The sequence below is a fragment of the Anolis sagrei genome, chromosome 3, assembly GCF_037176765.1.
Source record: "Anolis sagrei isolate rAnoSag1 chromosome 3, rAnoSag1.mat, whole genome shotgun sequence".
Lineage (NCBI taxonomy): Eukaryota > Metazoa > Chordata > Lepidosauria > Squamata > Dactyloidae > Anolis > Anolis sagrei.
This window is the reverse complement of record NC_090023.1, coordinates 183,792,506-183,934,449: the sequence shown is the minus strand read 5'-3', so window position 1 is coordinate 183,934,449 and position 141,944 is coordinate 183,792,506. Positions and strand designations below refer to the sequence as shown.

The 141,944-nt window shown below is 41.9% G+C and overlaps 4 protein-coding genes across 4 annotated transcripts; 2 read left to right on the top strand and 2 right to left on the bottom strand.

Annotated features, from left to right (window-relative positions):
- Positions 1 to 29,592: 29,592 nt before the first annotated feature.
- On the bottom strand, positions 29,593 to 38,663 carry LOC132769907 (interferon-induced protein with tetratricopeptide repeats 5-like). The gene is made up of 2 exons (XM_067466325.1): positions 38,583 to 38,663; positions 29,593 to 31,419 (listed from the first exon to the last, which is right to left on the bottom strand). The coding sequence occupies exons 1-2, from the start codon at positions 38,585 to 38,587 to the stop codon at positions 29,976 to 29,978; spliced, it is 1,449 nt and encodes a 482-aa protein (XP_067322426.1). The 5' UTR covers positions 38,588 to 38,663; the 3' UTR covers positions 29,593 to 29,975.
- An 8,428-nt stretch (positions 38,664 to 47,091) lies between these two features.
- On the bottom strand, positions 47,092 to 55,387 carry LOC132769908 (interferon-induced protein with tetratricopeptide repeats 5-like). Its single transcript, XM_060766833.2, has 2 exons — positions 55,266 to 55,387; positions 47,092 to 48,813 (listed from the first exon to the last, which is right to left on the bottom strand). Exons 1-2 carry the CDS (start codon positions 55,268 to 55,270, stop codon positions 47,370 to 47,372), a joined length of 1,449 nt encoding a protein of 482 aa, XP_060622816.2. The 5' UTR covers positions 55,271 to 55,387; the 3' UTR covers positions 47,092 to 47,369.
- A 14,964-nt stretch (positions 55,388 to 70,351) lies between these two features.
- LIPA (lipase A, lysosomal acid type) lies at positions 70,352 to 114,365 on the top strand. Its single transcript, XM_060768760.2, has 10 exons — positions 70,352 to 70,445; positions 83,882 to 83,984; positions 86,431 to 86,548; positions 91,070 to 91,268; positions 95,235 to 95,344; positions 97,877 to 98,013; positions 105,036 to 105,182; positions 105,611 to 105,682; positions 109,554 to 109,625; positions 112,784 to 114,365. The coding sequence occupies exons 2-10, from the start codon at positions 83,889 to 83,891 to the stop codon at positions 113,015 to 113,017; spliced, it is 1,185 nt and encodes a 394-aa protein (XP_060624743.2). The 5' UTR covers positions 70,352 to 70,445; positions 83,882 to 83,888; the 3' UTR covers positions 113,018 to 114,365.
- A 14,643-nt stretch (positions 114,366 to 129,008) lies between these two features.
- CH25H (cholesterol 25-hydroxylase) lies at positions 129,009 to 130,441 on the top strand. Its single transcript, XM_060766834.2, has one exon. It carries the CDS (start codon positions 129,071 to 129,073, stop codon positions 129,929 to 129,931), a length of 861 nt encoding a protein of 286 aa, XP_060622817.2. The 5' UTR covers positions 129,009 to 129,070; the 3' UTR covers positions 129,932 to 130,441.
- Positions 130,442 to 141,944: the final 11,503 nt, after the last annotated feature.

The window sequence follows — 141,944 nt, the reverse complement described above, 5'->3', positions numbered from 1 at the left end:
AGTAGAGAAGGAAAGAATCAGTGGATGCTAGCAGTGGGAAGAGGGAGCTCATACTCAGAAGACTGGGGCGTTTGGACTGGATGGCCCACGAAGTCTCTTCCAACTCCATGATTCTATGACTCTTGTTAGCTCCACCTCCCCACTGGAACCAAACTAACTCCAATAGTCTATTTCTAGCAGGTATTTAAATAACAACAACAACACCCCCCGATGGGTGCCACCTTGTTGTGGTGGGGGGCTTAACAGCTCCAAGAATGCTGAGAGCTGTGCTGGTGGTAGTGTTAACTACCAGCAGGTCCAACCAAGCCAGAGAGGTCTCAGCTGAGGAGTGGAACCAAGAGCACTATGGAGAAGCAAACCAAAACGAAGTCTATACTGGCTCGGTCGATTACCAGGATAAAAAGGACCGCGGTGGATGCTGCTGATTCTGGACATCCATCGACAAGTGGGCTACAGAATCAAAATACAAATGAACAATCACAGAAGCGGCAGAAAACCAGTAAAGGAAAGCCAAGAACCTGCTTTAATTGAAGTCAATAATCAGAAACATCTCAAATCACAGCAAAGAACCAATTCAAGAAAACTGCACTCCAAACCAGAGGTGACAGCTGGCACAACAAAGAATTGCATGGGCAGTTTCTTGGCAAAATTGAAGGAAAAGTTGACAAGGAGAAGACCTGGTTATGGCTCATGAATGGAACCCTGAAGAAAGAGACAGAAGGCCTGATTCTTGCAGCCCAGGAGCAAGCCATCAGAACCAATGCAATTAAGGCCAGGATCAAAAAATCAGCTGATGTCCCAAAATGCAGACTGTGCAAGGGAGCTGATGAAACCATGGACCATATCCTCAGCTGTTGCAAGAAAATTGGGCTACAAGCAGAAGCACAACCTTGTGGCCCAAATGGTTCACTGGAACTTATGTCACAAGAACCACCTACCAGCAGTAAAGAATTGGTGGGATCATAAACCTGCAAAGGTAGTGGTAAATGAACACGCAAAATACTATGGGATTTTCGAATCCAGACTGACAAGTTTTGGAACACAATACACCAGACATCACGACTGTGGAAAAGAAAAAGGTTTGGATTATGGTTCGCCATACCAGGTGACAGTCGCATTGAGGAAAAACAACAGCAAAAACTCAGCCTTTATCAAGACGTCAAAATTGATCTAGCATAAACCAGTACAGGTGGTCCCAGTGGTCATCAGCACACTGGGTGCCGTGCCAAAAGATCTCAGCCGGCATTTATAAACAATAAACATCGACAAAACCATGATCTGTCAACTGCAAAAGGCCACCTTACTTGGATCTGTGCGCATCATTCGAAAATACATCTCACAGTCCTAGACGCTCGGGAAGTGTTTGATTTGTGATTTAGTGATATGAAATCCAGTATATAGATCTCATTTGCTGTGACATACTGTGTTTTCGGGTCAGTAAAATAATAACCCTAACCATAACCCTAAAGACCTTGGCCAACACAATCAGTGCAGAAAAATTACTATCTGTCAGTTGCTAAAGGCCACCCTACTGCAATTTGCACACATAATGTGCCGATACATCACATAGTCCTAGACACTTGGGAAGTATCTGACATGTGATCCAATACAAAAGACAGCATAGTGATCTTGTTTGCTGTGTACTAATCTTGATGTGTTTCAAATAATAATAATAATAATAATAATAATAATGCATTATTATTATTATTATTATTATTATTATTATTATTATTAGATACACAACAAGATTGGTACACAGCAAACAACATCACTATGCGGTCTTTTGTATTGGATCACATGTCAGATACTTCCCAAGTGTCTAGGATATAGTGATGTACCAGCAAAAATGCATACAGATTCGAGTAATGTGGCCTTTTGCATCTGACAGATGGTAATTTTGTCAGCACTGATTGTGTTTAAGTGCAGGCCAAGGTATTTAGCAGTGGTTCTCAACCTGGTGTCCCCAGATGTTTTTGACCTACAACTCCCAGAAATCCCAGCCAGTTTACCAGCTGTTAGGATTTCTGGGAGTTGAAGGCCAAAAACATCTGGGGACCCCAGGTTGAAAACCACTGGTCTTTAGGCACTGTACCCAGTGTGCCAATTACCACTGGGTCCAACTTTACTGGCTTGTGCCAGAGTCTTTGAAGTTCGATCTTTGAATCCTCGTATTGTGTAAGCTTTTCCAGTTGCTTCTCAGCAATCCTGCTGTCGCCTGGGATTGCAACATCTATGATCCATACTTTGTTTGTTTTCCCCACAGTCGTGAGGTCAGGAGAATTATGCTCAAAAACTCTGACAGTCTGAATTATCATTATCATTATTATGCATATGCCTTGCAGGGATGCCCTGTTCATTTGCTTCTTTCTGCATTCATGCCAAGGTACAGGAGAGGATGACAAAATAAATCAACAGGTGAAGATGCCAACCTTAAAAGATACATGAAGCCTCTCATTTTCCTCTGCAGTGACTTCTATTCTTATCTCCAGTATTGCCAGGCTGAGAACAGTAGAGTGGCCCTAGTCTAGGTCACAGAAGCAAGACATCATTGCAAACCTAACCTAATCCCTTGGACCGATACCAGCCCTAATACTTCTAAAGCTTTCAGTGCTAGAGCAAAGGTCATAGCTCTCGCTCTGATTTGATAAAATCTAAGGAGTGGAGAAGCCAAGGTGTGATGTAAGCAAGGAGAAAAATATTCTCTTTCTTCAATGGCAATTCAGTTTGGGCTTCAAGATTCACATATATCTGGGACCTCTGAGAAAATCATTTCAAACTTGGCAAACATTCTCTCAACTACTATGGTACTCCCACGGAAGATATTGGACACATTCCACCAGAAGTGCAACTGCTTCCACAGTGCTGACCACCAATGTCCAACTGCCACCCTTACCCCTTGCCTACAGAGTGGCCACAAGAAAGTCATTTTCCACATTCATTGGTCATTACAAGCCAGGTAGCTTCAACTTAGCTGAAGCTGTCTTTGGCAGGAGGGTCCCACTATAGTTTTCTCCTAGGGAGAGCGATGATACTACAAGCTATTCCTCTTTCTTCCTATTGAGCAGCTGTGAATGTCTACAAAGATTATTAAAATTGCAACGTTTTTTTTTCTTTCCAGATCATTCATCTCTTTAGTTGTGATAGCAGTTGCTCCCCCTAAATGGAGATATCAGAAGGTTTTTCTCTCTCTTTCCTGCCTGTTGGAGGAGCAACTCAAGGCAAGGAAGTTCATCCCTTATCTGCTGGAAATGAATGTATCATAGCTAACACCAACCATCCTTTTCACCTTGATCTGGAAACAGTCTCAAAATTAAGATTACTTTCTTAATTTCCAAACAGGAAAATCTGTGATGCTGGCGTGTTTAAACAAAAATCAGAGAGCAATTTTTGGTTGGTGCTTAATTTCTAATTTCTTGTCTGTTTTACGAAGACATCGAATATTTGCTGTTGTTATGTTGGAACCCACCCTGAGTCCCCTCGGGGAGACAGGGCGGAATACAAATAAAGTTGTTGTTGTTGTTATTATTATTATTATTATTATTGGCACAAAACCACAGTATGTCACAGCAAACAAGATCTCTATGCTGGATTTCGTATCACGAAATCACATTATTTTTGTTGTTGTTATTGTTGTTATGCTTAATGACATCACCAAAGGCCTCCTTTGGACCCATGTCTTGGCACAGAAACCTCAGGGCATGGGGAAATCATGCATTGGCAATCACAAGCATACATATGACAGACATGGCTCTGCGAGGATATTCCACCTTATCAAATGGAGATGTGGAAGCATCCTAGCACACTGCCAGGACTTCCTCGATGGAGCCCGCTGGACAGCATCACACAACAGAAGGCTTCTTCCGGCAGAGTTGCTTACTTAATTACTTACTTAGGTAATCCCTTGTAGTTCCTTGTAGTCCAAGGATGATGGTCCTCCAAGTGATGTGTCCTGGCGGTGGGAACATAGGTGACTGTGGAGCCCTATTCTTGACCTACATTTTCTTCCACAGTGAGGGCATTGGTTTCCAGGTGGAAGGTGGAAGCACCTTCCTCTTGGCACGTTTCTCTCTTTCAGCCTTCATTTGTGCTTCTTCAAATTATGCAGCACTGCTGGTCACAGTTGACTTCCAGCTAGAGTGCTCAAGGGCCAGGGCTTCCCAGTTCTCAGTGTCTATGCCAGAGTTTTTCAGGTTGGCTTTGAGCCCATCTTTAAATCTCTTTTCCTGCCCACCAACATTCCATTTCCCGTTCTTGAGTTCAGAGTAGAGTAGCTGCTTTGGGAGTCAGTGATCAGGCATTCGGACAACGTGGCCGGTCCAGTGGAGTTGATGGTGGAGGACCATCATTTCAATACTGGTAGTCTTTGCTTCTTCCAGCACACTGACGTTTATCCATCTGTCTTCCCAAGAGATTTGCAGGGTCTTTCAGAGGCAACGCTGATGGAATCGTTCCTGGAGTTGCATGTGACATCTGTAGACAGTCCACGTTTTGCAGGCATATAGTAGGGTTGGGAGGACAATAACTCGCAAATACAACACCACCCATGGATCTCCCGGTCCTCAAACACTCTCTGCTTCATTTATAAAAATGCTGCACTTGCAGACCTCAGGTGTTGTTGTATTTCGGCAGAGCTGCATTGAGGAAGCATCCTGAAAGAGCACTAGGATGATTCCCTAAGAATACAAGTGGCCTCCCATGCTCTCATTGGGAAGAATGGAGGTAAGCCAGATGGTGATGCTTTCCACCATGTAATGAGGAAAGCAGTGCAGCGGGTTATGCAGGCCAATGGTCCCCCCCCCCCACCCACTGGCTGCCGGATTCGCCACACTGCATGGCAAATTCTGCCACTGTCACCCACAGTATTGCCCTGAGTGTAATGAGGTCCACAGTGGGGGGTTTGGAGTCAAAACACCCCAGATGTGGTTACATATTACCCATTGTATTAAAGTCTGCATAACATTTACAAAAGACAGATATGACCAATGTGGAGTTTTTCCATGCTCTATGTTGATGCTGCGGCTTATGTAAAGTAGGTATTTGTTTGAGTTCTGGGCTATGTGTTGCTACTCCAGCCAGGGCTTGTGAAACATTAATGTTCATACATCATGATGCTGCCCTTCCACTCTTTGCCTTGCTCCAAATAGCAGAATGATCCCAAGAGCATTTATCTACACCAGTGGTTCCCAACCTTTGGTCCTCCAGTTGTTTTGGTCTTCAACCCCAGAAATCCTAGCCAGCTTACCAGCTGTTAGGGATTGTGGGAACTGAAGTCCAAAACATCTGGAGGACCAAAGGTTGAGGACCATTGATCTACACTCTCTCTTCCCAGTTCTGTTCATTCACTCTGGCTTTTTGAGCTGAGATGCTATTTATGAGGGTTGAATGAAAAGTAATGCCTCCACCTTCATAACTCAACAGATGGCAGTACTGGTATGTGGCAGGCACTGGCTTGTTCGGTAGACTCTCTCTACAGTTCTATTTTGGTGGGAAGCCTTAGCATTGAATAGTTGTGTTGTTAAAGTGCAAAGTATGGAACCTGTGCAGACGGTTGGTCAATGCGACTTAAGCAATGTGTAGTCATTGAATTCTTGACAGCAGAAGGTGTCACCCCAAGGGAGATTCATCAGAGAATGCAAGCTGTTTATGGTGATTGTGTTGATGTGAGTACTGTGCGTCGCTGGGTGAGTAACTTTAAAGATGTTGAGGTGGGAACATCTGACTTGCGTGGCAAACAAAGAGTTGGACGTCCTGTGACAGCAGCCTCCGAGTTTGACAAGCAAAAGGTTGACAGATTGATTCAGGATGATTGTCATATTGCTCAGAGAGAAATTTCAAGCATAATCAGCATTTCACAAGAATGTGTGGGTCACATTATTGCTTTGCTTTGCTATTGGATGCAGATGGTATTATCCATGTTGATTTCCTTGAATGTGGAACAACAATAAATTCAGAGTGTTACATCAAAATGCCATGAACTTTGAAATGACAGCTAACAAGGGTCTGAAAGGAAAAGGGAAATGTTTTCCTGCAGCATTACAATGCCAGACCACACACTTCATATGCCACCACAGCCAGGCCCGTAGCCAGGATTTTGTTTTGGGAGGGGCTGAGTTTGATTCAAGGGGGGGGGGCTGAGTCTGAGTGGAAGAGGGTCTACCCTAGCAAACCCTTTGTATTGTTACCCCAATACCCCCATGCATATGGGATATATTGAGCATGGTGATCTGATCATGATATGAATAAACATAACAGTTTAAATAATGTACCAGTAAGGCCTTCTCGCGGACCACCCTAAGAATTTCGGGGGGGGGGGGCTGAAGCCCTCCAAGCCCCCCCCCCCCTACATGCCTGATCACAGCAGAACTTCAGAGACTGGATCTCACCACCATATGGCATCCTCCATACACTCCAGATTTAGCAGATTACTTCCATCTGTTCCCCATAATGAAAGATGATCTGCAGGGACATCATTATGCTTCTGATGAAGACGTTGAGAGCACTGTGAGACGCTGGTTGCGGAAACAGAAAGTCGACTTCTTCCATGACGTCTTCAGAAAACTTGTTCATTGCTGGCAGAAATGTATCCAACTGTCTGGTGATTTTGTGGAAAAGTGAATAGTGGTAGTTAAAGAGCACATTCTAAGGATTATTTCTGTGTTTGATTTATTAAAATATTCTCATCCAAACCCAAGTTACAAGGGTGGAGGCGTTACTTTTCATTCAACCCTCATAGAATCCATGTATGCAGAATTACATGATAGATGTGCTGCACACCCTTTGTGTTGAATGCCAGTTTTGTGCAACTGAATGACCCATCAAATAACCTATCAAACATGCAACCAAAGGAGTACTACAGTACAGTACTGCCACTTTCTGAACCTAAAAATTATTGGCTCGGAAAGCACACACACATGCATAGGGAGACTACATTCACAACTCCAGCCCTGCAGTCTTGCTCTAAATTCAGACATTGAACATCTGTCAAAAACATCCAACTACTTCCGTAACAGGATGTCTTATGCATTTATGTCTTGGTGTGCCAATGTGTGCTCAGATCTAACACACATAAAATATGTTTTGGCTGAGCCAGCCAGTTTGCTGCCAAAGGAGAATGGGTGGAGATCGGCATCCATGGCTGAAAGCCATCCCACGCACAAAACTCAGACTTTCTCTTCTTTCAGCACTGTTTGCCCCAGGGATTTCCCTTCTTCTCTGGACACTTGGCAGCCCTCCTCTGGCAGCACGTGGCCTTACAGTTGGCCTGCATTATTTTGTATGCTGCAATTTGTAGCTCATGTTTTATTATTATTCATCACGGTGAATAAACACAACACTGTTTTATGATTCATCATTGTTATTGTGTGCCATCAAGTCATTTCCGACTTACAGACACCCTAGGGTGAAAATATCACAGGGTTTTTTGGTAAGATTTATTCAGAGAAGGGTTGCTTCTGACTTACTTTGAGGCTGAGAGAGTGTGACTTATCCAAGGTCACCCAGTGAGTTTCCATAGCTGAGTCTCCAGAGTCATATCCTGGTCTCCAGATGCTCAAACCACTATACCATGTATCCTGATGTTCAAATCACTGCACCACACTTTATTACTCATTACGATGAGTGCATTTGTGTGCAGAAGGTGAGTCAAAAATACATTAAAAGAAATAATTAATTAGTTATAATAAGGGAGAAGAACACCAAGTTATGCTGGAGCACAGATTTGACCTGCACTCAGGCCTCCATGCCACTAATGTTTACAGTTCGTGTTATTTGGGATACACGTTGGCCATTTTCTTTTCAGTCACCATGAAGGCTTCGAGAGTAATTTGTCCAGACGTATGAAAAACAGGTAAATATAGGTAAGCAATAGTGGAAGCTAGACAGCAACAACCTGCCCAACAGGTTTGAATAATAAGCTGGGAAATTTAAAAATAAAATACAGGCATGGTATGTCTCACTGTTTTCTAAATCAGTCTTTATAAGTGGCTGGCAATGTATGTATTTGGGGTGCATGCCTTCCCATTGTGATGGTGCGAGCTTTGCACCGTCATCCCCATGGGTTTATCTTCCTTTAAATGGATTTTTGAATCATGGTATTATGCATGTAATATTTGGGTATGTGTGTTATTTGCACGTCCACATATTTGAGCTATGTTTGCATTGGATGCGTGAATAAAATATTTTTACATTTTTAATTTGGTCTGGCCACTGTTTTGAGTTCCCAGCCTGATTCTATCCCTTACTCATTAAATAAATATACATTCAGCATTATTATTCTTACCAGATGATTAGAATGGACTTTACCCACCATGACATAAACAGGATTTTGCTTGTAGAAGTAGACTTCTCCCTGCCATTTCCCTTGCACTCCATACAATCTGCTCTACTGAGTCATGCCAGCTTTACAGCGCTGATTTGACAGAACTCCATGTGTGTCTTGTTGTTGCACATTCTATTCTCCCATTGATTTTTGTTCTTCTAAAGAAAAAAACAGTACTAGCTAGTAATTCATGCTCATATTATATTGCTCAGCTGATAATTTATGGTGAAAAGTAATATTTCCCGTGTGAGCTTTATTGATCAAGATTATCCCAATGAAGAGTGGCTTAAAGAGCTGGTCATGTTTAGCCTGCAGAAGAGAAGGCTGAGAGGAGACATGATGGCCATGTATAAATATGTGAGGAGAAGTCATAGGGAGGAGGGAGCAAGCAAGCTTGTTTTCTGCTGCCCTGGAGACTAGGATGCGAAACAGTGGCTTCAAACTACGGGAAAGGAGATTCCACCTTGTGTTTAAGTGGAATTTAGTCTCGTCCAAAGCAGAAGACACAATAACATTGCACCCAGGCAAGAGGAAAAAGAACAAAAAAACTTTACTCTTATCAGCAAAGTTAAAACATAACTTGCAATGTTACAAATAGTGCAACAAACTTACATAGTCTTTGTAAGCAATACAGAATAAGGCTTCTTCTTCAACATCCAAATGAGAGAGCAGTAGAAATGGTTGAGCAAAATGCCTGAGCAAAAGCTCCTCAGAGCAAAAGCTGAACTGTATTCTAAAAACCGTACAGTTAAACCCCATCGGGTGTGGTCCAAACTTACAAGTTGACCTACACTGGCAGCTGCACATAATAATTAACAGCGTAAGGTTTTCTTTAACACACACACATGCTTGATCCTGTTACGACTTACTGTAACACACCTGAACATCAAGGAAAACTTCCTAACTGTGAAAGCTGCTCAGCAGTGGAACTCTCTGCCCCGGAGTGTGGTGGAGGCTCCTTCTTTGGAGGCTTTTAAACAGAGGCTGAATGGCCATCTGTTGGGAGTGCTTTGAATGCGATTTTTCTGCTTCTTGGCAGGGCGTTAGACTGGGTGGCCCATGAAGTCTCTTCCAACTCTATGATTCTATCCCTATTTCCACCCTCAGCCCCCAACAAAGAGGACACGGTCTTATATTCAAAAGTCTCAAGTCACCTTGCAAACTCAAAAGTTTTATTTAGCACAGACTTCCATGGACTGCAGCAAACTTCATCTGGTGTCAAGCATGCTGTCTCAATTGCCAGATTACCATGCAAATGTTTGAGTGGGCAGATGGGTGGGTTCGGGATGTAATGAGTGGGGTGAGAAGGAAATGAAATGTAACTAATACAAATAGTTATTATTACCACAACAGTAGTAATTAACAAAACCACTGTGGGATGGTTGCACTCACATCTTTGTGGCTTATTTCTAAACAAATATGTACAGAATTGCCTATGACTGGCTGTGTAATACTTGATGCCAGTGATAACGGATGTCTTCTTAATCTGATTAAGTCAGTAGGCCAAGAGTTGCCTTAGTCCTTGGCTTCCTAATAGGTTCCTAATAGGTTCCAAGGTACAAAGCCAAAACGAAATCTGTTCGATGAAAAGAATTCTTACTAATTTTGAATTGGGTTTTAGGTGTATCATTACACTATGTAACATGAATTTTTGAAGAGGTACGAATGGAGGGCGAAAGAGAGAAATGTGCCAAGAGGAAGGCGGGTCAAGCCAACCCCAACCGGGACCACCTTCCACCTGGAAACCAATGCCCTCACTGTGGGAGAAGATGCAGATCAAAAATAGGGCTCCACAGACACCTACGGACCCACCAGTACACTGACCTTGGAAGACTATCCTACTCGGACAATGATGGATCATCTAAGTATACTATTTAATCTCAGCAAGATGGTAGCTTCTGCCTGGATGTCTTCAAGCTACAAGGAAACTGGCTGGAACTGGATCAGTTGGACATCAAATAGCTCTGGAATTGCTGTCAAGAAATAGACTAACCTAGATCCTGCTGGATGGATTGGAGAGGAAATGATGTTGTTACGGACAATGGAGTTAACCTTACATAATGTGTTATGCAATTCAATCACTCCAAACCAATTTATTATTGTAAATATTGCATATTAAAATACAGCCAGCCAATTTGTTTTTAATCCTGACTCAATCTAAATTTTAAAAATGGATTGCCACCTGGCAGTAATAAGTATTTAAGGTATACATTTTACTATAAACTGAATGTCTGTGTATGATCCATACCGACAAAATATTATTGCGGTTATTTCCTGTACTGCTTTCCCAGTTGCCTGGGGGCAGATTCAGGCAGGGTGAATATGATGATGCCTTTGGCTGAAAGTATACTGGATTTAAAGTCTTGATTCACGTGGTGTACACATGTATCTGAATTCAAAGGCATGGCCATGCTATTCTGGAATGACTGCATGCAAAAGGAACTTGTAGCACCTTAGAGACTTTCGACCTTATCAGATGGGCTGCCAGAATCGCCACTCAGCCATCCACAACCCATGGGGGGGGGGGGGAGTGTTGGCCACCCAGCTTCCCCTGATTGATTTCTATTCAACGTGGGAAGCCTCCCATGTTGCTGCAGTGGTGACATGCACTGGTTCTCCTACACTTTTTTGAGGGACCCCCTCCGGAAGTTGCTTTACTTCATGTGATGGGAGCCAGAAGGTTCTGTCATAAAAGTATTTGGTGCATGCCACCAAAAAGGACCTCATGTGATGAGGTCATAAGATAAAAAAGTTGGTAGAATGAGCTTTTGTAGACTTGGGATACATCTAAAGTAAAGGTAAAGGTTTCCCCTGACAGTAAGTCTAGTCGTGTCTGACTCTGGGAGATGGTGCTCATCTCCATTTCTAATCCCGAGTTGGCATTGTCCGTAGACACCTCCAAGGTCATGTGGCCAGCATGACTGCATGGAGCACTGTTACCTTCCAGCCAAAGTGGTACCTATTGATCTATTCACATCTGCATGTTTCTGACCTGCTAGGTTGGCAGAAGCTGGGGCTAACAGTGGGAGCTCACCCTGCTCCCTGAATTTGAACTGCCAACCTTTCGGTCAGCAAGTTCAGCAATTAAGCGGTTTAACCCATTGTGCCACAGGGGGAACCTAAGATGCATATACATTCTGGAATTAATGCAATTTGACACCACTTTAGCTGCCATGGCTTAATCCTATGGAGTTTTGGGAGCCCTAGTTTGATGAGGCAGCAGCATTATGGCAAAGGCTACTTTTTTAGTACTTTTTTGGTACTTGTGACATAAGTTCCAGTGAATCATTTGGGCCACAGAGTTGTGCTTTTGTTCGTAGTCCGTCTGTGCGATTTTCTTGCAATAGCTGAGGATATGATCCATGGTTTCATCAGCTTCCTTGCACAGTCTGTATTTTGGGTCATCAGCTGATTTTTCAATCCTGGCCTTAATTGCATTTGTTCTGATGGCTTGCTCCTGGGCTGCAAGAATCAGGCCTTCTGTCACAATTGTGGAAAAGAAAAAAAGTTTGGATTATTGATGTCGCCATACCAGGTGACAGTTGCATTGAGGAAAAACAACAGGAAAAACTCAGCCATTATCAGGACCTCAAAATCGAGCTGCAAAGGCTCCGGCATAAACCAGTACAGGTGGTCCCAGTGGTAATTGGCACACCTGGTGCCGTGCCAAAAGATCTCAGCCGGCATTTGGAAACGACCAACATTGACAAAATCATGATCTGCCAACTGCAAAAGGCCATCTTACTTGGATTTAAACTCATCTTTCGAAAATACATCACACAGTCCTAGATGCTTGGGAAGTGTTCGACTTGTGATTTTGTGACATGAAATCCAGCATATATATCTCGTTTGATGTGACATACCGTGTTTTTGTGTCAGTAAAATAATAATAATAATAATAATAATCATCATCATCATCATCATCCTAGACACTTGGGAAATGTCTGACATGTGATCCAATACAACAGCCAGCATAGTGATCTTTTTTGCTGTGTACTAATCTTGTGTTTCAAATAATAATAATTTCATTTCTTACCAGCTTCTGCTTATGGCTCGAGGTGGGTTACAACATTGTTAAAACACACAATCTAAAAACATTCTGTAAAATATACATATTAAAACACATTTCTACAAAATACATATTAAAATACACAAAGCAAAGATTAAATGTAAGATGCAAGTTTAAAATCTGTGATTTTAAGCAACAATGGCTACTATGGCACCTTTCACAGGACAGCAAGACATCATTGACCCATTGACCCAAATAGACACACTCAGAATGGCAGCTGGATTGTTGCTTAACTTTTACCTATACATTTCTTTGAGAACTGAGAGGCCTTCCTCTGTGTTCTCACTGTTGCGGCACTGTGTTTGTTGAAAGTGGCAAATGGTTTGATATGGTTCTTAAGAAACAATTGTTTTAAACAATTTTCAATTGATCTGCATACTCTGCCCTTCGATATAGGGAGCTATAGATATTTCAGCAATCTGTCTCTCTATCCATCTAACCATATATCCATCTAACCATATATCCATCCATCCAGTTAGCTAGGTAGCTAGCTAGCTAGCTATCAATCAATCATCTGTGGGTTTTCCAAGACATAACACAATGTGACAAAACGAAGGGCGATGCAAAAGCCCATCCCACACCAATAGAAACAACATTGGTGGTTCACTAAGAAGTCAAGAGACTGCTACATTATTAATTGCATGACTGCATAAACAGAACATTTAATTTACCATACCAGTATAACTGGTTTTCTAGCATCAGTGACACCACCTGTTTTGGCTGTGCATGTGCTCTTTTTCATTTTAACTACTAGTCTATTGGTCTCTTACTGAGAAGAGATCAGATAGTTATGGCCTATAACCAGTTTGGATTCAGACTGGGTGAAGGACTGTATCCTCTTATACGAGCCTGCCAGGGCCCTGAGATCTTTGCTATGTGTTCTTCCCTTCCTTTCACCAAATGTGGGGAAAAGTCTTCTTCTTAGCAGTGTTTCCCAAGCTCTGGAACTTCTTCTTCTTCTTTTTTTTTTAGGGATCTTCTCTCCTTGTTGTCCATCTGATGGCAGACCACTTTAATCTGGCAGGCATTTGGGGGGGGGGGGGGGGAGACTGTTTGTAAGGCAAGGACTTATGACAATTTACAGTATTGCCTTATTAATTTGTTGTTGATGTTAACTGCCATCAAGTCAACTTTGATTTTGGTGCTCTCATGAGTAAGTCACCTGATCATCAATAGCATTGCTCGGGTCTTGCAGACTCAGGGCCATGGCTTCCTTGATTAGTCAATCCATCTTGAATGTAGTTTTCTTCTTTTCCTCTTGGCTTCTACCTTACCAAGCTTTATTGGCTTCTTCTACTGCAGTGTTTCTCAACCTTGGGGTCGGGACCCCTGGGGGGGGGGTCGCGAGAGGGTGTCAGAAGGGTCGCCAAAGACCATCAGAAAACACAGTATTTTCTGTTGGTCATGGGGGTTCTGTGTGGGAAGTTTGGCCCAATTTTATCGTTGGTGGGGTTCAGAATGCTCTTTGGTTGTAGGTGAATTATAAATCCCAGCAACTACAACTCCCAAATGTCAAGCTCTATTTTCCCTAAACTCCACCAGTTTTCACATTTGGACATATTGAGGATCTGTGCCAAGTTTGGTCCAGATCCATCATTGTTTGAGTCCACAGTGCTCTCTGGATGTAGGTGAACTACAACTCCAAAACTCAAGGTCAGTGCCCAACAAATCCTTCCAGTATTTTCTGTTGGTCATGGGAGTTCTGTGTGCCAAGTTTGGTGCCATTCCATCATTGGTGGAGTTCAGAATGCTCTTTGATTGTAGGTGAACTATAAATCCCAGTAACTCCAACTCCCAAATGTCAAAATCTGTTTTCCCCAAACTCCACCAGTGTTCACTTTTGGGCATATTGAGTATTGACTCGTTGGTTGACTCATTGTTTGAGTCCACAGTGCTCTCTGGATATAGGTGAACTACAACTCCAAAACTCAAGGTCAATACCCACCAAACCCTTCCAGTATTTTCTGTTGGTTGTGGGAGTCATGTGTGCCAACTTTGGTTCAATTCCATTGTTGATGGAGTTCAGAATGTTCTTTGATTGTAGGTGAACTATAAATCCCAGCAACTACAACTCCCAAATAACAAAATCAATCCATGCCCAACCCTACCAGTATTCAAATTTGGGCATATCAGGTATTTGTGCCCATTGAATGAAAATACATCTTGCATATCAGATATTTACATTATGATTCATAGTAGTAGCAAAATTACTGTTACGAACTAGCAACGAAAATAATGTTATGGTTGGGGGTTAGCACAACATGAGGAACTGTACTAAGGGGTCGTGGCATTAGGAAGATTGAGAACCACTGTTCTACTGAATCATGGTATGGCCAAAGTCCGACTCTCTCAGTTTAGTGATCTTGGCTTCTAAGGAGAGTGCGGACCTGATTTGCTTCAGGATCCATTGATTTGTCATTTTATAAATGTCATTAATTAATTAATTAATTAATTAATTTTTAGTGAAATGTAGAAGTCTTCTCCAGCACATTTCCAATGAGTTTATTTTCTTCCTATCAGCCTTCCTCAATATCCAGCTATCAAGACTTTTTAATGTGAATTTAAATCCAATAGTTAATCACATTATATTTTAACTATTAACTATGCCTATATCTCTCATTTCCCCACATTTCATACTGGATGGGGGCGGGGAGCAATTGTACTGGTTACAGATAGCTGTTTCTTATTATTTTTCAATCAGCTCTGTTGTTGCGTGGCTTCAAGTTGTTTATGATCTATGGCTACTTTAAGGTCGCCCTATGACAAGGTTTCTTGGCAAGATTTGTTCAGAGGGGGCATGCCATTCCCTTCTCTGAGGCTGAGACAGTATGACTTGCCCAGTGCATTTCCATAGTCAAGTGGGAATTCGAATCCTGGTCTCTAGTGTCATAGTCCAATACTTAAACCACCATCCCATGCTGGCTTCTTCTGCTTTTCTGTCCATGCAAAGCCAGCACTCTCATTGTGATCTGGGACATGTAAACATATGCAATGGATGCAGTTTCCTGCTAACTATTAATGCACAACGCTGAAAAACACACTCCATGCTAGTTATTAATGCAGTAGAATCTTGCTTTTCCAACCTTCGCTCATCCAACGTTCTATATTATCCAATGTAGTCTGCCTCCTACCCAGATCCACAGTTGTTTCAATACATTGTGATGTTTTGGTGCTAAATTTGTAAATACAGTAATTATTTACAATTTACATAATGATGCTGTGAATTGAACTGCTTTTTCTGTTGATTTGTTGTAAAACATGACGTTTTGGTGCTTAATTTGTAAAATCAAAATGTAATTTGACGTTTAATAGGCTGTTCCTTTAATCCCTCCTTATTATCCAACGTTCTGCTGGTCCGTTTATGTTGGATAAGCGAGACTCTCTGTACTACCTATCAATCAAAACTGCTCAGTGGTAAAAGACACACAACTACAAATAAATTAAAAAAACTGATAAGACTAATTAAACACAAGAGGACGTGCAATACAAGATGTATATGAAGAAGGGTAAAAAGAGTATTTATATGCCTGTAACCAATTTTTGGCATGAGAACATCCAAGCTGCTGTGGGAATCTGGCAGGTCTTTGATATAAATGTTGAAAAGTAACGGGGCCAATAAGCATCCTTGACTTACACCTTTGCAGGAATCTATTCCCTTTGTCAGGGCTCCACTGATTCCCGTTCTAACCTGAATATGGTTGTTGGAGTACAGACATTTGATCAGGAGCAGTAATCTATGGTCTATTCCATGGGCTGTTAATTTTTGCCAGAGGATTTCTCTATTGATGCTGTCAAAAGCTGCTTTTAAATCAATGAAAGCAACATAAAACCTGCTCTTTCTTTTTAGATGTTGGCAGGCCCGTAGCCAGGATTTCGTTTCGGGGGGGGGGGGGGGGGGGGGCTAAAAAATTTTCAGGGGGGGTTTCGCAGGGGGGCTGAGTTTTGGGGGGGGGGGCTGAGTCTGAGTGAAAGAGGGTCTAGCCTAGCAAACCTTTTCTATCATTACCCCAATACCCCCATACATATGGGATATATTGAGAATGGTGATCAAATCATGATATTAATAACCATAACAGTTTAAATAATGCACCAGTAAGGCCTTTTCGTGAACCACCATGAGAATTTCGCCCCCCCCCCCCCCCCGGCTACATGCCTGGATGTTGGTTAATTAGGTGATTTAATACAAAACAGTTGTCCATGGTGGATCTTCCTAATCTGAAGCCGGCTTGTTCTTCTGCTAAGATTTTGTTTTCATATTCCCATAGTTCTAATTTGGAGAGAAGTACTTTTGAATAAATTTTGGCCACTATATCAATGAGACTAATGGGTCTATAATTTTTTGGATCTTTTGTGCACCCTTTTTTTGTATGAAGAAGAGTAAGAACACTGCAAATAGATATAGGACAAGCAATGGATGGAATTACCTGCTAACTAATAAAGATAAAGGTTTCCCCTTGACATTAAGTCTAGTTGAGTCCGATTCTGGGGAGTGGTGTTCATCTCCATTTCTAAGCTGAAGAGCTGGTGTTGTCTGTAGATGCTTTCTAGGCAGGGGCGGCTCAACCCATTATGCAAAGTAAGCATTTGCAGTATAGTGTTGAGTTTGCCCAGGGGCACTCTTGAGGTGCTCATGGGAGAAAATAGACCTTGACATATGCGAGTTGTAGTTACTGGGATGTATAGTTCACGTACAATCAAAGAGCATTCTGAACTCCACCAATGATGGAATTGAACCAAATATGGCACACAGAACTCCCACAACGAACAGAAAATATATATCAGTGATTGGTTGGGGGGGGGGGGCTAGGGCCACCTCTGCTTCTATGTCATGTGGCTGGCATGACTACATGGAGCGCCATTACCTTCCTGCCAAAGCAGTATCTTGATCTACTCACATTTGCATGTTTTCAAACTACTAGGTTTGCAGAAGCTGGAGCTAACAGTGAGAGCTCACTCTGCTCTACGGATTCGAACAGCTGACCTTTCAGTAGCAAGTTCTGCAGCTCAGCAGTTTAACCCGCTGCACCACCGCAACCTCGCAACTACTAACTTGCTAACTACTAATGCATAAAGCTGAAGATCACACTTCATGTTGGTTAGTTATTAATGCTATCATACCTATCAATACTACCTAGACAACAGCACCACCTCCTGGGAATTAGCAGGTAAAACATTCTGCATAAGTGTTTGGGTTTCTCTCTGTCACACTGCTGGAAACCACACTATTTATTTACATCTGTGCTGCATATTAGCTATTATACAGATAAAAAAAGATGGGGGCAGGATTAATGCCATTAGTATAAACCTTTCAAAAGAGGAGTCCTTGTGGACAACAAGTTAAACATGAGCCAACAATGTGATGTGGCGGCAAAAAAAGCCAATGGCATTTTGGCCTGCATCAATAGTAGCATAGTGTCTACATCTAGGGAAGTAATGCTACCCCTCTATTCCGCTTTTGTTAGACCACACCTGGAATATTGTGTCCAATTCTGGGCACCACAATTCAAGAGAGATATTGGCAAGCTGGAATGTGTCCAGAGGAGAGCGACTAAAATGATAAAAGGTCTGGAGAACAAGCCCTATGAGGAGTGGCTAAAGGAGCTGGGCATGGTTAGCCTGAAGAAGAGAAGGCTGAGAGGGGATATGATAGCCATGTATAAATATGTGAGAGGAAGCCACAGGGAGGAGGGAGCAAGCGTGTTTTCTGCTTCCCTGGAGACTAGGACGCGGAACAATGGCTTCAAACTACAAGAGAGGAGATTCCATCTGAACATGAGGAAGAACTTCCTGACTGTGAGAGCAGTGGAACTCTCTGCCCCGGAGTGTGGTGGAGGCTCCTTCTTTGGAAGCTTTTAAACAGAGGCTGGATGGCCATCTGTCAGGGGTGATTTGAATGCAATATTCCTGCTTCCTGGCAGGGGGTTGGACTGGATGGCCCATGAGGTCTCTTCCAACTCTTTGATTCTATGATTCTATGATCAGAGGAAGTTAACCATAGAATCACCTTGGAGAACCTACAGATGACAAGAGAGACAATTTCAGTCAAATCTGCAAAAGTAAAAACTACAAATAGGGATGGGTGACTGTAATAGTTATGCGGCTCTCCCACATTCAGCTCATGAGACTTTAATTTTCATATGGTGTCAGCTCTCCATATTTGCAAGTTTGATTGTTGAAGATTCAATTATCTGCAGATTTGATTAAAAGATTATCTCCAGGAATCTCCAGGTCCTTCAGTGCAAATCTGTGGTCAACATTTGGCAGGGGTTGGCCATTAGAGTCATGCCAAAGGATCTAGAGAGCTGTGCCCTGAAGTTTAAAAAGAGTGTTTTGTGCCGTCGCGCCTGGGGGCTGTAACTCTTAGTGAAAGAAGCATGGATGTGACATCTTTCCCCCAGGGGATTGCTTCTTGCCCTCCTTTAGGAAACTGGAACTCCCAAAGACCAAAACACTGTAGATAACTAAAAATAGGTTTAATTGTTCCCAAAGAGTTATCCCTTTAGGCAATAAGCTGGAAGTTTCAAAGGGGTAAAGGAAAATATACATTACAGTCTCTGGTTGTCTTGGGTCCAAGGAGTTTTGCAGCTGAGAAGCTTTTCCAGGTCCCTCTTTCTCAATGGCTGTATCAGAATAATCACAGCCCCAATTCCAATGGCCTATATTTTGAAGGCACAAAGCCTTCCTCTAGTGCCAAAGAACTGGTTTGAAGGCGCTTGGGACTTCTCAACATCATCCAGGTTGATCTGAACATGAAGCATAAGTCTCAAGGGTAAGAACCTCAAAATTGGTGCTGAGAGGTAACTTAATCAAGGGCTTCAGAGCCAAGTCTCTCTCTCATGTCCATCTGATAGAAAGTTTGATGGTAAAATGGAAAAGGAAACACTATCCTGCTCTCTAGGAAGAGGTGGGGTCAAACAGTTGAGCAGGAGGAGCAATTCAACTGGTGCAAACAACATTGATTGACAGCTATAAATAACCAATCAATCCAACTATACATTAACATGGTAAAAAGGCAAAATCAGGCATGATACAACAGTTCAAATCCTGCAACTTACAGTTCTTCATATAGGTGGCGCCACTCATGCCGTCACATGTTTATTTTTTTCACTTTTGTGGAAATCCTGACTCCTTAACACAGTGGTCCTCAAACTTTTAAAGGAAAGAGCCGGTTTACGGTCCCCCAGACTGTTGTGGGGTGAAGCCGGGTGGACTAGAGTTTAAAAAAAAATTAACAAATTCCTATGCACACTGCAAATATCTTATTTGTAGTACAAAAAACTATGAAAGAATAATACAATATTTAAAAGGACAACCCTTTTATCCAACATAAAAAGGTAAAGATTTTCCCCTAACATTAAGTCCAGTCATGTCCGACTCTGGGGGTTGGTGCTCATCTCCATTTCTAAGCCGAAGAGCCGACGTTGTCCATAGACACCTCCAAGTGGCCGGCATGACTGCATGTAGCACCGTTACTTTCCCGCAGAAGCGGTACCTATTGACTTCCTCAAATTTGCTTTTTTTTCGAACTGCTAGGTTGGCAGAAACTGGGCCTAACAGTGGGAGCTCACGCCACTCCTCGGATTCAAACCTGCGACCTTTATACTTGCTAGTATTTCAATGGGAAGTGTGGGTCTGTTTTTGGCTGATGAGATAGTCAAGTTAATTCAGATTGTTTTTGTTGTTGTGTGCCTTCAAGTTGTTTCAGCCTTAGGACAAACCTAAATCGAAAGTTCAGGGTAGAGTGGTGGATAGATTACATAAGGGACTCCTGCCCTAACCCCACCTAATGTGGAGAGCTGACTGAAAATTTTGCCACACTATATTTAATACAGGTTATGTAATATATTAAAGCCTGTCTAAAATTGCAAAATTAGATAAAGATCATTCACTAAAATCATGATCAAGGCATTATTAGACTATGCCACTGTATATAATGAGATTTGAACATACATGGATTTTGACATCTACAAGGGTTCCTGGAAACTTCAACGCGCCTGATGTTGATTTCTTAAGAAAGGAATACTCAAAGGGGATTTGCAATTGCCTTGCTCTGACCTATATAGCAGTGGTTCCCAACCTGTGGTTCGTGGACCACTAGTGGTCTGCAAGAAAGAAAATATGGTCTGCGGCTTCACCATTACTACACTGTTGCCTCAAAACCACGTGGCAACAAGAGTGACTGGTTTCGCAAAATAATAATAATAATAATAATAATAATAATAATAATACTTTATTTATATTCCACCCTTCTCACCCCAAAGGGGACTCAGGGCGGATCACAGTACATATACTTGGCAAACATTCAATGCCACTTTGTATAGACAATACACAGACAGACAGACAACAGAAGGAGGTGGTTTTTGTTTCGATTCAGTGTCCAGCTGTTTTTGATGCCATGGAAGGTTGGGCTTGAGTCTAGGGGGTGCTGTTGCTCTATCCTCTATGGCGAAGAGCGGTCAGGACTTCCTCCTTCCTTTTGGTGGCCCAGCATTTTCTGATCTTCTTTCTTTATGGTGTCGTAAAACACCTCCCCTGCTTATTTATTTATTTATTTATTTATAACTTTTATATACCGGTCTTCTCACCTCTAGAGAGGGACTCAGGCCGGTTTACAACATGATTCAAAAACAGTAGTTTAAAACATCACACCGTAAAACACATTACTACATAAAATACACTAAAAATAATCATATAGTTACATAAAGCCAAGTCGTCCAAAGGATATCACAATTCATTACCATCCGTCCGTGTGGCCAGAAGTTCTTGACTCACTCATCAAATGCTAAATTCCAGAGCCAAGTTTTCACCAATTTTCTAAAAGTCAGGAGGGAAGGGGCAGTTCTAATCTCCAATGGGTGAGAGTTCCAGAGCCGAGGGGCCACCACCCAGAAGGCCCTGTCCCTCGTCCCCACCAGATGCACCTGCGAGGATGGTGGGACCAAGAGCAGGGCCCCTCCGGAAGATCTTAACAACCTTGATGGTTCATAGGGGAGAATCCATTCGGACAGGTAAACTGAGCCGGAGTCATTTAGGGCTTTATAGGTCAACACCAGCACTTTGAATTGTGCTCGGAAGCTAATTGGCAGCCAGTGGAGCTGGTGCAACAGAGTAGTATGCTCCCTGTATCCCGCTCCTGTTAGTAATCTGGCTGCCGCTGGTTGGACTAGTTGAAGCTTCCGGGCAGTCTTCAGAGGCAACCCCACGTAGAGAGCGTTGTAGTAGTCTATACGGGATGTAACCAGAGCGTGGACCACTGCGGCCAAGTCAGACTTCCCAAGGTACGGGCGCAGCTGGCACACAAGTTTTAATTGTGCAAAAGCTCCCCTGACCACCGCCGAGACCTGGGGTTCCAGGCTCAGTGATGAGTCCAGGATCACTCCCAAGCTGCGAACCTGCGCCTTCAGGGGGAGTGTAACCCCGTCAAGCACAGGCTGTAACCCTATGCCCTGTTCGGCCTTTCGACTGACCAGGAGTACCTCTGTCAGATTTAGTTTCAATCTGTTGGCCCTCATCCATTACAGCGGCCAAGCACCGGTTCAGGACTTGAACAGCTTCCTTAGAAGCAGGTGGAAAGGAGTGACAGAGTTGGACATCATCTGCGTACAGATGACACCGAACCCCGAAACTCCAGATGATCTCTCCCAATGGCTTCATGTATATGTTAAACAACACAGGGGACAGTACTGAACCCTGTGGGACTCCATAGTACAATGGCCGTGGGGTCGAGCAGGAGTCCCCTAGCGGTACCTAATTTCTCTAATTACAGCTAAAGCTGTTTTCGAATTGCTTAGGTAAACAATGAGCTAGGGTGACATTTGGCAGCTCACGCCAACCCGGGGTTCGAACTTGCAACTTTTTGGTTGCTAGATCTTACAATTGCTGACGATTTACCAGCGGTACTAAACCCCAGGGGTTGAGAAGGGCGGGGTAAAAATGCTGTAAATAAATAAATAAACCTCCGGACACCTCTTACAATGCCGTTGCAACTGGGATATTGGGAGGGGAGAGGCTGACTACTCACAAAAGATTACCAATACCACATCAGCACTAGGTTAGTAAATATGGTTTTCTGTGGGCAAGCAGAATTCTGTGGTGATTACTGGATGGCATATGTCTGTATCAGAAACTAGAGCTGATGTGGTCTATCCAATGCAATTTTCTGAATCAGCACGCCAAATAACCAAATCGAATCTAAAGTTGACCAAAAACTGATTCATACCCCTTTTGGTACTAAAGTTGGAGAGTGGTCCCTGGTCAAAGTGGTCCCTGGTCAAAAAAGATTGAGAGCCACTGCTATACAGGTTGAGCATCTCCAATCTGGAATTCTGAAATCTAAAATACTTCAAAATCCAAAATTGTCCACATGTTTGGCTGAGATAGTGACACCTTTATTTTCTGAAATTCAATGCACACAAACCTTGTTTCACGCACAAATTATTTAAAACATTGTGTACTCAACTGAAAGTAATACATGTATATAAAGTATATATCAAACACAAATGAATTATGTTTTTAGACATGAGTTTCATCTCTGAGATATCTCACTATTTACATCTATATGAATACAGATATTCCAAAACCCCAAAACACCTAGACCCCTTCCAAACAGATGAATAAAATCCCACATTTTCTGCTTTGATCTGGAAGATATTGCAGCGTGGAATCAGATAACTTAGGTCCCTTACACACTGCTGTGTAAAATCCACATTGAACTAGATTATATGGCAGTGTGGACTCAGATAATCCAGTTCAAAGCAGATATTGTGGATTATCCAGAATTCCTTGATATTCTGGATTATATGGCTGTGTGGAAGGGCCCTTATTCCCAAGTATTTGGATAAGGGATGCTTAGAAATTATCAACATAAAGCCATCAACCACAAGAAATTAGAGGTGCTGATTCCTGTCATTGTCACCCCAAATGAATTAACCATTATCACATTAACAGGGTGCTCTTACTGCCTATTACAGGGGAAACCAGCTGATTCCTAATCCATCTAAAACACAGACATGTACTTTTCACCTTAAGAACAGACACGCATCCCAAGCTCTGAGGATTACCTGGGAAGGAATCCCATTGGAGCATTGCAGTGCACCCAAATACCTGGGAGTCACTCTGGACCGTGCTCTGACCTATAAGAAGCACTGCCTGAATATCAAGCAAAAAGTAGGCACTAGAAACAATATCATACGAAAGCTGACTGGCACAACCTGGGGATCACAACCAGACACAGTGAAAACATTTGCCCTTGTGCTTTGCTACTCTGCTGCTGAGTACGCATGCCCAGTGTGGAACACATCTCACCATGCTAAAACAGTAGATGTGGCCCTTAATGAGACATGCTGCATTTTCACAGGGTGTCTGCGCCCTGCACCACTGGAGAAATTACACTGTTTAGCCGGTATTGCACCACCTGACATCCACCGGGAAGTAGCAGCCAATAGTGAAAGGACCAAGGCAGTGACATCTCCGGCCCACTCTCTGTTTGGGAATCAGCCAGCACGCCAAAGACTTAAATCAAGAAACAATTTTATATTATTATTATTATTATTATTATTATTAACTTTATTTGTACCCCGCTAACATCTCCCAAAGGACTCGGTGTGGCTTACATAGGCCAAGGCCCTCAATAAAACAACAGCATAACAAATACACAATAAAACCCAAGCAAACCAAGAAACATTAAGCAATAAACAATAAAACATTAAACAATAACATCATGACACAGTTAAAACTAGGGCTGGGCCAAATGTAATGAATAAAATTAAAAGTGCTGGACATGACAGGTGAAATGTAAGGATTTTAGGGTAGGTGCAATGTGCAGGCAATCTCAAATCTCTAATAAAGTGCGTTTGGGACATGATGCTGGGAGTTTCCTATTCTGGAAAGGCACACTGGAACAGCCAGGTCTTCAAGCTCTTCCTAAAGACTGCCAACGTTGGGGCTTGTCTGATGTCCTTGGGGAGAGAGTTCCAGAGTCAGGGGGCTACCACAGAGAAGGCCCTGTCCCTCATCCTCACCAAACGCGCTTGCGATGCAGGAGGGATCATGAGCAGGGCCTTTCCAGATGAACGGAGTGATAGTGTGGGTTCATATTTCTAAGATCTACAGAGACACTTGCTGGAACACCTCAGCAAGCGAGAGTCCAAAATTGGCAGGCTCAAACCCAGAACCTCAATCAATGGCTGATACCAAATGAGAGACTCCCCCCTGGGCACACAGAAAACTGGGCGACTTGGAAGACGCTGAACAGACTGCGCTCTGGCACCACCAGATGCAGAGCCAATCTTAAGAAATGGGGCTACAAAGTGGAATCCACGAAATGCGAGTGTGGAGAAGAACAAACTACAGACCACCTGCTGCAATGCAACCTGAGCCCTGCCACATACACAATGGGGACCTTCTTGCAGCAACACCAGAGGCACTCCAAGAGGCCAGATACTGGTCAAAGGACATTTAATCAACTACGAAGCTTGCAAACTTTGTGTTTTGTATGTTTGTTTATTTGTTAAAAAATGCAATACAACTTTTTGGTTTGCTTCTGACATGATAAATAAATAAACATTAATGGAACATCTGTATACATGTAATCTATTGATAATAGCCACAGATGATGGATATACTATGTATAGCTTTTCTTGGTAATTAATTATCACTGCATTTGGCTGGTTCTTGCTTCTCCCAGCATGTTGGAGGAAAGTGAAACTCAGAGGAGAAGCAAAACTGAACATTGCTGTCTTGGAATGGTTTCTTGTTTCTGTTTCTTCAACTCAAGTATTGACTTCAGAGGATTATCAAGTCTAGGGCCAACTTTTTCCCATGAATTGAACATGTGGTTTTGAACAGGAATGCTAACCGTGTTGACTGACTATGTTTATTTATGAAACAACCTGACCGGATGCTCAGTCAAGCAGCCAAAGAGTAAACTGGTGGATAAAGGAATGGGAGGAGGACAAATAAAAGATCTGGCTGGTCTACATTGTTGTTCTGTGCCTTCAAGTCATTATCAACTTATTGAGACCCCATCACAGGGTTTCCTTGGCAAGGTTTGTTCTCTGAAGCCAAGAGGGTGTGACTTGTCCAAGGTTACCATGTAAGTTTGCATAGCACAGTGGGGATTTGAACCCTGGCCTCCAGAGTCATCGTCAAATGTTTAAGCCTAAAGTGGCCCTCAACTCTCTAACAGGGAGTCCTTCTATATTGCCATATAATCAAGATTATGAAAGAATACATTATCTGCTTTGAACTGGATTATATGAGTCTACACTGCCATATAATCCAGTTCAAAGCAGATTATGTGAATTTTATATAGCAATGCAGAAGGGGCCTTACATGCCTCTTTTCAGTGCAAATTATTCCTGTCCCAAAAAGAAAAGGGGTTGCAAGTCACACTCTTTGGTTAAGTTTTTACATATTAAACCAGGGGTCCTCAAACTTTTTAAAGAGAGGGCGAGGTCACAGTCCCTCAAAGTGTTGGAGGGCTGGATTATAATTTGGAAAAAAATGAATTCCTATAATTTGAATTCCTATGCACACTGCACATATCTTATTTGTAGTGCTAATAACACTTAAAAACAATACAATAATGAAGAACAATTTTAACAAATAAAAACATTAGTATTTCATTGGGAAGTGTGGGCCTGCTTTTGGCCGATGAGGTAGCATTGTTGTTGGTGTTATTTTTGTGTGCTTTTAAGTCATTTCAGACCTAGCTGACCCTGAGCGAGGGCCGGGTAAATGACCTTGGAGGGCCGTATTCGGCCCCTGGGCTGTAGTTTGAGGACTCCTGTCTTAACCAAAGGTTTTACTCAAAGGTTTTACTTCTGAGACATGATCAGAGAACTATAAAAAGTTCCTTTTTAGACCCAAACTGGTCCAGTGACATGGTCAGAATGGTCACAGACTACACTTGCATGCGAATTCTGTCTGAACGTATCTCTCCTTATGAACCATCTAGAACTTTAAGATCTTCTGGGAAGGCCCTGCTCTCAGTCCTGCCTCCTTCACAGATGTGTTTGGCAGGAATGAGAGACAGGGCCTTCTCAGCGGTGGCCCCTCGGCTGTGGGACGCCCTTCCCACGGATATAAGATGGCCCCCTCTCTCCTGACATTCCGTAAGAAGGTCAAAACATGGCTCTTCGAGCAAGCTTTTGCTGTTGTTGTTCATTTGTTCAGTCATTTCCAACTCTTCGTGACTTCATGGACTAGTCCACACCAGAGCTCCCTGTCGGTCGTCACCACCCCCAGCTCCTTCAAGGTCAATCCAGTCACTTCAAGGATACCATCCATCCATCTTGCCCTTGGTCGGCCCCTCTTCCTTTTTCCTTCCATTTTCCCCAGCATCATTGCCTTCTCTAAGCTTTCCTTTCTTCTCATGATGTGGCCAAAGTACTTCATCTTGGCCTCTACTATTCTTCCCTCCAATGAGCAGTCAGGCTTTATTTCTTGAAGTATGGACTGGTTGGATCTTTTCACTGTTTGGACAGCGAGAAGCTTTTGCTAACACAACTTAATTAGATTAAGATGAAATTCGGAATGATTTGACAATGCACTTGGATCATGAGTTTAGTAAGGAGACATTACAGGTTATGTTTTTATGGCTTTGTTGTTTTTATATGATACTAGCCGTCCCCTGCCACGCGTTGATGTGGCCCAGTCTGTTGATCTGGAAAATAAAGTAATGAGAAAGTGTTGGTTTCTAATATATGTAATGTCTTTCTGCTTGTGGGTAAGCAGTATTTCTTGCCGTTTCTTTGTCAGTGTTGATGTGGAGAGTGTCTGATTTGCCCACTCTGGAACATGCAACATAGAATTGTCCTTCTTTAGGGATCCCTTTCAAATCTAGGATGCTATATCTCTCTGTGTGTGAATCATATATATCTATATCTATATCTATGGCTGGCTGGCTCTTTGTCAGGAGAGCTTTGATTACGTTTTCTTGCCCTGATGAAGGGAGTTGGACTCAATGGCTTTAAGTATTTTCTGTTGGTCATGGGTGTTCTGTGTGGGAAGTTTGCCCCAATTCTGTTGTTCTTTTGGTTCAGAATGCTCTTTGATTGTAGGTGAACTGTGAATCCCAAATGTCAAGGTCTATTTTCCCCAAACTCCATTTGTGTTCCTATTTGGGCGTATTGAGTGCTTGTGCCAAATTTGGTCCTGATCCATCATTGTTTGAGTCCACAGTGCTCTCTGGATGTAGGTGAACTACAATTCCCAAACTCAAGGTCAATGCCCACTAAACCCTTCCAGTATTTTCTGTTGGTCATGGGAGTTCTGTGTGCCAAGTTTGGTTCAATTCCATCATTGATGATGTTCAGAATGTTCTTTGATTGTAGGTGAACTATAAATCCCAGCAACTACAACTCCCAAATGAGAAAATCATAATTTTTTGAGTGATGGTCACTCCTTGTGTTGTGAGATGTTTTGTTGCCAAATTTGGTGTGATTTCGTTAATTGGTTCTTTTGTTTTTACGGTACTCATTACGCACAGAGCATTTTTATATATATAGATGTTAAAGTTTTAATTGCATTTACAATCTGTTTTTAACTCGCATTTTATAGTTGTGGAGGCATCAAATTGTTGCTGATTGCAAACCACCCTGAGTCGCCTTCGGGCTGAGAAGGGTGGTATATAAATGTGGTAAATAAATAAATAAATAAATTCTGGGCATTGTAGCCTCCAAATGCCAAGCTCTATTACAGATGTATAACATCGTGCTGTAGAACCAGTTTGCTAGCCTCTGTCTTAGCTATGCCATCTCTGTTTACTTTTGTCTCCACTGCTGGTGAAGTTTTGTAGGCGGTAATGATTTCCTTATCATAAAACTGTGTTCACCACATAGGCACCCTGGCTGGAGAAGATAAGAACGTTTCTGGGAATGGAGTGTTTGTCTGCACACCATGGTTTATGAATTTATTTAAAATTTTATTTTCATTTTCTAAAATGTAATTCTAACAGCATTGCTACCCTCTCCCAAGTCTATTAAGAGATTCAACAGTCTTGTACATCACCCTGTAGTTTTTGAAAATCAAAGGAATTTTATTTATTTCAGTTGACAGAACAGGACTCTTGAAGTGTTCTTCTAGCCCAGGACTTCATTTGAAAGTTTTATTAGAACACGAACTGCTGCTCATCCCCCCCCATCCAGTAAGCCATAGCCAGGTCATAATGGCGATGGACTAGAAGGGAGTAACACTGAATCTTCTGGGAAGATATGATAAAGGTTTTCCCCTGACATTAAGTCCAGTTGTGACTGGGGTGTGATGCTCATCTCTATTTCTAAGACGAAGAGCCGGCGTTGTCCGTAGACACCTCCAAGGTCATGTGGCCGGCATGACTACATGGAGCTCCATTACCTTCCCGCCGGAGCGGTACCTATTGGTCTACTCACATTTGAATGTTTTTGAACTGCTAGGTTGGCAGAAGCTGGGGCTGACAGCGGAAGCTCATGCTGCTCCCCGGATTTGAACCTGCAACCGTTTGGTCAATAAGCTCAGCAATTCAGTGCTTTAACCCACTGCACCACCGGTGGCTTCTTAAGATACATTTAGGTAATCTAAATTCTCAATTCATTTGGTTTGTAGTTCAACAGATTCTCACATACTCAGCCCCTGGTCTGATTTCTGGATTTCTCTACTTTTTCACTCATCTTCTTTATTCTCTTTGTTCTGAGGATGAAAAAAACTTGAAAGATTGCAGATTTCTGTGAGGTTTTGGTTGCTTCTAAGCAAGGTATTGCTCAGCTATGAAGTTTTTGATTCCTGGTATAGATTTTAAAATTGGCTTTTAATTTCAAATCTCTGAATCAAACACAGAAACAAAAAGTCAAGATGCATTTATGAGTTAATCCCTATGTAATCGGACAAGGCACTTCAGCTTCTCCTAATCGCATTGTGTTGTAGAATCGACAGAGACCCAGATTTTGCATTGTAGACATTCTGTGATATGATCATCTCCCCAATAGTAAAAAATGTCCTCAAATTTCAATCACTTACCATGTTCTTTCTCACAAACAAGCAAAAAAGCCCAACATATCTATTGATTTTTCTTTCCACCCCAAATTAGGTAATCTTTTGTGTCAATTTAATGTATTGAGAAAAACAATGAAGTAGTTAAGGTATGCATGGACGCCATTTGGAAGATACCAAAACACTTAGATCGAGTGGAATTCACCAGGGCGATTGAAAACATGTACATATTACTGTGTCATATTTTGTTTGATTTTATTTCAGTTCCACTCCCCCTTTGGCTTTTTGGAAGGTGGATCATATTTGAAGAATGGAACACATTTGATTTTGAACACACACTTTGGAGAATTTTAATATCCCACACTATATTGGGTTTAGGAAATACTCCACAACTAATACAATATAAGTTTTAAACTATCAACCACAAAAGTTAACTGAGTTATCTGTGTAATAGAACATAGTGTCCAAAACAATAAAGCAAAAATGGCAAAATGGTAAAACACACAATCACTTCAATAAATATTGACACTGAATTAAAGGTGAATTGAGAAGATTGTGAACGTTGCTACATATGCTGAAACAGTGTTAACTAAGAAGAAAGTATGAGCCATGTTTGGAAGTTTAGCTTTGCAAAGACAGTCTCAAATCCAAAAGAGCACTGAGATATTCTTCATTTCCAGGATCCAGTTCCAAGGCTCGTTCATAGCATTCGATTGCTTCTTTCTTTTCCTCGCGGAGTCGGTGAGCAAACCCAAGAGTAGCAAAACTCTTCGCATCAGCTAGACCTCTACGAATTCTTTTTTCCATTAACTTCTTCAAATAGTTTATGGCCTTCTTTCTGTTGATTGACTCTTGTTCAATTTCCACTGCTTTCAGATAAAACTTCAGCGCTTCAGATTCAGATCTTCTGCGAAACTCCTGAAAGTTTCCGTAATTGAGATATAACTGCTGCTTTTCTAGGCAGGTTAGCTTGGTCTTTGCAAACACCCTCTGGAAGATTTCTTCTGCTTCCTCGAGCTGTGCCCCTTCTGCATACATGTTGGCAAGGTCCAGATGTGCATAGACATATTGGGTTCTGCGTTCTACCACTATCTTTAAATGATCGATGCAACGTTGGAGCAGCTCTTCCATCTCTTCAGTGGGCTGACCTCCCCCATTGGCTTGTTTCAGCTGATAGAATTGTTTTCGGTAGCAAATTGCAACCTGGTGATGTAAGAAGCTTGAATTCGGTGTCAGACTCAAGGCCTCCATCAAATACTTCAGGGCTTTTTGCACATCACCCTTTTCCCTATAAAATATGGCTGCATACCTCAGAACGTAAGGAATGCCCGGGTGTTTTGCAAGGGCTTCCTCAATGTACTTTTCCCCTTCTGGCGTGTTACTGCTTTCCTGCAGCTTTACGGCAAGGACGGACGCCATGAAGACATCATCTGGGTTCAGCTGGACTGCCCGCCGCAAGAGTTCCAGTGATGATCCTTCTGCCGCAGACTTTTTCTCATAACAATCTTCCAGGCGATACACAGTGATCGCATATCCTGTATTAAATTCTGGGTTGTCAGGGTCTTCTTCTAAGGCTTTTGCAAAGCATTCCTTGGCCTTTTCATGATACTTCCCCCCAAATTTGAGAAGGGCCCATCCCTTTTCACAAAAGATCTGGGGGAGTTTCATCTTATACGGTGTGACACTTCCATGTTCCTTGCAGGTCCTTTCTATCTTATCTATGTACTCTTGGGCCTCTGCCAGTTTGTTCATGTGGTAGTACAGCCAAGCATAGTTACTCCAGGTAACAAGGCTCTGCCTCTCAGTGTCCTCGGGGTGCGCTGTTTTAACAGCCTCTTCAGCCTTTTGTAAGTTTTCCAGAGCTTCTTCCTTCTTGCCGTTCAAAAATTTCACATAGGCTAGCAGGTGATAATTTTGGATTTTGGATCTGGAGTGTAAAAACTCAATCTGCTCGACAATTCTCTCCTCCAGTTCATCAGGATCAATGTCCTCCTTTAGCAGCACCCAAGTGAAGTGGCAGTCCAGCTTCAGCAGGGCCTTCTTCATTGAATTCTTTACAGCATCACTAGCAAAGAAAGAGAAACACATTTGAAAACTTGGTTCATTTTTGGTGCTGGTCATCGACCATAATCTATATAAATAAAAATGTAATGTTCGTCTGTGGGAACAGACTTAAAACCCCCCAAAATACACCATATATACATATACACATACACTCATATACATATACACATGCACACATTCATACACACACACATATATATATGCACAAACACAAACATATACACAAACATACATATACATACACACAGATATACATATACACATGCACACATACATTTGTACATATACACATGCACACACATATACATATCCACATACATACATATATACACACAAATATGCATATATGCATATAGACAAGCACACAAATATACACAATATGCATGCACACATATAAACACACAAATACACAAATATATACACGTACATATATATAAGTAAAGGTAAAGGTTGTCCCCTGACATTCAGTCCAGTCATGTCTGACAGTGGGGTGTGATGCTCATCTCCATTTCTAAGCCGAAGAGCCGGGGTTGGGCTTTCCACAGAAGTTGAGGAAGCAGGAACCCATTTTGTTTCCTTCTGCTTCAGGGTAAGCTTTGTTTAAATTTAACAGCTTTCAGCACTGCTTTCTTTGAGAGGCGGGGCTTCCTGAGTTTAAAAATTAACTGCTCTGTCTCAGAGGCGGGGCTTCCTGGTTATCCTATATAAACCAATGTCTGAACCCAAGGGGCAGCTGGGCTTTCCACAGAAGTTGAGGAAGCAGGAACCCATTTTGTTTCCTTCTGCTCCAGGGTAAGCTTTGTTTAAATTTAACAGCTTTCAGCGCTGCTTTCTTTGAGAGGCGGGGCTTCCTGAGTTTAAAAATTAACTGCTCTGTTTGAGGGGATGGGCTTCCTGAGTTTAAAAATTAACTGCTCTGTCTCAGAGGCGGGGCTTCCTGGTTATCCTATATAAACCAGTGTCTGAACCCAAGGGGCAGCTGGGCTTTCCACAGAAGTTGAGGAAGCAGGAACCCATTTTGTTTCCTTCTGCTTCAGGGTAAGCTTTGTTTAAATTTAACAGCTTTCAGCGCTGCTTTCTTTGAGAGGCAGGGCTTCCTGAGTTTAAAAATTAACTGCTCTGTCTCAGAGGCGGGGCTTCCTGGTTATCCTATATAAACCAGTGTCTGAACCCAAGGGGCAGCTGGGCTTTCCACAGAAGTTGAGGAAGCAGGAACCCATTTTGTTTCCTTCTGCTTCAGGGTAAGCTTTGTTTAAATTTAACAGCTTTCAGCGCTGCTTTCTTTGAGAGGCGGGGCTTCCTGAGTTTAAAAATTAACTGCTCTGTCTCAGAGGCGGGGCTTCCTAGTTATCCTATATAAACCAGTGTCTGAACCCAAGGGGCAGCTGGGCTTTCCACAGAAGTTGAGGAAGCAGGAACCCATTTTGTTTCCTTCTGCTTCAGGGTAAGCTTTGTTTAAATTTAACAGCTTTCAGCGCTGCTTTCTTTGAGAGGCGGGGCTTCCTGAGTTTAAAAATTAACTGCTATGTCTCAGAGGCGGGGCTTCCTGGTTATCCTATATAAACCAGTGTCGCGCGCGCCGTGTACACTCAGTAACCTATACTTACACCCCTGTATACAGACAACAACATCAAACACACACCAAGAGGAGGTCATTAGCAACCTCCAGATGGAACAAACACGAAAACTTCCCATCTCATGCACAAGCTGTGGCATGTTCAGCTTTTTCACACTACAATTACTCAATTACATCTGCCCCAAGTGTACACAGATCACTCGCATGGAACACAGGATACGACAACTCGAGGACCGTATTAAGACCCTTAAGGACATTCAGGAACTTGAGCTGTTCTTAGACACCACACACCACACTGGCCTAGACACGCGGCCCATATCACACCAACATTACGGGGAGGCTCAACAGAACAGCACCTCAGATGTGTACAACCCTCAGGCTTGGAGAAATGTCACCCTTAGAAGGACACATAGGACCCAGAAGCCTCCTCAGAATACTTCCGCTCAGCTGCAGTTACACAATAGATTCCAAATTCTCACACAACTAGCACCTGACCAAGAAACACAACATATTGGGGAAGACCAGAATGGCTTAGATACTGATCAGTGGCTCATCCTTGATCAGTGTGCAGGGGATAGCCCTGACCGAGACAACACTTCACAACATTCACACTTGCACAATCGTGCAGGGGTACCATCCCCAACCATAGACCAGGAGCAACAGGAACACATACAGGAGAACCATAGGCTCTTGGACGAATCTCAATGGATTGTCCTTGACGAATGCACCGGGGATGTCGAGGAGGAGGACAACACTTTTCACCTACACAATTCACACCAACAGGATCACTTTTCTGGAGACCTACACACTACATTGCACAAAAGGGGCCCTGTCATTCCTGAAAGTAAACAGGTCTTGGTAGTAGGCGACTCCCTCCTTAGAGGAACGGAAGCTGTCATTTCCAGACCAGATGGGATGGCTCGGGAAATATGCTGCCTACCGGGGGCAAAAATACACCATATCACTCAGAGGCTCACCAGGCTCCTCAAGCCCTATCACTGTCCTCCCCTCATGTTGATTCATGTAGGAACCAATGATACTGCAAGGCATACGTTTCAAAAGATCACAAATGATTTTCGAGCTCTAGGAGCAATGCTAAAAGAATGTAATGTACAGGTGGTCTTTTCATCCCTCCTCCCTGTTGTAAGACACGGACCCACAAGAGCCAGAAAACTAGTACAGGTCAATGACTGGCTTAGAAAATGGTGTCAGGAGGAACGCTTTGGCTTCCTCGACCATGGCCTGCTATTCCAGGAGGATGGCCTACTGGCAAGGGATGGGGTGCATCTCACACAAGTAGGAAAACACCTTTTTGCTCACAGACTCGCAAACCTCATTAGACGCACTTTAAACTAGGTCCACCGGGGGAGGGGGACAACAGCCTTGCAAACACTACTTTACCCATAATGTCTGGGAATCGCCAGAAGGCTAAACGGAGGGCTGCACAAACACAACAAGGACCAAGGACCAAAAGCACAATAATCCCAATTAAACAGCTCAAGGGAAGATCCCAGGGGCTCACATGTCTTTACACTAATGCACAGAGCATGGGAAATAAACAAGACGAACTCCAACTTCTAGCACTACACCACAAATATGATATCATAGGGATCACTGAAACCTGGTGGGATGACTCCTATCGCTGGAATGTAGATATCGAGGGGTATAACCTCTTTCACAGAAACCGAACAAAGGGGAGAGGAGGCGGAGTAGCCTTATATGTCAAAAACTCTTATGCTGCAGAAGAAATTCAAGACAGCAATCTGGGAAACCAGCTTGAAATCATCTGGATAAGAATCAAGGGAACTGGGACTCAAAAAGATGTCGTTGTAGGCGTCTACTACAGACCCCCAAGCCAGGAGGAAGATCTTGATGAAGTCTTCTGCCAACAGTTGACCAAACAGGCACAGAAAAGAGATGTAGTAGTCATGGGCGATTTCAACTATCCCGATATTTGCTGGAAAACAAACTCGGCCAAGAGTACAAGGTCCAACAAATTCCTCGCTTGCCTTGCAGACAATTTCATGGTCCAGAAGGTAGAAGAGGCAACAAGGGGATTGGCTACTCTTGATCTCATCCTAACAAATGCGGAGGACCTGATCGATGCGGTCGAAGTAGTAGGATCCTTAGGGGCAAGTGACCATGTGCTCCTGCAATTTGAGGTACAAAGGAAGGCCGAAACTAAGACAAGTCAAACCCGCATTTTGGACTTTAGGAGAGCTGATTTCCAAAAAATGAAGGAAACGCTGAGCAGCATTCCGTGGACACAGATACTAAAAGACAAGGGAGCTACGGATGGATGGGAATTTCTCAAGAGTGAAATACTCAAGGCGCAATTGCAAACCGTGCCAACAAAGAGAAAAAAATAGGACAAGTGCAAAGAAGCCAGAATGGATGTCCAAAGAACTTCTAACTGTGCTAAGACACAAAAGAGACATGCACAAGAAGTGGAAAAAGGGAGAAATCACCAAAGAAGAATTCAAACAAATAGCCAACACCTGTAGGGAAAAGGTCCGCAAAGCTAAAGCAAAAAACGAGCTCAGACTTGCCAGGGACATTAAAAACAATAATGTCTTAATGCCTTCTTTGCCTTGGTCTTCTCACAAAAAGAGAGTCTTCAACCTCAGCAAGATGGAGTGGATGAGGGATTGGAGGACATCCAACCCCAAATTGGGAAAGAAGTCGTCCAGGAATACCTGGCCGCTCTTAATGAGTTCAAGTCCCCAGGGCCAGATCAACTACACCCAAGAGTACTGAAGGAACTAGCGGAAGTCATTTCGGAACCATTGGCAACCATCTTTGAGAGTTCTTGGAGAACGGGAGAAGTTCCAGCAGATTGGAGGAGGGCCAATGTGGTTCCAATCTTCAAGAAGGGAAAAAAGGATGACCCAAACAACTACCGTCCGGTCAGCCTCACGTCGATACCGGGCAAGATTCTGGAAAAGATTGTTAAGGAAGCGGTCTGCAAACACTTAGAAACAAATGCAGTCATCGCTAATAGTCAACATGGATTTATCAAAAACAAGTCATGCCAGACTAATATGATCTCTTTCTTCGATAGAGCTACAAGCTGGGTAGATGTGGGGAATGCCGTGGAAGGTCCCCCATGACCTTCTGGCAAGGAAACTAGTCCAATGTGGGCTAGGCAAAACTACGGTGAGATGGATCTGTAATTGGTTAAGTGGACGAACACAGAGAGTGCTCACTAATGCTTCCTCTTCATCTTGGAAAGAAGTGACGAGCGGAGTGCCGCAGGGCTCCGTCCTGGGCCCGGTCCTGTTCAACATCTTTATTAATGACTTAGATGAAGGGCTAGAAGGCATGATCATCAAGTTTGCAGATGACACCAAATTGGGAGGGATAGCCAATAGTCCAGAGGACAGGAGCAGAATTCAAAACGATCTTGACAGATTAGAGAGATGGGCCAAAACTAACAAAATGAAGTTCAACAGTGACAAATGCAAGATACTCCACTTTGGCAGAAAAAATGAAATGCAAAGATACAGAATGGGGGACGCCTGGCTCGAGAGCAGTACGTGTGAAAAATATCTTGGAGTCCTCGTGGACAACAAGTTAAACATGAGCCAAAAATGTGATGTGGCAGCAAAAAAAGCCAATGGGATTTTGGCCTGCATCAATAGGAGCATAGTGTCTAGATCTAAGGAAGTAATGCTACCCCTCTATTCTGCTTTGGTTAGACCACATCTGGAATACTGTGTCCAATTCTGGGCACCACAATTCAAGAGAGATATTGACAAGCTGGAATGTGTCCAGAGGAGGGCGACTAAAATGATCAAGGGTCTGGAGAACAAGCCCTATGAGGAGCGGCTTAGGGAACTGGGCATGTTTAGCCTGAAGAAGAGAAGGCTGAGAGGAGATATGATAGCCATGTATAAATATGTGAGAGGAAGCCACAGGGAGAAGGGAGCAAGCTTGTTTTCTGCTTCCTTGGAGACTAGGACGCGGAACAATGGCTTCAAACTACAAGAGAGGAGATTCCATCTGAACATTAGGAAGAACTTCCTGACTGTGAGAGCCGTTCAGCAGTGGAACTCTCTGCCCCGGAGTGTGGTGGAGGCTCCTTCTTTGGAAGCTTTTAATCAGAGGCTGGATGGCCATTTGTCAGGGGTGATTTGAATGCAATATTCCTGCTTCTTGGCAGGGGGTTGGACTGGATGGCCCATGAGGTCTCCTCCAACTCTTTGATTCTATGATTCTATGATTCTATGATTCTATGGTTGTCCATAGACACTTCCAAGGTCATGTGGCCAGTATGACTGCACATATATATATACACAAACTTATATACACCCATATATATATAGTATATATATATATATGCAAACACACATATATACACAAATATATACACATAAATAAACACAAACATACACCCACACATACACACAAAACCCCAGAGGAACAGACTTAAAAACCCAAAAAATACACCATATATACATATACACTAGGCCTGGGTAACAACGGAAAAATTTGTTTCTAAAATCGATTTGTATTTGGGGGTTTTTTTTGTTTCGATATTTAAAATAATTACAAAATTTTCCTTTTAAAAAGTTCGATATTTACGAAATTTTGTAAATGGTAAAAAATTAACGAATCGATTTCCGAAACAATAACGAATCGATTCATTAATGGCGGACGCGACCGCGAAATACGCTAAAAAACCTCCAAAACCTTCTGAAGCTTCCCTCTCCTTCTGTTGTTGACTGTTGGTGTGATATTACAATTTTTTTTCACTAATTAAACCATAAAACTGGCCCAGACATGTGGAAATATTAATGAAACGACCTCAAAACAATAACGAAACGAATACAATAACGAAATACGAAGCATTTACAAAACGTTTTTGAAAATTCGTTTTTTTAAATAATTGCTCCAGAATGGTTCGTTATCGTTTTGTAATTGAAAAAATTAACGAATTATTAACGAATTACGAATTAACAAAACGAAACCGCCCAGCCCTAATATACACATACACTCATATAACATATGCACATGCACACATTCATACACACACACGTATATGTATGCACAAATACATATATACACAAACATACATATACACACATATATACATATACACATGCACACACATATACATATCCACATACATACTTATATACACACAAATATGCATATAGACAAGCACACATATACACAATATGCATGCACACATATAAACACACAAATACAGAAATATATACACGCACATATATGCACACACACATATATGCAAATACACATATACACAAATATACACACACACACAAAACACATATACACAGACTGGGCCACAGCAACGCCTGGCAGGGGACAGCTAATGTTTAATATAGCTAAGTTAGAAATTCTATAAGCCCAAAAATTTTCTTTTAAAATGCAGTGCTAAGTGTTAAATAACAAACATAAACAAGCTTGCACTATGCAGTGGTTCCCAACCTGTGGTCCTCCAATGTTTTGGACTTCAGCTCCCACAGTTCCTAACAGCTGCTAAACTGGCTGGGATTTCTGGGAGTTGAAGTCCAAAACACCTGGAGGCTACTGTACAGTCACTTGCAGTTTTGCATACTTACCCCATGGTTTCAATGGATCATTCAATTGTAAAGGAAAGTAACCAGTTCCCCAGTTCTTCCACAGCTTGCACTTCCCTCAAGTGCCTGCATCTACTGTTATGCCTCTCTGTCCTTTTTATACCCCTGCTGGCTCTGTGCTTGTAAATAGAAACCGAAACCAGCTATTGGGAACTATTGTTGTGAGAACAATGGCATGCCAATTGCTTTCGTTTCTTCTCCTGGTTTGTTGTTTTTCTTAGAGGGTTTCTTTGTCAGTGTTGATGTGGAGATTGTCTGGTTTGCCTACTCTGGAACATGCAGCCTATAATTGTCCTTCTTTAGGGGTCCCTTTCAAATCTATGACTGTGGCCAGGAAATCAGAAGACGCTTACTTCTTGGGAGGAGAGCAATGTCCAGTCTCGATAAAATAGTAAAGAGTAGAGACATCACACTGGCAACAAAGATCCATCCAGTCAAAGCCATGGTATTCTCTGTAGTAACCTACGGATGTGAGAGCTGGACCTTAGGGAAGGCTGAGCGAAGGAAGATAGATGCTTTTGAGCTGTGGTGTTGGAGGAAAGTTCTGAGAGTGCCTTGGACTGTGAGAAGATCCAACCAGTCCATCCTCCAGGAAATAAAGCCCGACTGCTCATTGGAGGGAAGGATACTAGAGACAAAGTTGAAGTACTTTGGCCACATCATGAGGAGACAGCAAAGCCTAGAGAAGACAATTATGCTGGGGAAAGTGGAAGGCAAAAGGAAGAGGGGCCGACCAAGGGCAAGATGGATGGATGGCATCCTTGAAGTGACTGGACTGACCTTGAAGGAGCTGGGGGTGGTGACGGCTGACAGGGAGCTCTGGCGTGGACTGGTCCATGAGATCACGAAGAGTCGGAGACGACTGAATGAATGAACAACAACATATCTGTCATATACATATATATGTGTGTGAATCATATATATCTATGTATAATGGGTGGATGGCTCTTTGTTAGGAAGGCTTTGATTATGTTTTCTTGCCCTAGTAAAGGGAGTTGGACTGAATGGCCTTGAGTATTTTCTGTTGGTCATAGGGGTTCTGTGTGGGAAGTTTGCCCCAATTCTCTCATTGGTGGGGTTCAGAATGCTCTTTGATTGCAGATGAACTATAAATCCCAGTAGCTACAACTCCCAAATGGTCTATCCCCCTTCCCCCCAAACTCCATCTGTGTTCATATTTGGGCATTTTGAGTATTTGTGCCAAGTTTGGTCCAGATCCATCATTGTTTGAGTCCACAGTACTCTCTGGATGTAGGTGAACTACAACTCCCAATCTCAAGTTCAATGCCCACCTAAACCTTCTAGTGTTTTCTATTGGTCATGAGAGTCCTGTGTGCCATGTTTGGTTCAATTCCATCATTGGTGGAGTTCAGAATGCTCTTTGATTGTAGGTTAACTATAAATCCCAGCAACTACTGATGAGGAGATATTGGAAAAATAGGTATTTATTGATTTATGCATAAATTGTATTTTACAGCACTGAAATGCATAGAAAAATCAGGCTTTCTCTCTCTGTATTAGAAAGAACTAGCTGTGCCCTGCCACGCGTTGCTGTGGCCTATAGTAAAACTTATCAAAGTTGAGTTAGATATCTGGACTATTATGAAAGAGAGGTCCCTACCTATTCCTCCCCCCTTTTCCTCCCCCTTTCTCTCCTTTCTTCCTTCTCTACCTCTTTCTTTCTTTCCTTCTTTCACTACTTAGTTTCATCCTTCTCTCTTTCCTTCATTCCCTCCCCCTTTCTTCCTTTGCCTTTCTTCCCTCCCTGTTTGCTTCCTTCTTTCTCTTTTTATTTCCTTTTATTTCACCACCATCATAACAATAACAATAATGCAGTGCATTGCCTCTGGGAGCTGGGACCTCTCCCATTCCCCCAGGATCTAATAGGAAGAATAGCATAATAATAATAGAAATAACAACCTTTACCCGCCACGTGTTGCTGTGGCCAACCTTCCCTCTTTCTCTCCTTTCCTTCTTTCCTTCCTTCCTTCCTTCCCTCCCTCCCTCCCTCCCATCTTTCCTTCTCCTCTTCCTTCTCTATCTCTTTCCTTCCTTCCCCCTTTTTCTTTCTCTTCTGGTCTCTTTTCTTCCTTCTCTCTTTCCTTCTTTCCTTCCCTCCCTCTTTATCTACGTCTTCCCCCTTCCTTCACTCCCTCTTTCCTTCCTTCATTCCCTTTTTTCTTTCCTTCTCTCCTTCCTTCCTTCCCCCTTTTTCTTTCCCTCCCTCTGTCTCTCATTTCTTCCTTCTCTACCTCTTTCCTTCCTTCCCCCTTTTTCTTTCTCTTCGGCTGTCTCTCTTTTCTTTCCTTCCATCTTTCCTTTTCTTCTTCCTTCATTCTCTAACTTTCCTTCCTTCCCCCTTTTTCTTTACCTCCCTTTCTCTTTCTTCCTTCTTTCCTTCCTTCCTGTCTTTCCTGGATTTTGACAGGGCGGGAAGGGGCGGGGTGGGGTTTGGAGGTGGCGTGAAGTAAAAGGAGGTAAGATTGGGGTGGGGGAGTGATGGAGCCTGGGGTTGTGTGTGTGTGTGGCGGCGGGGGGAGTGATGGAGCGTGGGGTTGCCTGTGTGTGTGCGGCGGCGGGGGAGTGGGGTTGCATGTGTGTATGCAGCAGCGGGGGAGTGTTGGAGCGTGGGGTTGTGTGTGTGCGTGCGGCAGCGGGGGGAGTGATGGAGCGTGGGGTTGCGTGTGTGTGTGCGGCAGCGGGGGAATGGGGTTGCATGTGTGTGTGCGGCGGTGGGGGGAGTGATGGAGAGTGGGGTTGTGTGTGTGTGTGCGGCGGCGGGGGGAGTGATGGAGCGTGGGGTTGCATGTGTGTGTGCGGCGGCGGGGGTAGTGGGGTTGCGTGGGGTTTTGTGTGTGTGTGTGGTTAAGTTTCGTTGGGTTTTTTTTAGTTTTGTTGTTTTGCCATTTTGTGAGTGTGTTGTTGTGTTGTTTTTCATTTTGAGTAAATATGTTTGTACCTTGTGAGTTGTGTTATGGGCATGGGAATTTTGGTTAAGTTTCGTTGGTTTTTTTTGAGTTTTGTTGTTTTGCCATTTTGTGAGTGTGTTGTTGTGTTGTTTTTCATTTTGAGTAGATATGTTTGTACCTTGTGGGTTGTGTTATGGGCATGGGAATTTTGGTTAGGTTTTGTTAGGGTTTTTTTTAGTTTTGTTGTTTTGCCGTTTTGTGAGTGTGTTGTTGTGTTGTTTTTCATTTTGAGTAAATATGTTTGTACCTTGTGAGTTGTGTTATGGGCATGGGAATTTTGGTTAAGTTTCGTTGGGTTTTTTTTGAGTTTTGTTGTTTTGCCATTTTGTGAGTGTGTTGTTGTGTTGTTTTTCATTTTGAGTAGATATGTTTGTACCTTGTGGGTTGTGTTATGGGCATGGGAATTTTGGTTAGGTTTTGTTAGGGTTTTTTTTAGTTTTGTTGTTTTGCCGTTTTGTGAGTGTGTTGTTGTGTTGTTTTTCATTTTGAGTAGATATGTTTGTACCTTGTGGGTTGTGTTATGGGCATGGGAATTTTGGTGCAGTTTCGTTGGGGGGTTGTGGAGTTTTGCTGTCCCGTTGAACCAACCTAACAGATTTATATATATAGATGCTGACAAGACAAGCACGCACAGCAAGAGGGAGGGGGGGACATTCCAGAAGAGAGATAAGCCCGGCTAGCAACAGACTGGTACTAAGGAGCACCTCTGACAGCGTGGGCCCCTTTGATGGATGTAAGCTGGTCCTAGAAATACACAGACATGCTTGCTCTTTAGAAAGAAAGACACAGACATGTTTTTGCATGTTAGAAGGTAGAACTTGATATTTCTGTGATGCTAAGATGACGCAGTGAGTGACGATAATGTATGTAGACGTATGTTCTCTGTTTGACTGAGATTGGCGGGTATAAAAGCCATAGTCCGCACCTTGATTGGGTGCTCTGGTGCTTTTGAGAGATAACTCCTCACCAAAGTCCCAGCTGGTAATAAAAGCATGCTTTTTTCAGACCTCCAGTACCTCTCTTTGTCTCCTTTCCTGAAACCTTTTCCCTGCCATTTCACTACAACTCCTAAATGAGATTTTTTTTTTTAGTGATGGTCACTCCTTGGGTTAGTAGATGTCTTGTGGCCAAATGTGGTGGCAATTCATCCAGAGGTTTTTGAGTTTATGTTAATCCCACAAACGGACATTGCATTTTTATTTATATAGATCATAGACTCATAGAGTTGGAAGAAACCTTGTGGGCCATCCGGTCTACCCCCCTGCCAAGATGCAGGAAAATCACATACAAAGCTCCCCCAACAGATGGCCATCCAGCCTCTGTTTATGAGCCTCCAAAGCAGGAGCCTCCATCACAGTCCAGGGTAGAGAGTCCCACTGCTGAACAGTTCTCACAGGCAGGAAGTTCTTCCTAATGTTCTGTGGAATATCCTTTCCTATAGTTTGAAGCCATTATTCCACACCCCAGTCTCCAGGGCAGCAGAAAACAAGTTTGCTCCCTCCTCTCTATGGTTTCCCTTCACATATTTATAAATGGCCATCATGTCTCAGCCTTCTCTTCTTCAGGCTAAACATGCCCATATCTTTAAGCCACTCCTCATAGGGCTGATGCTCCAGACCACTGATCATTTTAGTCGCCCTCCTCTGCACACATTCCAGCTTGTCGACATCTCCATTAAACTGCAGCGCTCAGAATTGGACACAGTATTCCAGGTGTGGTCTAACCAAGGCAGAATAGAGGGGCAGCATGACTTTCCTGGATATAGACACTAGACTCCTATTAATGCAGGCCAAAATTCCATTGGCTTTTTAAACCGCATCATCACACTTTTGGCTCATGCTTAACTTGTTGTCCACAAGGACTCCAGGATCTTTTTCACACATAGAATCATAGAGTTGGGAGAGACCTCATGGGCCATCCAGTCCAACCCCCTGCCAAGAAGCAGGAAAACTGCATTCAAAGCACCCCTGACAGATGGCCGTCCAGTCTCTGTTTAAAAGCTTCCAAAGAAGGAGTGAAGCCGAGCATGCCCCCCCCCCCAAAATAAGGGATAGTAACTTATAGTTCTGTAAAGGGCAAGGGCACCAGACTGCACAATAGGGGTTAAGTCTTGGCTAACAACAACAAGGACCCCATGAGGCTTTCGGGGAGCAGACTGGTCCCTGGGCTCCAGCCCTTGGAAAGAATTACAGTTTCCCAAGGGCCAAGGACAAGTCTCAACCTCAACACTGCAGGACTCCCTTGGCTGGCTCAGTGGTCCATACAAGCTGTGGTCTTACAGCATCTAGAACTGGTGAGGCCATTATATGACCCTGCAGAAGTTGGTAGACTACAACTCTCAACATTCTTCACCATTGTGTCTGGCTAGAATTGATAGGAATTGTAGTCTGAAAAGTCTTACAATTCTTGCTCCAGATCGAGAGGCTCACAATTTGCTACTGCTAAATGCACTGGGACTGTGGTGCAGCTGGCTGGTAGTCAGCTGCATTAAGATCACTACTGACTAAAAAGGTCGAGTCCGAAGCCAGCCTGGGTCGGAGTGAGCTTTCAGCCAATTTGTGTAGCTTACTGTCGACCTTTGCAGCCCGAAAGACAGTTGCATCTGTCAAGTAGGAAATTTAGGAACTGCTTATGCGGGGGGAGGCTAATTTATGACACCATAAAAACTATATGAGAAGAGAAAAACTATATGAGAAGATGGAATGAGAACGTACGAAGAACTATCAGAAAAGAAGAATGGAAGGAAATATGGAAGAAAAGACTGAAGTTTACTTATGCGATAGATCTGAGAGAAAATTGGGTCAAAATATCCCAGAGGTGGTATTTGACCCCAAAGAAACTAGGGAGAATATACAATAATACGAGCACGACATGTTGGAAATGTAAGAGCAATGAAGGGTCCTTTTTCCACATGTGGTGGACGTGCGACAAAGCCCAAAAATTTTGGAGAATAATACATAAAGAAATCCAAAATATGTTAAAGATACAGATACCAATGAAACCGGAATTATTCCTGCTAGGGATATACGGAAGAAATCTAGACAACAACAAAGACAAAATACTATTTCTTACACTAACGGCGGCAAGAATGTGCTATGCTAGAGTTTGGAGACAAGAAGAGACTCCAAAAGAAGAGGATTGGATAATAAAACTGATAGATATTAGAAATTTAGACAAACTTACCTTCTTATTACGGAAAAATAGAGAAATTGGAAGAAAAGAAACAGACTGGAGTGAAGTCACGGAATACTTAAAAAAGAAGAAAAAAGAAATAGTAGTTTAAGAGGGACAAGTACGGACTGAAACGAGACAAGAAGTGGGAACGAAGAGAGACAAAGAATTAAACAAGGAACGAACGAATTGAAAAGATTTCCAGAAGTTACCAGGAGGTCACCTTTTTATAATTTTTTTCCACTTTTTTTTATTATATATATATATATTTTCTTTTCTTTTTTCTTTTTTTTTCTTTTCCTTTTTGATTTTTTTTCTTTTTCTTTCTCTTTCTTTCTTTCTTTCTTCTTTTTTTTTTATTGCTGCCATATGCTTTGTGGCACGCTATTTTATTTCATGGAAACCTTAATAAAGAATATTAAAAAAAAAATCTCCAGCAAGTATGCAAAGAATGAGGAAGCACAAATGGATAGTGAAATGACAGCTCTCCTGATGGCCAGAATACCCTCATGGAAAAGCTGGAATGTTAAATGAAAATATAGTCCACAGCCTCACCATTACTATACTACTGCCTCGAAACCATGCAGCAACAAGAGCAACTGGTCTCGTGAAACCCTCTTATAATGCCAGGGATGTCAGGAGGGGAGAAACTGACTACCCACGGAATATTACTATTACCACGTCAGGTCTAGATTATTAAATATAGCAGATGGCAACCACTAGATGGCATACGTTCTGCATCAGAAACTAGAGCTGATGTTGTCTATCCAATGCAATTTTTTGAAACATCACCCCAAATAACCAAACTAAATCTACAGTTGACCAAAAACTGATTCATAACCCTTTTGGTATTAATGTTGGAGAGTGGTCCCTGGTCAAAATAAGGTTGGGAATCACTGCTATAAAGTATATATGTGTTAATAGTCTCTGTACTGTGCCTGCATGGAGCTCCGTTACCTTCCCACCGGAGCGGTACCTATTGGTCTACTCACATTTGAATGTTTTCGAACTGCTAGGTTGGCAGAAGCTGGGGCTCACAGCGGAAGCTCACACCGCTCCCCGGATTCGAACCTGCAATCGTTTGGTCAATAAGCTCAGCAACTCAGCGCTTTAACCCACTGCACCACCGGTGGCTTCTTAAGATACATTTAGGTAGGTAATCTAAATTCTCAATTCATTTGGTTTGTAGTTCAACAGATTCTCACATCCTCAACCCCTGGTCTGATTTCTGGATTTCTCTACTTCATTTTTCTGTCTAATAGCCCCTTCTGTACTCTGCAGCCAGCTACTGGGATTTTATTTTTTCCTACTGTAACATCAAAGGTGGCGAGCACAACGGCTTCTCCTATTACATGCTCTTCCACGGAATGGGGCAAAGTGCGGCTGAGTTCCTCCTGCAAGTCTTCAATGAACCGGTAGATGATGTTGTGCATTTTTATCTGTATTCCTTTCTTAGCAGCCAGCTTCTGAACAGTTTTATTTTCTCCCATCTTCTTTATTCTCTTTGTTCTGAGGATGAAAAAAACTTGAAAGATTGCAGATTTCTGGGATGTTTTGGTTGCTTCTAAGCATGGTATTGCTCAGCTATGAAGTTTTTGATTCCTGGTATAGATTTTAAAATTGGCTTTTAATTTCAAATCTCTGAATCAAACACAGAAACAAAAAGCCAAGATGCATTTATGAGTTAATCCCTATGTAATTGGACAAGGCACTTCAGCTTCCCCTAATCACATTGTGTTGTAGAATCAACACAGACCCAGATTGTTCATTGTAGACATTCTGTGATATGGTCACCTCCCCAATTGTAAACAATGTTCTCAAATTTCAATCACTTCCCATGTTCTTTCTCACAAACAAACAAAAATCCCAACAAATTATTGATTTTTCCTTCCACCCCAAGTTGGGTTTTTCTCAATTTAATGTATTGAGAAAAACAATGAAGTAATTAAGATACATGTGGACGCCATTTAGGAGATACCAAAACACTTCAATCGAGTGGAATTCACCAGGGTGATTGAAAAAATGTACATATTATTGTGTCATATTTTGTTTGATTTTATTTCAGTTCCACTCCCCCTTTGGCTTTTTGGAAGGTGGATCATACTTTAAGAATGGCACACATTTGATTTTGAACACACAAACACTTTGGAGAATTTTAATATCCCACACTATATTGGGTTTAGGAAATACTCCATAACTAATACAATATAATTTTAAACTATCAATCACAAAAGTTAACTGAGTTATCTGTGTAATAGAACATAGTGTCCGAAACAATACAGCAAAAATGGCAAAATGGTTTATTTATTTATTTATCGTGTCATCAGCAACCATTGTATTACAATTCTAACAGAGCAAAACAAACACACAGATTAAAAAGAAAGGAAAAAAAACACACAGATTTTGCAAATTTGGTATTTGGTTAAATGTCCTTTGACCAGTATCTGGCCACTTGGAGTGCCTCTGGGGTTGCCGCAAGAAGGTCCTCCATTGTACAAAATGGTAAAACACACAAACACTTCAATAAATATTGATATTGAATTACAGGTGAATTAAGAAGATTGTGAACGTTGCTACATATGCTCAAACAGTGTTAACTAAGAAGAAAGTATGAGCCATGTTTGAAAATTTAGCTTTGCAAAGACAGTCTCAAATCCAAAAGAGCACTGAGATATTCTTCATTTCCAGGATCCAGTTTCAAGGCTCGTTCATAGCATTCGATTGCTTCTTTCTTTTCCTCGCGGAGTCGGTGAGCAAACCCAAGAGTAGCAAAACTCTTCGCATCAGCTAGACCTCTACGAATTCTTTTTTCCATTAACTTCTTCAAATAGTTTATGGCTTTCTTTCTATCGATTGACTCTTGTTCAATTTCCACTGCTTTCAGATAAAACTTCAGCGCTTCAGATTCAGATCTTCTACGAAACTCCTGAAAGTTTCCGTAATTGAGATACAACTGCTGCTTTTCTAGACAGGTTAGCTTGGTCTTTGCAAACACCCTCTGGAAGATTTCTTCTGCTTCCTCGAGCTGTGCCCCTTCTGCATACATGTTGGCAAGGTCCAGATGTGCATAGACGTATTGGGTTTTGCGTTCTACCACTATCTTTAAATGATCGATGCAACGTTGGAGCAGCTCTTCCATCTCTTCAGTGGGCTCGCCTCTCCCATTGGCTTGTTTCAGCTGATAGAATTGTTTTCGGTAGCAAATTGCAACCTGGTGATGTAAGAAGCTTGAATTCGGTGTCAGACTCAAGGCCTCCATCAAATACTTCAGGGCTTTTTGCACATCACCCTTTCTCCTATAAAATTTGGCAGCATACCTCAGAACGTAAGGAATGCCCGGGCATTTTGCAAGGGCTTCCTCAATGTACTTTCCCCCTTCCGGTGTGTTACCGCTTTCCTGCAGCTTTATGGCAAGGATGGGCACCGCGAAGACATCATCCGGGTTCAGCTGGACTGCCCGCCGCAAGAGTTCCAGTGATGACCCTTCAGCCGCAGACCTTTTCTCATAACAATCTTCCAGGCGGTACACAGTAATCGCATATCCTGTATTAAATTCTGGGTTGTCAGGGTCTTCTTCTAAGGCTTTTGCAAAACATTCCTTGGCCTTTTCATAATACTTCCCCCCAAATTTGAGAAGGGCCCATCCCTTTTCACAAAAGATCTGGGGGAGTTTCATCTTATACGGTGTGACACTTCCATGTTCCTTGCAGGTCCTTTCTATCTTGTCTATGTACTCTTGTGCCTCTGCCAGTTTGTCCATGTGGTAGTACAGCCAAGCATAGTTACTCCAGGTAACAAGGCTTTGCTTCTCAGTGTCCTCGGGGTGCGCTATTTTAACAGCCTCTTCAGCCTTTTGTAAGTTTTTCAGAGCTTCTTCCTTCTTGCCGTTCAAAAATTTCACATAGGCAAGCAGGTGATAATTTTGGATTTTGGATCTGGAGTGTAAAAACTCAATCTGCTCGACAATTCTCTCCTCCAGTTCATCAGGATCAATGTCCTCCTTTAGCAGCACCCAAGTGAAGTGGCAGTCCAGCTTCAGCAGGGCCTTCTTCATTGAATTCTTTACAACGTCACTAGCAAAGAAAGAGAAACACATTTGAAAACTTGGTTCATTTTTGGTGCTAGTCATCGACCATCTATATAAATAAAAATGTAATGTTCGTTTGTGGGATGAACAGAACTCAAAAACCACTGGACAAATTGACACCAAATTTGGACACAAGACACCTAACAACCCAATGTATTTCCTTCACTCAAAAAAACTGATTTTGTCATTTGGGAGTTGCAGTTGCTGGGTGTAACGTCTTAGGAGAGAGGAGGGACGATTTATTATTTATTACTCTTAATGGTGCCACCAATGTGTGATGTGAGGTAGTATTGGGAGATATGGCACACTGGACGCAGAATTAATGGAGATGAGGCAGTCTTCAAACAAAAGAGAACAAGTTTATTTTGAACAAAGCGTATGGTTGCAGGCTGTTGATAAACTTGGAAATACTTTGAGAACTTTACATGTAACTTGGTTGCAATACAGTTCACACTTCTGGATGTTACAACTTGTAATTGACTTTTACTGTGGTGAAGCACTTTCTTAAACAATGTTTCCTGAGGTGAATAGCCTTCCTGTTTGATCCTTCTGTGATCAAACCCCAGATCTCTAGTTCATTTCTAACTAGTGATCTAAACAAGCTTCTATTAGTCCTCTCTAACTAATGAAACTAATTAGGTTTCCCCTTCAGCCTTCCTAAACTGAAGAAACCTCTGACTATTCACAAACACTGCTTCTCTACTTCCCACTCTCTCTCTCTCAACTGCTAACTCCGACTCCAAAACCCTAACTCTGACTGAACTTAAACTGTCGTCTTTCAAACTCTCCCCTCTAAGCTCCTCCCACTTCTCTACAGCATCGTCTCCATGGCAACGCACTCCTCTCAGCTAGGCCGCTCCAGCATTAGTGCCACCAATCCAAACACAAATACAGTTAAAATCATACAATTTATAATCAACTTCTTTACACTGGGCTTTATAGTTCACCTACAATCAAAGAGCATTCTGAACCCCACCAACGATGGAAATGAACCAAACTTGGCACACAGTTCTCCCATGACCAACAGAAAATACTGGAAGGGTTTGTTGGGCAGTGTCCTTTGGTTTTGGAGTTGTAGTTCACCTACATCCAGAGATCACTGTGGACTCAAACAATGATGGATCTGGACCAAACTCTACATGAATACTCAATATGCCCAAATGTGAACACTGGTGGAGTTTGGGGAAAATAGAATCTTGACATTTGGGAGTTGTAGTTACTGGGATTTATAGTTCACCTGCAATCACAGAGCATTCTGAACTCCACCAATGATAGAATTGGGCCAAATCTCCCACACAGAACCCCCATGTGGGCCACAGCAACGCGTGGCAGGGGACGGCTAGTCTATATAAATAAAAATGTAATATTAGTTTGTGGGATTAACAGAACCCAAAAACCACTGGATAAATTGACACCAAATTTGGACACAACACACCTATCAGGCCAATGAGTGACCATCACTCATAAAAACACTGAAAAACACACTGGAAGGGATGTAAAAAGCAAAATGACGCTACTGCACATGTGAAAAATGACTCCCCCGGCAAACAAAACACACAATAGCATATCCACACTCTCTTCTGGACTACATCTCTCAGCATTCCCTAGACCCTGTCCTTTAGGAGAGGAGGATGATCCAAATGGACTGTTTCCAAGCTGCAAGCTTTCTTCTCCTAGGATTTCTTTGAGAGCATCCCAATCACTGCAGATCTCCAATTTCCTATTCCTGGACTCCTCTCCAGATAGATAGATTAGATAGAGATAAGTAGGTAGGTAGGTAGGTAGGTAGATCGATTAGGAGGGCTGCTGGGAGTTGCAGTCCAAGAATAAGTAGAGAAGGAAGAAAAGGAGGAAAGATGAAGGGAAAGGAAAGGTGGGGGGAGGAAGGAAAAAAAGAAGAGAAGGAGGGAAGAAGAGAGAGAGAGAGAGAGAGAGAAAGAAAGAAAGGAGGGAGGGAAGGAAGGAAGGAAGGAAGGAAGGAAGGAAGGAGAGAAAGGAAGAAGAGAAAGAGGGAGGGAAGTTCTGCCACAGCAACGCGTGGTGGGTACAGCTAGTAAATACATACATACATACATATCTATCTATCCACACAGTAGCCATCCCCTGCCACGCGTTGCTGAGGCCCAGTCTGTGTATATGTGTTTTGTGTGTGTATGTGTATGTTTGTGTAAATGTGTATATATTATTATTATTATTATTATTATTAACTTTATTTGTACCCCGCTAGCATCTCCCAAAGGACTCGATGCGGCTTACACGGGCCGAAGCCACAAAACACAATACAATAAAAAACATAACACAGCGATAAACAAAGCAAATCAAATAATTAAGCAAAATAACCACAATGACAATACATCAAGACACTATTAAAACTGGTTCGGCCAGCGCACTGGGGTACAGGGTTAAAAGTGCTGAGATGGCAGGAGGAACGTAGGATTAAAGTGTGGTGTGCAGCGATGTTAGTTGTGCTAAAGTGCATCTAGGACTTGGGATGGGGATTCCTAATCTGCGAAGGCACATCGGAACAGCCAAGTTTTTAGGTTCCTTCTGAAAACTGCCAGAGTAGGGGCCTGACGAAGCTCTTTTGGAAGGGCATTCCAAAGTCGGGGGGCCGCCACAGAGAAGGCCCTGTCCCGCGTCCCCACCAAGCGCGCTTGCGACGTAGGTGGGATAACGAGCAGGGCCTCCCCAGATGACCGGAGCGAGCGTGTGGGTTCGTAGATGGAAATGCGGTCACGCAGGTAGGGTGGTCCCAAACCGTTCAGGGCTTTGTAGGTGAGCACCTGCACCTTGAATTGGGCTCGGAAAATAAATGGCAGCCAGTGGAGCTCCTTGAACAAGAGGGTTGACCTCTCTTGATAATGAGCTCCAGTTAGCATCCTGGCTGCTGCCCGCTGGACCAATTGTAGTTTCCGAGCCGTCTTCAAGGGCAGCCCCACGTAGAGCGCATTGCAGTAATCCATTCTAGAGGTGACCAAGGCGTGGACCACCCCGGCCAGATCCGCCTTCACAAGGTACGGTCGCAGCTGGCGCACAAGTCTCAGTTGTGCAAAGGCCCTCCCGGATACCGCCGACACCTGAGCCTCAAGTGTAAGCGAAGAATCCAAGAGGACACCCAAACTGCGGACCTGTGGCTTCAGGGGGAGTGTAACCCCGTCCAACACAGGTTGCCACCCTATACCCCGATCCGGTTTACGATCGACCAGGAGGACCTCTGTCTTGTCGGGATTGATCTTCAGCTTGTTCTTCCTCATCCAGATCGACACAGCGGCCAGGCACTCGTCCAGCACCCGAGAAGCCTCCTTGGAATTAGGTGGAAAGGAGTAGTAGAGTTGTGTGTCATCCGCATAGAGATGGCACCCAACTCCAAAACTCCGGATGACCTCTCCCAGCGGTTTCATGTAGATGTTGAAGAGCATGGGTGACAAGATAGATCCTTGCGGGACCCCACAGGTCAAAGGCCAGGGGTCCGAGCAGGCGTCTCCCAGCTTCACCATCTGGGTGCGTCCCTCCAGGAAGGACTGGAGCCACGACAGAACCGTGCCCCCAAGGCCCATCCCATATATGTGGGTTTGTGCATGCATTGTAATGTATTTTTTATTATTATTATTGGTTTTTAAGTCCCTTCCTGTGTTTTTCAGTGTTTTTATGAGTGATAGTCACTCATTGGCCTGAGAGGTGTCTTCTGTCCAAATTTGGTGTCAATTCCCCCAGTGGTTTATGAGTTATGTTAAACCCGACAAATGAACATTACATTTTTATTTATATAGATTTGAAAACATTACTTTAAAAAGCCAAATTCAAGCATATGCCCCCTTATAATGAAGTATTTCTGTCCACCAAGGATGTCATCTTTACTCTACAAAAAACTCATGCCAAAGTATTTGTGCTAATCTTTAAAGCGGCTTTTGTTATTTTTGCTGCAACAAACTAAGCACAGCTACCCTTGGGGAAATTGATTTTAATCATTCAAATTTAATCAATCAAATGTCTGGTTGCTGATGGCACGATAAATAAAATATTCTTTCCCCAAAATGTCTTATATATATATATAACTAGTAGATTGCATTCTGGGTTGTATTTTGGATTTTTTTGCAGTTGAACTTTTAAACGGAAAGCCAATCTGGGTGCAATTGATTCCAGCAATGGGGCATTCCTTCCCATTAGGCAGACTATGGCTGCATCTACAGTACACTGTACTATTTGCTTTCTCCTTCCAGTGAGCCTGGGAGAAGAGGGCTTGCTTCCTCAATGAATTGAGGCAAACAACATAAAAGAAGTTGGGTGCGCAGCCTGGTCAGGCAATTTTTACCTTTTCATTCCGGTTTAGACATTGACCCACCCATCCCATCCTTTAACTGTATACCACGAAAAACTATGTTATAAGTTGGTCAGTCAGAAGGTAATTGGACTCTAAAAACTCAAGAAGAAATAAACAAATATTATGGAAGTATCTCTTGGCTTCAATATAACGAATTAAAAGAACATTAGGTTCTTGTGGGTTTTTTCGGGCTATAGGGCCATGTTCTGGAGGCATTTCTCCTAACGTTTCGCCTGCATCTATGGCAAGCATCCTCAGAGGTAGTGAGGTCTGTTGGAATTAGGACAATGGATTTATATATCTGTGGAATGGCTGGGGTGGGGCAAAGAGCTCTTCTCTACTGGAGTTAGGTGTGAATGTTTCAACTGACCACCTTCATTAGCATTTGAAGGCCTGGCTGAGCCTGGGAAAATCTTTTGTTGAGAGGTGTTAAGATGTGCCTGGTTGTTTCCTCTCTGTTGTTTTGCTGTTGTAATTTTAGAGTTTTTTTTAAATACTGGTAGCCAGATTTTGTTCATTTTCATGGTCTCTTCGTGGAGTAGTAGTAGTAGTTCACCTACCATCAAAATGCATTCTGAACTCTACCAATGATGAATGGAGATTCCATCTGAACATTAGGAAGAACTTCCTGACTGTGAGAGGTGTTCAGCAGTGGAACTCTCTGCACCAGAGTGTGGTAGAGGCGTCTTCTTTGGAAGCTTTTAAACAGAAGGTGGATGGCCATCTGTCAGGGGTGCTTTGAATGCAATTTTCCTGCAATTTTCCTGCTTCTTGGAAGGGGTTGGACTGGATGGCCCATGATGTCTCTTTCAACTCTATGTTTCTATGAAATTGAACCAAACTTGGCACAAAGAACTCCCATGACCAACAGAAAATACTGGAAGGGTTTTGTGGGCATGGACCTTGAGTTTTGGAGTTGTAGTTCACCTACATCTAGAGCAGTGGTTCTAAACCTTTCTAATGCCGCGACCTCTTAATCCAGTTCTTCATGTTGTGGTGACCCCCAACCATAACATTATTTTCACTGCTACTTCATGACTGTAATGTTGCTACTGTTATGAATCGTAAGGTAAATATCTGATATGCAGGATGCATTTTCATTCACTGGACCAAATTTGGCATAAATACGCAATATGCCCAAATTTGGATACTGGTGGGATTGATTTTGTCATTTGGGAGTTGTAGTTGCTGGGATTTATTGTTCATCTCCAAACAAAGAGCATTCCAAACTCCACCAATGATGGGACTGAACCAAATCTGATACTTAGAACTCCCACAACCAACAGAAAATACTGGATGGGTTTGGTGGGCATTGACCTTGGAATTTTGGAGTTGTAGTTCACCTACCTCCAGAGAGCACTGTGGACTCAAGTAATGATGGATCTGGACCAAACTTGGCACAGATACTCAATATGCCCAAATGGAGCATACTGGTGGAGTTTCGTGAAAATAGACCTTGACATTTGGGAGTTGTAGTTGCTGGGATTTATAGTTCACATACAAATAACATTCTGAACCCAATGAGATAATTGAGCCAAACTTCCCACACAGAACCCCCATGACCAACAGAAAATACTGTGTTTTCTGATGGTCTTTGGTGACCCACCCGGGGGTCCTGACCCCCAGGTTGAGTGTGATGAGGTCCCTTGAATATCCCTCTCACAAGCAGAGACCTTCAAGGACCATTCCTTCTTTTAAAAAAAATCAACAACCCACCTACTTTGGTGCCCAAATTTTACATACATGATTTACAAAATAGGAAGTATAAAAAGAATTTACATTCTTTTGCATGTTTGGACAAAAGAGATGCCCATAAGTCAGTATCATAACACTTCGCATCCAGCCCTACCCTTCTGATTAAGTTATTGCCCAATAGAAATACATGTATATGTTTAATATAGCTAAATTAGGAATTCTGTAAGTTCAAAAAAGTTTCTTTTAAAAATGCTAAGGGTTAGATAAGAAAAATAAATAAGGTTGCAATATGCAGTGGATCCCAACCTTTGGTTCTCCAAGTGTTTTGGACTTCAGCTGCTAAACTGGCTGGGATTTCTGGGAGTTGAAGTCCAAAACACCTGGAGGCCACTGTACAGTCACTTGCAGTTTTGCATACTTACCCCATGGTTTCAATGGATCATTCAGCTGTAAAGGAAAGTAATCAGTTCCCTTGTTCATCCACAGCTTGCACTTCCCTCAAGTGCCTGCATCTACTGTTATGCCTCCCTGTCCTTTTTATAGTCCTGCTGGCTCTGTGCTTGGAAATAGAAACCGAAATCAGCTATTGGGAACTAAAACAGGATGTGACAACACTGGCATGCTCATTGGTTTCGTTTCTTCTCCTGCTTTGTTGTTTTCTTACAGGGAGAAGATTGGCCAGGGAAAAAAATCTCCCCTCCATCAACTCTTGGCCCTTTTGTTTGCTTGCTTGTTTTTAAACAAGAAAACTTACTGTCCTGATCAACTGGGATTACAGAAGGAATCCCTCTGACAAAACACACTTAATGAAACCCTATTAGAACTGAGCAGGAAGAGAGCCCAGCAAAAATCTGCATTGTTTTGCATTCCGATTCCTAGTGAAATGAAACCCTATGAAAACTGAGCAGGAAGAGAGCAGAGCAAAAATTAAAATTAATTGAATTTCTTTTTCTTTCCAGTTTTTTTGCTATTAACAATTTAGCTGCTGTTATCATATTAGAAACCAATTCTTTCTCCTCTTGTAAGGGAATTATATTGTCATGTATAAGTAACTAGTTGTCCCCTGGCACGCGTTGCTGTGGCCCAGTCTGTTGATCTGGAAAATAAAGTAATGAGTTGGCTTCTAATATATGTAATTTCTTTATGCTTGTGGGTAAATAGTATTTCTTGCTGTTTCTTTGTCAGTGTTTATGTGGAGATTGTCTGGTTTTCCCACCCTGGAACATGCAAGATATTTATTTATTTATTTACTTATATACCGCTGTTCTCAGCCCGAAGGCGACTCACAGAGGTTCACAACAAATAAGAACAGCAAAAATTCAATGCTACAGTGTAAAAACAGTTAACAACCTAACATATTACATAATTAATAAACAATTACTACAATAACCATTCACTATTCACTATCGTCTCATCATCAAAAACATGATCCAGATTCCGTTCCAATGTTCATTAACCAATCATTGCACTAATTATTCGAACGCCTGCTCAAACAGCCAGGTCTTCACTTTCCTGCGGAATACCATTAGAGATGATGCTAGTCTAATGTCTGTAGGAAGGGCGTTCCACAGCCGAGGAGCCACCACCGAGAATGCCCTATCTCTCGTCCCCGCCAGCCGTGTCATTGTCCTTTTTTAAGGGTCCCTTTCAAATCTATGATACTATATCTCTCTGTGTCTGAATCATATCTATCTATCTATTTATCTATCTATCTAATCTATGGCTGGATGGCTCTTTGTCAGGAGGACTTTGATTATGTTTTCTTGCCCTGATGAAGGGAGTTGGATTGGATGGCCTTAAGTATATTCTGTTGGTCATGGGGGTTAAGTGTGGGAAGTTTGCCCCAGTTCTGTCATTCGTGAGGTTCAGAATGCTCTTTGATTTTAGATGAACTATCAATCCCAGCAACTACAACTCCCAAATGTCAAGGTCTATTTTCCCCAAACTCCACCAGTGTTCCTATTTGGGCATATTGAGAATTCATGCCAAGTTTGGCCCAGATCCATCATTGTTTGAGTCCACAGTGCTCAGTGATTGTAGGTGAACTACAACTCCCAAAACTCAAGGTCAATGCCCACCAAACCCTTCCAGTATTTTTGTTGGTCATGGGAGTTCTGTGTGCCATGTTTGATTCAATTCCATCATTGGTGGAATTCAGAATGCTCTTTGATCGTAGGTGAACTATAAATCCCAGCAACTACAACTCCCACAGGACAAAATCAATACTCTCCCCCAATCCCACCAGTATTCAAATTTGGGCATATTGGGTATTTGTGCCAAATTTGGTCCAGTGAATGAAAATACATTCTGCAGATCAGATATTTACATTACAATCTATAACAATAGCCAAATTACAATTATGAAGTTGCAGCAAAAATAATTTTATGGTTGGGGGTCAACATAAGATGAGGAAGGGTATTAAGGGGTCGCGGCATTAGGAAGGTTGAGAACCACTGTCCTAGTGAAATGAAAGCCTATGAACACTGAGCAGGAAGAGAGCAGAGCAAAAGCCTGCATTCCTAGTGAGAGAGGCCATAAGCATCCTTGATTTTTATTATAGAACTAGCCGTCCCCTGCCAAGCGTTGCTGTGGCCCAGTCTGGTGATCTGGAAAATAAAGTAACGAGAAAATGTTGGTTTCTAATATATGTCATGACTTTATGCTTGTGGGTAAACAGTATTTCTTGCTGTTTCTTTGTCAGTGTTGATGTGGAGATTGTCTGGTTTGCCTACTCTGGAACATGCAGCTTATTGTCCTTCTTTAGGGGTCCCTTTGAAATCTATAATATTATATCTGTAATCTATCTATATAGATATCTGTCATCTATCTATATGGAGCCCCCAGTGACGCAGTGGGTTAAAGCCTTGTGCTGGCAGGACTGAAGACCAACAGGTCACAGGTTCGAATCCCGGGAGAGGCGGATGAGCTCCCTCTATCAGCTCCAGCTCTCCATGCGGGGACATGAGAGAAGCCTCCCACAAGGATGGCAAAACATCAAAACATCTGGGCATCCCTTGGGCAACATTCTTGCAGACGGCCAGTTCTCTCACACCAGAAGTGACTTGCAGTTTCTCAAGTTGCTCCTGACACGGGGGCATGAGAGAAGCCTCCCACAAGGATGACAAAACATCAGAAATCATCTGGGCGTCCCCTGGGCAACGTCCTTGCAGACGGCCAATTCTCTCACAACAGAGGAGCGGTTGCTCCTGACACGACCAAAAAAAAATAAATTAAAAATCTATCTTGTTGTTGTTCATTCGTTCAGTCGTCTCCGACTCTTCGTGACCTCATGGACCAGCCCACGCCACAGCTCCCTGTCGGCCGTCACCACCCCCAGCTTCTTCAAGGTCAATCTAGTCACTTCAAGAATGCTGTCCATCCGTCTTGCCCTTGGTCGGCCCCTCTTCCTTTTACCTTCCACTTTCCCCAGCATAATTGTCTTCTCCAGGCTTTGCTGTCTCCTCATGATGTGGCCAAAGTACTTCAACTTTGTCTCTAGTATCCTTCCCTCCAATGAGCAGTCGGGCTTTATTTCCTGGAGGATGGACTGGTTGGATCTTCTCGCAGTCCAAGGCACTCTCAGAACTTTCCTCCAACACCACAGCTCAAAAGCATCTATCTTCCTTCGCTCCGCCTTCCCTAAGGTCCAGCTCTCACATCCGTAGGTTACTACAGGGACTACCATGGCTTTGACTAGGCGGACTTTTGTTGCCAGTCTGATGTCTCTACTCTTTACTATTTTATTGAGACTGGACATTGCTCTCCTCCCAAGAAGTAAGGGTCTTCTGATTTCCTGACCAAAAATCTATCTATATATATAAAAATCTATCTATGTATATAAAAATGCTCTGTGCATAATGAGTACCTTAAAAACAAAAGAACCAATCACAGCAGAAAATGTCTCACAACACAAGGAGTGACCATCACTAAAAAATTATGATTTTGTCATTTGGGAGTTGTAGTTGCTGAGATTTATAATTCACCTATAATCAAAGAGCATTCTGAACTCCACCAATGATGGAATTGAACCAAACTTGGCACACAGGCCTCCCATGACCAACAGAAAATACTTGCAGCGTTTGGTGGACATTGACCTTGAGTTTTGGAGTTGTAGTTCACCTACATCCAGAGAGCACTGTGGGCTCAAGCAGTGATGGATCTGGACCAAACTTGGCACAAGCGCTCAATGCTCCCAAATATGAACACAGATGGAGTTTGGGGAAAATTGACCTTGACATTTGGGAGTTGTAGTCACTGTGATTCACAGTTCATCTACAATCAAAGAGCATTCTGAACCCCACGAATGACAGAATCGGGGCAAACTTCCCACATAGAACCCGCATGACCAACAGGAAATACTGAAGGCCATCCAATCCAACTCCCTTCATCAGGGCAAGAAAACATAATCAAAGTCCTCCTGACAAAGAGCCATCCAGCCATTTTGGATGGTCTCATCAGGTTTTCATGGTAATAGCTTCAAAGGCAATGGAAGACCGACCAGGATGTCAGCTCGCGCAATGGCAAATGTCCCCCTCAAAATATTAGACAATATGTTTTAAATGTCAAGGATTGCTTACTATTTATTTATTTACTGTGTTTATATTCTGCCCTTCTCACCCCGAAGGAGACTCAGGGTGGCCTTACAATCACCAGCAATTTGATGCCATATCAACAGACATATAATAAAATAAACATATACATTAAAAGAAAAATTAAAAAGCAATATAAACACATTATTAAAATTACGCAGTCTGAAGACATAGTCAAAAGCCATTCCTGTCATTATTGTACATAATTTCACTTCATTTATTGGACTGCACTATTGGCCAAAGGCTTGGTCACAGAGCCATATTTTTTTCCTGAAGGTCAGGAGGGAGGGGTTGACCTGATTTAGCAAGAGAGGGAGTTCCAAAGCTGAGGGGCCACCACTGAGAAGGCTTGGTCTCTCATCCCCACTAACTGTGATGGAAGTGGGACCAAGAGCAGGGCCTCCTTAGATGTTCTTAACTTCTCAGATGGTTCATACAGAGAGATACGTTTGGACAGGTAAGCTGGGCCAGAACGGTAGGGTTTTATAGGCTAAAGCCAGCACTTTGAATTGTGCTTGGTAGCAGATGGACAACCAGTGGAGCTGATGTAACAGCGGAGTTGTATGCTCCCTGTACGCTGCTCTGGTGAGAAATTTGGCTGTCGCCAGTTGGACCACTTGAAGCTTCTGAACAGTCTTCAAAAGCAACCCTATGTAGAGTGTGTTGCAACAAAAGCATGGACTACCGTAGCCAAGCCGAGCTTCCCAAGGTACAGGCACGACTGGTGCACAAGTTTTAATTGTGCAAAAGCTCCCCTGGCCACCACCAAAACCTGAGGTTCCAGGCTCAGTGATGAACTCCCAAGCTGCTTGAAAACATAATAGAAGTTCCAGTAATATTACTGGATGCAACTAAAATGTATATGTTATTACTATTTAAACAAAAATATATTTAAGAATATAAGACATAACTCTAAAAAATAATTCTGATCCAAGTTATGTGAGACTGACACATGGATTACTTAGGTTCGGATTACTATTTCTTATTAAAAAATTAAATGATAGCCATATAGTTATGGATGAGCCCTTTTGTCCCCTGGCAACCATATTTTTAGATCCAGTCTGCCGCTTCTCAATTGTTTATTGAGTCTCCCCCTTCATAATACTATCGAACTACTAGGAAATGATAGCTATGGTGACAATGATAAAATATTTTCATTTTTCACCACAAGATGGCATTGCAATATAAATAAGGACTTTCCTGTTAGCTTCTATGAGCAGTTAACTGTATTCATAGGAAAAACATGTACAATGGGCCTTAGGAATCCTTACTTTTACTTACTTTACTTAGGTGATCCCTCGTTGGAGGAGTAAGATGGTCTTCCTTGATGACTATTTTTGTGGGTTTGTAGGTGGCTGTGGAGCCCTATTCTTGACCCGCATCTTCTCCCACAGTGAAGGCATTGGTTTCCAGGTGGAAGGCGTTCCCGGTCGGGGTTAGCTTGATGCGCCTTCCTCTTGGCACGTTTTTCTCTTTCACCCTCCACTTGTGCCTCCTCGAATTCTGCAGCACTGCTGGTCACAGTTGACTTCCAGCTGGAGCGGTCAAGAGCCAGAGCTTCCCAGTTCTCAGTGTCTATGCCAGTTTTTAAGGTTGGCTTTGAGGCCATCTTTAAATCTCTTTTCCTGTCCACCAACATTCCGTTTTCCATTTTCAAGTTCAGAGTAGAGCAACTGCTTTGGGAGACGGTGGTCGGGCATCCGGACAATGTGGCCGGTCCAGCGGAGTTGATGGCAGAGGACCATCGCTTAGGTATCCACTGAGGTTTGGTTCCAAGACACACATGCACACACACAAAATCCGTGGATGCCTCCGTCCCATTGCATACAATAAGGTTAGCTTTCTGGAATTTTTTAAAAATAATTTTTTAGGCTGTGGATGGATGAAACCATGGATACAGAATCCATGGATATGCAGTGTTAACTGTATTTAGGCTAATAGTCTAATAGGGAGCTTTAAACCTATTGCCATAGATGAAGAGTAAGGGCCCTTCCACACAGCCCTATATCCCAGAATATCAAGGCAGAAAATCCTATATTGTCTGAGTGTGGACTCTGATAACCCAGTTCACAGTAGATATTGTGGGATTTTCTGCCTTGATATTCTGGGATATAGGGCAGTGTGGCAGGGCCCTAAGTAGAAGAAGGCATAGTTGGATTTACAGATAGCTCTTAGGCGATACAAGTACATTGGCAGCTAGTTCCAAAATTAACTGCTAATGGTACAAACATTTGTATAGAGTTGCCTACAGTTCCAGGGATTTCTGCTGCATGTCCCTGAAGATAATAATAATATAATAAAACTTTATTTATACCTCGCTACCATCTCCCCAAAGGACTCGGTGCGGCTTACATGAGGCCGAGCCCAAAGTACATCAACAGTAAAAACAATAAGAAAACAATCAATACAACAGTTAAAATAAATCTCAGAGTTTTCTACATAAAGGCCAAAATATGTTGGGTTTTTAAAAGGAATATGTTTAATGGCCATGTATAAATATGTGAGGGAAAGTCATAGAGGAGGGGGCAAGCTTGTTTTTTTGTTGTCCTGGAAACTAGGACATGGAACAATGGCTTCAAACTAAAGGAAAAGTGATCCCATCTGAATATTAGAAAGAACTTCCTAACTGTGAGAGCTGTTCAGAAGTGGAACTCTCTGCCGCAGAGTGTGGTAGAGGTACCTTTGGAGGCTTTTAAACAGAGGATGAATGGCCATCTATCAGGCATGCTTTGAATGTGATTTTCCTGCTTCTTGGCAGGGGGTTGGACTGGATGGCCTGCAAGGTCTCTTCCAATTCTAGGATTCTATGATTATCAATTAACATGCAGAACTTATATTCTTCTTTCTCTGTTTATGTGCATTTCATATAGATTGTGGTAACCCCATGGAAGGAGCCCCCGGTGGCGCAGTGGGTTAAAGCACTGAGCTGTTGAGCTTGTTGATCGTAAGGTCGCAGGTTCGATTCCGGGGAGCGGCGTGAGCTTCCGCTGTCAGCCCTAGCTTCTGCCAAACTAGCAGTTCGAAAACATGCAAATGTGAGTAGATCAATAGGTACCGCTCCGGCGGGAAGGTAACGGCGCTCCATGCAGTCATGCCGGCCACATGACCTTGGAGGTGTCTACGGACAACGCCGGCTCTTCGGCTTGGAAATGGAGATCAGTACCACACCCCAGAGTCAGACATGACTGGACTTAATGTCAGGGGACTACCTTTACCTTAACCCCATGGATGTCATTTTCATAAAGTTTTCTTAGGCAAAGAATACTCAAGGGGTGGTTTTGCCAGCTCCTTCCTCGTGCAGTGAATTTAAGCTAGGACCACGGATAAAAAGATCCATGCCTGGTGAGCAAATGCTAAACCGAAAGGACCAGCAGAGAATGTCTCACCAGGTTGAAGACAAGTCACAGAGGTTTAATTCAATTCGGCCAAAAGGGATTAAAATTCAAGCAAGATGCTTCCAAGGTGCAAGCATGACAAGGTGTCTTATACAGTTTGACAGCTATTCAGACTCACAATTCCTTCCCCCGACTGGCTAAAAAAGGGGCCAAATTGTACCCATGCCCTGATTGGATGGAAGTTCAGCTGATGTTTCTGCTTCCAGGCAAGGATTCCCTTTGGCAGGGAAATGATGGCTAGGGATTAGCTGGGTGAGAGACCAATTAGCAGCTGGGACACCTCGCTGAGAGGGAGGATAATCCAAAGAGACAATGTCAGTGAAATGTTAACAAGCTTTTGATTAGCTCAACTGTCCAGTTCTATGTTGAACAAAGACAGGAGTTTCCAAAAATAAAGGTGCAAGTCTCCTGGAACAAAAGGTGATGATCATGGGCAAGCAAGGTCTTGGTTGTCAATAAAGGAGTTTAACAAATATACATATTCTGTGCTTCTGTTTTCAGGAGTAGCAATCTCCCAATCTTGGGTGAATCATATAGAATCATAAAATCATAGAGTTGGAAGAGACCTCATGGGCCATTCAGTCCAACCCCCTGCCAAGAAGCAGGAATATTGCATTCAAAACACCCCTGACAGATGGCCATCCAGCCTCTGTTTAAAAGCTTCCAAAGAAGGAGCCTCCACCACACTCCAGGGCAGAGAGTTCCACTGCTGAATGGCTCTCACACTCAGAAAGTTCTTCCTTATGTTCAGATGGAATCTCCTTTCTTGTAGTTTGTAGTCTCCAGGGAAGCAGAAAACAAGCTTGCTCCCTCCTTCCTCTGACTTCCTCTCACATATTTATACATGGCTATCATAGCTCCTCTCAGCCTTCTCTTCTTTAGGCTCCTTAAGCTGCTCCTCATAGGGTTGTTCTCCAGACCCTTGATCATTTTAGTCCTCCTCCTCTGGACACATTCCAGCTTGTCAATATCTCTCTTCAATTATGGTGTCCAGAATTGGACACAATATTCCAGGTGTGGTCTAACCAAGGCGGAATATACTTATACAAACGGGCTTGGCTTATCTAGGCTGGCACAGGAAATCACCTATCTTTGCATACAAGTAAACAATGGACTTGATGATTATTTGGCTTGGGAAACGGCCAGGGGTTTTGCCCAACCTTTCTATTATTAAGGGATTGTTTTGGCAGTGTCACGGAGAGTTAACTGTCTCGGAGCTACATCCCGATACATTTTATAAGTAACTATTGCACATTTTATATATAAGAAATAGACACAGTACACAGAAAGATACACAGAAATTCAGGAAAAATAAATATAATTTATCATAGGGTTTAGAAATGTCAAAGTCTTTGTGGGGGAGAGATGTGAAACTGCTGCTGGTCACTCCAGATGTCCTATGCTTTAAACTTGCAGAACTCCAAAAAGATGTTGTTTAATAGGGAAAAAAACATATATTTATTATGGCGAACTATGAACCTTTTGGGGGGTGGGGTTGGTGGTATTTTGGCTCAACAACACTCTGAAATAGAATCCATAGCACCTGATATTCCTTGGCTGCTATTTTAAATCTATTTCAAAACCAAAGGAATATTTCTGCCCAGTTCTGATCCTCTCACTTCAATTTGGCGGAAATTTGCTTTTTCATATGTTTCTAAAAAAGATTTGCAAATATTGGATTGTTGAAGCCATGGATACAGAACGCAGAGGGCTGATTGTAATTTAATAGAGGTTGAATGTTCCATATCGGAAATGCATGGGATCAGAAGTCTTTTGGATACTTTTGTGGTTTGCAATACTTATATGTGCAATATATGTATGGTCCATGAGGCCAAAATGACTGAACAAATCAACAACAAAACATATGCACATATTTGGTATTGGAACATACAAGGAATCAGTGTGTGTGTCTCTCCTTATACATAAGATGCATGGAGCTGATTGGTCAGGCAATGCTTGGGGAGCAGGCTGAGCCTGGACTTTTGGATACTGTTACATTTTTTTTGTTCAGGCTTCAGCTATGCAAGTGCAGAGAGAGAAGAAAGAAGCAGAGAGAGACAGAGTTCGGAGTGCAGTCTTGCTTCATTCGCTGCTGAAGGAGTTTATCCACATGGACAAAGAAAGACTCTTTTAAATCTCTCATAAAAGGACATTATGTGAGTTGATGCAACTGATCACATTGCACATATGTTGTTCTTTATTGTTCATCTGTGCGGCATATTTTCTTTCTCTGAAAAGGCAGTGTGTGGGCTGATCAAATGTGAACTACATGTGGTTTACATTGCCCCATATTTGGGACCCAAATCTTAAACCTGAAATTCATTGATGTTGCATGCATAAACATTTTACACATAGCCTGTAATTTTATATAATACTAGCTGTACCAGTCACGTGTTGCTGTGGCCAACCTTCTTTCTTTCTCTCCTTCCTTCCTTCTCTTTTTCCCCCTTTCCTTCTCTCTTTCCTTCTTTCTCTTCCTCTTCCCTTCCTTCCCCCCTTTTCTTTCCCTTCCTCTTTCTCCCCATTCTTCCTTCTCTACCTATTCTTGGACAGCAACTCCCAGCAGTCCTCCTGATCAATCTATCTACTTACCTATCTAACCCTATCTAATCTATCTATCTGGAGGATTGCTGGGAGTTGCAGTCCAGGAATAGGAAATTAGAAATATGCCAGGATTTGGAAGCTCTCAAAGAAATCCAAGGAGAAGATAGCTTGCATCTTTGAAGCAGTGCATTTGGATCATCCTCCTCTCCTAAAGGGCCTAGTCTAGGAGATGCTGGGAACTCGAAAGAGAGTGTGGGTTTGCGATTGTGTATTTTGTTTGCCGGGGGGGGGGGGGGGGAGCATCTTTTTGCTTTTTTTGGCTTTTAAAGTCCCTTCCGCAGTGTTTTTTTTTAAAGTGTTTTATGAGTGATGATCACTCATTGGCCTGATAGGTGTATTGTGTCCAAATTTGGTGTCAATTCATCCAGTGGTTTTTGAGTTATGTTAATCCCACAAATGAACATTACATTTTTATACAGACTAGCCGTTCCCTACCACGCATTGCTGTGGCCTAGTCTCTGTATATGTGTTTGTGTGTGTGTCTATATATATACGTGTGTGTGTGTGTGGTTTTGCGTATGTGTTGTAATGTATTTTTCTTTAAAAAATGGGCTTTTTAAGTACCTTCTGATGTGTTTCTCAGTGTTTTTATGAGTGATGATCACTCGTTGTCCTGATAGGTGTATTGTGTCCAAATTTGGTGTCAATCCAGTGGTTTTTGAGTTATGTAAATCCCACAAACGAACATTACATTTTTATTTATATACCGTAGATGTGAAAATAATTTTCTGCATGAAATAATTATTTGTCCATCAAAGTTTGACACCACTTCAACAGCCTTGACTCAGTGTTATAGAACTGTAGTTTTGCAAGGTTTTTAAGGCCATATAATCCAGATTATCAAATCAGATAATCCACATTATCTGCTTTGAATTGGGTCATAAGTTTACACTGCCATACCTTGGGAAGTCTGACTTGACCACGGTGGTCCATGCTCTGGTTATATCCCAATTACACTACTGCAATGCACTCTATGTGGGGCTGCCTTTGAAGACTGCCCGGAAGCTTCAACTAGTCCAACGGTCATCAGCCAGGTTGCTCACCGGAGTGGCGTACAGGGAGCATACAACTCCTCTGTTATGCCACTCCACTGGTTGCCGATCTGCTTCCGAGCACAAGTCAAAGTGCTGGTTTTAACCTTTTAAAGCTCTAAACGGTTCATGCCCAGACTACGTCTGAACGTATCTCCTACTATGAATTATCACGAAGTTTAAGATAATCTGGAGAGGCCCTGCTCTCGATTCCACCACGTCGCAAATGCGATTGGTGGAGATGATAGACAGGGCCTTCTCAAGAGTGGCTCCCTGTCTGTGGAATTCCCTCCCCAAAGACATCAGACTGGCCACCTGCCTCCTGTCCTTTTGAAGGAAATTCAAGACTTGGCTGTGGGACCTTGCCTTTGACCATTGAACAGTGGCTTGTATGAAGAAGACATAAGCAATTTTGAAGTAACAATGAATTGACCCAGACCCGGATTTTAATAGGCGTGTTTTAACTACTTATTTAATGTTTTGTTTTAATGAATTTGATTGTTCTTATCATTATGATGGCACCAAACGGTGTTTGCTGTGAGGCCGCCCTGAGTCCCCCCTCGGGGATGAGTACAAGGATATGAAATGAAATAAAATAAACAATATAATCTAATTCAAAGCTGATTATCTGTATTTTATATGGCGGTGTATGAAAGGCCTTAGCCTTCCCTGCCAAAAAGTGCTGGTGACTCATCTAATACAACCTGCAGGATTCCCCTCAGCCACTGCAGTTAAAGTGGTGTCAAACTGTGTTAAATCTACACTGTAGATCAGTGTTTCTCAACCTGGGGGTCGGGACCCCTGGAGGGGTCGCGAGGGGGTGTCAGAAGGGTTGCCAAATACCATCAGAAAACATAGTATTTTCTGTTGATCATGGAGGTTCTGTGTGGGATGTTTGTCCCAATTCAATCGTTGGTAGGGTTCAGAATGCTCTTTGATTGTAGGCAAATAATAAATCCCAGCAAGTACAACTCCCAAATGTCAAGGACTATTTCCCCCAAACTCCACCAGTGTTCACATTTGGGCATGTTGAGTATTCGTGTCAAGTTTGGTCCAGATCCATCATTGTTTGAGTCTACAGTGCTCTCTAGATGTAGGTGAACTACAACTCCCAAACTCAAGGTCAATGCCCACCAAACCTTTCCAATCTGTCTACCAAGTTTGGTTCAATTCCATCGTTGGTAGAGTTCAGAATGCTCTTTGATTGTAGGCAAACAATAAATCCCAGCAACTACAACTCCCAAAGGTCAAGGACTATTTCCCCCAAACTCCACCAGGGTTCACATTTGGGCATGTTGAGTATTCGTGTCAAGTTTGGTCCAGATCCATCATTGTTTGAGTCTACAGTGCTCTCTAGATGTAGGTGAACTACAACTCCCAAACTCAAGGTCAATGCCCACCAAACCCTTCCAATCTGTCTACCAAGTTTGGTTCAATTCCATCGTTGGTAGAGTTCAGAATGCTCTTTGATTGTAGGCAAACAATAAATCCCAGCAACTACAACTCCCAAAGGTCAAGGACTATTTCCCCCAAACTCCACCAGGGTTCACATTTGGGCATGTTGAGTATTCGTGTCAAGTTTGGTCCAGATCCATCATTGTTTGAGTCTACAGTGCTCTCTAGATGTAGGTGAACTACAACTCCCAAACTCAAGGTCAATGCCCACCAAACCCTTCCAATCTGTCTACCAAGTTTGGTTCAATTCCATCGTTGGTAGAGTTCAGAGTGCTCTTTGATTGTAGGTGAACTATAAATCCCAATAACTACAACTCCCAAATGTCAAGGTCTGTTTTGCCCAAACTCCACCAGTGCCCATCATTGTTTGAGTCCACAGTGCTCTCTGGATGTAGGTGAACTACAACTCCAAAACTCAAGGTCAATGCCCACCAAACCCTTCCAGTATTTACTGTTGGTCATGGGAATTCTGTGTGCCAAGTTTGGTTCAATTCCATCATTGGTGGAGTTCAGAACACTCTTTGATTGTAACTGAACTATAAATCCCAACAACTACAACTCCCACAGGATAAAATCAATACCCTCCCCTAATCCCACCAGTATTCAAATTTGGGCGTATCAGGTATTTGTATCAGGTATTTGTGCCAAATTTGGTCCAGTGAATGAAAATACATCCTGCATACCAAATATTTACATCACTATTCATAACAGCAGCAAAATGACAGTTTTTATTTATTTTTATTTATCGTGTCATCAGCAACCATTGTATTACAATTCTAACAGAGCAAAACAAACACAGAGATTAAAAAGAAAAAGAAAGAAAAAAGAAAGAAAAAAACCACACAGATTTTGTAAATTTGGTATTTGGTTAAATGTCCTTTGGAGTGCCTCTGGGGTTGCCGCAAGAAGGTCCTCCATCGTGCATGTGGCAGGGCTCAGGGTGCATTGCAGCAGGTGGTCAGTGGTTTGTTCTTCTCCGCACTCGCATGCCGAGGATTCCACCCTGTAGCCCCATTTCTTAAGATTGGCTCTGCATCTCGTGGTGCTAGAGCGCAGTCTGTTCAGCGCCTTCCAAGTCGCCCAGTCTTCTGAGTGCCCAGGGGGGAGTCTCTCATTTGGTATCACCCATGAATTGAGGTGCTGGGTTTGGGCCTGCCACTATTGGACTCTCGCTTGCTGGGGTGTTCCAGCGAGTGTCTCTGTAGATCTAAGAAAACTATGTCTTGATTTAAGTCGTTGACGTGCTGGCAGATACCCAAACAGGGGATGAGCTGGAGATGTCTCTGCCTTGGTCCTTTCACTATTGGCTGCTACTTCCTGGCGGATGTCAGGTGGTGCAATACCGGCTAAGCAGTGTAATTTCTCCAGTGGTGTGGGGCGCAGACACCCTGTGATAATGCGGCATGTCTCATTAAGAGCCACATCTACTGTTTTAGTGTGGTGAGATGTGTTCCACACTGGGCATGCATACTCAGCAGCAGAGTAGCATAGCGCAAGGGCAGATGTCTTCACTGTGTCTGGTTGTGATCCTCAGGTTGTGCCAGTCAGATTTCGTATGGTGTTGTTTCTAGCGCCCACTTTTTGTTTGATGTTCAGGCAGTGCTTCTTGTAGGTCAGAGCACGGTCCAAAGTGACTCCCAGGTATTTGGGTGTGCTGCAATGCTCCAGTGGGATTCCTTCCCAGGTAATCCTCAGGGCTCAGGATGCTTGTCTGTTCTTAAGGTGAAAGGCGCATGTCTGTGTTTTAGATGGATTAGGGATCAGTTGGTTTTCCCTGTAATAGGCAGTAAGAGCACCTAGAGCTTCGGAGAGCTTCTGTTCAACCATCTCAAAGCTCCCTGTTTGAGCAGTAATGGCACGATCATCAGCATAGATGAAACTCTCTGTCCCTTCTGGCAGTGGCTGGTCATTTGTGTAGATGTTGAACATGGATGGGGCAAGCACGCTCCCCTGAGGCAGGCCGTTCTTCTGTTTCCGCCATCTGCTTCTCTGGCCATGAGAGAAGCCTCCTCGCAGGATTGCAAGACATCCGGGCGTCCCCTGGGCAACGTCTTCATAGACGGCCGATTCTCTCAACCCAGAAGCAACCAGAAAATGAGTTATGAAATAGCAACAAAACTAATTTTATGGTTGGTGGGTCACCATAACATGAGGAAGTGTATTAAGGGGTCGTGGCATTAGGAAGGTTGAGAAATACTGCTGTAGATGCACCTTCAGTCCAAGGGGAAATCTCCTTGCAGCAGGAGTTTGATCCTGGAGTGCAAACAATCTGGAAGGGAAGTGCAATGCAAGAGCAATGAAGCCAGCCTTGCTCTCTGGAGCGTCAGAGTGGGAGGAGCAGAAAAGGTAGGGGGGTTTCGAACGCTTTCTCCTCCGCGAGCTCTGATTGGGCAATCCCCATAGCCTGAGAGGGGTTCCAAAGCTTCTGATTGGCTGCGTCGCGCCCTCTTTCTCCTCCCCAGGAGGTGCAGAAATAGCGTTGCCTGGGCTTCTCCCTGCCGCTCCTTCTAAACTGAATCAGCTCCTTGGTAAGTAAGGTCTCTTATTTTTTCTGCTTCGCTTTCAATGGCTGCATCTACACTATCGAATGAAATGCAGTTTGGCACCACTTTAACTGCTCTGCCTCCCGGGACTTGTAGTCTGATACTCTTTTGGCAAAGAACGCTGCAGACCTTATAAAACTACCACTTCCACGCCATAGCATTGAGGTTTGACAGTCAAAGTGGTGCCAAACTACATTCATTCAACCCGTGGAGATCCTCCATGCTTTCACTTGGGAGTAAGTCACGTTGAACTCAGTAGGGAAAGGGCGGTGCAAGTCTTAAAGGCGCAGGACCGGTTTGGGAAACTTGCTCCTGCCCTACATGTTGCTTAGGATGCATTTAGAATTATTTAAGTTTGAGACCCCTTTAATTGCATTGGATTCCTGGGATTTGTAGTTTGACGAGGCACTAGCCCTTTTGGCTAGAGAAGGCCAAAGACCCAGTAAAACTACAAGTCCCGTGAGACTTGTGATCCTTTGGAATCCTGGGAGTTGTAGTTTTACAGGGTCTTTTAGCCTTCTCTTCCAAAGGGTGCTGGTGCCTTTCCAAACTACAATTCCCAGGATCCCATAGCATTGAGCCATGGCAGTGAAAGTGGTGTAAAAACCAGAAACACCAAGATAAAAAGGGGAGGTAGACCTAGGTGAAATAGGGTGCATCTACACTGTACAATGGATACAGTTTTGTTGGCTTGTCCTTTTGGATCTCCATATCCACAGCCACTTTAAATTGCTCGACAGCAGTTTCACTGCCATGGCTCAATATTATGGGATCCTGGGAGTTGTAGTTTGTAAAGGCACCAGCACCCTTTGGAAGAGAAGGCTGAAGACCTTGTAAAACTACAACTCCCAGGATTCCAAAGCAATAAGCTATGGCAATGAGAGTGGTGAGCCCCCGGTGGCACAGTGGGTTAAACCCCTGTGCCGGCAGAACTGAAGACCGAAAGGTCGCAGGTTCGAATCTGGGGAGAGGCGGATGAGCTCCCTCTATCAGCTCCAGCTCTCCATGCGGGGACATGAGAGAAGCTTCCCACAAGGATGGCAAATATTCAAAACATCTGGTCGTCCCCTGGGCAACGTCCTTGCAGGCGGCCAATTCTCTTACATCAGAAGTGACTTGCAGTTTCTCAAGTTGCTCCTGACACGACCAAAAAATACAATAAAATTGAAAGTGGTGTGAAACTGCATTAATTTTATAGTGTAGATCAGTGGTTCTCAACCTGTGAGTCCCCAGGTTTTTCAGCCTACAACTCCCAGAAATCCAGTTTACCAGATATTAGGATTTCTGGGAGTTGAAGGCCAAAACATCTGGGACCCACAGTGGGACCCACTGGTGTAGATTCAACTTATTTATTATGTATTTAAAACATTTATATTCTGCCCTTCTCACCCCGCAGAGGACTCAGGGCAGAGCACAACATATATATGGCAAACATTCAATGCCGGGACATAAAACCATAAGTATATACAAACATTAAAATTAGTTATATCCACATTAAAATCAGTTGCTTAAAAACCATCTCAGGACACTATTTGCCTCACTGCACTGCCCCAAAGGCTTGGTCCCACAACCAGGTCTTCATCCTTCTGAAGGACAGGAAGGAGGGAGCTGATCTAATATTGCCAGGAAGGGAATTCCATAGCTGGGGGGCAATCACTAAGAAGGCCCTGTCTCTCGTCCCTGCCAAACACGCCTGTGATAGTGGCGGGACTGAGAGCAGTGTCTCCCCAGAAGATCTAAGTTTCCATAGTGGTTTGTACAGGGAGATGTGTTCGGACTTAACTATTGTATTTTACCAAAAAGTTTCATGGCTAACAATCCACTTATTCAGATTCCCCGGCAGGCACATGTTTCAGTTGTTACATATTTTGACATAGTTATGAGCATGGGGTGGAATGTAATAGGATCGAGAGTCATGCAAATTGAGACCCTGGCCATAAGTCTGTAGTGAGTTGTTTTCAAGTGATATAGATTCAAGGGAAACCATGCCAGTCTTTTCAAGACAAGAGTAAGTAATGTGGAGGTGTATTGTCGAAGGCTTTCATGGCTGGAATTACTGGGTTGTTGTAGGTTTTTTCAGGCTATATAGAGGTGAGGTCTGAACACAACCTCTATGGATGCTTGCCATAGATGCAGGCGAAATGTCAGGAGAGAATGCCTATAGAACATGGCCATATAGCCCGAAAAACATACAACAACCTAATGTGGAGATGTTTGTATGGAGCTTAAAGTGTATACTTAAAACAGCAGCTGCACATGGCGTGTCAACACTGTTTTGGCAGTCCTTGCTCTCTTTTGTGTCTCTTCTTCCAGCCAGTAAATAAGAATGAATTGCCACTGACAGGGGTAGCAACACACCCCTTAAACCAGTGGTTTCCAACCTTTTTTGTTTTGGGAGGGACCACTCTCCAACATTAGTACCAAAAGGGTTACAAATCAGTTTTTGGTCAACTATAGATTCAGTTTGGTTACATGGAGTGCTGATTCAGAAAATTGCATTGGATAGACTTCATCAGCTCTAGTTTCTAATACAGAACATATGCCATCCAGTAGTCGCCATCTGCTCACCCACAGAAAACCATGTATATAAATAAAAATGTAATGTTCGTTTGTGGGATTAACATAATTAAAAAACCACTGGACAAATTGACACCAAATTTGAGCACAAATACATGTATCAGGCCAACGAGTGACCATCACTTATAAAAACACTGAAAAACACAGCGGAAGGAACTTAAAAGCCAAAAAACCAAAAATTACATTACAACGCATGTGCAAAACCATATATATATACATAAACACACATATATACACAAATATACTCACACATATACATATATATATACACATACAAAACACATACACAGACTGGGGCAAAGCAATGCGTGGCAGGGGACAGCTAGTATTTAATAAACCTCAGCACGATAAGAGGGTTTTGTGAGATCAGTCACTCTCGTTGTAACGGTGTAGCAAAGATGTAGTAACGGTGAGGCTGCAGACCATATTTTAGTTCTCGCAGACCACTGGTGGTCCATGGACCACAGGTTGGGAACCACCGCCTTAAACTCCTTATATGGATCCAATTTTTCCCTTCCCTTTCTCTAGGAGAGAATGCTTCTCGAATATGGCCATATAACCTGGAAAACTCACAGCAACATACTTCTGAGAGTTGCCCACACTGGGCAATACCCACATTGCAGATATTTGCTCTTTGTCATTCTTAAATACATTTGTGTATTTGCATTCAGAATGGAATAGATTGCTTTGGTGCTCTTCGCCTGATGAGATCAAAGTACCATTTCCAATCCTAATCTCAGCGTCTGGTGGACATAAGAACCACCTGTTCCTTCTAGATACAAAGGTCAAGAGCTAGAACTAGAAGAGTTCTTCCAGTTTCGAAACTAGTTTCAGATCCTTAATTGCATGACGCTTTGCTACACGGCTCAACCATTAAACCCAACAAGGATCAAGATATCTTGTTCACTAGACTAAACTTAACGTCAGGGGACTACCTTTACCTTTTTAGACTAAACTTGAAGCTACCCAACCATATATATCTCACTAACTGGGGACCCTTCCACACAGCCCTATATCCCAGGAAATCAAGGCAGAAAATCCCACATTATCTGAGTATGGACTCAGATAACCCAGCTCAAAGCAGATATTGTGGGATTTTCTGCCTTGATATAGGACATAGGGCTGTGTGGAAGGGCCCTGGGAGAGTGTCCTTGTGAAGATAAACAGTAATTATTTCCATCTTTGTTCAAGGTATATTAATCCGATGGCCATTACAAATGAAGAATTACAATCTTCCAAGTTACCTGTGGATTATTAATAAACTATACCCCCCCATGTCCAGGAGATTAGAGTGGGCCCTCAGTATCTGATGGGGTTTGGTTCCAAGAACCCCCTGTGGACTGGATACCAATATCTGTTGACGCTCAAGGCCCATTACACTATGTAACTAAATTTGATTTTTTTTTCCTGTTCTTAGTTTAAAGTGTTCTTTCTTTTTTAATTGTGCGGTACTTACTCTGAAAGTAGTTGTTCTACTCCAGAGACTTCATTTTTGTCTCAACTATGTTGAATTAGTTGAGACTCATTGAAAAACTATAGCAAAATATGTAACATAAATACAAACAGTTTTTGCAGTTTAATATACTTTTTCCAGGTTTTTATGATAGACCCAATTGGGAAATGACATTTATAACCCAGGAACAAAAATCACGTTACATAGTGTTGTACACAAAGTAGGCCAAAAATCACAAAGGGGTCTGTTTAAATACGTAAAAAAATATTTCTGTACAGAAAGGAGATTCCATCTGAATATTAGGAAGAACTTCCTGATTGTAAGAGGCATTCAGCAGTGGAACTCTCTGCCCTGGAGTGTGGTGGAGGCTCCTTCTCCCCTATGAACCATCAAGGACGTTAAGATCTTCCGGAGAGGCCCTGATCTCGGTCCCACCACCTTCGCAAGCGTGTTTGGTGGTAACGAGAGACAGGGCCTTCACTGTGGTTGCCCCTCGGCTATGGAACTCTCTCCCGAGCAGGATTAGATCTACCCCCTCCCTCTTGTCCTTCAGGAGGCTAGTGAAATCCTGGGTATGGAACGAAGCATTCCCAGAATAATGGCTGAGACTGGTTACAGACCAAAGTGAGTGACCACATATGCGGACTGAGTTGAACATAATTTTCCCTTGGCGATTTGATATATATGTATTTTATCTATATGTATTTTAATCTTGTATTGTTGTATGATGTTTTAGCTTGTATTAGTAGCATTGAATCCTTGCTGTAAGCCGGTCTGAGTCCCACTTCGGAGGTGAGAAGATCGGGATATAAAAGTTTTAAATAATAATAATAATAATAATAATTCTTTGGAAGCTTTTAAACAAAGGCTGGATGGCCATCTGTCGGGGGTGCTTTAAATGCAGTTTTCCTGCTTCTTGGCAGGGGGTTGGACTGGATGGCCCATGAGGTCTCTTCCAACTCCATGATTCTGTGAAAATGCTATGGCACTATACACTAAAAGCAAAAATGTTTTCATAGCGATGAAACCCCTTTTGTGACTTTTGGCCCACCCTTTGTAGTAAAATGACATGCTTTATATAAAATTGTGAACAACTTAATTTTTTTCCTTTTGTGTCAGGAGCGACTTGAGAAATTGCAAGTCGATTCTGGTGTGAAAGAATTGGCCGTCTGCAAGGACGTTGCCCAGATGTTTTATGATGTTTTACCATCCATGTGGGAGGCTTCTCTCATGTCCCCGCATGAGGAGCTGAAGTTGACAGAGGGAGCTCATCCATGCTCCCCCTGGATTCGAACCTGCGGCCTGACAGTCTTCAGTCCTACCGGCACAAGGGTTTAACCCATAGTGTGCTTGGGCGTCTATGAAATGGTGATAGGTTAATACAGGAAACACCTACGTATCTATATAAATAAAAATGTAATGTTCGTTTGTGGGGTTAACATAGCTCAAAAACCACTGGACGAATTGACACCAAATTTGGACACAAGACACCTAACAACCCAATGTATGTCCTTCACTAAAAAAAATGATTTTGTCATTTGGGAGGTGTAGTTGCTGGGATTTATAGTTCACCTACAATCAAAGAGCATTCTGAACCCCACCAACGATGGAAATGAACCAAACTTGGCACACAGTTCTCCCATGACCAACAGAAAATACTGGAAGGGTTTGTTGGGCAGTGTCCTTTGGTTTTGGAGTTGTAGTTCACCTACATCTAGAGAGCACTGTGGACTCAAACAATGATGGATCTGGACCAAACTCTACACGAATACTCAATATGCCTAAATGTGAACACTAGTGGAAAATAGAAATTTGGGGAAAATAGAATTTTGACATTTGGGAGTTGTAGTTCACCAACAATCACGGAGCATTTTGAACCCCACCAACGATAGAATTGGGCCGGACCTCCCACACAGAACCCCCATGATCAGCAGAGTGGGCCACAGGAATGCATGGCAGGGGACGGCTAGTGCATAATATTTATTGTTTTGCAAAGTTTACATTTTGGATTCCCCCCTCCCTTTTTAAAACTTAATTTTTACCGAGGGCCAACTGCTTTATTTTTGCAGATGCTCAAAACTTCCTTTCAAATATTCTGTATGCTATTGCAAGAAACTTAAGTCGATTAAAATAAAGAACTGGTCCTGTGCACTCTCCAGTTTGCCTCCCCATCTCATCCTACAACCATACATCCAGTGGTATCTCCTCTGTACGGGACCATTAAACCTTGCCTAGCCTAGAGTTTTGTAGAAAGATATAACTAGCTTCTCTGGCCTCATTATTAAAGACTTACCAGATTTACTTTGTAAACAAGCTTTTGAAGATTAGAGCTGGGTTTATCTGGGGCAGGTCTCTTGCAGTTCAGAGCAGGGCTGAAGACCATCTGGCCCTCCAGCTATTGTTGAAGGGCTGCTCCCGTGATCTTAGGTAGTAAACCCATTGACATGCTAGATGGGAAGGATGGAAATTTTAGTCCAGTATGTTTGGACTGGGAAAAATTGGCACATAGGAACAGTATTGTGTGTATTGTCGAAGGCTTTCATGGTTGGAATCACTGGGTTGTTGAATGTTTTTCGGGCTATATGGCCAAGCATTCTCTCCTGACATTTCGCCTGCATCTATGGCAAGCATCCTCAGAGACCTCACAACCTCTGAGGATGCTTGCCATAGATGCAGGCAAAATGTCAGGAGTGCTTCTAGAACATGGCCATATAGCCCAAAAAAACTTCCAACAACCTAGTATTGTGTGTTTTTGTGCCATTTTTTAACAGCATCGTGCGTTTTACTGCAACTTATGGCAATGCTTTTAGGTGCCATGGTGGTACAGCGGGTTAAACCACTAAGCTGCAGAACTTGCTGACCGGAAGGTCGGTGGTTCGAATCTGTGGGACGGAACGGGCTCTTGTTGTTCTGCCAACCTAGCAGTTTGAAAACATGCAAATGTGAGTAGGTCAAAAGGTACTGCTTCAGTGGGAAGGTAATGGTGCTCCTTGTAGTCATGCTGACTGGAAGGTTGGTTGTTCGAATCTGCGGGACGGAACAAGCTCTTGTTGTTAGCCCCAGCTTCTGCCAACCTAGCAGTTCGAAAACTTGCAAATGTGAGTAGATCAATAGGTACTGCTTCAGTGGGAAGGTAACGGTGCTCCATGCAGTCATGCCAGCCACACGATTTAGGAGGCATCTATGGACAATGCCGGCTCTTCGGCTTAGAAATGGAGATGATCGCCACCCCCCAGAGTCGGACTCGACTAGACTTAATGTCAAGGGGAAACCTTTGCCTTTTTATGACAATGCCGATTCATTTTTTTTTGTATTTTAATAACTTGTTCTTCCTTCTGTGTTTACTGTTCAATGTACAAGAACAAGTCACAGTCAGTTGGGAAACCTAGTTAATTTTAATTTAATTTTATGCGTGACCGCATTTCTGTGTATGAACCCACACGATCTTTTCAATCATCTGGAGAAGCCCTGCTCATGCTCCCACCTCCTTCGCAGGCGCGATTGGTGATGATGAGGGAGAGGGCCTTCTCAGTGGTGGCCTCCTGACTCTGGAACTTACTTCCCAAGGACATCAGACATGCCCCAACTCTGGCAGTCCTTAGGAGGAGCCTGAAAACGTGGTTGTTCCAGTGTGCCTTCCCAGAATAAGGAAAACCCTCAGCAATATGCCCTCAAAATGCACTTTACCATTGATTTGGGATTGATTGTGTTCTTTCATTTCTCCTTGAAAATTCTACCCCAGTTATATCCTACCTTGTCCATGTCCAGCATTATTTTACATTTTAATCTATTACATTTGGCCCGGCCATTGGTTTTAAATGCTTGTGTGTTACTGTTGATTTATTGTTTATTTTTTGTTGTGTGATTTATATGAATTGTATTGCTTTGATTGTTTTGTTATTGCTTTTGTTTATTGATGTATTGTGGGCTTGACCTCATGTAAGCTGCACCGAGTCCCTTGGGGAGATGGTAGCGGGGTACAAATAAAGTTTTTTTTAATTATTATTATTATTTGGATATGTATTTTATTGTGTTTACTTGTAGGCATCAAATATGTGCCGGCTGGAAGCCGCCCTGAGTGCCCCCCCCCCCCCGGGGGGATGAGAAGGATGGGGTATAAATACCCGAAATAAAATAAATAATAATACATAGTATATCTGTTACGTGCTCGCCTCCCAACCCTTTGACTACATACTGAGTGTAGGAGGACTTTTATGTCGTTTCGTCGTAGAAGTGAGAGTGCATCTCAACCACTATATTTTCCTACTTCCTCATATTAAAACAGCTTCTGAACATAGCTGTTGTGAGAAAAGAGACATTTCTCTTTATCACGAGACCTTGCCTTGTCAGATCCTGCCCATAAAAGGAAACAAGTACTCTTTTCATGGGAAAGTAAACTCCACTATCAAGTTAGTTTAAAAAGAGCTTCTTCTTAGAGCCTATTACTTGCTTCCTATCAGCTGCTTCCACTTTCGTGTTCTGTGAGTAAGCTCTGAAACCAATACTGCAGTTCTGAATGCTCCTCTTCAGGTTTCCAGCCAGCTAGCAACAACTCCTTCCATTGCTGTATCTACATTGCAATTTGCAGTGTTTTGATGCCATATTAACTGCCATTCCATCATGCTACGGAATCCTGAGATTTGTAGTTTGACAGGGTTCTTTATTTTATCTGCAGGAAAATTATAGGATAAAGCTGCAGAAAACTTGCTAACCAAAAGGTTGGCAGTTCAAAGCCACGGGTTGGGGTAAGCTCCCACTGTTAGCCCTAGCTTCTGCCAACCTAGCAGTTCGAAAACAAATGTGAGTAGATCAATAGGTACCATTTTGGCAGGGAAGTAAAAGGTCCCCACAGACAACAGGCAGCTCGGCATGGAAAATGGAACAAAAGTACCTTCCCATGGCCGGAGTTGAGCACAGCCTCCAGAAACCAGAGATGAAAAGGGGGAACCCTTTACCTCTGTCTGTGTACTGTATTTCTTTGTTGTTAACTGTATAATGGCATTGAATGTTTACCATATATGTGTATTCTGTAATCTACTCTGAGTCTTTTCAGGGAGATAGAGTGAGATATTAATAATAATAATAATAATACATCATTTAATAATAATAATAATAATAATAATAATCTTTATTTATACCCCACCACCATCTCCCCTGACCCTAAACCAGTGTCTGTTATCAGTAATGGACTAGATCAGTGTTTCTCAACCTGGGGGTCGGGACCCCTGGGGGGGTCATGAGGGGGTGTCAGAGGGGTCGCCAGAGACCATCAGAAAACACTGTATTTTCTGTTGGTCATGGGGCTCCTGTGTGGGAAGTTTGGCCCAATTCTATCATTGGTGGGGTTCGGAATGCTCTTTGATTGTAGGTAATCTATATATCTCAGCAACTACAACTCCCAAATTTCAAGATCTATTTTCCCCAAACTCCACTAGTGTTTGCATTTGGGCATATTGTGTATTTGTGCCAAGTTTGGTCCAGATCCATCATTGTTTGAGTCCACAGTGCTCTCTGGATGTAAGTGAACTACAACTCCAAAACTCAGGGTCAATGCCCAACAAACCCTTCCAGTATTTTCCGTTGGTCATGGGAGCTCTGTGTGCCAAGTTTGCTTCTATTCCATCATTGGTGGAGTTCAGAATGCTCTTTGATTGTAGGTGAACTATACATCCCATCAACTACAACTCCCAGATGACAAAATCAGTCCCTCCCCACCCCATCGGTATCCAAATTTGGGTGTATTGGATATTTGTGCTGAATTTGATCCAGTGAATGAAATTACATCCTGCATATCAGATATTTACATTATGATTCTTAATTGGAGTAAGATTACAATTATGAAGTAACAGCGCAAATAATTTTATGATTGGGGGTCACCACAACATGAGGAACTGTATTAAGGGGTCACAGCATTAGGAAGGTTGAGAACCACTGGACTAGATGAAGGCAAACAAAGAGAAAAAAAGTGGGGAATAATAATAATAATAATAATAATAATAATAATAATAATAATAATAATAATAAAGATCGAACTGCAAAGACTGGCACAAGCCAGTAAAGGTGGCCCCAGTGGCCTGCACTTAAACCTTGGCCTGCACTTAAACACAATCGGTGCTGACAAAATTACTATCTGCCAGCTGCAAAAGGCCACCTTACTGGGATCTGCACACATTATTCACCGATACAGCACACAGTCCTAGACACATGGGAAGTGTCCGACGTGTGATCCAATACAACAGCCAGCAGAGTGATCTTGTCTGCTGTGGACTCATCTTGTTGTGTTTCAAATAATAATAATAATAATAATAATAATTGTTTATTGGCTACATAAGAATTCACTGACTAAGATCCAGCGGTGACTCAGAATACAGGGAGATATGATCTGCAAAATAGCAGCCATATAAAGTTTTATAGTTCATAACCAGCACTTTGAATTGTACCCTGAAATTCACTGGCAGCCAATGGAGCTGTTGCAATAGAGGCGTGGTATGATCTTTGTAATCTGCCCTCGTTAACTGTTACTTTGAATCAGTTGAAGTTTCCGAACATTCCTCTAAGGCAGTCCCAAATAAAGTTATAGTCCAAAGAGGATGCCACTAAGGCATGTACTACTATGGCCAGATCCAGCATCTCAAGGAACGGATGCAAAGCCAGCCCAGTTCACTGCAGAAACCTGGGCCCCCAGGTTCAAAGTTGACTCCAGAAGTACATCCAAATTACAAACCCCATTTAAATCCGTATTCCCTGATCTGCCTTCCCAGAGAGCAAGGCACTTGTATTGTCTAAATTAAGTTTCAATTTGTTTTTCCTTATCCTAATGGAATAAGGGTTAGCACAGCAGGTTAACAACCACCTGCAGTAATTCTTGCCAACCAAAAGGTTGATAATTCGAAGCTCTGGTCAGAGTGAGCTCCTGGCCTTTGGCCCAGCTTCTGCCTACCTATTTATTTATTTATTTACTACATTTATATACTGCCCCTCTCAACCCAAGGGCGACTCGGAGCGGTTAACAATAGGCAACAATTTGATGCTCGTGCAGTTACAACAAAATTAAAATTAAAACAATCATAAATACTTTAAAATACAAATAGAAATATAAAACCTAAAAATCGTACACAGCATTTAAAAACATTGTCAAAGCGTCTCCATCTCAAATCATTGTCCGGTTGCGTCGTCAGTTGTCCATAATATCATATATCTATGCCATATCTGGGAAGGCCTGTTCAAAAAGCCAAGTTTTCACAATTCTTCGAAAGGACAGGGGGGATGGGGCTGATCTTATCTCTCTAGGCTGGACGTTCCACAGTCGAGGGGCCACCACTGAGAAGGCCCTGTCTCTTGTCCCCGCCAAACGCACCTAGCCGTTTTGAAAATAGCAATGTGAGTAGATAAATAGGTACCGCTTAAGCAAGTATTTAAGGCATCCATAAGGAAATCCCAGAAAAAATGCTGGTGATTTGATTTACAAATAAATCTCTTTGGCATGGAAAAGTGGGCAACAGTCCACCCCCCCCCCCCCCGGGCTGCAACCGAGCACACGCCGAACATCGGAAAGCTTATATGTACCTCTATGTATTGTCTGTCTTGTCAGTATATAACAACATGTGATGTTTGCCGTATATATGTTCTGTGATCTGCTCTGAGTCCCTTTCGGTGTGAGCAGGGCGGAATATAAATACTATAAATAAAAATAAATAATATTCATTTCTCAGTGACTCATTGAGTGCCCTGACCTTTATTCTTTTGACCTTTGAAACTGTCTATATTTAGTTCTTTTTTTGGGAATGGATAAAATGGACTATCATTTCTTTCCAGTCATGTGGGGAAAAGTATACGTGGAGAAATTGCAGAACTGTGCAGTCATAACTCAAAGTTCAAATTCAAGAATATGAGGAATGATGTCATGGCTCTCCCACCAACTTATTTGAAAGTTAGTTATCCCAATAGAGGACATTTCTCTCTTCACCTAAAATAAATAACATTGAAGATAATTATCTTCAGTCTAACACTTCTAGATAACAGTGAGTTGCTAAAGCAGTCCAAGTCATTAAAAAAACCCAAGGAATGTAAATTATTGTTGATTTGTTGTTTAATTTGTAAATTTTTAAAAAGGCTATACTTGCATTTACGGAACATATTAAGAAAACCGGAAGCAGTTCTGCTATGTGTGTTTGGTATTTACATTCTGAATTTCAGTTTGTTGGTGGAAAATTAACAAATCTGGGCAGTGAATTAATTATTAATAGAATTTTTCCAATTATTATTTTATTGTGTCTCTACAATGAATTGGAAACATTTAAAAGTTGATCCACCTTGGATGGTGAGTAGATGGCTACTGCAAATGTGATTTTTTTTCCAGCCTCTTTTATAATGTAGCAGAACAGCTCTGAAACATTATACAGTGGTCCCACATTCCTTTGCGGTTCGCTTTTCGCAGACTCACTCTTTTGCAGTTTTTCAATATGGACTTAAAAGCGTTTGTCTGTATGGAGAGTCTTGTCTCTGCAGATAAAGCCGGAGCCGAGGATTATGTGAGCAACGTGTTCAAGGAGGGTTATGTAGTTTATAAGTATGTAGGGAGGGTTTAAAAAGACTTAAAATAGTGTATAACTACTAAAATAATGTATAAATATTAAAATAAATATAGCATCCCAACTTTGCGGATTTTCACTTTTTGCGGGTGGTCCTGGAACATAACACCAACGATAAGTGAAGGAACACTGTATACCAATTAAGTGGTATTTTTGCCCAGAACGAGAGATGGGATGTGAGTGAAGTGAATGAATCAATGGAAGTATTTAAAGTATCCTTTTTAATACCTGGTTAAAATTTTCACAACTGCTTAGAATAGCTCATATGTTACTGGTGAAAGAAGAAGAGTTGACTTGATGCCTTGTAATGAAATGGACCTTGGCTTGTTTGTAATTTGCATTCTATGTCACAATATCATATAAGTTTTCACAATTCGAGACAGTAATTCTATATTAGCTTAGCTATTGAAGTAAATACAAGATTCAGGGAGTTGTAATTAACAATAATTTTGCAAAGGTTGCCTAGTTACATTCATTGATTGGGATTTAATTCTTGAATAGAGATGTACAATATTATGCAGCAAATTAAGGAAAGCCGAGACTATCCATATTGACATTCCCTTCTCTCTCACCCCTCCCAGCTCCTTTTTGGGAAAACATTGTCCTTTTTTGCGCAAGAGCTTTGACGGTAGTTGGTACTCTGTTTAAGCTGCCTTATCTGCCATTTCTTTTAGTGGGACATCATATGGTGCACATTCTTAACAGTATGTTTGTTGTCCTTACGGTAAATTATTAATCTATTCTTTCCAATGGAGCAATCTCTTACATCTGTGCTGATGATGAATTTGGCTTTCACACAGAGTAAAGATGTGGCTCTTCATCACACTGATAGCCTTGGTCCAAGGCCTTGTAACTTCAGAAATATTAAGAAGAAATGCGGATCCAGAAACGGCTATGAATATTGTAAGTCACTGATCCTTCTCTTTTATTATATCCACTTTGGTTTAAGACATGTATTTAAGCCTAGAACTACTCTAAAGTGTGATGGCAAATCTTCCAGATACTTGGAACGTTGGGTATCACATTCCCAGCAAACGCACTAACCAGTGGATTTGCTGAGAGGATGCATTGGCATCGAATTGTGCCAGTTTTGTAAGCCACCCTAAGTCGCCCTCGGGCTGAGAAGGGTGGTATACAAATATAGTAATTAAAGAATGAAATTGTGTGATTTATTTTCATGATACACATATGTTCCAAGATTTTTGCATCACCAAGCTCTCAAACAAAACCCTCCCCATCACCCATCCCCATTTGTTGATTTTTATCTCACCTTTCTTCCAGTCTGAAAGCTCCTGATAAGTTTAAAAACAAGTATTATTCCGAAGTGAAATTCTGTAAATATCTGTAAAGGACCTAATCTCTGTAAAGGACCTTTAGTTTTAGTGTTTTTTTTTGTTTGTTTCAGAGATGGTATGTATGCAGCTGTCCTGTTTTGCATAATTTTCCCACAATTATATGGAACAAAATGCACAGACCTGAGTTGCATTTGCTCAACTAAATTTATGTAATGCACAGACTTGAGCTACATTTCACAGATAGTAGGAGTTGGAAGAGACCACAAGGGTCATCCAGTCCAACCTCCTGCCATGCAGAAATTTGCCATACACGTTATTTGACTCCAGTTCCCAGCATCTCTCGCTATTGGCAAAAGCTGATGGAACGCTGCGAAGTCTGCACGCACCAGTTGTACAATTGTGCCAATTACGAAGGTGCTATTCCAATAACAGACAGGGTATAGGGTTTTTAACTTTAAAGAACCCACCCGCTGTCACCAATTGTACTATCTGTTCTTAAATTCTGCCACCAATTATACAGGTGTGGATGATTATGGATGTAATTTATCTCAGGCCTCAATTGTTGATAAGAATTTGTTATAGGGGAGGCCAATTATTACTTGTAAATTAAGGTAACTGCCACCAACGTGAGGTATCGCCGATGAGAACTGGCTCCCCAGATGCAGATTAATGGAGATGAGACGGTCTTCAACAAAAGTTAATAAGTTTATTAAGTACAAGCGTATGGTTGCAGGCTGTTAAATAACTTTGAATAACTTATAGAACTTCGAACGTAACTTGGTTTGCAATACAGTTCACTCTTCTAGATGACACAACTTGTGATGGACTTTTACTGAGGTGAAGCACTTCAATAAACAATGTTTCCTAATGGGAATAGCCTTCCAATTTGATCTCTTCTTGTTCAAATCCCAGATCTCTAGTCCTTCCCTGACTAGTGATCTAAACAAGCTTCCCTTAGTCCTCTCTGACTAAAGAAACTATTTAGGTTTCTCCCTTCAGCCTTCCTAGACTGAAGAAACCTCCGGCTATTCACACACACTGACTCTCTACTCTCCACTCTCCTCTCTCAACTGCTAACTCTGAACTCTAAAGTGAACTGCTCCTTTTCAAAGACACAGATAACATTTTCTTGCTTGGCTCCGCCCACCTCTCACTCTCCTGCCTGGTCTCCTTGGCAACCTCACTGTGGATACAACCAGTTAACTCTAGCTTTAGCTACTGTTACCACACAAACATATTCTAACAGTTAAACATATACATAGTATCAATAACTTCTGCACAATGCCATGTGATCCCAGAAGGAAATACACCATATTACCCTTTGAGGGGTCCTCAAACTAAGGCCCGGGAGCCGGATGCGGCCCTTCAAGGTCATTTACCCGGCCCTCGCTCAGGGTCAACCTAAGTCTGAAATGACTTGAAAGCACACAACAACAAAAACAATCCTATCTCATCAGCCAAAAGTAGGCCCACACTTGTCATTGAAATACTAATAGGTTTATATTTGTCAAAATTGTTCTTCATTTTAATGATTGTATTGTTTTTAAGTGACTTTTACACTACAAATAAGGTATGTGCAGTGTGCATAGAAATTCATTCATTTTTTTCAAATTATAATCCAGCCCTCCAACAGTTTGAGGGACAGTGACCTGGCCCTCTATTTAAAAAGTTTAAGGACCCCTGCTTTAGATGTTTGGGGCTTCGATTTATAAAATCCCCAATTGGTATCATCCATATCAGGGATTTTGAGAATTGAATTCCAAAATGTTTGAGGGATCAGAAGTAGAGAACTATTAGTCAAAACACTTTGGAAAATAACTTTGGAAAAGTTTTTCAAGCTTACTGTCCTGTTTTGGTTTAAAGTAAGTAATCTGCTTTAACGGTAGCTGATTTTTCCATAAAGTAGTATCTTGGACATGTTTCAAGGTGTAGGAGTATCTTTGTCTTCCATGTTGTATTTTAGAGGTGGTGAAACATTGTCTAGACATTTTAAAGTGCATTCTCAGTCTTCTCCAAAAAAAAAGTGTTGTCCTTACTGCTTTTCTGTCTTCCAGAGTGAAATTATTACCTTCAGAGGATATCCTAATGAGGAATACGAAGTGGTGACAGACGATGGGTATATTCTCGTTATCAACAGAATCCCTCATGGGAAAAGGAGTCCGCCAACCAAAGGTGAGTGTGTGGTGGGAAAAGAAGAGAAGTGTATGTGTGTTGGTAGGGAGAATCTTGACGTTTCAGTCCAAAGTTAGTATTGTCTCCAAGCTTTGTGCAAGCATTTGTACAAATGTTTAAAAGTGTAATTTTTTCAGAAATGTAATGAACGACAGTTGTAGTTTCTGTCTCCCATTTTAATATCAAACAGCTGTATAGCAGCTTTTGTTTGGTAATCTCACTTAGAATCATAGAAGCATAGAGTTGGAAGAGACCTTGTGGGCCATCCAGTCCAAACCCCTGTGAAGAAACCGGAAAATCGCATTCAAAGCACCCCCGACAGATGGCCATCCATCTTGTTCACATTATTATGTCTAGATGCATGTGTGTACGCACATATTGTAAATGTAAATATAGAGTTCATTCTCGCAAATTAGATTTTATTTCCAAACAACCTGGTTGGCATTGGGAAAGAATGTAAAGGAAGGCCTTTGATCATTCAGACCTAATTATTACTAGGTTTGGATTAATTTACATTAAACATTTTGAATACCTTTCGTTCAGTAAATTTACATGTTCACATAATTATATATCTCTATGCATGTGTAGACATATATTGTAAATATTAATATGGAGTAAATTCTTGAAATTATTCCCAAATAACCTGGTTGATATTGGGAAAGCATGTAGCAAGACGAAGGCCTGTGGATAGTTCGGTGTAATTATTACTAGCTTTTAAATAATTTAGATGGTATGTCACAATTCCTAAAAGTATTGTAAGATGTGCCGACTCACAGACACGTGACAGGATAAAAATTAATCAACCTCATCAAATATTAAGGATGTAGTACAGTAGTTCTCATCCTGTGGGTCCTCAGATGTTTTGGCCTTCAACTTCCAGAATCTTAACAGCTGGTAAACTGGTTGGGATATCTGGAAGTTGTAGGCCAACATACCTGGGGACCTACAAGTTGAGAACCACTGATTTAGGAGGTTCAAGCAACCTTTTCTTTTCCAGAGAGAACTACCAGTCAAGATGCTTCTCTTTTGCCTTGGTCTTCTCAGTTCAGAGATTGCAGTAATATGGGGGAAATATACAATCACCAAGCTGATTATTTTTCTTTGTCAGACACACATCTTATTTCAGACCCCAAAAACAGGGCAGATGAATAGGTTGGTTATTTTAGTACTTTGCAACGCTATTAAAAAGAAGCTAGGGGAAGAAGCTAGGGGAAGTAAGATTGTTGGAGGTGGAAAAGGAGAAGCTGAAGTATTTTTTTAAACCATCCATGGGATATTATGACTTCCTTTAGCAGAACTGGGTAACTTTTCAGTGTCAGAGGCCACACTTCCTTGTGAATGGTTTCATTGAGGTCATGTGTTGGCAGTGGTCGGAACTGAAGCAAACAGCCAGAGTTGGTAGTAGCTGAGCCCAACTTGGTTGGGCTTTTTGTTTCACCTACTCTTTTCTTACTTTGCCTGCCTGCCTTTTAAACTGGTGGAGAAGGTACCAGAGCTTAGAAAAGACACTTATTCAACTCCTAGAACCAAATGGAAAACGTGTCTGTGCTCTTGGCCGCTCTTGGAGGTACCTCTCAACTTTATGATAGAAACAGAGTGATCCAAGAAGTCTGAACTGATAAAAAGCATTGAAAAATAATTTTGGGGAATGGTTTGCCTACACTTGCTTTAACTTAACGGAGAAAGATAGGACAACCTGAGGTTGCCAGATTCAAGAAGCCAGACTAAAGCCCTTTCCACACAGCTGTATATAATACACATTGAACTGGATTATATGGCAGTGTGGACTCAGATAACCCAGTTCAAAGCAAATAACTTAACGGAGAAAGATAGGACAACCTGAGATTGCCAGATTCAAGAAGCCAGACTAAAGCCCTTTCCACACAGCTGTATAAAATCCACATTGAACTGGATTATATGGCAGTGTGGAGTCAGATAACCCAGTTCAAAGCAAATATTGTGGGATTTTCTGCCTTGATATTCTGGGTTATCTGGCTGTGTGGAAGGGCTCTATGGAATAATCTTAAAAGGTGGGATAAGCCAAAGGTTATGTCATAAAGTAAAAGAAAATTGAGCACCATGATTAATGTGCTCAGTGGTTCTCAACCTGTAGGTCCCTAGGTGTTTTGACCTACAACTCCCATAAGTCCCAGCCAGTTTACCAGCTGTTAGGATTTCTAGGAATTAAAGGCCAAAACACCTGGGGACCCACAGGTTGATAACCATTGTACTAAGCTCTTGCTCCCCCCCCCCCCCCCCCCAATATTAACTGAAATGGAGAACAACTACTTCTAGCTTACTCGGTATCTTAAGAGTGATTAACATTCACTAAATGGTTGCCCTGTATAGCTTGACTACCATAACTCTGGGAAGAAAATGTTTGAGAATGCAAAACTGTTTCTCCCAAATTTAGTTTCACTCTTAGTTGTTGCCTCTAGCCACGTTACAGTGCAATAACATAGATGAAACTAAATGTCAAAACATTCACATAGGTCATGTGATTCTTCTAAAATAGGACAAATCAATAGTGGACCAGGGAGGGGATATGAAAGTCTCATTCTTGGAGAATGTCAGGACATAAACTCCATAGATAAATGTGCAGATCACAGCAGATTCAAAATTGTGTTATAAAGCAGATGGTGGAAACTGTGGCTACCCACATCTGCTTTATGTCACATTTATGAAATTCTAGCATAATAGAAGTACCAAATCGGTGGTATTGGTTTTTAATGTATTTGTGTTGTTTTGATAATTCTATGCTTATATTTTGCGTACTTTGTATATTGGTGTTAGCTATTTGGAAACCACTCTGAGTCCCCTAGGAGAGATAGAGCGGTATATAAATAAAGATTATTACTACTATTATTATTTGAAACACAACAAGATGAGTCCACAGCAGACACTCTGCTGGCTGCTGTATTGGATCACATGTCGGACACTTCCCACGCGTCTAGGACATTGTGATGTATCGGCGAAGAATGCGTGCAGATCCCAGTAAGGTGGCCTTTTGCAGCTGGCAGATGGTAATCTTGTCAGCGCTGATTGTGTTTAAGTGCAGGCCAAGGTCTTTAGGCACTGTATCCAGTGTGCCGATCACCACTGGGACCACCTTTACTAGTTTGTGCCACAGTCTTTGCAGTTCGATCTTTAAATCCTCATATCGTATCAGCTTTTCCAGTTGTTTCTTGTTAATCCTGCTGTCACCTGGAATTACAACATCAACAATCCATACTTTGTTTTTTAACATGATTGTGAGATCAGGAGTATTATGCTCCAAAACTCTGTCTGAATCCGGAAGTCCCAGAGGTGTTTGGCATGTTCATTCTCTGTAACTTTTTCAGGCTTGTGATCCCACCAGTTAGTTGTTGCAGGCAGATGTTAGTTGTGGCAGAAGTTCCAATGAATCATCTGAGCAATGGTGTTATGCCTCTGCTTGTAGTCTGTCTGCACGATCTTCTTCAGCAGCTGAGGATGTGATCTATTTTTTTATCTGCTTCTTTGCAGAGTCTACATTTGGGATCTGTCATTGACTTTTCAATTCTGGGTTTGATGGCAATGGTTCTAATGGCTTGTTCTTGGGCTGCCAGAATCAGGCCCTCTGTCTCCTTTTTCAGAGTTCCATTTGTGAGCCACAGCCATGTTTTTTCTTTGTTGATTTGGCTCTCAATTTTTCCCAGGAACTATTCATGGAGAGCCTTATTTTGCATTATTATTATTATTATTATTATTATTATTATTATTATTAAATGCAAACCAGAAGAAGCCAGAATTCCATTTCTGGTTTTGGAAAAATGTGTACTTTAAAAATGTTAAATAGTGCAAGCCTCCCCATCAATCTATTTAAAATGAATATCACTGTGCTTTGAGTCTTCTAGGAGGACGGTCAAAAGCCTTAGCTTCTCAAGCCACATTTTGCCCACCTCACCATAAAGAGAGTAGTGCTTTAACCTTTGCTCCACTGTTTTATCTGCTGTTCATTTACAATAGGAGGACTGCAGGGACCGAATGCATGTTGTCCCTGTGATTTAAGATGCAGAGCCTCAAAGTATTGTGGGTCTTTACACTTACGTTGGATGGCTATCTCTTGGGAGTACCTTTCGTTGTATGTTCCTGTGTGGCCAAGGGGCATACTAGATACCCCTTGCTGTCCGTTTGAATCCTGTGGTCCTATATTGGTATTAGAAACCCAAGCATAAATGTTTGCACACATGCTCTAATAAAGAGAGCTTCCTAAGTGGCTCCTAAGACAGGCATTTTGATTCTCCATGCTTGTAAATTGAATGAGGTGACTCTATGATCACATTGATGCCCCTTGGCCTTCTTATCTTCCATATCGCTGTTAGAAGTGAGTCACTCCAGAGTCAAGTTCTCCTTTTTCCTGTGAAATTGTTGGCTACTCTGCACCCTAAATCTATATTAGGAGTGGAATAATCACATTACTAGTCGTAAACATTCTGATGGAGCATTGCTTTTGTAAGTGATGTGCTTCCCTGTGACTGTTTTCTGATGTTCCTCTTTCAGATCCCAAGCCGGTCATCTTTCTGCAGCATGGTTTGCTCGCTGATGGCAGCAACTGGGTGACAAACCTGGACTACAACAGCCTGGGGTTTATGCTGGCTGATGCTGGCTATGACGTTTGGCTAGGGAACAGCAGAGGAAACACTTGGTCCAGGAAACACGTAAACTACTCAGCGAGCGATCCAGAGTTCTGGATGTTCAGGTAGTGTGAACTTGTTTAACATAAGTACATGTTCCCTGAGTTTCTCTATTTGAAGTATGTAATCAGATATACTTTTCTACTTTTAGCTGCTTTAAAAAAAAATTGGAACTCAAGTAGGAACAGTGTTAGGCCAGACCATTGTTTCTTCTGAGTTATCGTCAGTTTTGACAACACTCCACAACTTCAGGCAAAATTCTTCCTAGCCCTCTCTCATACTCCTATCTGGGGCCTTGTGGAGCCCCCCCTGGCACAGTGGGTTAAACCCCTGTGCTGGCAGGACTGAAGACCGACAGGTTGCAGGTTCAAATCTGGGGAGAGGCGGATGAGCTCCCTCTATCAGCTCCAGCTCCTCATGCGGGGACATGAGAGAAGCTTCCCACAAGGATGATGAAAACATCAAAATCATCCGGGCGTCCCCTGGGCAACGTCCTTGCAGACGGCCAATTCTCTCACACCAGAAGCGACTTGCAGTTTCTCAAGTCACTCCTGACACGACCAAAATAAAAAATAAAAAAAAAATCTGGGGCCTTCTCACACTACATAATTATACCACTATGTTTCCACTAACTGCCATTCCTGAATCTTGGGCCCCTTATACACTGCCATCTAAAATCCAGATTATATGGCAGTCTAGACTCATATAATCCAGATAATGTGGATTATCTGCTTTGACAGGAGCCCTAGGTCACCACCTGGTATAATTATGTAGTGTGAGAAGGCCCCAGATTTTTTTTTTTTATTTTGGTCATGTCAGTGGGTTAAACCTCTGTGCCGGAAGGACTGAAGACCGACAGGTCACAGGTTTGAATCCGGGGAGAGCATGGATGAGCTCCCTCTATCAGCTCCAGCTCCTCATGCGGGGACATGAGAGAAGCCTCCCACAAGGACAGTTAAATATCAAAACATCCGGGCGTCCCCTGGGCAACGTCCTTGTAGACGGCCAATTCTCTCACACCAGAAGCGACTTGCAGTTTCTCAAGTCGCTCCTGATACGACAAAAAAAACAAAAAACTGCTTTGACAATCTGGATTATATGGCAGTGTAGAAAGGGCTTTGGAGTTCATAGTTTGGTGGGGCACTAAAGCTCTCTGGCTGAGATTCCTAAACTACTAATCCCAGGACACCATAAGTTGGAACCATGACAGTTCATGGCAGCAAGTGACTATTCTACAAATCAAAAATTATATATACTTGGATGAAGAGAGTAACCCCAGTTTTAAAAGATGAAATTTGGCTTTAATAGTGAGGACAGTCGGTGTTTGTTTGTTTATTTATTTATTTACTCTATTTGTATTCCGCCTTTCTATACCCCAGTGGTTCTCAACCTTCCTCATGCTGCAACTCCTTAATACAGTTCCTCATGTTGTGGTGACCCCCAACCATAACATTTTCGTAATGCAAATATCCTATTTGCTAAATGTATTTTCATTCACTGGATCAAATTTGGCACAAATACCCGATGCGCCCAAATTTGAATACTGGTGGGGTTCGGGTGGGATTGATTTTGTCATTTGGGAGTTGTAGTTGCTGGGATTTATAGGTCACTAGAATCAAGGATCATTCCGAACTCCACCAAGGATGGAATTGAACCAAACTTGGCACACAGAACTCCCATGACCAACAGAAAATACTGGAAGGGTTTGATGGACATTGACCTTGAGTTTTGGAGTTGTAGTTCACCTACATCCAGAGAACACTGTGGACTCAAACAATAATGGATCTGGACCTAACTTGGCACAAATGCTCAACATGCCCAAATGTGAACTATGGAGGAGTTTGGGGAAAATAGACATTACCATCTGGGAGTTATGTTGCTGGGATGTGTAGTTTACCTAGAGTCAAAGAGCATCTTGAACCCAACCAACAATAGAATTGGACCAAACTTCCCACACAGAACCCCCATGACCAACAGAAAATACTGTGTTTTCTGATGGTCTTTGACGACCCCTCTGACACCCACTCACAACCCCCCAGGTGTCCTGACTCCCAGGTTGAGAAACACTGCTCTACCCCAAAGGGGACTCAAGGTGGGTTGACATATAGCAACTATTCAATGCCTTTGGACAACAAACAGAATACACTTAAATTTAAAAATTATAATTAGATGCACATTAAAACATAAAACATTGCATTCACTATTAAAATCACGCCATCTTTAATCATAATCCAAAGACCAATTGCATGTATTTCAAGGATACATGGATCTGCTTATGAACATTGACTTCCAAAACAGGCTTCTGTGCAATGGCCTCCTTGGCAGCTGTTGCCATGCAGATTTCTTCCATGTGCTGGCATTTGAGCATGTGAATCTCTTGCATGTGTTATGAAACCTGTTGGGTGGAGTGATATTCCCACAACTTACTCATCAGATGCAGAAAATGCAAACTAGCACTTACTCTTTCCTCTTCTTGTATATTTTTACATCTGAGCCCTTTCCCTGGAGGTATGTGTGTGTGATCTTATTCCATCTCATCCTTGGAGCCAACTTGCAAGCATGGAAAAAAGTAGGAGGCATAATCTTATCTATGTAAGCTTCCAGGCTCTAGGTTGAGTTCAGTCCAGAGCTCTCTTGTACAAATCCACTTGCTGTCTCTGCAGTGTACTCAAACCTTTGTGTATTATTATTATCATCATCATCATCATCATCATCATCATCATCATCATCATCATCATCTATATACATAAAAATGTAATGTCAGTTTGTGGGATTAACAGAACTCAAACACCACTGGACGAATTGACACCAAATTTGGACACAAGACACTTAATAACCCAGTGTATGTCTTTCACTCAAAAAAAATGATTTTGTCATTTGGAAGTTGTAGTTGCTGGGATGTAAAGTTCACATACAATCAAAGAGCATTCTGAACTCTACCAATTATGGAACTGAACCAAACGTGGCACACAGTACTCCCTCGACCAACAGAAAATACTAGAAGGGTTTGGTGGGCAGTGTCCTTTGGTTTTGGAGTTGTAGTTCACCTACATCCAGAGAGCACGGTGGACTCAAACAATGATGGATCTGGACCAAACTCCACACAAATACTCAATATGCCCAAATGTGAACACTGGTGGAGTTTGGGGAAAATAGAATCTTGACATTTGGGAGTTGTAGTTGCTGGGATTTATAGTTCACCTACAATCAGAGCATTCTGAACCCCACCAATGATAGAATTGGGCCAAATCTCCCACACAGAACCCCCATGACCACCAGAGTGGGCCACAGCAAGGTGTGGCAGGGGACGGCTAGTTATTTTTATTATTATTAATAATAATAATCATAATAATCATAATGTTCATGTTGATCTATATCCTGCTTTTTCTTTCCACAAGGAGTCTCAAAGTGGTTGACACTAAAAGCATTTCAATACAACTAAAAATATACAAATACTAAAAAGAATTAAATGTCATTCATCTTAAAAACCAATTCTTTTAAAATCAATAAAAAACATATTCAAAACTAAAAACCCAAAAGATCTTAAACACAAAATATATTCAGTTAATTGGAAAACTACAAATAAATATGGGAATGTGGATTAACAGCCTTGACGTGGGTGACAAAAGAGATCCAGTGGCTGATAAAATAAGATGCCAAGCAGAGCTGTGTCTTTTACTAATTCAGTTGTTGTTTAAGATGTGATTAGCTTTAGACTCGTAGAATCAGTTAGTTGGCAGGGGCTTCATGGGTCAGTCTGGTCTACCTCCCATGCCTCTCCAGTTAAAGCATTCCCAGCAGATAGTTATCCAACCTCTTTTTGAAAACATCCAGAGAAGGATGCCCCACTATCTTTGTGGACCACGCAAAGCAGGCCTTGAACAATTGATTCTGAAATTTGTAACAAACCAAGAGCTGTCTTCTGGTCACAATGGATGGACATTATGGTACTTTAGGATACTGAAGTCATGTACGTACCACCGCATATGCTAAATATAAACCTCTCTCTCATTGCTTTCTCCCTTTTTTAGTTATGATGAAATGGCTAAATATGACCTTCCAGCTACAGTCAACTTTATCCTGAATAAAACTGACCAGGAGCAAATATTTTATGTTGGCCATTCCCAGGGCACCACAATGGGTAAGGTCAATGCATTCCTGCAATTCTAATACCTTTGTGTTTGAATGTGCGGCTGCTGTTTCATGCTAATGTCAGGGAAGGGGTTATGTGTAAGGTCATGATAGTACATGGAGCCAATGAATGTGCGTGAAAGGGTAACCTTGAATACTGTATTTCTGAGGAAATGCTTCTAATATAACCAGTATTTAATGTTGAAAACAGATCCTGGAAAAGGTGTATTTTGTACCATGAGTCCCCAATTCCCTTTGTCAATATGATCACAACAGTCTGCCAAAGTAATTCTTAGGGTATAGTTTTGATAAAGTTCTGTTTGTTTGTTTTGTTTTATTATTTATTAGCGTGAATACTCGACATTGCTTGGGTTATTTGAAAAAGTAATTTTTTTTCAAATTTTTTCAAAGACCAGAGCCCTGTATTATTATTATTATTATTATTATTATTATTATTATTATTATTATTATTACCTTTATTTGTACCCCACTAGCATCTCCTGAAGGACTCAATGCGGCTTACAACAATATAACAATTACATATAAACCAAAAGCAAATCAAAAACATTAAAAGCAATAACAGTAAACAGTAAAAACAGCACACCGTGACACAATAAAACTGTACAACTCATTTTACAATGCTTTGCTTTTTGTTTGTTCTTTTAAGTAATTTGAAAGAAACCCAAACACAGTATGATCAGGTGTTGGCAACCTGGTAGCCTCAAGACTGTAACTCCCATCAAGCCCAATTACCACGATAGTTGGCTAGCAATTGTGGGATTTGTAATCTGAAACAAATGGAGGCCACCAGGGTGCCTAGTCATGGGATTAAATGTCTTAAGTAGTGTGTTAATCTCTTTTAAACTTGGTCAGAAACCTAATTGATTGGAATTAGAGATGGCGCCTTTTCTATAAGGTCACCAGGTGGTAGCATTCTTTCTCCTATAGCGGAGCTTTCCAAATGTTTCATGTTGGTGACATGCTTTTCAGACATCATTTTGCAACACAGTAAAATTCAGTTTTACTTGCAAACCAGAGGTTGAGCCAACCCATTATAAGAGATACAGATACTATAAGGATGCTTTGCTCCAACTGTGTTGTTATGGGTTTAGTCTTGTCTTGAAAGAACATGCCAAGACGCACAGGGGCTGAAGATAGCACACATCTTTATTGTTTGGAATACAAGAATCTAGCACTACTGCCCATCTATATAGGGCCTTAGCTACAATGTCATAAATCATGTAAAAGAATCCCAAACCTTGTGTGACTGTGGAGCAGAACAGACAACTCCACATCTGTATGTTTGTCCACCCTGCCCTGCCTCATGTACAGAGGAGGAATTGTTGGAGGCTACAGACAATGCTGTTGCTGTTGCCCGTTTTTTGTCAAAAGATAGTTAGCCGCCTGTGCGCCTTCTGTTTTTATCAGTTTTATACTTATTTATGCAATGCTTTTGATACAAAATAATAATAATAAACCCTGGTACCTGGTGCCTGCCCTTTCTCACATACCAGCGCCCACCATCTCCCACCTCAGGGCAATGGACTTTTATGGCTGGTTCATATGTCCTTGTAGCATCCTGTCCTCCCTTTTGGCCAATGGCCATGTGCTCTATGTCAGGGCAGTTAGTTGCATAGCATGCAAAGCACTGCATAAATTAGTATAAAACTAATAAAAATAGGAGTGCAGTGGCTAAATATCTTTTGACCAAAAACGGGCAACAGCAATGGCATTGTCTGTAAACTCCAACGATTCTTCCTCTGTGCCTGAGGCAGGGCATTGTGGACAAGCACACAGGTGCTGAGTTGTTCGTTCTGCTCCATAGTTGCACAAGGTTGAGGGTTCTTTTAGGTAATGCCATTTTTCCAGGTTGTCTTTTGATCTGCCCACTCCACTTCTGAGTCCGTTCAGGAACTTCCAAGATGCCCATTCTTGGTTTGTCCCTGGAGGAAGACTCAAGGGCATCCAGTTGGGATTTCCTGGTTTAGCAGCCCAGAGGGATACCCTTGGTGTGGCTGGGGGGATGCCAAGAGGAGTGATAGTTCTCATAAAGCTTTTCCTTGATTTGAGTCTACTGGGAGGAGGCTGGTAGCCATGTAGTGGGTGGCTTTCACAGTATTCAACCTTATTTCTCTCACACTTAGCAGCAACTTCCCATCGCACATCACATGAGTGAGCATGACAGATACACACATAAATTGTAATAACAAAATATATGGAGGCCACAATATATCTCCTGAAAATCTTTCATTTATATTTTAATAATATATTATTTGTAAGAGAAAGTATGTTTCCAACATCTTTGTCATTTCTCATCACGTTTGCATGACACGCCGACACACTAACACGTTGCGACACACAGTTTGGAGAGCTGTTTTCTGGAGAGGTGCAGTTGCCACCTCCTCTTTCAAGTATCAAAGATGTTGTTGAGGCCTTTAACATTATATATCTCTCTAGCTTATAATCATTTTCTCATGCTTGCTTTTGTTCTCTGAGAAAACCTAAATGGAAAGGCCTATCTTATGTTTCTTTTCTCTCCTAGCTTTCATTGCATTTTCAACAATGCCACAGATAGCCAAAAGGATAAAAATGTTCTTTGCACTGGCACCAGTCGCCACAGTGAAGTTTTCCTCCAGTCCTTTGGCCAAGCTTGGTAAGCTTCCGGAACTGCTGCTCAGAGTAAGTGTTTTGGATGAAATATTGGCTTGATTGTGGAGTGCAAATACTGGCTGGTGATGCTGGGAGTGTGCTGTTCCCTTCTGTACATACTTGAAGAAAAGATCGGACACACCTTTTAACAAAAGCTTGAGCAAATGACTCGTTTTTAAAGTAAACACATCTTGTAACCCAAGACTATTTTAAATGCTCTCAAGAGTTCTAAGCAGTTTGAGTGCTACAACTTGTTATTGGTGTATATAATTGTGTTCTCTATCTTCTCACATTTTCCTTACACCATGGACCCCAGTGAGTTTCATTGACCCCATTTTGAAGGAGTGTATGTAGGAAGTGATTCCAATGCTTTTCATAGCCTTGTTTATGATACAGGGCTCAGTATAGTATTGCAGTTTCTACCTATCAAGAAATGGAGGATATAAAAACGAGTAACAGTTGGGTTGGTGAGTAACAGTTGGGTTTGTAGAAGTAGATATATTGATGAACAAGGTTCTGTTTCATTAGATCAGGGGGCCTCAAACTATGGCCCGGGGGCCAGATGCGGCCCTCCAAGGTCATTTACCCGGCCCTCGCTCAGGGTCAACCTAAGTCTGTAATGACTTGAAAGCACACAACAAAACAATCCTATCTCGTCAGCCAAAAGCAGGCCCACACTTCCCAATGAAAAACTAATAAGTTTATATTTGTTAAAATGCCACCTTCATTTTAATTGTTGTACTGTTTTTAAGTGGTTTTTTCTTGGACAACAAATAATATATGTGCATTGTGCATAGGAATTCATGTTTTTTTCAAATTATAATCCGGCCCTCCAACAGTTTGAGGGACTGTGACCTGGCTTTCTGTTTAAAAAGTTTGAGGACCCTTGCATTAGATTAACGAAAAGATGATCCTTTTCATCTTCTGAGAAATAATTTGGAGGGTGGATTTGATCGGTCCAATTACAAATTGGATATCAAAAAGTGCTCTTTTTTTGGACTTAATTGTATGTTTACTCTGACTATGGCAACCCTATCATAGGCATGACTCAATGCTATGGAATAACTCTTTGATGAGGCAGCAATACTCTTTGGCAGAGAAGGCTACAGATCTTGTCAAGATATAACTCCCATGATTCCATAGCATTGATCCACAGCAGATAAAATAGTGTTGAATTGCATTAATTCTACATAGTGGATTCACTCTTGGAGTCCTGGTTCAACATTCAGTAATAATAATAGTAATAATAATAATAATAATAATAATCACTATCATCATTGTCTTTATTTATATCCCGCCGCCACCTCCCCAAAGGGACTCGGGTGGCTTACAAGGCACTCTAGGGTGCACATATAACATACAACAGGTAAAAACAGTATAAAATTATATGACAAGTCACATCAAATTAGAACAGCAACTCCCATCACCACATGTAGCATAAAATCAAAATACTACAATTTTAAAACAACAGTAGATAAAACTAACAAGCTACTATACTACATTTTTGTAACTACATCTATGAAAAAAGACCCAGGTAGTGTGGCCAGTTGGCACATAGAGTTGATAATTGTTCTCATGCTTTAATTTCTGGTTGCACAGGAAAATGTTCCTTGTGTACGAGCCCTAGATGCAATATGGATGTTTCTGTCTTCTGTATTCACCAATTTCTCCCTCCCCTTTTCTAAATTGTGATTGTATGTGAATAACTATGGTTTCAGCTATGATTTCATTGCTCACCATATATGCCGGCGCCCTGAGGGTGGGGTATAAATGTTTGTGTAATTTTGCTTGGCAGTCTGAACCAGATATTTAATTATGGAAATGGCTTGCATAAAGTATTTTACAAAAGTGGTTTCCAGTTAATGAACAGTGGGAAAGCTCTCCTTTTGTGCAAAGCCTGCATTGAATTCCAAAGTCATTATCCAGAAAGTGTATTCAAATAGTGGGTGTGAACAAAAACACTGGGTTATGACCAGAAATGCCAAGATAGTTTAGCATAAGCTCTCATGGCCATTTGTTTAAGGACAGGTCGCTCAGCCTTTTATGTTCCAGGTGTTTTGTACTTTCACTCCCAGAAGCCTCCACCAGTATAGCTAGTGACAAAAAAAAAATTATGGGAGTTGAAGTCCAAAACATCCAGATACTAAAGATTGAGAACCACTATCTTCCAAGAATTTGAGGGAAAGGCCTGCATAGATTTGGAAAAGGGTTAAGGATTGTGGGGAATCGTTTTGTGGGGCACTGAGGGGAAGAGGTGAGGGCTACATGGGAAAGCACAAAGTATGAGATTCCAATCCCAAAAGGAGTGGAATTATATGGCCATGAAGATGCTGGTTCATTTCAGTTTCCAGCATCCCCAGCCAGCACAGGCAGTGGTGAGAGATGCTGAGAGCAGGCATGTAGCCAGAGGGGGGGGGGGGCTTGAGGGGTTTCAGCCCCCCCCCCCCCCAAATTCTCATGGTGGTTCGCGAAAAGGCCTTACTGGTGCATTATTTAAACTGTTATGTTTATTCATATCATGATCTGATCACCATACTCAATATATCTCATATGCATGAGGGTATTGGGGTAACGATACAACAGGTTTGCTAGGGTAGGCCCTCTTTCATTCAGACTCAGCCCCCCCCGAAACCTCCCCTGAAAAAAACTCAGCCCCCCCCCCCCCCTGAATTGAAATCCTGGCTGCGGGCCTGGCTGAGAGTTTCAGTTCAGCAACATCTTACAGGCCACACAGTTCTTAATCATATGAAATAATAACAACAACAACAACAACAACAACAATAATAATGGAAAGATTAGCCGTTTACAAGAAACCTTGCCCAGGGGACGCCCAACTGTATTTACTCAGTCTTCGAGGAGGCTCTTTCCGTGTCCTCCAGGTGAATATAGAACTGAACAAAGCATGCAGAATAATCATAGGTTGTCTTAAACCTACACCTGTTGATAGACTCAATAAACTAGTTGGCATTGACCCCCTTGTTGTGTGACGGGAAGTTGCTGCTAACTTTGAGAGAAATAAGATTGAACACTGTGAAAGCCATCCACTGCATATTTGCCAGAATCCTCCCAGTAGACTCAAATCAAGGAGAAGCTTCATGAGAACAATGTTCTCCCAGCAACAGCAAGAGTATCCTTCTGGGAAGCTAAACTAGGAAACCCCAAATGGATGCTCCCACCACAAGGGTCTGCCTCCAGGGGCAAACCGAGAATGGGCAACTCAGAAGTCCCTGACTAAAACTCAGGGAGACTGAGGGACATCAGCAATACCATATGGCTGTCATAATCATCCTTGTCTTTCATTATAGATGAAGTATAAACCCCAACAACTACAACTCCCAAATGACAAAATCACCCCCTCCCCCCCCCCCCATTCCACCATTATTTAAATTTGAGTATATCAGGTAATTGTTCCACATTTGGTCCAGTGAATGAAAATATATCCTGCATATCAGATATTTACATTACAATTCATAACAATAGCAAAATTACAGTTATGAAGTAGTAACAAAAATAATTTTATGGTTGGGAGTCACCCCAACATGAGGAACTGTATTAAGGGATCGCGAGATTAGGAAGGTTGAGAACCACTGCTTTATAATGTCAAGACAATGGTTAGAGATCTGGTTCATCTTGGTTGACTTCAGAAACCCTTTCATTTCAAAATAGTTCATAAAGTAAGTTTCGTCTGTTCAGACAATTTAGACCATTGCTGTCAACTTGTCCTCTCCCTCTTGAATCAAACAAATAGCTTTTATCAACAGGTCAAAGAGTCATCTAGACAGAACCCACAGTTCCATCTGCTTTGAGCTAATAGCTTTGTCAAAGCTTATGAGCTGAGCATCAAGCTGATTAAGAGCCTTCTGGATAATACTTGCATGTATAGGAGTAGAAAATGAAATGTTGATGTGTTGAGATTGCCCATTGTTTTGTGGCTACACATTAATTATGGCATATTTATTTTGGAGCTGGCAAGCTCAGCTGGCTTTCTCAATATTTTCATAACAACAGGTTGCACTTTCACTGGAGGTTTGGGTGTGGCCTCAAATGCTGAGCTTTCCCCAGCTTGGCTAATAGTGAAGTGTCGTGATTTCAATAATTAAACTAACTATGGATGTTAGACCAGGATTTCGTGGATGTCTCCCATGGAATGTCAAGTGTCATATATTAAGAACAGTCTGAACATTTAAATCAAACATTCTGATTCTCCACTTCACATGCAACAACTATGCAAGGTTTGCATTGTGTGTTAGTTGGGGGGAAATGAAAGGATCTCTGTGTTATAAATTTAATAACTGTCACAAAATATCTAAAACACTACAAAAATGATAGGGATGCTTTTCCTATGTAAACATGGGCTCAGAGCACAGTTGGCTCTGTAAGCGATTGGCAGATTTTTTACAACTGTTTGCCCTTGCCGTTTTTCAGTAAGGAAGCGGCACTTGATTCGGGTTCCTTGGCCAAGAAATAGGAATGTCTCTTGGTTAAGGAGATAGGAATACAGACTTCCCTATCTCTATGGGTTAAGCAACTATAGGAGTGTACTGCTTTGCCTCCTCTCCCCAGACTTTGGACAATTCTGGGTAGATCTACACTGCCATATAATTCAGATTATCAAAGCGGATCATCCACATTATCTGCTTTGAACTGGATTATATGAGTCTACACTGCCATATAATCCGATTCAAAGCAATGTAGAAGGAGCCTCTTTTTGCACATTCACATAGCAGCCCTGATCTTTGGAAGGAAAGGGAAGGAAAAGCACTGCTGCTAATTGCCTCCAGAATATTGGGACCACTTCTAAAGTATTTACAAAACTAGAGTTCTGGTGGTGTAAATTTCAGAACTCTAACAAAACTTTCAAATTTTAATTATTATTTCATTATTGGTGATTTTTATGACAGAACCAATTAGGGACTGCCATTTATAATGAAATTTTGAGAGTTTTGTTAGAGTTTTGAAATTTTCACCACCAGAACTTTAGTTTTGTAAGTACTTTAGAACCATTTAGAAACATGCATTCCCCAGGCCTACTGCCTGTACATTCACATAAAACTTTTGGCTCCAGGAGGAAGTTATTATTATTATTATTATTATTATTATTATTATTATATTATACTTATATTATTATTACTATATTATTATTATACTGTGGGACTTTTGAATCCAGACTGACAAAGTTTTGGAACACAATACACCAGACATCACGACTGTGGAAAAGGAAAAAGTTTGGATTATTGATGTCACCATACGGGGTGACAGTTGCATTGAGGAAAAACAACAGGAAAAGTTCAGCTGGTATCAGGACCTCAAAACTGAATTGCAAAAGCTCTGGCATAAACCAGTACAGGTGGTCCCAGTGGTAATCGGCACACTGGCTGTCGTGCCAAGAGATCTCAGCCAGCATTTGGAAACAATAAACATTGACAAAACCGTGATCTGTCAACTGCAGAAGGCCACCTTACTTGGATTTGCGTGCATCATTCGAAAATACATTACACAGTCCTAGACGCTTGGGAAGTGTTCGACTTGTGTTTTTGTGATACGAAATCCAGCATATATATCTCGTTTGCCGTGACATACTGTGTTTTTGTGTCAGTAAAATAATAATAATAATAATAATAATAATAATAATTCTTACCTACCTCTCCTTGTGGCTCGAGGTGGGTTACAGCACAATTAAAAACACATAAACATTGTAAAAATCCTATAAATGCACATATCAAAATGTATTTCTATAAAATCCGTATTAAAATACACTGAACACAGATTAAACACAGGACATGACTTTAAAATTCATGGTTAAAAATGGTCCAGAGATATTAGCAATTTTGTGAGGAGTCCACCACCCCTAACATCTGTGAATGTGGAGGGCTCATTGTAGTTATTCACCTATCCTCTTATTAGATCAGTTGTGAAAAACTGAGAGGCTGTGGGTTGCATTACCAGTGATTCCCAACTTTTGGTCTTCCAGGTGTTTCGGATTTCAACTCCCCGTAATCCCAGGCATTTTACCAGATGGCTTGTTGTAGGTTTTTCGGGCTGTATGGCCATGTTCTAGAAGAGATCACAACCTCTGAGGATGCCTGCCACAGATGCAGGCAAAATGTCAGGAAAGAATGCTTCTTGAACATGGTCACGCAGCCTGAAAAACGCTCAACAACCCAGTGATTCCGGCTATGAAAGCCTTCGACAATACATTTTATCAGCTGTTAGATGTTGTGGGAGCTGAAGTCCAAAACAAAAGTTGAGAAACATTGCATTAGACCAGGGGTCCACAAACTTTTTAAACAGAGGGCCAGGTCACAGTCCCTCAAACTGTTGGAGGGACTGTTGGATTATAATTTGAAAAAAAAACCAAAACATGAATTCCTATGCATGCTGCACATATCTTATTTGTAGTGTAAAAAAACACTTAAAAACAATACAATAATTAAAATGAGGAACAATGTTAACAAATATAAACTTATTAGTATTTCAATGGGAAATGTGGGTCTGCTTTTGGCTGAGATAGGAATGTTGTTGTTGTGTTGTTTCAAGTCATTTCAGACTTAGGTTGACCCTGAGCGAGGGCCGGGTAAATGACCTTGGAGGCTCGCATCCGGCCCCCGGGCCTTAATTTGAGGACCCCTGCAAAGGTTGCAACTTTAAATCAAGGTTTTTTCTCTCTCTCCAAATGTGGAGCATTTGTTGTTCCTTTTTTAGGCTACCAAAGGTTGTTTTAAGAAGTCAGTTCTTGTTCATTCACTTTATTTTTTTAAAAAGGGGCATCTTGTGGACTTGAAATAGACCATCTGCGTATGTGTGTGTGTAACTGACCGCCATACCACCCAGGAGGGTTTTTTTGGGAAATAAATATTATTTTTCTTTACTCTCAAGGGTCACCCTTGCCAACTCCTGGTTTAGATTAACACAAATGTATTTTGATCATAAGCAGATTCTCATTTTCGCCTTGGTAATGTGTTATGACTTTATAATGCAAGATTCATCCTCCTAGGAAAATGGGAGCCATTTTAACAAAGTGACTTATGTATTTTCTGGATTTCCTTTGGCAGGAAATATTTGGATCCAAGCAGTTTTTCCCCCAGAACTCAATTCTGAAATGGCTTTCAACCCACATGTGTGACCGTATCTTGCTGGATGACCTTTGTGGCAATGTTTTCTTTCTACTGTGTGGGTTTAATGAGAAAAACCTAAATATGGTAAGATTTTTGGCAATTTAAACTGTAGGCACTTTTCTCCTAATATTGATTGGGACTGTGGTTATGGCAGTGACATTGACAACGTTAAGTCCCCCTAATGTATTTTTCAGCAAGAAAGGGGGATATGGCGCATTCTCCATAAACTGTGGTTGGTTGGTTTGTTACAATGGGCCATAACATCAACCAGATCGGAAATTCTTATGCTAGAGAGCTAGGCGATCTCTTGCCTCACTAAACAAAAATGTGTGATATGGAAAAATATGGCAAACTTAAGACTATCAAACTATAGTCCCAGGGAAGTGTTAATTGTTATTAACTTGCTACAAATGAGAACAACTGTTCTGAGCTCTAGCGTTCGTCCCAATAGTGCAAAGTAGTTGTCAACACTTGATGATAAATCCAGCTAATACGTTTTTTATTTCATACAGACCCGAGTAGATGTATACTCAACACACTGTCCAGCTGGAACATCTGTCCAGAATATGATTCACTGGAGTCAGGTATATCTTAAATTCTCAACTGATTTAGAGATGCACACGGTGTTGATTTTATGATTTTGAATGATTTCCTATTTTCAGAGGGAAAAGGTTGCTGAGAAAGGTTAAGTAAGGATTACAATATGGGAAAAATACACGTGAGTTATTTGACCTTGTATTCAACACAAATGTCTTGCTTCGGTGATAAACAATTGAAAATGAACAGTATCAAACTTCAGTTTGAATGCCAGCTCAAATCTGTCTATGGAATCAGTGAGGATCTTGTAAGTCATAGTCGTGATAAGGGTTGTAAGATGTAAGCTTCAGTAAATGTGCCAAAAAAAAAAAACCGACAAAAGAAAGAAAAAAGAAGAAGAGAGATCCAAATATTTCAGAAGTTTTCCAGTTGATTAGATTGAAGTGAGTAAAAAGTGACTTACCACATGTTATTGAATTGCAATTCCTATCAGCCCACCTGGTGAGGGAAGATAGGAGTTACAGCCCAACATCTGACGGAGCATACTTTAAATACCCCTCAATTGAATAGTTAAATAAAGTATGTAATGCGAAAGTGTTACATGGTACTCTAGATACTCTGAATGTGCAGGAATTTGAGAGAACTACTAGGCTCGTGCATTTCGGCTGAACCTCGATCCGCTTCTGCTGGCCAAATTCTGGGAGACCTGCAGATCCATTTTTACTCCCCCCCCCCCCCAAAAACAAACAAACAAAACAAAAACAGGCGAGTTGCAAAATAGCCATTTCTGGTCTGCAGCCGAAAGATCTGGGAAGATCTGGCCCATTGGGGCTCCCCTTTTCATTCCTGGGATCCTTTCTTTCTTTCAAGGGAGCCTGGATTTGAGCAATGGGGTTAAGGAAGCATCCTTCCTGGGACCCTCTCCTATCTTCCTTTCAAGGGAGTCTGGATTTGAAGAACGGGGTTAAGAAAGCATCCTTCCTGGGACACTTTCCTACCTTTCAAGGGAGCCTGGGTTTGAAGAATGGGGTTAAGGAAGCATCTTTCTTGGGACCCTTTCCAATCTTCCTTTCAAGGGAGCCTAGGTTTGAAGAATGGGGTTAAGGAAGCATCCTTCTTGGACCCTATCCTACCTTTCAAGGGAACCTGGGTTTGAAGAATGGAGTTAAAGAAGCATCCTTCCTGGGACCCTTTCCTACCTTTCAAGAGAGCCTGGGTTTGAAGAATGGGGTTAAAGAAGCATCCTTCCTGGGACCCTTCCCAATCTTCCTTTCAAGGGAGCCTGAGTTTGAAGAATGGGGTTAAGGAAGCATCCTTCCTGGGACCCTTTCCTTAGACACAGTTTGCATAAGATAAGTTAGGGTGTTCTTCTATTCTAATTGACCCAACAGGTAGGGCTCACAGGGAAACCCCGTGCGAGTAGCAGCATGCGGCAGCTTCTTTGCGTCGCGGGGTGCCAAATAGGGGAGGAGGAGCCATGAATGGCTGCCACGTTGTCTCATTATGGACAAAAAATGTGATGGCTGAGCCCATACTGTTACGGTTGAACAAGCCACATTGGCCATAGGGAACCAACCACTCCGAATCTATGCACAAACCTAATAAATACTCAATGCCAGTATATGCGAAACTGAAGCTGTATATTGGGGGAGGTGTTTTGTATAGTTTTTGCAAAGCCCAGAAGTATTTTTTAAGCTTTAACTTTCAGAAGCTTTTTTCCAGAATTGTTGTCAAAAAAGTGATTTCTCAGTCTTTTGGGTTTTGGTATGATTGTAATAGTACAGGGTGGTCTTTCTCCTCTTTCAAGGGCACAATTGTTTCTGTAATCTGGTGTTAGGACCTGACTTGCCTATATGAGTCATCCAGAGATATGGCTTTCTAAGCATTGCTTGCCAAGCACATGCTCTGTTGAATACATGCTCTTAGTCAATTGTGTGTGATGATCTCGAGGCCTTTGATGACGTCTTGGTCTTGTGTTTAATGCAGGGGTCTCTTAACTGGGGATGGAAATCTTGTGTCCTTCTGAAAGCAAAGACTAGCTTTTGCTGAATTGATTTTCCATTTACTCTTCTTCAACTGAGATGGTCCTTTCTGAAAAACGAAGATAGATACATACATAAAGTCTCCTAGGCAAGGGCTTCTTGAACTTTTCCACTCACAACACCTTTTGGCCTGAGAAATTTTAACGTGACCCCAGATATATAGGTATTAGAAAATCAACTATACTGGTAACAAATAAGTATTTACAAGACTTTCTACACAGGCTGATTTTCCTTTTTTATATAGTTCAGCTAAAGCATTTTGTACGGAATCCACTGCACAACAGATTTGTGTGACTGCCTAAAACAGCAACAGTTCGGAAACCTTTTACTGTTGTAAAAAAATTTGGGATCCCAAAATTAAACTAAGGGGATTTCATTTGGTGTTGCAGTTTCTCAAGTTGCTCCTGACCAAATAATAATAATAATAATAATAATAATAATAATAATAATAATAATAATAGCTGCTGCTGCAAGAAGATTGCACAGACAGACTACAACCAGAGGCATAATACCATTGCTCAGATGATTCATTGGAACTTGTGCCACAAATACCATCTGCCTGCAAGAACTAACTGGTGGTATCACAAACCGGAAAAAGTTACAGAAAATGAGCATGTCAAACTCCTCTGGGACGTCCAAATTAAGACTGACAGAGTTTTGGAGCACAATACTCCTGACCTCACGATTGTGTTAAAAAACAAAGTATGGGTTGTCGTTGTTGCAATCCCAGGTGACAGCAGGATTGAAGAGAAGCAACTGGAAAAGCTGACACGATTTGAGGATTTAAAGATTGGACTACAAAGACTGTGGCACAAGCCAGTCAAGGTGGTCCCAGTGGTGAGTGCAGTGCCTAAAGACCTTGGCCTGCACTTAAACACAATCAGCGCTGACAAAATTACCACCTGCCAGCTGCAGAAGGCCACCTTACTGGGATCTGAACGCATTATTCGCCGATACATCACACAGTTCTAGACACAGTTCGGACGTGTGATCCAATTCAACAGCCAGCAGAGTGTCTGCTGTGGACTAATTTTGTTGTGTTTCAAATTAATATAATATAATATAATATAATTGGTGTTGGGACCTACTGTTTGAGAAGGAGTGTCATAGGCAAAACTATTTGAAAGCAGTTCTAACTCTGTTGGGTAAACAAGCATAGGGTTGGGCTTCAAATTTTGTTTTTTTGTTTTGATTTTTTTTTTGCTGTGCAATCAGAACTTCTACCTAGTTTAACAAGACAAGTAGCTCAAGAGAAACAAACTGGAACATGTAGGAGCACTTTACCTCCAGTGTGTAGGCAACACTTTTTTCTGAATATCCCATAGCTGAAGCTGAAATCTGACCACAATCAGACTGATCAGAAAAACAATATTTTCCTTCCCTATAGGCAGCTTCTTAGAGAAAATAGATATTGTTTCTCTACTCAGATAGAAAAAATAGTTCACACATTTGCTTGCAGATGTCTCTGTATATCTTATGCCATGATTGAGTGATAAAAATATTTAACATTATTCTAAAAGCAGATATATATATATATATATATATATATATATGCATAAAATATTCATATATCTATATTTGGTTTTTTTGTAACACAGTCATATTTTTATGCATTGATTTTCTTTGTCTGAGAATAAGGCAGCTACTGCACCGGAAACATTATGGTATAATTAAGGCTATGAAATGAAGTTACTACCCAGCTTTTTGTTCTGTTTTGGAAGAAAGCAAAGATTAATACTTTTACCATTCAGCCATGGCATAAGATATACACACACATCTTATGACATAGTAGAGTGGTAAAAGTATGAAACTTTGCTTTCGTACAAAATATATGTGCATCTTATTCCATCATATATATGCCATTTTTTTATTTCAGGTTGTGAAGTCTGGGGAGCTCAAAGCTTTTGACTGGGGAAGCAGGGAAAAAAACATGGCTCATTATAACCAGGTAAGAATTTCTTGCTGCTATAGAAATTCCTTCAGGCACATATTTTTTTGTCTTTAAACATATCCTGCTCTTATTTTTGAAAAGGGGGTTTAGAAAGATTTGTCGACTTCTTTTTTGCATTTTAAAGATAACCGTTTCCAAAATTTAAGCATATTACAATATGTTAAAATTGCTATCAATATTCTTAATACTATTTGTCATCTAATCAATAGAGTGCTCATTATTAACACGGAGTGTATTTTAATACTGGACAAACTCTTTTCACATCCTTTCACTGTCTTTATGAAAACGTTTTGATTTTTATCAGGTTATTTGCGGCTGACTGGTCAGTGTGTTCTGCAGCCACATTTTATCTAATACAAACACTCCACCATCTTGCAGACTGCATGATATATGTAAGCCACATACTTACATGGGTGGAGACATTTTAGGATGCTTATCAGGGTGGCAAAATATGACTTTGGCTGTTTGCTATCCCTGTCTCCCAAAATGTAAAGTTATCCTCTCAACCCAATGCCTTCTGCATATTTTGGCATGCAGGGTATCATCGGTCGTAGCCTATGGTTTGAATAATCAAGGAGTTAAAGATGGTAGCAACCAGATGGGGCTGGTTGGTGTAGAGAGACAGGTTGTGTGTGTGTGTGTGTGTGTGAGAGAGAGAGAGAGAGAGAAAGAGAGAGAAAAGAATGTCAATAAATGGGTGTAAACAACTGTTTGCTTCTGAATTCCTTCCCCTCGTCTTTATTCATTTAGCTGTAAAATAGCTTTTAAAATAGCTAAGTGCTCTATGCTGGCTATTAATAACAATGGTTGAATTAATTTTGGTAACACAATTGTTGGGATGTTGTAGGTTTTTCGGGCTATATGGTCATGTTCTAGAAGCATTCTCTCCTGACGTTTCGCCTGCATCTATGGCAAGCATCCTCAGAGGTTGTGAGGAACACAATTGTTCTTTTCACTAGAGCTTTCTGGAATAACTTAGGATAAAAAGAGCAACACGCCTGAAATCCATGTCCAATTTCCCAATCGCTACACATTTTTCTCAAAGAATAGTATTCTCACATTAGTTATTTATTTATTTTCGGACATTTCTATCCTGCCCTTCTCCCCACAAGGGGACTCAGAGTGGCAGAGTTAGGATGCAAACACTTTTCTAGTGGAGTTGGGGGGTGGGGTGGTTGTCTTTGTTTCAAAGGTATTAACAACCAGTTTCTCAGTGCTTCTCTGCTCATAGTTGCTCCACTGTAAGTTGGAGGCTGTCCTTCTGCACTTTGGCTGTATTCTGAAACATACAGTTCTATCATTTTCATACCATTCTGTTATATTTACATCCAAAAGAATCCTGCCATGTGTAATTTAATGGCATACTTAGTATATATATTTATTTACCATCTCTAGCAGAGAATACTGTGTACTTGAGATGTAAACATGCCAATGTAAAACTTTCATTCTTAGTCACTGAAGATGGTGAAAGCTGAAATGTTTTGCTTGTATTATATTTTTAGTTCTGTTTATTAATAACACACACACACAGAGATATTAGTGATGGGCTGCATGCTTCTCGGACAAAGTTTGGGAGAACCACTGTTGGTTTTCGGTTTTGTGTTTCGATCAAGAGATAAAAGTAGTAGTAGGGGCCGCAGTGGCACAGTGGGTTAAACTTCTAAGCTGCAGAACTCCCTGACCGGAAAGTAAGTAGTTCAAATCCATGGGATGGGGTGAGCTCCCATTGTTAGCCCCAGCTTCTCCCAACCTAGCAGTTCAAAAACATGTAAATGTGAATAGATCAATAGGTACCGCTTTGGCAAAAAGGTAACAGTACTCCATGCAGTCACATGACTTTGGAGGTGTCTACGGACAACGCCGGCTCTTCGGCTTAGAAATTGAGATGACCCCCCGCCCCACATTTGGACCTGACTAGATTTAATGTCAAGGGGAAACCTTTACCTTTACTTTAGTTGTGGTAGTAGTAATAATAATAAATTATAGTTTAAAATTGATGGAGACACTTGCTAGAACACCTCAGCAAGCGGGAGTCCAAAAGTGGCAGGCTCAAACCCAGAATCTCAATCAATGGCTGATACCAGAGACTCTCCTCTGGGCACACAGAAAACTGGGCGACTTGGAAGGCGCTGAACAGACTGCGCTCTGGTACCACGAGATACAGAGCCAACCTTAAGAAATAGGGCTACAAAGTGGAATCCATGACATGTGAGTGTGGAAGGGACCACCTGCTGCAGTGCAACCTGAGCCCTGCTACAAGCACAATGGAGGACCTTCTTATAGTAACACCAGAGGCACTCCAAGTGGCCAGCTATTGTTGAAAGGACATTTAATCAACTACCAAGCTTGCAAACTTTGTGGTTTGTTTGTTAAAATGCAATACAATGGTTTGGTTTGCTCCTGAGATCTATATAAATAAAAACGTAATGTTCGTTTGTGGGATTAACAGAACTCAAAAACCACTGGATGAACTGACACCAAATTTGGACACAAGACAACAACCCAATGTATGTCCTTCACTCAAAAAATTGATTTTGTCATTTGGGATTTATAGTTCACCTATAATCAAAGAGCATTCTGAACCCCACCAATGATGGAATTCAACCAAACTTGGCACACAGTTCTCCCATGACCAACAGAAAATTCTGGAAGGGTTTGGTGGCCAGTGTCCTTTGGTTTAGGAGTTGTAGTTCACCTACATCCAGATAGCACTGTGGACTCAAACAATGATGGATCTGGACCAAACTCTACATGAATATTCAATATGCCCAAATGTGAACACAGATGGAGTTTGGGGAAAACAGAATCTTAACATTTGGGAGTTGTAGTTGCTGGGATTTATAGTTCACCTACAATCACAGAGCATTCTGAACCCCACCAACAATAGAATTGGGCCAAACCTCCCACACAGAACCCCCATGACCACCAGAGTGGGCCATAGCAACGTGTGGCAGGGGATGGCTAGTGATAAATAATTTAAAAGGCATAAACTGGTATAACTTTGGGGGAAAATTAGAGGACTTCTCGCCAATGATCTAGTCTGTTTATTTCTGACAAATTGCTGTAGAATTTGACTTAATCAGTTCCTTCCTTGTTGTAGAATATATGTGCAATGATATTAACAAAAATCTGTTGTTTTCCCCTTCTTTTTTTAGCCAACACCACCTTTCTACAAAGTGAAAGACATGACTGTTCCTACAGCCATTTGGACTGGTGGCCACGACTGGCTGGCAGACTCAAAGGACATAGCCCTGTTGTTGACTCAGGTCCCAAACTTAGTATACCACAAGAATATCCCCGAATGGGAACATCTGGATTTCATCTGGGGCCTTGACGCCCCTCAGCGCATGTATAAAGAGATCATTCAGTTGATGGAGAAACATAAGTGAGGTGGGAGAGTGTAGAGCTGTGTGGTCCTGAAATATTCCTTCAGGAAGCCAGTATGGTCTAAAGCTTCTTCGTCTTTTTAAACTTCTACTTCTTGCACACCTACAGTGTTATGCATCTATCTATATGCAATCTAGCAATACCTCAGGATGTGGGATTTTTGCACTGTTCTCATGCCTATAAACCCACATAGTTTTAATAGAAGGGCTTAAGAGTAACCCGGTCAATCTTATCTTCACACAACCACTAATCTCACACAGTTAGGAGACTGCAAAGTAAAACTGACTGGCAGAATTCTCTTCTGGGAAGACAGAGGTGGAGAGAAGGAAGAATTTGTGTAAAGCCCTGCCAATATAGCTCTTGTCAAAACAATGGCTAGTTGTGTTTTCCCCTTTGGTACTATTTGAGTTTAAGACTATTTGGCATTTGGGAAAGTACTTTGAAGCACATTCTTTGACTTCTCTGGACCTACTCAGGAAAGAGGACTTTTAGCAAGTGATTCCAGTTCAAATCAAGCCCACTCTCATTTGTTGTAGAACTGGTATGTCTTGTTACATTTTCGAAAATATTGTTTTGTGTGTGATTAGGTGTTAATCCCATAAAATACAAGGAATATGTGTCCTTCCAGATATTGCTGGACTGTGGTTCCCATTATCCTAGCTACGATGGCCAAGAGAAGATTGAGATGGGGAGGGACATAGACTTAGGATGTGTAACATTGAACTGCAGAAGAACAAATATATTGGTAAATACAAATATGTAATATATAACCATGTAGACTCGGAGTAGGTCCCATGGAGCCCTCCACCTAATACATCCGGAATAAAATTAGTTGTAAAAAATGAAACATTTGGCCAATGAACACGGTTTTATACTTCCAATCAAGCAAAGGTTTTCCATAAAAAGGAGTGGAAGTGATTGTAATTTGACTTCTGGTGGGACTAAATGGTATATGCAGCCCATGAAAAATCAGAAAGGATCCAAAATGGCTCCCTGATCCATCAACTATGTTGGTGAGACATCAAAGCAAACGCCTGTGTTACTTTTCCAATGTTTCTTACAACTTCTAAAGGTGGTGACTGCTGTTCCAAGAGCAACAACCTAAGTAATATGCAAGCTAAGAAGCTTTACTTTTAGCAACTTTTACTTTGCACTGTTCAAGATGTATCTGTTTCTCTATTGGTGAACTGCACTGCAAGGCATAGATTGGCTGGTGACTACCAAAGATGTGGTGTTCTGTGCTCTTTGATGTTCTGTTATCTGCACTGCAATTAAATTTAACTACTGGAAATAGGGAGCTGACCCTGTTAAAATATTTGATAGCAATCTCTGAATAAATGTTTTTTATAATGTTGTGGCCTACAAATTATTGAGTCATCGTTCGATCTCTATCCAACTTCCTGCATTGTTATTATAACTATGTGAGGTTAGCAGAGCACTATTATCCATGCTCACGATGAAAACAGTCCCGTGACTGATTTCCCTAAAGAATGATATGTTATTCAAGCATTGATTCTGTTCTTGTAAGGGCTTAAGTCACATGGGTCACAATCAATTTACAATTATTTATTTATTTATTTAAAACATTTATATTCCGCCCTTCTCACCCGAAGGGCACTCAGGGCGGAGCACAGCATATATTCAATGTTGAGACACAAATTCACATACAATACATAAACATTAAAAAACATTTATCAAAATATTAAAATACACCATTTAAAACCATCCTAGTCATCCGCATAAAATCTCATTGGCCTGGTCATCTTTCCTATTGCTGCTTTATTGCCCTGTCCCGAAAGCTTGGTCCCACAGCCAAGTTTTTACCATCCTTCTTAAGGACAGGAGGGAGGGGGCTGACCTGATCTCACCAGGAAGGGAGTTCCATACCTGGGGAGCAACCACCTAGAAGGCCCTGTCTTTTGTCCCCACCAATCGTGCCTCTGACAATGGCGGGACGGAAAGCAGGACCTCCCCGGAGGATCTTATTCTCCACGGTGGTTCATGGGGGGAGATGCATTCAGACAGATAATTTGGGCCGGGGCTGTTTAGGGCTTTATAGGCCAAAGCCAGCACTTTGAATTGTGCTCGGTAGCAAACTGGCAGCCAGTGGAGCTGGCGTAACATGGGAGTTGTATGCTCCCTGTATGCCACCTTAGTTATTAACCTGGCTGCCTCTTGTTGGACTATTTGAAGCTTCTGAGCAGTCTTCAAAGGCAACCCCACATAGAGTGTGTTGCAGTAGTCTATCCTAGATGTAACGAGAGCGTGGACCACTGTGGCCAAATCTGACTTCCCAAGGTACGGGCGCAGCTGATGCACAAGTTTTAATTGTGCGAACGCTGCCCTGGCCACCGCTGCAACCTGGGATTCCAGGCTCAGTGATGAATCCAAGATCACACCCAAGCTGCGAACCTGTGTACAAGTAACTGCATGGGTTACACAAAGAAACACTTCCATTTTTATCACTTCCATTTTTATCTTCACAACTTTATAAATGGCACATAGCATTTATATCAGTGTTTCACAACCTTCCTAATGCCACAACCCCTTAATACAGTTCCTCAGGTTGTGGTGACCCCCAACCATAACATGATCTTCATTGCTACATCATAACTAATTTTGCTGCTATTGTGAATTGAAATGTAAATATCTGATATGCAGAATGTATTTTCATTCACTGGACCAAATTTGGCACAAATACCCGATATGCCCAAATTTTAATACCGGTGGGGTTGGGAGGGATTGATTTTGTCATTTGGGAGTTGTAATAGCTGGGATTTATAGTTAACCTACAATCAAAAAGCATTCTGAGTTTCACCAATGATGGTATTGAACCAAACTTGGCACACGGGACTCCCATGACTGACAGAAAATACTGAAAGGGTTTGGTGGGCATTGACCTTGAGTTTTAGAGTTGTAGTTCACCTAAATCGAGAGAGCACCGTGGACTCAAATAATGATGGATCTGGACCAAACTTGGCACAAATACTCAATATGCCCAAATGTGAACACTGGTGGAGTTTGGGGGAAAATAGACCTTGACATTTGGGAGTTGTAGTTGCTGGGATGTATAGTTCACCTACAATCAAAGAGTTCTGAACTTCACCCACAACAGAATTGGGCCAAACTTCCCATACAGAACCCTCATGACCAACAGAAAATACTATTTTCTGATGGTCTTTGGCGACCACTCTGACACCTTCTTGTGACCTCAGGTTTCCCGACCCTCAGGTTGAGAAGCTCTGATTTATATTATCCAGCAATGACATTTCCTGGACCAAGGTATTTTCTGTGTTTACTCACTAAAAATATAAAAGCAGACCCTCTTTGATTCTCATGCACATTTTGTAACTTCCTGATAACTGCAGCCAAGTGATCCATGGTGAAATTTACCTTAATTGCCACAATGATATTTGTTGGTTGCTTAGTGCATTGTTGGATATTTCTCTGAATTATGGGTAAAATAGAGAGTGTAAGACCAAGGATTTCATCACCATGGATCTTAATGAATCCGGGGGGGGGGGGGTCTGGAGAGCCCATCACCTGCATCACCCCTCACCTTATCCTACGGGTGGAAGTGTCTCCCCCCCTTCTCCCCATTTTTCTCAATGAGAACACGGGAAGCCGTCTATGTTCTCACTGCTCCCTCTTGTGACATTTTGAGCTTGGTTCAGGGACAGAGCCCTGATGGAAGTAGATCTATGTCATCTGATGGGATCCATTGGGCTCTGTCCCTGAATTGAGGTGAAACTGTCGTAGCATGAGCAATTTTGCCTGTGTGATGAGGTGGAAAGTGTCCCAAAGTTAACCTGATATAAGAAAAATGTGAAATTACTCTCAAGTTTCCAATAGGCCCTTACAAAAGGCAGAAGTAACAAGTTTCAGAATGTCTCTGTATGTGTCTATGCACGTGTGTGTATGTGTGTGGGGTGTGTGTGCACACTTAAGTTGCTCATCAGTTTATGAGTTTTCTAGGAAAGGAATATTCAGACCTGCATCACATCATTTTGGCCACATCATGAGAAGACAGGAAAGCTTAAAGAAGACAATGATGCTGGGGAGAATGGAAGGAAAAAGGAAGAGGGACCGAGCAAGGGCAAGGTGGAGGGATGGCATCCTTGAAGTGACTGGCTTGACTCTGAAGGAGCTGGGGGAGGTGACAGCCGACAGAGAGCTCTGGCATGGGCTGGTCCATGAGGTCACGAAGAGTCGGAAGCGACTGAACTAATGAACAACAACAACATCATTGACTCCCATTATTGATGAATGGATAGATAAGGTTAAAGAAATAAGAGACATGGATGAACTAACTTTTTTGATGAGGAAAAATACCGGAAAATTGGTAAAAAGGACAGATTGGACCCTTTTTTATGATTATGAAAAAAATAGAAGAACAGCAGAGATTAAGAAAACATAAATTAGATAAAGAAGTACTTAATGAAGATCCTGAGGCGGGAGTGGAAGTCATTTTAGTATAGATTTTGTTTTTTGTACTTTTTTTTGTATTTCCGGTATTTTTCATATTTTTTGTATTTTTTCTGTTTGTGTGTGTGTGTGTATAATATTATATTTTTATTTTATTTTTTCCTTGCCCTCTCCATCTCTTTTTATGGCTTTTTCTCTATGGTGATCGGGTTTCCTACTTTTTTATCCTCTTTTGGAATGTTCTCCCAGCAACTACAACTTCCTTGTGTTGGTGTTTAAAATGTTTAATAAAAATTTATTTAAAAAAAAACCCAACATCACTAGGGGTATAGGTTCTAGTTCAAAAGAAGTAATAGTCCTACTCTGTTCTGCATTGGTCAGATCTCACCTGGAATACTGTGTTCAATTCTGGGCACCACCATTTAAGAGAGATATTGACAAGCTGGAATGTGTTCAGAAGAGGACGATTCAAATGATCAAAGTCTGGAGACCATGCCCTATGAGGAGTGGCTTCAAGAGCTGGGGATTATCAGCCTGCAGTAGAGAAGGTTGAGAGAAGACGCGATCACCATATTTAAATATTTAGGAGGGAGCAACTTGTTTTCTGCTGCTCTGGAGACTAAGACACAGAGCTATGGATTCAAATTGAAGAAGGGAAAAGATTCCACCTAAACATTAGGAAGAATTTCCTGACAGTAGTAACTGTTCTGCAGTGGAATATACTGCCTCGAATGGTAGTGGAGGTTTTTCAGCAGAAGCTGGATGGCCATCTGGCAGGGATGCTTTGATCATGTGTTCCTGTATGGCAGGGGGTTGGACTGCATGGCTCTTGTGGTCTCTTGCGACTAGGTGGATTGGTCAGTTCCTTAATCTGAAATCCAGCATTCAACGCCTGGGATATGTTGGTAGTTTCCCATCCAAATACTAATTACAGCTGACCCTACTTAGCAGGATAACTGGAGAAAAGGAAATTAGCACTCAGAAAACCACATCTGAAGGACATGGTTTTCTTTTGACCTAGTAATAGGAACAACACTGCCATCTTCTGCTGTAATCCCAATGTGCTTTATGAAGACCTTACAGTTTTAAAACCATTGCTTCCGTCACAAGATGGTGCTATAACACACAGAAGCCAAGATGTCTATAACACTATGTAACAGGACTCTTTTTCCTGGGTTATTGAGTATTTGTGCCAAGTTTGGTCCAGATCCATCATTGTTTGAGTCCACAGCGCTCTCTCCAAAACTCAAGGTTAATGCCCACCAAACCCTTCCAGTATTTTCTGTTGGTCATGGGAGTTCTGTGTGCCAGGTTTGGTTCAATTCTATCATTGGTGGAGTTCAGAATGCTCTTTGATTATAGGTGAACTATAAATCCCAGCAGCAACAACTCCCAAATGTCAAGGTCTATATTCCCCAAACTCCACCAATGTTCGCAATTGGGCATATTGAGTATTTGTGCCAAGTTTGGTCCAGTGAATGAAAATATATCCTGCTTATCGTTTTATATATAATGTGGGATTTAATACTTGCCATTAATCTGTAATGCCCCCAATGGCCCTGCAAATTTTCTGGACTTCAGCTTCCAAAAGTGAGAATATGATGAAGAAGTTGGTGGAGTTGTAAGCTGCCGTGAGTCCTCTGCGGGGTGAGAAAGGCAGAGTATAAATGAAGCCAATAAATGAATCAATCAATCAATAAGAATTCAGGCAGCTGAAATCCAAAATATCTGGTATAGCTTCAGATTAAAATCAGTAATTTTAAAATATCTTCTCAAATCATTTAATTTTTTTTCTCAGCCAAATTTCTGTCTACTTTTCAGACTGAAAACCAGGAGCTTTTTTTTTTGAACCAAATGAAAAGGGCCAATTCCAATGCATTGTGGAAGAAACCCTATGTTGTGACATTTTGTCCTACTATTTGAATTCTATTATCTTGCGTCATGTCATTGTTAGCTGTTTTGAGTCCAGTGAAATAAAGGTGGGGGAAAATTAAAGAAGATGATGACAACAATGATAATAATATTATCATCAACAGCAACAACAACCTGAAATCACCACACAGCCATATATTTTATTCTCATTATCATTGCATTTATTTAGATCTCACTTTCCTTTCTTTAAAAAAAGATTCAAAAATACTCCCAGAAGGAATTTAATAGTGTATTAACAGCACAGGAGCTTTCAAAAATAAGCAAGATACCTGCCTCTTTCACACAAACTCACCAATGTACCAGCCTCACAATAGACTCCTCCTGAGGTCATAATATAGCCATGTATGTATAAAAGTTTGTAGCCATCACTTGCAGCCATTCAAGAAAGTATTTCTGGTGCCTTCCTTCAAAGAGCAGGTAAGTATCTCCCAGCTGGGATAAGGCTGCTTTTTGGACTATGTCTCTGTAGGGCGACATAGTCCAAAAAGCAGGGCTTCAGCTTATTTCATCGGGATCCCATGCCTTCAAAGTGAGCCCCATTGGGCTAAATCCAGGCCTCATCAACTCAACAAACATCGGTTTGCATGGGATCCATCCCCCCCACCCACACACACACATAGTTTGGAAGGCTAAGGCACCAGAGGAAGGTGGATGGAAGGAAGGAAAGAGAGAGGAAGTAGGATGGATTCCACTCTCACTTGGTTCTCCAAACTGGCCAAAACTGAATCAAGAGACGAAGCTGAAGACCTGTATTCAAGACAAAGCAAATTCCTGGATAGAGGAAGCCTACCATCCATGCAAAAGGAACCCAGGGCTCCATAATGGATCATTTTTCAGCATTCCCCTCTTTTAACCTGGCAATGCAGGCCACAGCTGGTTGCCTGAATTGGAGCCGAGAAGGAATTTTTCCCCATTGTCCCCAAATTGGCTCTGGGTGGAAATGGGTTTTTCGCCTTCTCTGCATTGCCTTCCTCCTGATTGCTTCAAATATCCTTTGATTTGTAGCTCAGGAGGAGTTAAAAGATGGGTTTTCCCGGGAGGAAGAATGGATCACCTTTTTGTTCAATAAAGTTCATCAATTCATGCTCAATTCATACAAGTGTGTTGTGTTGTTGCTTGATGTAAAGATTCAAAGATGAATAAATATATGTCTGTTATAATAATATTTATTTATTTGATCAGTCATATGACCATTTCAAAATAGAACACGAGTAAAAAACAAGGCAACAAGGTGAAGACATCAGCTGACCTTCTATTTATAGTCAGAATCTTATTGAAAGAGGAATATAGAAAAAATGATTTTTGATGAAGTCTGAGGAAAGTTTATTGAAAGAGGATTAAAAAAAGAAGGATGGAAAATTATCTCCACAAGACGAAATGCAATATAAAAAAACAGTGGCTCAGGGAGAGAGGAGCATGGAGGTGGATGATAGGAATATATAGTGAAATTTACAGTAGATATAACGAGATTAATGGGGGGGGGGGAGGTGAAGTGTATTGGATGTTATATGTCTGCTGTATTCTATATGTATTGCTTTATTTTACGTAAATAAAAATAGATAAAAAAGGAAAAAGTATGTTTTCTGAACCGATGCTAGTTGAGATGTTGTTGATAACTGATCTGCTGAAATGTACGATTCATAGAACTGTCTATCAGAAGTGACCTAAAGCACAGAGAAAAGATGTGCTGGGCCTGTGTGATCATTGTCAGATGGCCACAGAGTTCCACCAGAGCTCTTGATCATTGAAGGCAGGCATGTAGCCAGGGGGGGGGCTCGGGGGGCTTCAGCCCCCCCCGAAATTTTCATGGTGGTTCGCGAAAAGGCCTTAATGGTGCATTATTTAAACTGTTATGTTGATTCCTATCATGATCTGATCACCATACTCAATATATCCCATATGCATGAGGGTATTGGGGTAACGATACAAAAGGTTTGCTAGGCTAGCCCCTCTTTCACTCAGACTCAGCCCCCCCCGAAACTCAGCCCCCCCCCCCGAAACCCCCCCTGAAAAAAAATTCAGCCCCCCCCGAAACGAAATCCTGGCTACGGGCCTGATTGAAGGCATCCTGTGCTGATGTCTCCCTGGTCATGTAGATGCCTCTGCTGATGTCAGCATGTGGTGGCCTCACAGAGCTCTGCAGTTGTCTGAAAGTGGTGACATTGACAGAGACTGCAAGGAGACAGTTCAACTTGGCTGAAGCCTCCGAAGCCCACCTTGACCATATGAACTTTGTCCTGTCACAGTCACTGGTTGGGAAAAGAGTGTGTGGCCACTTTCGTGACTAGTTCAGAGTGGTGTAGATGAGTCCATTATGAGGAAATATGCAAATAATTTAGCCATCAAGGAAAAATCTGAAATTATTTCTTCCTGCATGCAATAATGAAATGAGCAAAGATTGACATCCCTATCACAGTGTGATGTTTTTCAGCCAAATTGTGACAGAGAACTACAAATCATCTGAACTGTTGACTAATTGATGATCTCTGAGTGGAAGATCTTTGATTTCTGAAATTCAACACCGCCTGAACTCTGCGAGTGCAGCATTTTTCCGAATGAAGCAGAGAGTGTTTGAGGATCAGGACATCCGTACCAAGGTGCTTGTTTATAAAGCTATTGTCCTCCCAACCCTGCTATATGCCTGCGAGACGTGGACAGTCTACAGACGCCACATGCAACTCCTGGAACGATTCCATCAGCGCTGCCTCCGGAAAATCCTGCAAATCTCGTAGGAAGACAAGCGGACAAATGTCAGTGTGCTGGAAGAAGCAAAGACCACCAGCACTGAAGCGATGGTCTTCCGCCATCAACTCTGCTAGACTGGCCATGTTGTCCGGATGCCTGACCACTGTCTCCCAAAGCAAAGAGAGAAATGTGCCAAGAGGAAGGCACGTCAAGCCAACCACGGCCGCGTCAAGCCTTCCACCTGGAAACCAATGCCCTCACTGTGGGAGAAGATGCAGATCAAGAACAGGGCTCCATAGTCACCTACGGACTTACCGCCAGGATACTGCACTTGGAGGACCATCATACTCGGACTACGAGGGATCGCCTAAATAAGTAAGCTTGCAAACAGAGGTTTGTTTACACAGTTGGAAGCTTATAATGAAGAAAATTAGTCAGGTTGGGGGCGGGAAAGCTACCTTTGAGGAAACAGTTGTGCAAGAGCACCTTGAAATATGCACCTAGTACGGGAAGAAGACTTTGTTTCTTGGATAGGTGATATTTGAACCACCAATTATTCTTTAGCCTCTGGAAAAAGGAAGACACATAAACAGCATGAGATTGTGCAGTACATTCCGCTTAGGGCATTGTTGCTGTGTTGGAAAATTGCATATTATTCAAATTAAGCACATTGTTTGAATCTCTACTCGGTCCCAAGATATGTTAGGTGACATCCACAATGCTAACATCTGATTCACAGGATGAAATGCAAAAGAAAATACAGGCGAACAGGAACCGAAGGAAGAAAGCTCCTTGATTCTGCCTTTTGATGTAAGGAGGCATCATTTCACAATGCCGTTGTATATAATGGGGCAGATTTTGGTATCCATAGGAGTCCTAGAACTAAATCCCAAAACCCAAGGACCCACCAGACCACACCTCTCAGACATGTAAATATGAGTTAATCCCTTTAAAACAACTTTATTGGTTCTTTCTAAAACCTAAGATTCACATAAAGTACATATCTCTGGATTGCTGTGAGTTTTCCAGGTTGTATGTCCATGGTCCACAAGCATTCTCTCCTGACGTTTCGCCCACATTTATGGTAGGTATCCTCAGAGGTTGTGAGGTTTATTAGAAACCAGGCAAGTGAGGTGGATATATCTGTGGAATGTCCAGGGTGGGAGAAAGAACTCTGGTCTGCTTGAGGTAAGTGTGAAAGCTACAATTGGCCACCTTCTTGATTAGCATTGAATGGCTTTACAGCTTCAGTTTGATTGCTGTCTGGGGGAATCCTTTCTTCGGAGGTGTTAGCTGGCCCTGATTATTTCCTGTCTGGAATTTCCCTGATTTTTTTTTTAGTGTTGTTCTTTATTTACTCTCCTGACTTTAGATATTTTTTAAATACTGGTAGCCAGATTTTGTTCATTTTCATAGTTTCCTCTTTTCTGTTGAAATTGTCCACATGCTTGTGCATTTCAATGGCTTCTATGTGTCGTCCGACACGGTGGTTTTTAGAGTGGTCCAGCATTACTGTGTTCTCAAATAATATGCTGTGTCCAGGTTGGTTCATCAAGTGCTCTGCTATGGCTGACTTCTCTGGTTGAGTTAGTCTGCAATGTCTTTCCTGTTCCTTGATTCGTGTTTGGGCAATGCTGCGTTTGGTGGTCCCTATGTAGACTATGTGTACAACAGACTCCTGCAGAGGTGAGAGGATCCCTCTTGTCTTTTGCTGAATGTAGCATCTGTTGGATTTGTCAGCAAAGGACAAGAGATATCTCCATGTGAGACGTTGCAAGGAAGGAAGGAAGGAAGAGGAAGGAAGGAAGTCCTAAATTTAAACGCCAGTTGACTTTCTCATGGGGGGGGGGGGGGTGAGAAAAATGCACCTCCCTAAAACTGCAGTACTGGAAAACGGCAAACAGTCTGGCTCAGATAGTAGAATTAGTGCCACTTGGCACTACTTTAACTACTATGGCTCAATACTATGGAATCATGAGAGCATTCGTTTTACAAACTCTTTAGCTTCCTTTGCCAAAGAGTGCTGGTGCTTCACCAAACTCCATCTCCCATGATTCCACAGCATTGAGCCACAAGAAGGTTATCATACTGCATTAATTCTACAGTGTAGAGCCAGCCCTAGTTGTGAACATTCACACAGTGACTAAATGCACTGAAAAACAATAAAAGGGTAATTTCTTGGAAAACAGACAAGAGCTTGGTCTCTATTTTGCCTTTGGCAACATCTGGAGACTATTTTTAAAAGTGATTATGGTCTGCTAACACTATGGAGCAATTCATACTGGATGGTATGCTTAGAATTCAAGTAAAATCTGACCAAACAAGCCATAAGGAAGTCCCAGGTTAGCACTGCCCTGTTCACGTAGTAATAGATGAAAAGTAAATTTCCAAGCCGAGGAGCCTGTTGTCCATAGACACCTCCTGGTCATGTTGCCAGCATGGATGCATGGGCACCTTTATCTTATTCCCGCCAAAGCAGTACCTATTGATCTATGAACATTTGTATGTTTTCAAACTGCTAGGTTGGCAGGAGCTAGGGCTAACAGCAGGAGCTTCGAACTGCCAACCTTTAGGTCAGAAGATTCTACAGTTCAACGGTTTAACCTGTTGCACCACTGCTTCTGTTGACCACAGGTTAGGAATATGTCTCAGTATTATAGTTTGGGAGGATATAATAGATTCTGAAGATCTTGGCCCCAGGGTCATAATGCAGCATAATATTAAGATAAAGGAATTCACAATCAGCTTTCCACCTTGTTACTGCTTTCTTGCATATTTTTAAAGGACTCATTTCCTCCTACAATGACCTTGGTGAATGAGTGATAAGGTAACAGTGATCCAAAACCAATCTGATTTGCCCATGGCTGTATCCATAGTGCAGATTTACAGTAGTTTGACACCACATTAACTGCCTGGGATATGGTGTGCTGGTACAGCTGTACCAGAAGCTCCCATTTTGTTTGCTTTGCATTTAGTGTTTGTTATAGTCTTAAGTTTCAGGGACTCTGCAGATAGGTGGCTTCTTTTGGCTGCAATCATAGGGCAAGCCACCTGTCAATTATCGTTAGATTCCCTGGTCCTGCCCCTTTTTGAGTGTTGGAAGGAATAGGAGCCTTTTTGAGTCAGTCCACACAGAGCAGCTTTCCGCACAGGACATAAAACGAAGAGCTCCTGTAGAAAGCTTCGTCTTCTATGGCCTGGCTGGGAGGCATACAGCTTTACAGCTTGGCCGGGGTTATACAGCCCTACGGCTTGGCCAGGGAGATATACAGCCTACAGCTTGGCCGGGGTTATACAGCCCACAGCTTGGCCGAGGATCATACAGCCTTACAGCTCCTTTGCTGAGGGACTTCAACCAGCCATCACTGAAACCTGAACTCCTTCTTTTCCCCTGGAAGTCTACAAAGCTCTGCTTGGTAAGGGTCGCTCACAGAAGCCAGACGCAGTTGGTACCGGGTGCAGGGGCTCCACGCCAACAGAGGCAAGTACAGACTGCCCAGATTAGAAGTTAAGGATTTCCCCATTAGTTAATTACAGTTAAGAAGATAGTGCCTGTTCCCAGTGAACAAGATTGCAAGAGCCAATAGACTGTTAAGGAAGCTTTAAAGCACCTGTTTGTTTTCATCAATAAAGAGCTTTGTTGAACTTACTTTAAGCCTCTAAAGACTCTGTTTTGGGGAGGTCCAAGGGCCTTTAATCTGAGGCAGTCCCGGCGTCCCGTTGGGCACACAGAATTTATGTCCTGTCTACAGTCTGATGCTCAGACCCAGAGTGCGACAGCACATATGGAATTCTGGGATTTTTTATTAGTGAGAGGTTTGCCCTTCTCCGTCAGAGAGTGCTGGTGCCACAATAAATTACAGTTCCTAAGATTACATTGGATGGAGCTATGGCTGTTAAAGTGGTGTCAAACTGCTCTATTTTTGCAGAACAGATGGTATCCATCACTGTCTGTTGCTAAATGAAGCCAGTTGCCCCCTTTCTGACATTCCAAAACATTCTAAAAACCCACCTCTATCTTTCTAGTGTGGTGGATTTTCACTCTTTTAATAATGTGGACAAATTAAGGTTTGAGATATAAAAATGCCACTCTGACAGCAGCTCCTAGCATCTCCATGTTATGTTAAAAATTCAAAAGACTAGGACAAAAACTGTAAATTGCACCAGGAATCCATCTGTAATACTGAACTGACATCACAGCTGAGACCCCTTCTACACTACTATCAAATCCAGATTATCGAAGTAGATAATCCACATTATCTGCTTTGACCTGGATTATATGGTTCTACACTACCATATAATCCAATTCAAAGCAGATAATCTGGATGTTATATGGCAGTGTAGAAGAAGTCTGAGCTTCTCATCCACCGAAATTGTGCTTGAAATCTTGTGTAAAGAAGATAATTTCTGATTTTCACAAGTTTGGATTTACACACACACACACATACCCACAGCTGAATGCACATGTGCCCCCCCCCCCCCCCCCCAGTATCTCATAGAAATAATTAACACTAATCTATGAAAGCCCAAATTTCCTGGACTTGGAACACAGTTCCCATTAGTTGTTAGCTTCAGATTTTTGTTGAGTGAAATATTTATATTATATGACTGTGTTTGTTTGGGTTATTTAAGTCTATTTGCAGGTTATTTTTTGCCTGTTATTAAGTTTAGTTAGGGTGTTCTATATTGTTTGGTGTGTTTTATTTTGATGTAATTTGTTTATATGTCTTCTCATTGGCATTAAATGTTTGCCATATATGTTGGAAACCGCCATGAGTCCCTTCGGGAAGATAGGGCAGTCTATAAATAAAGTCTTATTATTGTTATTATCATCATTATTATTAAGGAGCCCCCAGTGGTGCAGTAGGTTAAACCCCTGTGCTGGGAGGACTGAAGACTGACAGGTCACAAGTTTGAATCCGGGGAGAGCGCGGATGAGCTCCCTTTATCAGCTCCAGCTCCTTATATGGGGATATGAGAGAAGCCTCCCACAAGGATGGTAACACATTAAAACATCTGGGCATCCCCATGGCAACATTCTTGCAGTCGGCCAATTCTCTCACATCAGGAGCAACTTACAGTCTCTCAAGTTGCTTCTGAGACAACAAAAATTATATTATTATTATTATTATTATTATTATTGTTATTATTATTAGAAACATAACTGGATGAGTTCACAGCAGACACTCTGCTGGCTGTTGTATTGGATCACACGTCGGACACTTCCCAAGTGTCTAGGACTGCATGATGTATCGGCAAATAATGCATGCAGATCCCAGTAAGGTGGCCTTTTGCAGCTGGCAGATGGTAATTTTGTCAGTGCCAATTGTGTTTAAGTGCAGGCCAAGGTCTTTAGGCACTGCACCCAGTGTGCCGATCACCACTGGGACCACCTTGACTGGTTTATTATTATTATCACAAAAGCACAGTATGTCACAGCAAACGAGATCTATATGCTGGATTTCATATCACAAAATCACAAGTCGAACACTTCCCAAGTGTCTAGGACTGTGTGATGTATTTTCGAATGATGCGCACAGATCCAAGTAAGGTGGTCTTTTGCAATTGACCGATCATGATTTTGTAAATGTTTATTGTTTCCAAATGCCAGATCTTTTGGCACAGCACCCCTGATGGGTGCCACCTTGTCGTGGTGGGGGGCTTAACTGCTCCAAGGACGCTGAGAGCTGTGCTGGCAGAAGTGTAACTACCAGCAGGTCCAACCGAGCCAGAGAGGTCTCAGCTGAGGAGTAGAACTAAGAGCACCTAACCAATTAGCATTATGGAGAAGCAAACCAAAATGAAGTCTATACTGGCTCAGTCAACGCCCAGGATAAAAAGGACCGCGGTGGATGCTGCTGATTCTGGACATCCATCGACAAGTGGGCTACAGAATCAAAATACAAATGAACAATGAACACAGAAGCGGCAGAAATATACAATGCCAGAAAGCTGCACAATAATAATAACAATAATAATAATAATAATTAGAAACACAACAAGATGAGTCCACAGTAGACAAGATCACTCTGCTGGCTGTTGTGTTGGATCACACGTTGGACACTTCCCAAATGTTTAGGACTGTGTGATGTATCAGCGAATAATGCATGCAGATCCCAGTAAGGTGGCCTTTTGCAACTGGCAGATGGTAATTTTGTCAGCACCTATTGTGTTTAAGTGCAGGCCAAAGTCTTTAGGCACTGCACCCAGTGTGTCGATCACCACTGGGACCACCTTGACTGGCTTATTATTATTATTATTATTATTATTATTATTATTATTATTGGAGCCCCCGGTGGTGCAGTGGGTTAAACCCCTGTGCCAGCAGGACTGAAGACCGACAGGTCGCAGGGGAGGCGGATCAGCTCCCTCTATCAACTCCAGCTCCTCATGCAGGGACATGAGAGAAGCCTCCCACAAGGATTGTAAAAACATCAAATCATCCGGGCGTCCCCTGGGCAACGTCCTTGCAGACGGCCAATTCTCTCACACCAGAAGCAACTTGCAGTTTCTCAAGTCACTCCTGACACAACGAAAAAAAATATTATTTATCCCCAGATGTTGAGAACTGTACTCTAGTATTGTAGGGGAGGCTGTTGAGTTGGAAAAAGCTGCCCTAGAAAGATTTCGTTTTTAACATTTGGTTGAGAACCTATGGCTATGATCTTTACTTTGCTGTGCCTTTGCATTTCAGGTGTAAAGGGTTCCTGCCGAGACTATTTAAAAGTGCAATAGGTTATAATTATGAAGTTCTCAGCTAAGGGCAGCTTAAGTAGTGACAAACATCTGGAAAACCGAACAGGGAAATTCCTCACATGCTTTTTTCCCCTTTCCTTTTTCCCCTCCCCTTTTGTATCTGTGTGCAAGGGAAAAGGAAACTGAACAGATTGCTTGCGGGAATTTTTGGTGTGACGTCGTGGTTTCAAGGAGGAGGCAAAGCAATAAAAGGCGTTGCAAGAGCAGCAGCCAGCCAGTCAAGCCAGCAGGCCGCAGCAGCAACAGTGAAAGTCAACATGAGCTGCAGCCTACAGAACAGAAGCGTGCTGCTCCACTCTGATGGAGCGAGTGACAGGCAAAGCATGCTGGCTTTGCAGCCTCTTTGGGACTTTGTCAGGACACAGGAGGCGTTGATCAAGTCGCCGTTCTTTCCAGTCCTGTTCAGCTTTACACTGTACGCAGCCTTCTGCTTGCCTTTTGTTGCTTTGGACTTCTTCTGCACCCGAGTGCCGGCATTGAAGAAATACAAAATCCAGCCGCAGACGTCACCTACGCTGGGAATGATGGTGCTCTGTGTGGCACAAACCATCTATCACCACATTGTCTGCATCTTCCCGGTGACTGTTGCTCATTGGTACTGGAGACCAGTCAGCTTGCCGGCACTGGCTCCAGAGTTGTCCAAACTCTTCTTGGATGTAATCATTTGCCTGCTGCTTTTTGACTTCTTCTACTTTCTGTGGCATTTGCTCCATCACAAAGTGCCGTGGCTCTACAAGAACTTCCACAAGGTCCACCACAAGCACGTCTCTACCTTTGCTCTTTCCACCCAGTATGCGAGCATTTGGGAGTTGCTGTGGTTGGGGTTCTTTGCGGTGGTGAGCCCAGTGCTGCTCAAGTGTCATCCTTTGACAGAAATGACTTTCTTTGTCACCAACATCTGGCTGTCAGTGGAGGATCATTCTGGCTATGATCTCCCATGGTCAACCCACAAGCTGGTGCCTTGGGGTCTGTATGGAGGAGCACCACACCATGATCTCCACCACTTGAAATTCAAATTCAACTATGCACCTTATTTCACGCATTGGGACCGGCTCTTTGGAACATTGAGCCATTCTGTCAGCGGAGATGGAGTACCTGCAAAGACCCCCAAGGAGTAACTTCAGCCATCCATCACCTGCTAGAGACAATATTGGGACATTCCAGAGTGAAAAAAACAAACCCTGAAGACAATTATATTGCACTTTTTTCTATTACTGTATTTATGAAATATTTATAACTTTACCTATGATTGTTTGGCAGAAAAAAACAGTTGTAAAGGTACCAGCCATCTGAAAGACGGAGTTCTCTTTATGGCTATCTAAGCTTTTATAAAGCTGCTGTATGTGTCTGACATTTATGTAAGAGTTTTTTGCTTGCTTGCTGGTATGAGATGATGCGTAGTGAGATTTGAAAGGATACATGTATATGATTCCTATGGAATTTGTTCTGCTTTTGCACTCAGAATGTAAAACATGCCAAGAGTGCAACAGAGACATGTTTTAAAAAAATTGTTGAACAGCGACCAACCTTATGGAAACTTGCATTTATCATATTGTTGTTAAATTAAAGCTAAACTATTTATATTCTATTATTTTATACTGGATAAATAAACACCAGTTTTTGTCATATCCCATGTTTATTTTATTTTCTGCACCTCTCTGGAGAAGTCTGGAATAGAGGCTTCAGTATGAACAGCTTATTTGGTGGATTGTCCAATTCTGGAGCTTTTTACTTGGGAATAAGTTTTATTCCTTTAAACTGGGCCCACAAGTGATTGCACAGTGTTGCAATGGTGTTCAAAGCATTCATTACTTCAGTGTTTCTCAACTTGGGGTTCGGGATCCCTGGAGGGGGGGGGGGTCATGAGGGGAAGTCCGAGGGTTTGCCAAAGTTTGACCGAATTCTATCATTGGTGGAATTCAGAATGCGCTTAGATTACAAGTGGACTATAAATCCCAGCAACTATAACTCCCAAATGTCAAGATCTATTTTCCCCAAACTCCACCAGTGTTCACATTTGGGCATATTGAGTATCCGTGCCAAGTTTGGTCCAGAGTTCAGAATGCTCTTTGACAGTAGGTGAACTATAAATCCCAGCAACTACAACTCCCAAATGTCAAGGTTGATTTCCCCCAAATTCCACTGGTGTTCACATTTGGACATATTGAGTATTTGTGCCAAGTTTGGTCCAGATCTATAATTGAGTCCGGAGTGCTCTCTGGATGTAGGTGAACTACATATCCCCTAAATCACTAGAAATTCCTCACAACCCCCCCCCCCAGTATTTTCTTTCTTTTTCTTATATTTTCAATATTATTTTCAATCCACTTTTTAAAAATCCTGAAAAGAATAACCATTATTATTGTTCTGTGCCTTCAGGGCCCCATCTGCACTGCCATTTAAAATTCAGATTATCTGCTTTATATGGCCAACTCAGAGAAACACAATGACAGATTCCCTCTGAAGGAATCTTACCAAGAAAAACTTGTGAGAGATTCACCTAGGAGCACTATAACTCAGAAACTATTTGAAGGCACACAGTAACTATCAAAGAGCACTGCTAAGGACAATTTTATATCTGGGTTGTTGTAGGTTTTTCGAGCTGTATGGCCATGTTCTAGAATCATTCTCTCCTGACGTTTCGCAAGCATCTATGGCAGGCATCCTCAGAGGTTGTGAGGTCTGTTGGAAACTAGGAAATTAGGTTTATATATCTGTGGAATGTCCAAGATGGGAGAAAGAACTCTTGTCCGTTGGAGGTAGGTGTGAATGTCCACTTTGATTAGCATTTGCTGGCCTGACAGTTTTTATGTGTGGCTTGTTAGTGCCTGGGGGAATCCTTTGTTGGGAGGTGATTAGCTGTCCCTGATTGTTTCTTGTCTGGAGTTCCCCTGTGTTTGAGTGTTGTTTTACTCTTATGATTTTAGAGGTTTTTTAAAAATACTGGTAGCCAGATTTTGTTCATTTTCATAGTTTCCTTCTTTCTGTTGAAATTGTCCACATGCTTGTGGATTTCAGTGGCTTCTCTGTGTCATCTGACATGGTGGTTGTTAGAGTGGTCCAGCATTTCTGTGTTCTCAAATAATATGCTGTGTACAGGTTGGTTCATCAGATGCTCTGCTATGGCTGACTTTTCTAGTTGAAGTAGTCTGCAGTGCCTTTCATGTTCCTTGATTCGTGTTTGGGCGATGCTGCGTTTGGTGGTCCCTATGTAGACTTGTCCACAGCTGCATGGTATACGGTAGACTCCTGCAGAAGTGAGAGGATCCCTCTTGTCCTTTGTGAACGTAGCATTTGTTGGATTTTCTTAGTGGGTCTGTCAATAGTTTGTAGGTTGTGTTTTCTCATCAGTTTCCCTATGGGGTCAATTGTATATCTGACAAACTTGGGCCACATACACAGTTCCACATCCTCCCAGACCAAAAATCCTTACTGTTGACCCTTACTGGCGATGTACAGAGGTGACCTATCAGTTATTTTCTTGGCAAGATTTCTTCAGAAGCGTTATTTCTTTGCTTTCCTTTGAGATTTACCATGTCTTCACACTAGTGCAATGGTTCTCAACCTTCCTAATGCCGCGACCCCTTAATACAGCTCCTCATGTTGTGCTGACCCCCCAACCATAAAATTATTTTCGTTACTACTTCGAAACTGTAATTTTGCTACTGTTAAGAATCGTAATGTAAATGTCCGATGTGCAGGAAGTATTTTTATTAACTGGACAAAATTTGGAACAATTATCCGATATACCCAAATCTGAATACTGGTGGGGTTGGGAGAGGGGTTGATTTTGTCATTTGGGCTTTGTAGTTGCTGGGATTTATAGTTCACCTACAATCAAAGAGCATTCTGAGCTCCACCAACGATGGGATTGAACCAAACTTGGCACACAGAACTCCCATGACCAACAAAATATACTGGAAGGCATTGACCTTGAGTAAGGGAGTTGTAGTTCAGCTACATCCAGAGAGCACTGTGGACTCAAACAAGGATAGATCTAGACAGGCCCATAGCCAGGATTTCGATTCCGGGGGGGGGGGGGGGCTGAGTTTGATTTGGGGGGGCTGAGTCTGGGTGAAAGAGGGTCTACCCTAGCAAACCTTTTGTTTTGTTACCCCAATACCCCCATACATATGAGATATATTGAGCATACTGATCAGATCATGATATGAATAAACATAACAGTTAAAAAAATGTACCAATAAGGCCTTTTCGCGGACCACCATGAGAATTCCAGAGGGGGGCTCAAGCCCCCCAAGCCCCTCCCCCCGGCTATATGCCTGGATCTAGACCAAACTTGGCACGAATACTCAAGATGCCCAAATGTGAACACTGGTGGAGTTTGGGGAAAATAGTCCTTGGCATTTTGGAGTTGAAGTTGCTGGGACTTATAGTTCATCTACAATCAAAGAGCATTCTGAACCTCACCAACTATAGAATTGGATCAAACTTCCCACAGAGAACCCTCATGACCAACAAAAAATATTGTGTTTTCTGATGGCCTTTGGTGACCCCTCTGACACCCCTTCACAGCCCCCCCCCCCCAGGGGTCCCAACCCCCCAGGTTGAGAACCACTGCACTAGTGCTTTAAAGTGGGCAGCTTCACATTTTGGGTTTCTTCTGCCACCTGCAGAATTATGGAGAAATGTGGTTTAGGATGGGTCCTTTTGAATTCTCAGCTACAGAAGTCCTCAGCTTCCCAAACTACATTTCCCAGAATTCTGCAGGTGGCATAAGAAGCCCAAAATGAGAGTCTGCCTGCCTTAAAGCCCTAGTGTGATGATGATGATGATAATAATAATAATAATCATCATCATCATCATCATCATCATCTTTATTTATACCCCGCCATCATCTCCCCGAAGGGGACTCAGGGCGGCTAACATGAGGCCAAGCCCAAAGATACAATGCAGCAAAATAAAATACAAAATATAGACAACAAAAATTACATCAGAATAAAATACATAAAATATCAAAATAAAATAAACAAAGCAAATTGACATAATATAAAATCAAACATAATGGGCAGGCCAAATGGGCGAGATAAAATGATAAAACTTTTGATGAGGTAGGAATAGAAAAAGTGTAATTGAGAGGAGCCCAAAAAGGATGAACAGTGGGGTTAGGCTTTCAGTTTAGGATGGGGGAAAGTGTATCATAGGGGCAACACTGTAGATGGAACAGACAGAAATGGGACAGAAATGTTAACTAGGTGATATAATGTGACCTGCACAAGATCACCCAATGGGTTTCCATGGCTGAGCAAGGATTTGAACCCTAGTCTCCAGAGTCCAATTCACAAACCATCATGCTATTCTGACTCTCCCACTGATTTATATTTCTGACTAAATCCATCATAAGTGTACCAGTGAATAATTAGAAGAACCACTGAGTAACTACCAATAGACGCAGAACTGCAAAATCTCTCAATTAAGCCAGACCTTTTTTTGCAAGATCAACTCGCAAACCACAAAATGATGAGCAAGCTCCTGCAGTCTCCAAAACCTTTCATCGGATTAAAACCAAAAATAAAGAGAGGATAAAGGATTTAAGGGAAAGGAATACGCTTAAGAAATGAGAACTACCTGAAATACTGGATGAAACATATGTCTTTCATGCCTAATAGTAACTCATAATGACATGTTCCCCAAATTTGTCCAGTTCCCTAATAAAGCTGTCTCTTACCACTTCCAACAGCTATATAACCCAGAATATAAAGGCAGAAAATCCCACAATATCTGCTTTGAACTGGATTATCTGAGACCACACTGCCATATATTTTATTTTATTTTATTTCTCCTGAATCTTCCATTATCCATCTTTCCTGGGTGACCCCGTTTCTGGCGCCATCAGTTTTATGAGAACACTTATTTCATATATTGACAGCTGTCCTGTGGCTAGCTTCCACGAACTACAGAAAAGTGGCCTAATAAATTTCCTAGGTCTCTTGTTCCACTGCATTATGGGCTGTGACCTACCAACGCAGACCAGGGTTGCCGCACAAATGGAGTAAAGAGTGGGCTGAAAGCTTTCTTTGAAGGAAGTATTCCTCACTCAAGTTCAGAACTACCTGAGGAAATAGAGATGCAATGGAAAGCCAAGCTAGAGAAGTTTCCCTTCCTTACATTTGTCTAACCCACACACCAAGGCACGGCTGACTTGCAGTGTCAGACAAAACGTGAAGTAGGTCAGACCACATGAAAACGGGATTTCCCATCTTGCGAGCATGAACAAAAGACCTCTCAAAGAATTAGAAAGCCTTTATCATCTCTCTGGGTAAAGTACCTACTCAATTAAGGTATATTGACACTTCCAACAAAAGATGTGGATTAAAGTTGCGGTTTTGGGTGTGCTATTTTTTTTCAGGTTTTTTTTAAATGTAGATCTATTAGTGTTGGTACCAATAGCCCTATTTTCCCACAGGTTAAAAAAATCTAGCGGAAATACTACCACTCCTAGTTTACAAGCATTCGGAGGCCAACCAGTTTGTTCTTGCTCAATTTTTGTCTTTTTGACAGTTTCATACCCCGAAGCATATTGTGCAACAGATTAACTTGGCAAAGGTGTATCATTAGACTAATTTCAAATGAATATCACTTTCTTGTAACTTCAAGCAAGATTTAGTGACAGGAAACCCACAAAGGTGTTGAATTCATCCAAGCCAATATTGAGATATCTTACTTATCGAATTCAACCATTCACTTAACAGCTAGGAAGCTCAGCTTTACTTGAGAAACTTGCAATATGACCAGAGTGACAGGCATTGCCTTACTGTTTACTTGTCAACTAATGTAACATGATTAAGCAAAATAGTATGGTGTAGTGGTTTGTGGCTTGAGATCAGGGGTTGGTCCCCCACTTGGCCATAAAAACACACTGGGTGATCTTGGGCTAATCATGTTCTCTCCATCTCAGAGCAAGGCCAAAGCAAACCCTCGGAACAAAGCTTGCTAAGAAAACCTTATGATAGGGTTGACATAAATTGGAAATTACCTGAAGGCACAAATTAGGATATATAATGGAACTATTTTATTGCAAAAAATTAGGTTTGAGTCTAGTCAGTGCCCAATTGGGAGACCACCAAGTACACTGCCCTAGGTTCTGGAGGGAGGAAAGGTGGAAACTAGTGTTGTGCGTGGATCCTTTTTCCTTCAGTATCTGCATTTCAAGCTCTTTCCGCTGTAGACCGAGGAGAAAGCATCGCAGGAAATGTGGTATCTCAGGCCCTTTCTTGAAACCCAGATCTCCTCTGCAGACGGAGGGGAAAGCATTGCAGGAAGAGCGGTATCTTAAGCTCTTTCCTGAAACCCATGTCTCCTCTGCAGACCAAGGGGAAAGCATCACAGGAAAAGTGGTATCTTAAGCCCTTTTTGAAACCCAGGTCTTTACAGACTGAGGGAAAGGCATCACAGGACGAGTGGTATCTAAAGCCCTTTCTTGAAACCCAGATCTCCTCTGCAGACTGATGGGCAGGCCTCAGAGGTAGAGAGGTATCTTAAGCTCTTTCTTGAAACCCAGATCTCCTCTGCAGACTGATGGGCAGGCCTCAGAGGTAGAGAGGTATCTTAAGCCCTTTCTTGAAACCCACATCTTCTCTGCAGACCAATAGCAAAGCATCACAGGAAGAGTGGTATATTAAGCCCTTTCTTTAATCCAGGTCTCCTCTGCATATTGATGCGAAAGCATCACAGGAAGAGTAGTATGTTAAGCCCTTTCTTGAAACCCTGGTCTCCTCTGCAGAACGAGGGGGAAGTATTGCAGAAAGAGTGGTATCTTAAGTAACTCTGATGCTTTTAATGTAGGTTTTAATGAAGGATATAAGGACAAATGATGCAATTGCTTAAAACGTTGAGAATGGACTTGCCCCATTGCCACCAATGGATTGAAAATAGCCAGGTTTTTTGGCTGTGGAACAAAAATGCCCTTTTGAAAATGGGCCCGTTTTCGGGAAGCACCTGAAAACACATATGGAGGGCTTGTGGTATCTGGCAAGCAGAAATGAATCAACATTCACCCGAAATTCACAAGCCTAGTGGAAACTGAAATAACATAGGCCCCATCTACACTACTATATAATGCAGTTTCAGAATTGCATTGAACTGGATAGAGTATTTGAATCTAAACACCCTGTTCTATGCGCATTCTAAAAATGCATTATATGGCCTAAGTAAGTGGGAAGCATATTTGAGCAATTAATAACACAAATCTGCAAAAACGAAGAGTCATACTATTTTTTAAATGTATACTGTTTTTATAGGATTCTAAACCCAAAAATGAACTCAGATTTACTTCATCATGAAAGATGTGACTAAATGAAATTAGTAGTATAGTATCTTATGGGAGATGTCTCAACTCTGTGGAAATGAGAAACTCAGGATAATGGTGAAACTTACTGAAATCAATGACATATCGGAGCAGCATAGCATAGACTCATGCTAGAGAACCTATACAATGTCTAGAGATAACCTGTGTTTTCAGATGTGAGTTGGTGAAACCGCATTATACTGAAATTATCGAAATAAAGAAAATCAAGAAAGAAAATAAATACATCCCCCCGCCCCTGAACCTCACGTTTCAGCTTCCTGACTCCAGATAACCACTGTGTCCAAGGAAACTAACCAGACAGAGGCTAACGGGCAGCCTGCCAAGAATAACGAAGTACAGTAGTGTCTCTAGTTACACAGCATTAGAGGTGCAGGGCCCCCATGAAAGTGAGAAAACTGCAAACAACCCCCCTCCTCACTATTGATTTTCCATACTCCTTTCTATACTCCCCCTATACCTCAGGATCTGATCCCAGATTATCTTCTTATCTCAGATTATCTGGCAGTGGAGACTCATATAATCTGGTTTAAAGCAGATAATCTGGGATCAGGCCCTGGGATATAGATCAGTGTAGAAGGGCCTAAGGGCCCTTCTAAACAGGCCCTATATTCCAGGATCTGATCCCAGGTTTTCTGTTTATCCCAGATAATCTGGCAGTGTGGACTCATTTAATTCAGTTTAAAGCAGAAAACCTGGGCCTGTCTGGAAGGGACTTGAGACTGAGAACATCTTTCTATTAATTCCTAGGTTCTCCAGGGTGATGACACTATGTAATAAAATATGAAAGAAATGTCTGTTCCTGGTTTGAAAGTGTGATTCCTGTTTAATTGTGTGGTACTTACTTTGAAAGTAGTTGTTATTATCTAGAAACTTTTTTTGTGGCTGCCACAAACTATGTGGAATTGGTTGAGATTCTATGAGATATTTATTGAAAAACTGTAGCAAAATGTGCTGCAGTTATTGTTACAGTAAGTTGTAGCAGGACCAAGTGTGCCTGTGTTGAAGAAAAACCTTATGATGGTAGTAATGATTATGTGCAGCTGGTAATGTAGGTCAACAAGCAAGCTTGGGCCACACCTGATAGGATATAATTGTATGGGTTTTTTAGAATACAGTGTGGTGGGGAGCTTTTTCTCTGAGGAGATCTATGCTCAAAGGATCTGCTCTCGGGAGCAGGTTGGAGAGAAGCTGTTATGCTGCTCTAAAGGAGGTTATGGTGGAATAACGGTTTACTCAAGGTTTATGTTTTGCTCTCTCATTTAACTTAAGATGAAGATGCCTTTTTTGTGTTACGTACAAAGACTATGTAAGTTAATTGCACTGTTTTTTGTATGCAACATTGCAAGTTTGTGTTTTCCATCTCTGCTATTAAGACTAAAGATTTTTCTGTTCATTTTTCCTCTTGTCTGTGAGTCTTGTGCATTTGGGCTTGGGACGCTGGCTAGAATCTGCTTGTTGCGCAACAGTTATGTCCCATAAAAACAACTTTTTTGCAGTTTAATAAACATTTCCATGTTTTTATAATAGAACCAATTAGGAAATGATATTTATAACCCAGAACAAAAATCTTGGTACATATAACATGCCTATAACACAGGCATGGGCAAAATTCAGCCCTTCGGGTGTTTTGGACTTCAGCTCCGACAGTTACTCACAGCTGTTAAGTTGACTGGCATTTCTGGGAGTTGAAGTCCAAAACACCTCGAGGGCCGAAGTTTGCCCATGCCTTTGTTATAGGATCAATTTCCAACAGATATGGGAAAATTTATTTTAATAAACCCATTCATTTTAACCTGGCCTTGAACACAATCAATGTGATTGTTAGCTGGAATCCCAAGAGAAGGGAGTCTACAACAGAAATACCACAGCAGCCTCATCTTCTTGCCACTAGTGTTTCTATTAATGGAAACAGAATAGGGCCTTTCCTCTTCTTCTGCACTCCCTTTCAGTGATGTCACTACAGTTGGTATCTCACAATGTCGTACAAATATGAAGCCCTTCTGACCATAATCTCCTTGCAAATCCTCTTCCTCTTCTAATTCAGCCTCCTCCACTTGTGTTGGAAATAGCAACCTTCTTCAAGCCTCCACCAGTAATTTGTTTACATGATTCTGTTTGCTTACTGTATTGTATATGTATGTTTTGGTACGCAGCTTTCCCTTTATGTTTCTTGAGGTTGTGGGAGGGGCTGCAGACCACATGATCAGATCTGAGACTGTTCAGAGCTCAGACTCCATTTGAGAGAACAAACACCAGATCTGTTAAGAGCTCAGACTCCATTTTAGAGAACAGATACCAGTAGAGTTTGGACTATGTTGCTGTTGACTGTAAGAAAGATGCCCTGTGTTATCTGCACAGAGAAACTACTTCAAATCCATCTGTAACAGGATTGACAAGTTATGTACCTGTATGCTGAATATATGAAGGTTGTGAGTAAACCAAATATGTTACTTTTAACAAAGTCTATTTTATTTCTGTCTCTTGATAGCATGATATAGAAACAAGATACTTTATGGGGACTGAGTAGATGTTGTGGGCACTGAAAAAAAAAACCACTTCTGAAGAACTGCTATATTTTATGCATTGGCATAATCCCTGTTCCTAACAGATCAGAGGCAACTAGGCCATCAGCCTAACAACTGAAAACCAAAGTGCTTTGCATAAGTACATGTGGATATATATACCACTAAAGAGAAGATTTTACTTAAATAAGTTTTTGACTCTTCTCTGGAAGATCATACTTTTACAAAAGGTTATGATTCACAAATGGTTGTGAATGCCATTTTTCTCCAAAAGGTTATGGAGATTCTGTTTTTGCAAAAACTTGCCCAGCTGGCTTTGCTGCAACTGATGCCATTGCTCTTGTGGTTGCCTCACATCTCATCCTTTCTGTCTTGTTCCCACCAAATAGTAGGGGTGAATCCAGTTTTCCTTGGTCACTGCGGCCTATATCTATGGTACCAAAGATTCACTGGGAGCGGGCAGTGTTGGCTCTGGTTATCGTTATTCCAAGGAGAAAATGCAGGAGGTGGCCAGGAGGAAAGAACCTGTCACCAAGGGCTTCCTCCTTCACAGCTGCAGGCCACCAAGCAAGCATGGACACCTTTGATGAACTGGTTCAGTTTGTACTTCTTGCACACACCCATTGATGCCAATGCCCCCATTCTAACCCAAGTAGGTCTTGTCTGCACTTACTGCTTTCCTTGTCTTCACCTTAGTTCTTCTTTCATGGGGCTGCATGTGACGCAATGGGTTAAACCCTTGTGCTACTGAACTGCTGACCCGAAGGCTGGCAGTTTGAATTCATGGGATGGGGTGAGCTCCTGCTCCTGCCAACCTAGCAGTTCGAAAACATGCAAATGTTAGTAGATCAATAGGTACCACCTTAGTGGGAAAGGCAAAAAGACGCTCCATGCAGTCACGCCGGTCACACAATCAGGGGGTGTCTATGGACAACACAGGTTTATCAACTTAGAAATGGAATTGAACACCTCCCCCAGAGTCGGAGATGATCACCACCTCCATAAGCTGGAAATGAAAGAAGAAGCCTTTATCTTTGTGTATTTGTGTCATTGTAACAAGGCATTGAATGTTTTCCTGTATCTGTTCATATGCTGTAATTTGCTCTGAATCCCTTTGGGGAGAAGGGTGGAATAGAAATAAAGTATTATTATTATTATTATTATTATTATTATTATTATTGACACAAAACCACAGTATGTCACAGCAAACAAGACCTATATGCTGGATTTCGTATCACAAAATCACAAGTTGAACACTTCCCAAGTGTCTAGGACTGTGTGATGTATTTTCAAATGATGCGCGCAGATCCAAGTAAGGTGGCCTTTTGCAGTTGACAGATCGTGATTTTGTCGATGTTTATTGTTTCCAAATTATTATTATTATTATTATTATTATTATTATTATTATTAAACCTATCTCCTTTTAGAATTCAAGCTCTGCCCTGAATCCTTCACATGCAATCAATCTTTCCTTCAAGTAACAATGTTGACTATTCTTCAGTGCTTCTGTTGTTCTGTAATAAAACTATACATTATCATTAGCATTTTATAGAAAATCACAGCTTATGCATGAATCATACTCAAGAAGACTTGGTCTAGCTAGCACCCTTAGAAAGAGTACCAGACTTTGAGGGCTGTTGCAGAATCCAGTTGCATCACTATCAGTGGGGTGCGTATATGTGTGCATGCACATGCATGTGTGCGATAGATGGCACGTTTCTGTATGCTTGCGTCAGCAATTGGCATATGGTTCTCAAACACATCTTGGTAAAGAAAGGCAGTTCAAAAACGGTGTAGGGAAAAAAGGTGTGGTGAAGCTAGCTATGATCGCACACACAGATGGTGAGTGACAACACTTCCTCCAGGTCACAATGATGACTACATTTCACTAGAAGGACCTCAGCAGGGGAGGAGGAAGGCCAGGGCTTCTTTCTTCCTCTGTAGGAAATGCTTGACTTCTTTTAATAGCACAGGTGTCTACAAAAAAGGAAACTAGAAAAGACAAATAAGATGAAGTCATGGCTGTTACAGGCCCATCCGGAAAACTTGGGATAAGAACTTTTTTGGATGTCAACTCCTAGCAACTTACAACTGGCAAAGCCACTTAGTTCTTTGAATTCTAACCAAACATGCTAAATTTTATGCTTAGGTCGAGCAAGATTGGAGAAAAAATCAGCAATCTCAAGCTAAATACCAACGACAAACTGATCAGCTTCAATGTGGTGTCTCTATTTACCATGGTCCTGGTAGCAGACACCATTGCACTAATCAACCAGAAGTTCC

Excerpts from the sequence above, each read along its gene's own strand:
- LIPA (XM_060768760.2), top strand. The coding sequence starts at position 83,889 with ATGTGGCTCTTCATCACACTGATAGCCTTGGTCCAAGGCCTTGTAACT. Across the intron at positions 98,014-105,035 it reads TTCCGGAACTGCTGCTCAGA|GAAATATTTGGATCCAAGCA; the intron begins GTAAGTGTTTTG and ends TTCCTTTGGCAG. Across the intron at positions 105,683-109,553 it reads ATATGATTCACTGGAGTCAG|GTTGTGAAGTCTGGGGAGCT; the intron begins GTATATCTTAAA and ends TTTTTATTTCAG.
- CH25H (XM_060766834.2), top strand. The coding sequence starts at position 129,071 with ATGAGCTGCAGCCTACAGAACAGAAGCGTGCTGCTCCACTCTGATGGA.